At 50.8% G+C, this 142,152-nt stretch overlaps 2 protein-coding genes across 6 annotated transcripts; one reads left to right on the top strand and one right to left on the bottom strand.

Moving 5' to 3' along the window:
* Nucleotides 1-6,684: 6,684 nt before the first annotated feature.
* Nucleotides 6,685-10,701, top strand: SMIM24 (small integral membrane protein 24). The gene is made up of 4 exons (XM_023512490.1): nt 6,685-6,884; nt 7,222-7,333; nt 7,541-7,606; nt 9,635-10,701. The coding sequence occupies exons 1-4, from the start codon at nt 6,731-6,733 to the stop codon at nt 9,765-9,767; spliced, it is 465 nt and encodes a 154-aa protein (XP_023368258.1). The 5' UTR covers nt 6,685-6,730; the 3' UTR covers nt 9,768-10,701.
* Nucleotides 10,702-20,931: 10,230 nt separating this feature from the next.
* NFIC (nuclear factor I C) lies at nt 20,932-96,562 on the bottom strand. Of its 5 annotated transcripts, none has more exons than XM_003788734.3 (11): nt 96,447-96,562; nt 79,798-80,329; nt 47,323-47,394; nt 43,362-43,436; nt 42,558-42,681; nt 41,070-41,194; nt 32,748-32,873; nt 30,900-31,084; nt 30,027-30,180; nt 28,061-28,146; nt 20,932-23,645 (listed from the first exon to the last, which is right to left on the bottom strand). In XM_003788734.3, exons 1-11 carry the CDS (start codon nt 96,447-96,449, stop codon nt 23,628-23,630), a joined length of 1,500 nt encoding a protein of 499 aa, XP_003788782.1. In that variant the 5' UTR covers nt 96,450-96,562; the 3' UTR covers nt 20,932-23,627. The 5 variants fall into 5 exon arrangements, with proteins under 5 accessions (XP_003788782.1, XP_003788780.1, XP_003788781.1 ...); XM_003788732.3 differs by lacking the exon at nt 96,447-96,562 and adding an exon at nt 89,420-89,532; XM_003788733.2 differs by lacking the exon at nt 30,027-30,180.
* Nucleotides 96,563-142,152: the final 45,590 nt, after the last annotated feature.

The following is a 142,152-nucleotide window of genomic DNA, read 5'->3' as shown; positions in this document are numbered from 1 at the left end:
TTCAGTGGCATCTAGTAGTTGCCTTGCCACGCCCAGTCCCCCACAACAAACAGTGCTCCTACTACCAATGAGCACAGAGGTTGAAAAACCTGCCAGATTATGGAGTGTATCTCCCCACACCCTGTGGGAGGGGTCGGCAGAGTCCTTGGAGCTGTTTGGTCTTTTTTTGTTGTTGTTGTTTTTGAGACAAGTCTTACTCTGTTGCCTTGGTAGAGTGCCATGCTGTCATCATAGCTCATAGCAACCTGAAACTCTTGGGCTCAAGTGATCCTCCTGCCTCAGCCTCCCAAGTAGCTGAGACTACAGGTGCCCACTACAACACTCAGCTGGTTTTTCTACTTTTAGTAGAGACAGGGTCTCACTCATGCTTGAACTGATTACAAGCAATGTACTCACCTCAGCCTCCCAGAATGGTAGGATTACTAGTGTGAACCATGGTGCCCAGCCCTTGGAGTGGTTATTAAGCAGTTAGCTCCTAGGTCCTGTGTACCTGGCTGGTTACACCTTTACACCCCGTTGGATGCATCCATGGCCATGTGGCCTCTTTTGGCCAATGAAATAGGAGTGGGTATGGTTAGCAGCATCAGCACAGAATCTTGGAATGAAATGCTTTGCTGCCCTCTTACCTTTTCCTGGGCTGGAGTAGAAGGCCTCAGTCAAGCCAGGACCTACGTGTAGCAAGAATGAGCAACAAGCTAATGTTGCAAAGCACTGAGATGTTGGTATGTTTGTTATGCAGCATAGTCTCTCCTGACTGATACACACTGCATTACCTTCCCCAAGTATGAAAAGTGCTTGATTCCAAAACCTGTGGGGCCTCAAGGATTTCAGCTGTGGGAATAGGGACTCTAGCAGTTTTTACCTAAAATGCATTTTTGCTAGGCTGATGTTTCAAGTACTCATGTCCATTCTCCTACTACGTTCTGTGGTCTGATCCTTCTTGCTCTTATAAACCTCCCAAGTCCTTGCTCATCTGTGAGGAAATCATACAATTAGAACTTCCACGTGTTCCCATCAATACCTCTGCCCCTTGCCTGTACCCGTGTTGTCCAACAGCCAGTGTCTTTATAAGAGACAGAAAAGAAGACAGACATTTTCTGTGGGTCAGGAATCTGGGACAGTGTAGCCGCATCTGAAGGTTAGAATGGAGCTGGAGCTGGTGCTCTTGCATGGCTGTTGGCAGGATTCCCCATGAGGCTCCTTGATGTCTGGCAGCTGACTTCTCCCAGAGTGATGGGGAGAGAGCCACCAAGAAGGAAGGAGACTTTAAAATAAACCTAATAGATTGGCACAGGTGTTTCTGCTGATTTCCTTTTTTTCTTTTTTTTTGCAATAAGGTCTCACCCTGTGGCCCAGACTAGGTGATCACAGCAGCCTCAAACTACTGGCCCCAAGTGATCCTCCTGCCTTAGCCTCCCAAAGTGCTAAGGTTGTATGCCTGGGCCACTGTGCCCAGCCTGGACTGTCATCTTTTAAAAAATAAGGCTGGGCAAAGTGGCTCATACCTGTAATCCCAGCACTGGGAGACTAAGGCCGGAAAAATCACAAGGTCAGGAAGTCAAAGCTGCAGTGAGCACTGATGACACCACTGCACTCCAGCCTGGGTTACAAAGTGAGACCATCTTGAAACAAGAAACAAATCACTTAAGGCTCAGCACCTGTAGCTCAGTGTGCTGGCCACATACACTAGAACTGGTGGGTTCAAACCCAGCCCGGCCTTCTAAAGAACAATGACAACTACAACAAAAAAAAAATAGCTGGGCGGTATGGCAGGTGCCTGTAGTCCCAACTACTTGGGAGGCTGAGACAAGAGAATCGCTTAAGTTCAAGAGTTGTGTGTTTTTGGTTTTTTTTTTTTTTTGCAGTTTTTGGCCAGGGCTGGGTTTGAACTTGCCACCTCCGGCATATGGGGGCCAGCACCCTACTCCTTTAAGCCACAGGCACTGCCCCAAGTTCAAGAGTTTGAGGTTGCTGTGATGCCACGACACTCTACGGAGGGTGACATAATGACTCTATACAAAAAACAAAAACAAAAAATCCCCCACCACTCTTGACCTCACAGTTTTCCTTTTCTTTCTTTCTTTCTTTTTTTTTTTTGAGACAGAGTCTTGCTTTGTTGCCCTTAGTAGTGCTGTGGTGTCACAGCTCACAGCAACCTCAAACTCTTGCGCTTAAGCAATTCTCTTGCTTCAGCCTCCTGAGTAGCTGAGACTGTAGTCACCTGCCACAATGCGCGGCTATTTTTTGTTTGTTTGCTTGTTGGTTTGTTTAGCAGGCCTGGGCCGGGTTCAAACCCAGCAATCCTGGATTATGTAGCTAGTGACCTAACCACTGAGCTACAGTTGCCCCAACCTCACAGTTTTCATTCTCCTTCACTGCATTGTCTTCTGTTTATCTCTAGGAAGGCCAGCAGCCCTCACCACTACCCCCTACATCTCTCCTTATCCAGGCTTTGGATGAGAAGTGTCTAAACCCAAGGGTCACAGCTCAGTCCCTGCCTTCTTCTGATGAGTCCTCTGTTACTGGAAACATTGTCTTCATGTAGCCCCAGACCCCACACTCTTCGGCTCTCCTTCCCCCTCTCTGGGACACCTTTCCCCTAGGGTCTAACCCTGGGCTGAATCCTCCCTCCTCTACCCACCACCCCTTCCAGGTGGCTTCATCCACCTCACAGGTTCCAAACCCTTCTCCACTTGATGATGGCTACAGAATGGTCTCCAGCCTAGAACTCCCCTAGACTTGGGTCCAGCTGCCCCTCAGTGTCCCCATTTAGATATTGATGAGGCCTCTTTCTCAAATTTAATAAAAAGAGCCACCCTTTCCTGCCTGCAGAGGGCTTTTACACAGCATCATGTCTCCTCCCAGGAGAGCCAAGGTCTTACAGCCACAGGCAGAGCTGGAATTGAGCCTGGGTCTCCCTCACCACCTGCCAGGCTACTCTGACCTGCCCTGACCTGACTTCATAGGCTCCTTTGCCTCAGACTTCCTAGCTCAGCGGTTCTCAACCTGTGGGTCTCGACCCAAAGGAACTGTATTAAAAGGCCGTGGCATTAGGTCGGTTGAGAACCATTGTCCTAGCTCATCATTCTAGGTGCTCAGCCTAAAAACACTAGGGTGTGATTAGTTTAAAATCTATCCCAAATCTGCCCACCTGGAACACTGTAGAGTAGACCCTCTGCCTTGATTCCCAGCTCCTACCCTCACCTCCCATGATCTGTCCTCCCTGAAGCAGCCACCAGAGGGCACCTGTGAGTGCCTCTCCCTCTGTCTACAGCCCTCCATGGCTCCCACCTTCCTCAGAGTCAAAACCAAGTCCTCCCTGCAGCCCACCAGGCCCTGCACAACCTGCCTCGTCCCTTCCCCACACTTCCCTGTCTCTGCTCCTCATTCTACTTCAATCACATAGGCCTTGCTGTGCCTCTAATACACAAGGCATTGTCCTGCCCTATCTTGCTTAGAATGCTTTTCCTCCTGATATTCCTTCACCTGGTTCCCTTCCTCCTCCAGGTCTCTGCTCAAATGTTACCTCCTCATTGAGGCCTTGACCATTCTCTTTTAAGCTGTGACTCACCTCTCTCACTGGATCCCCCCACCCCAATCTATACCACTCCTCCCTTCTATTTCTTTTCTTTTCTTTTCTTTTTTTGGAGACAGAGCCTCAAGCTGTCACCCTGGGTAGAGTGCCATGGCATTACAGCTCACAGCAACCTCCAACTCGTGGGCTCAAGTGATTTTCCTGCCTCCGCCTCCAAAGTAGCTGGGACTGCAGGAGCCTGCCACAATGCCCAGCTATTTTTTGGTTGCAACCGTCATTGTTGTTTGGCGGGCCTGGGCTGGATTCGAACCTACCAGCTCAGGTGTATGTGGCTGGTGCCTTAGCTACACTCCTCCCTTCTAATATGTCATTTACAAAGATGTGTCTTTCTTAGCATCATCTCCCCGCCTGAGCTGTCAGCTCCATGAGGAGCTGATTTGGGTCTTTCTTATTCACAGCTGCATCCTAGCACCCAAGAGAGAGCCCAGCCCTCTTGTATTACAGGTGCTCTATACATATCAGGTAGATGGACAAAGAAGGAGCCCACTGTGAGAAAGACCTGGACCCAGGGCATTCTGGGGAGAAGGAGCCGCAAGTGCAAATGCCCTGAAGCACGTATGGCTGGCAGAGTGGTGGCTGCGCTGAAAGAGGGAGGGGGGGCTGGTGGGTGGAAGTGATTTGCGACATGACTAATGCAGGCAGATGGTGGCTGAGGGGAAAGCCACCCAATCCTCTTAACTCTAGGTCCCTTAATACTTCCGCTGTGTGGGTTACGTCCGGGCCACCCCAACACTCCAGGTGGCCACCATGCCAGGGTTGGGGAACCAGGAGGAGGCCGAGGGCTGGAGCCCAACCCCTCCAATGTATGAGGAGTACCGGCCTCCCCCACTGGATGCCATCCGCCTGCCCAGGTACGTGCTGTACCTCCTGCTGGCCGCGCTTGTGGTGGTAGCTGTGGCCTACGCCATCGTCGGGCACCTCATCAAAGACCTGGCCCACGACCTGGCTGGTGAGCCATTCTCCACTGCAGTCTGGGCTCCCGCTAGGCCTCATGGGGGTGGGGGCTGAGGGAACACCCCTGGCCAACAAGAGGATGGATGGCAGGGGTGGGGATATTTCATGGCCAGGGAGGCTCCTTACTTCTGCCCTGCCGCAGACTGGGCGTTTGGCCCAAAGCCGGACCAGGAGGATGCCCCCCGTGAGTTGCGCCCCAGCCTGGCTGGTGAGGACCTGGAGGAATTGGACCTGCAGCTGGCCCTGGCCTGGCGCGGTGATGAGGACACCGGTGCGGGTAGTGAGGGGGCCCTCGTGGAAGCCCCCCCTGCTCGGGACCCCCGCCGCCCCTCTATCACCTTCAGAGAGCCCCCGACCCGAAGCTCCTTCTGGAGGCTGAACTGAGCTGGGCCTTGGACCCAGGTTGCGGCCCCTTTGGCAGCGGTGTAAATGGAACTTGTGTACACTGGAGCCTTTCTTAGCACTGACTGGCCCCTTGTGGTGGAGAACATTCTCTTTCCTGGATGGCAGGTTCTCAGGTTTGATCACTGGCTAATTCCTCACATCTGACTGCAACCCCAGAGCCTGCTCTGCTCAGCCCCAGCTGAGCTGTCAGCAATCTGTAAACTGAGAAAACAATTTAAAAAAATTATAGTGGGATTGAAGCTTACCTAGTGCTCAGTATGTACCTGCGGCTATGCTGAGCAAGCCCTTTTCAGGTTTTAGGGGCTCATTTAATCTCGCTTAATCCTCCAGGGTAGGACTTATCCCATTTAACATACGGGAAACTGAGGCACACAGTGGTGCAATGGCCTCACCGAGGTCTCAGAATAGAGGACCTTTCTTAGAAAGAGTGCTGTTGGCTCGGCGCCTGTGGCTCAAGTGGCTAAGGGGCCAGCCACATACACCTAAGGTGGCAGGTTCGAATCCCCAGCCCGGGCCCACCAAACAACAATGATGGCTGCAACCAAAAAATAGCTGGGCGTTGTGGCGGGTGCCTGTGGTCCCAGCTACTTGGGAGGCTGAGGCAGGAGACTCGCTTGAGCCCAGGAGTTGGAGATTGCTGTGAGCAGTGAAGCCTGCCTCTACCCAGGGGGACAGCTTGAGGCTCTGTCTCAAAAAAAAAAAAAAAAGAAAGAGTGCTGTTGACCAACTTAGGAAGACAGAAGCTCTGAGGCAGATCCTGTCCCCAGCTGCCTTGCTGCCCCTAACCCCACAACCTCCAAATCTTCCTTACCCATCACCTTGGCTGCTGATTCTGTTTGTTTCTGGGGGCCCTGACTTCCCAACCAGACCAAGAGCTCCTGGGGTATAGTGTTGAGGTTTCCTTCCCTGCTAAAACTGATATAACATCTGGCACCCGGTAGGAGTTAAATATATGCCTGCCTGGCAGGTGCCCTATAAACACGTGCGCAGCAACTCACACACAGGCCTTCCTGCCATGCGCTTGGGTTATGGTTGGGGTGGGGTCCCCCTTTGCCCAGGCAGGAGCCACTATCTAATCAACTTGGGGAACCAAGGTTGAGGGCAGGAGATCTTGGAACCTGAGTCATCTGCTTCTCAGGGTGTCCCCATGAGGGGCATCCTGGTTTGGAGGTGGACCGCACACATAGCCTTCTTGTCCCTGTGTGTACCCTCAAGCTGGTTGTGGGCCTCCAGGGGCCAGGAGCCAGGTAGAGGCAGCATAAGCTGGTGTTGAGGGAGACATGGGTTTGAATCCCAGCTCTGACACTTGCTGCACCACCTTGGCTCTCCCTGGCTCTGTATAGTGAGCGGGTCTGGCAAAATCTCATGGGAGGGTTAAGAAAAGGAAATTAAATGTGTAAAATCATTGAGCATAGACCCACATGGGCACTCTGTGAGCACAGAAAGGGACTCTTGTTATTCTATTGTAGTTATATTTGTGAGTTCATCCACCTACAGGCACACAGGGACAGGGGGCTCAGATGGGGAAGGGCGGGAATGGGGAGGGGGTGACACAGTCTGATTGTGGCCCTTAGGGCAGAGTGCCAGGGGAGGGCCGTACTCTCAGAGTTAATTGTTATACAGGGTCCAGAGTCCGCCCTCCTAGTGTGTCGGGGGCAATGGGGCAGGAGTGGCTGAGGAGGGGGTGGGTACCCAACCAGCTGGTGCCTGTGGAGGGGCCTCCTTCCATATTCAAGCCTTCCCTGCCCAGACCCCGCCTGCTTCTGTCTTATCACGATGGGCAGGGCCTTACCCGCCCTAGGCCTGTGGATGCCACTTGGGACTGCTGCTTCCTGGCTGCCAGCTGGCTTCATGATCATGGAGACCCTGGAGACTTTCCTTGTGCTGCTGCTAGGGGTCCTCTTCCTCCCTGCCGTGGAGGCCCAGCAAGGTAGGTACAGGGGTGGCTGGGATGGGAGGGTGTCCTGGGGATGGAGTTGGCTGGAGGGTCTCCTTCTCCCTATTTCCCAGGATGAGAAACTGAGGCCTGGGAGGGGGGGCAGGAAGAGGAGGAACTGAGGCCTCCAGCGGGGCAAGCTGGAGGGCCCCTGCTTGAGCTCCTTTCCCAGCCCTGCCCCCCTCTGAACCCCTAGGCTGCCTTCCCTTCTCCAATTTCCAAGACCCCCTCTGTCTGAGCAGCTCCCGAGTACCCTCCTCCCTCTTCCCTTCCTGGGAGGAGGCCTTGCCCTTCTCTGTCTCTGAGTCTTGCTTCCCCCAACTCCTGACAGCCACAGAGCGTCGCCTGAAGCCATGGCTTGTAGGCCTGGCAGCAGTGGTGGGCTTTCTGTTTATTGTCTTTGTCCTAATGTTGGCCAACCGCATCTGGTGCTCCAAGGCAAGGTAGGAGCCCCCATCCCCTCCCCTCCTAGACCCCCACCCCAGAGCCTAGATTGTAGGCCTACACCAATCATTGGTGCCTCCCCAATCACTGATCCAATAGCCATGTGGCCCACCCCACTCCTGTTTCGTGGAGTTCATGGGTCCCAGTGTGGGAGGAAAAGAGGCTGGGGCTGTCCCCTCCTATCACCCCCACCTCCATCTCTGCAGGGCTGAGGATGAGGAAGAGACTGCGTTCAGAATGGAGACCAACGTATACCACGATGTGCACCTGAGGTACCATTGTGTGCCTGGACCTGTGTGGGTGCTGGGGGGGGTGTCTGTGTGAGTCCTATCCTTGGGGTAGGGATGATGACTTCTTACTGCCCTGAATCCCTGCAGCACATTCCTGCTCCAGGGCTTTTGTACTTGCTGTTCCCACCTTTCCTGTATCTTCTAGCTACCTTCTCCTTCAGTCCCTGCTCAAGTTTCCACCTCATGGAAGTCCAGCCTGGCTACTAGATTTCCTGACACTCTGTCCCATAACCCTGTGTTTCATTCACACTTAACACCAGCAGAAACTATCTCAGTCATTTACTAGTTCCCTTGTTTCCTTCCTTCCATCCTTCCTTCCTTTTTCTTTCTCTCTTTCTCTCTTTCTTTCTTTGTTTCTTTCAACAGTCTTACTTTGTTACCCTCCATAGTGTGCAGTGACATCACAACACAGTTCACATCAACCTTAAACTCTTTTATTTATTTTTTTTTTAAGAGACAGAGTCTCACTTTGTCGCCCTTGTTAGAGTGCTGTGGTGTCACAGCTCACAACAACCTCCAGCTCTTGGGCTTAGGCGATCTCTTGCCTCAGCCTCCCAAGTAGCTGGGACTACAGGTGCCCACCACAAGACCCAGCTATTTTTTTTTGTTGTTGCATTTTGGCTGGGGCTGGGTTTGAACCCGCCACCCTTGGTATATGGGGCTGGCCACCCTACTCACTGAACCACAGGCACCACCCAACCTTAAAACTCTTAATCTTGAGCGATTCTCCTGTCTCAGTCTCCTGTAGCTGGGACTACAGGCACCCACCATGACACCCGGCTATTTTTAGAGACAGGAGTCTCACTCTAGCTCAGGCTGGTCTCAAACCTGTGAGCTCAGGGCAGTCCATCCTGCTCAGCCTCCCAGAGTGCTAGGATTACAGGCATGAGCCACCGTACCTGGCCTTCTCCCTCTCCTCTCCTCTCTTCTCCCCTCCTCTTCTCTCCCTTCTCCTCCCCTCCCCTCCCCTCTCCTCTCACAGCATACCAATTGAAACATTCACTAGTTTCAAGGCACTAGATGGCGCCTTCCAGGACATGAGAACTTAGTTAGCTTTGATCCTGGCTGTATTCCCCCAGAGCTTGTCTGACACACAGTAGGCACTCAATAAATACCTGTTGAACAAGACTGTGGGTGGGATTATGCAGGCATCTGGAAGATTCTCAACTGAGTCCAAGATGTGCCTGAGGAACAGGTATGGACCTGGGTGTTGGCTTTGTCTGCGACCCAGCTCAGCCCTAGTAAAATGTGCTTTCTACTACCAGTATGTGTTGGCGGATCCAGAGCCCACCTGTGCTCTTACATCTGTGGTGTCCTCCCTGCCATGTTCATTCCTCCATCTAGCCACCCGGTCATCTATATGCCCATCTACCCATCTGCCTATCCAATCTTTGCCCACAAATTATCCATCCATCAGTCTACCTACCCATCACCCCTCTGATCCATCCATTCATCTATTCATCCATTCATCCATCCATCTGTCCTATCTGTCCATCCTCCACCCGTTCACCCATCCACCCATCTACCTACCTATTCATCTACTTATACATTCACCCATCCATCTGGCTATGCAGTCTTCACTCTCTAACCATTCATCCATCAATCCACCTATCCATTTAGCCCATTGATCCAGTCACTCATTTATACTCCATACCACCTCCATTCACTTAGCCACTGATCCATCATTCTCTCCTTCCCGCACTTCCTTCATTTATTTTCCCATTCATTTATTAAAACCTCATGCAACTATCCATTCATCTAAGTACTTATCCATTCAACCTTCCACCATCTACCCGTGTACCTACCTACCCATCCATCCATGGAGCAGATGAGCCTTAGTTTCTCCCTTTTTGAAATGGAAGTTGTGAGGTTGCCTAGTTAGAGGTATTTTGGAGATTCATGGAGATATTACTTATAAAACACATAACATGGCTGACACAGGTGAGTGTCCATTAAATAGGAGTGACTTTGTTTCTTATTATGGGGTCTGGGAACTTTGTATCCTTACAGTAAAGAAGACAAGAAGGAGAAGAAAAGGAAGGAGAAAAAGACAGAGACAGAAGGAGAGAGCAACTCAGGATTGGAGCTGGATGAAGAAGAGCAGCGCAGAGACCATGAGAAAACAAAGAACACGGCCATGTGAAGACTCCCTGCAGCCTTCTCCAGGAAGCTCCCTTAGAGCTGCCCCTTTGCCACCCCATATGCAAAGCTCTGGTCTTGAAGCCAGAGAAATGACTCCATCTAGGACTCAGAATACAGTAGTCCTGAGTGAAGAGGGCATGGGACCCACCCTGCCTCCTTCTTCAGGCATTCCATAGTTTTCATGCACCCTCTTCCTGAGCTAGGTCCTGCTGGGTGATTCTTTTGTACTTGGAGAGCATCCCTGGTTAAGGAGACACCCTCTATTCCTCATAATCTCATGGTTCCACCTGCTACCCACTGCCTGATTTCTGTTCCCTCTATCTGATTTCTAGTGGCAAGAACTTTCCTGCTTCCCATGCAGCCCAGACTGAAGGCCACAAATTAAAGAAGGCCCCTTTAAAAGGGGTCCTGTCATCTCTTGGGCATCAGTTCACCCCTGGGAGAGACTGCTTTTGGGGCCAGGTGCATGGAGGACCATGCTGCACAGAAGCACAGATATCCTGGGCAAATTAAAGACTTCTTGGCAATCTTGTTTTTGCTGACCTGAGCATTGGACTTTGAGCCCTGAGCGCCATCTTCTGGGAAACCTTTGCTCCCTCCGTCTCATATTTTGGGGCTTATGACTTGTTCTGGGAGCTGGGTCTTGGAGGGCAGGGTGCCCCAGGACCCTGCAGTATCTTGGAAAGGGAGGAGCACTTTCTCTTCTCAGTTTGTTTTTCCTCTTCCTCTCACTTTCTCTGGACCCTGGACATTGCCCTGGACATTAACCATTTCTTAATGAGGATCTTGATAAAGACTGGGTTTAGGGCTCTGTTTGGGGCCCACCCCAGAGCCTGGGAGCTTCTTTCTAAGAACACCTCCAGGATGGTCCACCAGGGGACAAAAACCCAAATAACTAACTACAATAAATGGCCCTAATAGATGCTCCCACTGAATGCTATTATCTTGATCCTTTCTCATTTTCCAATAACAAAAAATTAGTCCCATTTTCCATCTGAAAATACCAGCTGAGGTTTAGAAAGAGGGAAGTCATAAAGGCAGGTCTCACTGGCTGATGGAAAGGGAGGGCCAGGATCCTAGGCTTCTCCCAGAATGCAAGCATTTGGAGAGTCATATGATAGGGAGTGTGTGTGAAGTGTTCTTCCCAGGCTGTGGTTCCCAACTTGGAGACCAAAAACTGTGCAGCTCTGGAATGCTGTGTGACCCTGGGAAGGTGGCCTAACCTCTGAGCCTCAAGTTGGCTACCCTATGTAAGGTGAAGAGAAGAGTTCTGACCTTCTGAGACTTGAGACTTGAGAAGTTTGTAGGAGGTGCTGGGGCTTATTGAGTCATTGCCAGGCCTGGAGCTTCCTAGGTGCTCAGGAAATGAATCTCCACCTTTTTACTGACTGTGGGGAGTGGGGGTCCAGGTGGGTCTCAGAGAGACGGGGTTCTGGAATGCTCAGCTCCTCTCCAGAGTGCCCAGAAGGCAGGGAAGGGGGCCTAACATCCCACTTCCTACAGTGCAGGTCATGCTGTGTGGAGGGGTGCCCCATTTTCTCCTCTGGCCTGGGATTGCATCTCATAATTTGTTGGTCAGGAGCGAGAATAGACTGACAGGGAGGGTCAGATCCTGGAAGACCCCTTCACAAGGCTGATTTACTCTTCTCACAACTGTAGCCCAGCAGCTGGCTCATGCCCAATCCTGTAAAGGCATTGGTCTGAGGGACAGCGGGGTGGGGAGCGGACTCCGGCCTCAATCTCACTGCCAGGCCACTGCCCCAGCCCTGGCCCTTTTGCACGCAGCGGTGGAGGCAGTGGGTTGGGACTCCCGCGCCACGCCCCTTTAGCCTCGCCTCTCTTCGAGTCCTGCACCCCTCTGATCTTTCCCCCATCCAAGCCCTGCCCTTCTGGGAGCCCTGTTTTGTTGAAGCTTCACCTCCTCCCCAGCCCTCTCGCCTCCTTCTGGAAGCCTTGTGGCCCAATAATGTCCTACAGGGAGAGAGTTCAGGGAGGGTGAGGAGCTCAGGGCTGGGAGTAATTCTTAGATTCAGAATTAAAGGGCTTCACTGACCTCCCTCCTGACTAACCCCATCCCCTAATATGTTTTTCAACAGCATCTGTAAAGTCTTCGTGGCCCCATCCCCGTCTATTTATCCATTTAGCCATCTGCCTATTCTTCCCTCCATCCTGCTTCATCTTTCTGACATCCATTATTCTATCCATCCAACCCTCCATCCATTCCCTATCCCTCCATCCATCCATCCGTTCATCTGTCCACTCACCCAACCATCTGATTATCCGTCCACCCTTCCATCCTTTCACTTATCCATCCATCCACCCACTCATACATTCATCATCCATCCACCTTCCTCCATCCCCTCATTAACCCATCCACCCACCAATCTGCCTGTCTATTTGCCTGCCCACTCATCCACACTAGTTCGTTTGTTTGTTTGTTTTCTGAAACAGAGTCTAACTCTGTTGCCCTGGGTAAAGTGCCATAATGTCATGATAACTCTCAGCAACCTCAATCTCTTGGGCCCAAGAGATCCTCTTGCTTCAGCCTCCTAAGTAGCTGGGACTACAGGCACCCACAACCCACCCTGGCTAATTTTTTTTTGGGTGGGGGGACAGAGTCTCACTATGTCACCCTTGGTAGAGTGCTGTGGTGTCACAGCTCACAGCAACCTCAAACTCTTGGGCTTAAAAGATTCTCTTGCCTCAGGTTCCCAAGTAGCTGGGACTACAGGTGCCTGCCACAATGCTCGGCTATTTTATGGTTGCAGTTGTCATTGCTGTTTAGCAGCCCTGGGCTGGATTTGAACCTGCCAGCCTCCGGTGCATGTGGCCAGCACCATAACCACTGTGTATGGGTGCTGAGCCATGCCTGGCTATTTTTAGAGATGGGGATCTAACTCTTGCTCAGGCTGGTCTTGAACTCCTGAGCTCAAGCAATCAACTCATCTTCACCTCCCAGGGTTCTACAGGTGTGAGCCACTATGGCCGGGTCATATATATATATATATTTTTTTTATCATTAGAGAAGATTTTATTTTTTTCATTCTTTTTAAATTTCAGATTAATATGAGGGTAATTCACACTGTTTTGAGATCCAGGAAATCAGAGAGGTTTAGAGGTCAACAGTGAGGGTTGGCTCATGTACTCAAGGGTGGCCTCCACCACTTTCTCCTTGTTCAAATCAAGGCAAGTATATTGATCTGAGCTCTCTGACTCTCAAGTGTCCTCTTCTGTAAAATGGGGACAAGGAGGACGCAGGACTTATTGGAAGTTTTGTGAGAATTGTAATAGGTTGGAACACTGTTGGTCCTTATGAAATTAGATTATCAAGGTGTTGTTATTGTTGTTGATGTTGTTTTGAGACAGAGTCCCACCCTATGCCCCTGAGCAGAGTTCAGTGACTTGGTAGCTCACTGCAATCTCAGACTCCGGCTTGTGAGCATCCTGCTGCCTCAGCCTCTGGAAGCCGCTAGGATTATAGGCGCTCCCCAAGGTGCCCAGCTGGGTTTTTCCATTTTATTCATGAGTTGGGGTCTCACTCTTGCTCAGGCGAGTCTCGAACTCCTGAGCTCAGGCGATTCTCCCTCCTCAGCCTCCCAGTGTTGGGATTACAGGCGTTAGCCACCGCGCCTGGCTGTTGTGTTTTTAATCTGGGTCCTTCTTGTCTTGACAGCAATAAAGAGAAGGAAGAAGAGACCCCAAAAGGAGAAGGATAAAAGAGGGTAACGAGGCCCTGAAGCTGGAGGAGGGAGAGTGGCCTCCAAGCCATGAAAGAATGGAGAACTTCCTAGGTTAAGCCTGCTTCCTCCAGGCAGCCCACCAGAGTTGCTCCAATGCCTCTCCCATGTCCTATAAGAAATGACCTGGGGCTTGGCGCCTATAGCTCAACCGGCTAAGGCACCAGCCACATACACCTAAGGTGGCAGGTTCGAATCCCCAGCCCGGGCCCGCCAAACAACAATGATGGCTGCAACCAAAAAATAGCTGAGTGTTGTGGCGGGCACCTGTGGTCCCAGCTACTTGGGAGGTGGAGGCAGGAGACTCGCTTGAGCCCAGGAGTTGGAGGTTGCTGTGAGCTGTAATGCCATGGCACTCTACCCAGGGGGACAGGTTGGGGCTCTGTTTCAAAAAAAAAAAAAAAAAGAAATGACCTGGTCCTGGGGTCAGCAAAATGACTTTATCTGGGGTTCAGGGAAAATTTTTCCTGGATGAAGAGGACTCAGGACCCACCACCCTCTTATAAATCCCTTTCCCAAGCTTGGTCCCCACCCAATAATTCTTGAGCTTGGGTGGCACCCTTGGGCAAGGAGCTCTTCCCCTCACTGAGCCCTTCCCACCTCCTCCCACTGTGTGCTGAGTTTCAGGTTGTTATGGAAGCTACAACTCTCAGGGGTTGGGGTATAGGCAGGGGTTCACAACATCACCCCCTTTTCCTGTCCTACACTTCCCGGAAGTGGCTCCATTGAGAAGGCAGAGTCCCAACTTCCTTGCTATGTGTCCTCAGGCAATTTCCTTAGCCTCTCTGTGCCTCAGCGACCTGCCCCATTAAAGGAAGATCCTTCATAAGCTGTCATGAGGATTAAGTGAAATAATTTGTACAACAATCCTGAGCATTGGGACTGCAGAACCCAGAAGTAATGGGTTTCAGCTTTTGTTGAAATGGAGAAGATGGTATAAAACGAGCCTCTTTAAGGTCAGAGGTTGTGTTTTTAGACCACAGCTCGGGGAGCGCAGGAGTTTTCTGCCTCCGGTCTCCCCAGTCGGGGGTCTGGGTGTTTTTTTGTGGGGGGAGGGGGAGGGGCTGGTGATTGGAGGGAAAAGAGGAGGTCAGGCTTATCTGGACTCCTCCTCCGTTTCCGCAGTAGGCGGGACTTCGTTACTAGGGAGCATGCAGACATTTTTTGCGAGGAGGTATTTTTGGTAACAAGTGTGCCCGGGTTTTATGGAAGTGGTCAGGGAGGGCAGTCAGCTTGCAGCGATGATGACCTCCCACAGCCCAGAGCTGCGCCATCCAGGGACCAATGGCTGAACACCACTGAAGCTTTCTTTGCAATCCAACTACCGGCTGAGCCCCTACCTGGCTGAATCTCCACCCCGCCTGAACCTTCGACTCCCCATCCCAGCCGAGATCCCGATCCCGGCTGAGACCCCTTGCCCCAGCTGCGCCCCGACCCTATTGAGAGCCCCCTCAAGCTGGGCCCTGACCCCCATCCCTGAGGTTCCAATCCCGGCTCTGAGAGTCCCCCCAACCCCAGCTGAGCCCTGACCCTCACCTCGGCTAAGAATCTGTCTGAGACCTCCAGCCCAGCTGAATGCCCTTAACTCCAGCAGAGACGCTCACCCCCACTCCACCCCAACTGAGACCTCAACTCCCGCTGAGCCTCCCGCAGTCCCTGCTGAGACTACCACCTCCATCCTAGCTGAGCTCTCGGCCCAGGCTGAATCCCCCACCCGGCTGAGCTCCCACCCCAGCTCAACCCCCACCCTGTAGAAGAGGCTCCTGCTGGAGCCCCATTTCTTGCTGCGGAGGGGACATGGGCTGTAGGGATGGGGGAGGAGATGAGGGAGCAGCAAGCGGGCCCCTCCTTCGGGAACCTGGCTTTCCGGTTGGGGTCCCCAACAGGGGACACCAGAGGGCGCCAGAACCTTGCTGCTTAGGGTAAAGATGCCCACCCGAGTTGGGGTGGGGCTTGGAAAGGAGTTTCCGATGGCGGGTCCAGAATGTGTCTTCCGTGCCTGTCACCGGGCGGCGTCTTGGGGCTGAGTATCTGCGTGTCACTATGGACTTCCTGTGCCTGGGGCCCTCGCAATGCTTCTGCTACCCTGCTCTGTGCCTCAGTTTCCCCATCTGTAAAAATGGATAGACTTCTTCCTGCCTTGTAGTCTTGTGCATGGATGGGAGAGAAGGGCCCTGTGCAGCAAAGAAAGCTTTGCTCATCCTAGGGTCACTAGGGGTCTCAGAGTAGGGGGTAAAGTGGGGGGCTCCATCCCAGTCCCCCAAGAAAAAGTGATGACCCCTCACACTCATGGTGCACTCCTGCCTCAGCAACCTTCCTCCTCCCTGATCCCAGCCTTTAGGGAGTCCCCAGGCTGGGGGCGAAAAAGCTGGCCATGAACATGGCCAATGGCTAATCCTAGTGGTCAGGGCGATTCAACAGGGATTGGGGTAGGGGCTCTGTCTGGACAGGTAGAGAAGTTTCCTGAAGGACAGCATGTTGGAACTAAGTCAGGCCCTGTCCCTCCTCTGCCCACAGCATCCATGGCTCCCACTTTCCTCAGGGTCAGACCCCAAGTCCTCCTCACTGCCTACAAGGCCCTGCATCACCTGCCCTGTCCTGGCCATATCCTCCCCTCCTCCCTTTCTCCCCTTCCTCACTCTGCTCCCACCACATAGGCCTCTACTCTGTGCTTCCAACATGCCAGGCATGGCCCTGCCCTGGGGCCTTTGCACAGGCTGTGCCCACTGCCAGATTTTCAGGGCACTTATTCCCTCCCTCCCTCCAGGCTTCTCTCGAAGATGCTACCTGTCCCGCAAGGTCCACTCTCCTACCCTCACTTTCTTTTGTCTTCCCTGAACTTACGGCCTCTACTATATTTTACTCACATTTATTGCTTACTGTTCTTCCTGACTTGGGAGAAACTGTGAGCCCCAGGAAGGCAGGTCACTTTGGGTGTTTTGTTTCTTACTTTGTCCCAGGGCTTGGTACTCAGCATGTGCTTAGGAAATCTTTGCTGAATGATTGGGAATTTGCCCAGTGGCATGAGAGCGAGAATGTATTTTGTGCATTTGTGGAACATTGACTGTGTGCCAAGTTCTGTCCTTATACTAGTCAAAGGTGAAGGTGGAATCCCCTGTGCCTGGCATGCAGGTACTCCACAGATGCCAGTGAAAAATACTGATGGAAGGTCCTGGCTCACTCAGAGATTGGTAGGGAAGGGAGTCAGGCTGGGGAAAGCCTGGAAGTCTTCCTGAAGGAAGAGGCAGCAACATGCAGAGGGGATGGCTGGAGCAAAGGCCCAGTGTGTGACATGGCCTATCCTACAAGGAAGGTTGCAGCCACCAGGGGCATAGCTGGGTGGGTCTGGAACCAGAACTCACTGAAAATCACTACAGCAGGTCTAAACCAGGATCTGTCCCACTGGGCCCTGTGAACACTGGGGCCAGATCGTTCTCTGGGGTGGGGCCATCCTGAGCACCACAGGAAGCTGAGCAGCATCCCTAGTCTCCACCTACTCCATGTCAGGGGCACACCCCAACTTGACAATTGGGTCCCCAGAAAATAGATGTCACCAGACATGTTCAGTGTCCCCTAGGGGACATTTGATCTGAAGGTACTAGAACCCCTCCCTGTCCATCAAAGGGCATTGGAATCCCTGCTCCCTGCTGCCCCTCCAGCCTCAACCTCTCACTTAACAACAGAACATGAAATAGTTCCAGCTGAACGCAGAAAGGAGTACGGGAGACAGCCAGGAAGAGTCGAAGCATAGCTTGTTTAATTTTTATACATTTTTTCTTTTTTTTTAAATCTTTTATTGAATCTTTTATGGAACCCCCCTTTTTTCATTATTATTATTATTTTTTTTGCATAGGGAAACAAACAAAGAAAATAATAACAGCCAGAGTCACTTTCTGTAAATGGTACTTAGGCGCATCGGCGAAAACCAAAATGACTATGTAATATACAAGGTTATGATTGGAGTATGATGTGGGGGGAAGCAGGGTCACGGGTAGGGGGAGAAAGCTGCTAGGTCTGCCCAGATCATGTCCTCTTGTCTCCTTTCCCATCCCAGCCTCAGGGAGGAGGGAGAACAGGAGAAGGAGGAGAGTGGTGGACCCAGGTAGAACCTTCTCCCTACTGGGTTCATAAGCATAGGGGTGTGTGTGTGTGTGTGTGTGTGTGTGTGTTATCCGGTGTGTGCGGCAAGCAGAAAGCAAGAAAGAGAGTAAACTATCCTGGTAATATCAGTAAAATACAAAATGGAAACAAACAAAAAATCTCAAAAAAAGAAATCTCAGAGAGAAAAGGAAAGGAAGAACACCACCACCCCAAAACTTAAGGGGGGGAGGAGAAGAAAGGAGGAAAAGAGGAAAAAAAATCCAGAGAGGAAAACATCTCTCTTCCTTGTTCCTGCTGCCCCTCCATACCATGCGCCCCATCCTGTCCCTTTCCTTTTCCTCTCCCCAAGTAGGGGTGCTGAGGGCGGGGTGGGTAGGAAGCAGGGGGCATGAGCTGGAACCCCTAGACTTGAGGAAGGTTTGGATTTTGGGCGGTGCCTGGCTGTGACCCAAGACAAGACGATGGGGATTTGATGCATTTTGGGAGTGGGCTGTTTGCTGGGGAGGGGCTGGGGCAGCCTGTGTGCCCTTTGCAGAGAGTTCCCATCCAGCCAGGAGGTGTTCATGGAAGGTTGAAGGTGAGGGTGGTAGCTTGGGGGTGTATGATGTCCTTCCTCTCTGGAGCCCTTATTCCTGTTAAGTTCCCCCTCCACATTCCTGTCTCATGTTTGAGTGAGGCCTGGAGGGTGCTGCCGGGGATGCGGAGAGGGCCCCAAAGCCACACCAGTAGACATGTGAGGCACTGCGTGGGAAAAGTCTGTTTTGGTATCACTGGCAACAAGTCCTGCTGGTATTGCTTTGGATCTGCCTCCCACCTCACCGGAGGTTGGAGGGCCAGGGGTGCTGGACCTGACCCCACACCCTCTGAAACGTTTAGGGATGGATGGGGTGGTGGTTGTGGTGTCAGTTTGGAGGTTAGACTCTCAGGAAGTGCCTGGAAGGGTGAAAAGGGGGAAAGATGGAAGGACGTGGAAGAAGCTGAATTTGAAGAAGGATCTCCCAACACCCTTCAAAAAAGAAAGTAAAACTCAGGGTCTCGGAGAGAGAATCCAGGCCAACATAAAAAGTAGCCACTGTATATTCTGGATTATGAGGAAAAAAATTCAAAATTATATACATATATATATATATATATATATATGTGTGTGTGTGTATGTGTGTGTGTGTGTGTGTGTGTGTGCAGTATAGCCCTACGCTGGAGGTCAAAGTACCATTGGAGAAGCCAGAGGCAGAGGGGGCCTGAGTGCTGTCTCTTCTGGAGGGCTGGACGGTTGCTCCTGGCCTCTGTCTTTTAAGGGACACTGTGGTGTGGGCAAGTCTGCCTGTCCTTGGGATGCTGGGGACAGACAGAAAGTCCCAGAGCAGGGAGGGAGATTGGTGGAGCTGAGGCTGGAATTGTTTGCTTCTTGGGGAGCTGCAGACAGAGGGGCCCTCCCAACCCAGTCCCATCGGGTGTTCCTTTGGGATCTGATTGTCTAGCCCAGGGTGGGTTTCTGGGCTCCAGATCTGGGCATGGGAGCCCCCAGAACCCTCCTATAGCTGGTCAAAAAGGGTTGGGTCTTTATGTCCCTCCAAGCCCCATCTCCACCTGGCTGAACAAAAGGATGAGGCAATCTGCGCATATTTGGGAGGCCTCCCTATTCTTTCCCACAGCATGGGGTGGACCTCAGGGTTAGGCTGGAGGGATGGGGGCCTTTGCATGGGTATGGCCAATGGGACCAAGCCTCTTATGGGGTGGGTAGAGGATGGGTGGGTAGGTGGGTGATGGGGGGCTTTTGAAATGTCAGTTTCATAAATGCTAATAAAAAACCCAAAACCAACACCCTTAGGCATGACAGCATCCACTCCATGAACTAAAACTACAAAGATGACATGGGATCCTGGATTCTGGTATTTCTACCTTATTCTGCCTGCAGTGAGGGGCCTACAGGAACTCTGCAGCATCTCTGAGAAAAAGCAGAAAAAACCAAACAACCTCCAGGCAACATGCTGCCTGGCATGGATCTGCCTAGTGTACTCAGCAGAGGTCCTGGGTGAACTGAGAATGCAAGCTGGGGGGCGGGAGGCACCTGGTCTTCCTTCTAGGGTGCTCTGGGCACCCCCTGGTGCCATGGGGTACAGGTAGTGCAGGGATGGTGTTACTTCCTCCCTACCTACCCAGGGAACACAGGTTCATTCGGGAGGGGAAAAATGAGAACCAGGAATCAGCCACATGAATACACTGGGCTCTCTCTGGTCAAGGGGCAGAGCTGAGGGCCAGTGTCCTGGCCAACTGAGGTGGTCTGGGCTCTCTCTGTCCTGTGGGGCTTGCTGAGGTGTCTTCTGGGATGAAAACATGGCATTAATGTAAGATCATGGCTCTTGAAACAATCCTAAATCCTAGGGGGCAATGGGCGAATGAATAGGGGCCATCTGCCTGGGGTCCTGAACATCTTGATGGGGCACAGGTGGGGACTGGAGGTGGTGTGGGGTGAGGGGACGGCCTAAGGCTGGAGAGTCCTGTCCCCTGTCCTCTCCAGGCTACCCCACTAACCATCTGGCTATTGTCTTAGCTTTGGTCAAGTAAAAAGTAAAGGAAATTAGAATTAAAAATAAAAGAAAAGAAATAAGACAAAATAAAACCGAGGACAAGACAACAGCACAGTCTACCACTAGGACCAGGGTCTGTGACTTGACGTCCCCTGGCTGTCCCCACACCCCTCCCATGGTTGAGCTGGGTCCCCGGGTACAGACAGACAGATATTGCATATATCAGGGTTTTTTTCTTTGTTTCATACTGGATGTCCTACCTATTCATGGCTGGAAGACAGAGAACAGGAGTTAGTTAGGGGCATGGGAGGGAGCGGGATGGAATGCCACCCCAGGCTGGTCCCAAGACAGGGACAAGGTCCTTTGGCAAAAAAGGTAGGGGAGAGGGGATACCTCTGGGGTAGGAGTGGGATAGCAATTTGACCCTGAGCCAGGGGATGCCAGCCTGCATAGATGGCCAGGATTGGGGAGTCTGGCTGTGGCAGGGTGGCTACCCCATGGTGAAGGGACTGCCTGGGGGGGTGCATGGCATCTGGGGGCTGGCCTTGTGACCACCTGGCAAGGAGAAGCCCTTGCCTGCGACCTAGGTGCACCCCTGAGGTCTGTCCTCTGGGCAGGGGATTCTGAAATGACCCCTCTGGAGCCCAGGAGGAGGACTGGGGGTAGCAGAAGGTAAGCACCATAGAGCACCCCAAAATATAGCAGGAGATGTGGAGTCTGAACCAAGGAAGGGTGGGTGGGGGCAGACCACAGGGGCAATTGTTTTGTGGCTTGCTTTTTTAGCGTCATTTTTCCTTTAATTCTCATTTTCTTTTTTTTTTTTTTACAAATAGAAATACATCCCTTTTCAATTTTCATTTTTTATTTCATGTCATTGTTTTGTCTCTTTTTTGTTTTGTTTTTAACTACACGAGCAGTACATGCAGCTATCTGTGTGCGCTGATATTGTTTAAAGGTAATACTTATTCTCGGAAGGCAAGGCACATCATGTGGTAGAAAATTTCGTGCAAATTAGGAAACATGGAATTTTTTTATATTTTTTGTACCTTTTTTTTTTGGTTTTTTTTTTGTTTGTTTTGTTTTGTTTTCAAAGAGGAAGTGTGGGATGGAGGGAAAGGGGGAGAAGGGAGGATAGAGCCAGGTATAATCTGCCATGCATGTGTCAGCCGCTGCGAGCTGACGTCAGGAGCCAGGTCACAGAAGTCCTTGACTAAGCACCATGCAAAGTTAGGTAAAGAGTCGGTTCTCCTTGTGCCAATCCCAGTACGACCCGCTCCCACCCACCAACCCCCCCACCCTGGCTGAGAAGCTTCTGGATACCCCTGACCGCACGACTCTCCCACCCTCCTGGAGAGCGGCCCTTGCTGTTATCCTCAAGCACGCACCCTGTGGAGGGGCCCTGAGGATGGACGGAGGAACCAAGGGATTGAGGCCAGAGGATAGGGGAACCTCTTTGGGCACAGGGTGGGGGGTTGGTGGGGAAGGGTCTGTCTGGGGTCTTTCTCTTTAGGATCCAGTGGGTTTGCCAAGCCCCGGGGGAGAAAAGTCTGGTTTGGGAGAAGAGTCTGGTTTCCAAGGAGTTGGGACCAGGCCGGGAATGGGTGACACTGGGAGGCCTCGCCCTAGACAATGGCTTTGACCTGAGGGCAGGGGTTAGGGAACTGTGCTGGAGGATAGCAGACATTCCCTAGCGCCAGGCATGAAGGTCAGTTGGGGCTGAGATGGATGGCCCAGGGAGGGGTCCCTATGTTTGGGCTTGGTGGCCCTAAAAACATCTAATACTCCTCCCAGGCCTCCCCCTCAAAATGGCAATCCCAGGGTGGGGTTGGGGACAGGGGCGTGGATGGGGCCAGGGAGCTGGCGTGGGGGCACCTGGCATCCCCAGCTTAGTGTTTTTGGAGCGGCTCAACGGAAAATGCTTAGCAGATGGGAGGCCCCTACATGGCTGTAGGGGGCCCCAAGATGCCGGCGTTGACAACCCCCACCAGCCAGAGCCCTCCCCGCCCAGGCTCTGAGCGGGCACCTCCCACCTGTCCACCCAGCCTTCTCTCTTCTCCTTCCGGGGGGCCTGGTGATGACACCTCCCCACTGTGTCCCACTTTGCTTCACTTGCTGGGGGAGGTGAAAGTGCAAACAGGTGGTCCCGCTTCTTGCTGGGAGGAATGGGGTGTCACTCCAGGATGTAAGGCACTGGCAGAGGGGGCGTGGGGGCACTCCGGCTTCCCCAGAACCCACCCCGTGCCCCCCGCAGGGCGGGGTGCTTGGGGGACGCCCAGCTCTCTCTAGCTCTGAGGGGGACATGGCAATGAGGTGTTCACGATGGGAGGTGGCAGGGATGGGGTAGAGGGGGAGGGATGCCCGCAGCCCCCCACATCCCAGCTGGACAAGGAGGGGGCGGGTGTTGGAGATCAGGCACTTAAACCACTCGCTCTCACCTCCCACCTCCAGGGGCTAGTTGGGGGGAGGCTCCTCCCATCCCAGACACTCTAGACTGGGGCACCCCCCTTTTTTGGGAGCACTCCGATTTCTCAGGTAGTTCTGGGTCTCCCAGCTCCCCCCATCCCCTTCCTTGGAAAGTGCATTTCTTACAGTGTGTGCAACATGGATCCCTCCCCTGGGGGGGTGCCAAGCTGGGCTGGGAGTAGGTGAGGGGGTGGCCTCCTATCCTGGGGGTATGGCTGGGGTCAATTGCATAGAGACTTCTCCTCCCAAATGGGGCAGGCGTGAGGGCTGAGAGACCAAGTCCCCAGCGAGAGAGAGCCAGTCCACTGAGCATTTTGCAGGGGCATGGAAGGGGGAGGCCAAACAGCAGGACCCTCTTGAGGGGCAGAAGGCGCCTGCCACACATCCATCTGTGCATCCGTCGTGCCACACACCCTCCTGTGCCCTCACCACCTGCCAACCTGCCACCAAGGTCTCTGCTGCCCATGGCCAGCCAGGATCCTGGGTCTTTCCTGGTCCCCACCAGTGACTGATCCACAGGGGGGGCTGGTCCATGTTCCAGCAGGGGTTGCCCAGGGAGAGGTGGTCTTTCTGGATGTCCCACCCGTTGGGCCTGGGTGTGGATGCCAGGCTGTGCTCACCTGGTCTCAGGCAGAGTTGGGCATCTGTCCTTCTGGAGCAGCGGGTGGACAGGAGATGAATAACTTAGGAAGACGCCCCGTCATGTGGTCTCCCATTGGGTGGCAGGGCCTGGCCCTCCAATTCTGTGGCCTTGGCATCCCAAGAGAGCTGGAAACGTCTTTACCTTTTGTCTTCTTGGTTGGGTGGGTTTGGGTTTTTTTTCCTTATTTTTATTTTCCTGTTTGTCTTTTTGTTTTCCTTTTCTTCCTTCGTGGTGTATGCATCTGTATGTTTTTTTTTTTTCTTTTTGCCAGGCTGAGAGTCGGCGGGGGTGTTCTCGCTCGCTCTAATTTTCCACTGAAAACGTGGGGGCTGTGCTGGCCCCTGGGATTCTTGGGATGATGGAGACGGGGCGTGGGAAGAAGACCTGTGTTATCCCAGATACCAGGACTAGGTGGCCCAGTGGAGTGAGGAGGGAGAGAAAGAGAAAGAGAGAGAGAAATTGAGGCGTCTGGCTCTGCCACTGACCTTGCCTTTTCCCACACCCACCCACCTAACTCCTGCAACCCCATGACCTCAGTTTCCCCATCCCAGCTGTCATTACGTATCTGCTAGGTGACACTTGGCAAGTGATTCTGCCTCTGAAAAAGGCTGCCAGGTAAAATACAGGGTCCCCAGTGAAATCTGAATTCTAGGTAAATCACTCAGAATTTTTTTCTTTTTCTTTTTTTTGAGATAGGGTTTCACTTTGTCACCCAAGCTGGAGTGCAGTGGTGTCTTCTTGGTTGGGTGGGTTTGGGTTTTTTTTCTCCTTAATCTTGGGCTCAAGTGATTCTCCTACCTCCACCCCGCCAGTAGCTGGGACTACAAGTGCCCACCACCACGCCCAGCTAATTTTTCTGTTTTCTAGAGATAGAGGGTCTCACTCTTGCTCAGGCTGTTCTCAAACTCCTGGCTTCAATCAATCCTACCTCAGTCTTCCTCAACCCTCCCCAGGTGTGAGCCACCTGGCTAGCCTCAGAATTTTTTTGTATAAAAGTCTATCCCATCCAATGTTGGGGTTATACTTATATAGCATAAGTCTAGCCCATGATAATCTGGGGATACACTTATACTCCTGTTGATCTAGAATTCAAATTTAACTCACTAGCCTATATTTTTATTTGCTAAACGTGGCAACCTAACCTTTGAGCTGCTTGCCCTGACTATAAAATGAGGGTGAGGGGAAGTTTTGGTGGGGAAGGAAGGTATGTTTCTGCCTCGTGTCCCCATCCCCCAAGACATGGAGGCAAATGAGTGAGCTTTTATGGAGCATAACCCTCCCTGGGCACAGTGAACAGGATTGTTTACTTCTATAAAGCATACTTTTTCCCATTTAATGTTCCCCCCACAGGAGGCCCCACGGAGGGACTAGGTCTCTCCCTGCCACTGTGTTCTGCAGTGAAGAAAGTGAGGCTTAGAGAAGTCACATCACTTGCCCAAGGTCTCCAGTGTGGGAAAGTAGCAGAGTGGGAACTCTAACTCAGGGCTGTCTGGCTCTAGGTCACATTTCTGCTTCTGCCTGGGGCTAGCCTCTCAGGACCCTCTCAGGACTGTCTGGGCCCTGCTCTGTCACAGAAGCTTAAGGAGAGCAAAGGAGTTAAGGGTAGATTTCAGTCCAGTCATCGGTATTTTCCCCTTGCCTCCCATTTTATAGAAGGGAAAACTGAGGCTTAGTCAGAGGAGGTGTTCACGGGGCTGCACTACAGGGACATGTGATTTGTGGATAGCTCTAGGCTCAGTCTCGGCAGAGAAGCGGCTGTACAGACTTTCATCCCAGAAACACAAACCCCAACTCTGGAGCATCTAGTCTGGGCTGTGGGTAGGGGAGGAGCACTCCACGCAGAGCTGCCCTCCACCCCTGCAGGAAATCGATCAATTGAGCCCCCTCCAACCAGGCAGCCACTGGGTCATACCATCTCACTGGCGCCGCGGTGGTTCCCAGCCCCCTACCTCCAGCCAAGTTCAAGTTCATCTTGGCCATTACCTCATGTCTGGTTTCTGCTGGCAACCAGACAGACTCTGGGCGTGACCCTCCACCCTCCCCGTAGTGGACTGCTCCCCTCAGCCGTTCTTGCCCGGCCCCAGCATCTGCCTGGCTCTGGCCCCAGTAGTGGGGGGGGGGCACCCTCTTACTTGTGTTAGGGAGATCGGGAGATCAAGGCAGTGCTGCCTGCAGCTGCCAGTGTGGCTCTGGGCATGTGATTTATCTGGTGGATCATAGTGGTGAGGCTGAGACCAAGTCCTCTCTGGGGGGACTGGAAGGGAAAGGTGTGAAGGGAAGGGTAGGATGCATGGGTGACTGACTAGGGGAGGATCAATTGACACTGATGGGGGGGATAGGATATTGATTGGGGGTGGGACTGCTGGATGGGGAGTCAGGAGATGGAGAGGGTCTTGCTCAACGGGGAGGAGAGGCAGAGGGAAGCAAACTACCAGGAACCAGGAAGGTGGGGGCAAAAGTGCTGACTGGCCACAATCCTAAGGCCTTGGAGTAGGGGCTGAGGTGGGGGTGCTATGTCTCAGTGTTTTTTCCTCCTCCCTCTCCCCATCCCTTCCTCAGTGCTTGGTCTCACTCTGGGGGGCTGCCATTATAGGGGCCTGTGGCCCAGCCTGGGCAGCACCAGCAGGGCCCTCCCTCAGATATGCACACCCCAATAACATCCAGCTTGGGGACTCTGCCTCATCCACCAACCCATCCTCCCCTGAGAGTCTCTCAGCAATATGTCACTTCCGTTTGGTACCCCAGAGAGTTCTTTCGAACTACCAGACCTGGCTGTTTCCCTCCCTCACTCTTACCCTTCCATGGCTCCCCACTCCCTGACCTGGTGGGAGGAGCCTGAGCTGTCAGTCTGCCAACTTGCCATGGGAGGTCATCCACATTGGGGCTGTCTCTCCACTGTCCCTACACACCTTTGCCTGTGCTGAGTCCCCTGCCTGAACACCATGCCCCCTTCTCCGCTGAGCCAGTCTTTGCTACCCAACTCTGCTGCCCACCCACCCAAGGTTCTGCCAGCCCTTGTCCTACCCTCTCTGAGTTCTCAGAGGGGTCTGGTTGGCCAAGAGAGGGATGCCAAGAAGTGTTAGGACCCAAGATGCTGCCATTGCCTGACTTGGTTTCCCTCTTCTCTAGCTCCGTGGGGTGAGGTTGCAGACTGGACTGGGATCCCCAGACCCTGGTGGGAGGTCAGGTCAGGAAGCTGGGAAAGCTAAAGCTGGCATTTCCTTCCAGGACTTTTTATTAGCTTTGGCTTCTGAAGCAATTAGGACATTCCCAGCCTCCTGCAGGGAAAGATGTGGGATAGGAGCAGGAAGGGAGGCGCCTGGCTCCATCAGCACTAGGGGAGAGAGGGTGGCCATGGGGGTCTCAAAGCCAAAAGAAGGGCTAGCCCAGGACCCTCTTTGGTTTGTTGGGTGATGTCCCTCCCTGGTCCCCCAAGGCTGTGCCAGTGCAAGGCAGAATGCTTCATGTGTGGTGTGTATGGGGAGGTCTTGATCTTTTGGTGCCATTTCTGGATGAAGCCAGTCCTCCTATGTCCTTTGAAGGCTCTGGGGAAGGGATGCCCAAGGCCAGAGGAACAGACTGAGGTTCAGGGTGGTCACGTGAGGAAGCACTGGTCTGGAGCCCTAGTCTCCTGATCCCAGGATGCTACCTCTAACATATAGGTCTTCCCGGAACCTAGGAGAAGCAGCCCAAGGCCTCCTGTGTCTTCTGGCTGGTTTTGTGGAATAGCAGGACCAGGGCCAAGTGGAGCTGGGAGGAAATGGAGGAGCTGCCTACAGGCCTGAGGCTCCTTGGGGGCCCAGCTGGTGCCTGGACAGGGAGGGACAGGGTACATCACATCTTCCTCCAACACTCTGGTCCTCCTGAGTCCCAGGAAGAACCAGGCCAACCATGGAGAGTCCCAGGAGGCCGGGGCATGTTAGAGCTTCCATGGGGGACACAGATGTCCCCTGAGCCCTATCTGTGGAAAACTTCCTGCAGTGGCTGGAGGACCTGAACACAGCCCCAGGGGACATTTTCTAATCCTCATGCTCCACACAGTTCTAGAGCCACTGGGTGAGCCTGAGTTGGTTCCTCTGGGTGGCTTGGCCCCCATCTCCAACATAACCTGGAGGCAGAGGCTCTGGGGTCCAGCCACCACCTTCAGACACAGGCTATCAACATACTATTGGCCCACACATGCCATAATAAGAACTCCTGAACAGGTGGTGGGTGTTGGGGACACTTGGGCAGGGCTGAGGAAACTGAGTGTAGGCCCTAATTTAGATCTACAGGACTCTGCTCTCCACTGCTGTGAGCCTCAGACAACTCACGTCCCCTCTCTGAGCCTCCTTTGGTCCTTCCTTCCTGTGCATGCTCATCTGCAGTAGCAGAGTGAGCACTGTCCCTGCCCTACCCTGTGTCAGGGGTTGGGGCTCAGATGCTATCCTGAGAGGTCCCCTGCTGTAGGTGGCCACCCTCCCATCCTGCTGGCCCAGTGGCATAGAAGGGGATGAAGGCTGGGGAGGGGGTGGAGAGTCCTAGCTGATATGCTGTGTGATCCTAGGTAGATTCCTTTGCATCTCTGGGCCTCAGTTTCCCCATCTGTACAAATGGAATCCCAGCAATGGAATGCCCTAGGGAAGTGGCAGGCGGGGCATGGGGCCAAACCACATGCCCCAGGAAAGGTTGGGGGAAATCTGGTCATGCCGGGTCCTCGGGCCTCAAAGAAAAGCCAGGTGGGGGCTCTAGGCCCAGGCAGCAGGCCTGCCTCTCCCTATGCCCCCCAGGCCGGCCCCTCTGCCATGCCCTCCCACACCCCAGCCAGCCTCTTGGCCCCTACCTGTGCCTGATAAATGCCTGCAGGATCCCTTGGTCCTAATCCCACAAAGGAACGGTTTGCAGGGGACGTGTCGGGCGTAGAGTAGGCTGTGGGGAGGAGAGAGACCGAGAGCCCGTTAGCAAGGGGCACGAAGGAGCAGAGGCATCCCTGGGCTGGGCCCAGAGAGAGTGGCCACTGCCCAGTGGCACACAGCCAGGCCTGTGCACCTAGCACCCAGGGCCTCTGAGCCTGCCACCCTCTCCCGGCTGAACCGGGCCCCCAAAAAGCCTGAGGTACTTGGTTGGGGGATAGGGATCCTGACTTGAGGGGATCCAGGGTCACAGCTAAACTCACTGAGGTAGGAGTTGGCGGGGGCAGAGGATGAAAGATTCATAATTCAAAAACCGCCTGTGAATTATTCAGGGTGTTCCACTGACTGCTCCATCCTGCCGCTGAGGCCTGCATCCCACACAGTGTGCCATGAATTATTGAGGGCACTTTATTTATTAATTTTCCTCTTGGAGAGGGCATAGAATGGCCTGGGTGTTTGCATACACATATACACAGAGCTTTTCATCTCACTAATTATGTTCTGCCAGGGGGTCAGGAGCCTCAAACAGGCTGGGACCTAAGGCAGGGAGGGGAGGCAGTCACAGGCATGTTCCTGACTGTTCTTGGCCAGCATGGGGGTAAGTGGGAAGCAGCGAGTTCTGGGGGGTTAATCAAAATGGATTTGCAGTTAAGAGACCCAGTCCAGGGGAGGAGGAGGGAACCATGCTTATTCTGGTTAAGTATTCTTATTCTATTAAGTGCCTATTTCACACAAGACACTGGGCATAAGCCCGCTTACCCCTCAGTGGACCCAGGAAGCACTATTATTACTCCCATTTCACAGCTGAGCAAGTGAGGAGGTCGGCAAGAGCTGGCAGTGCTCTGCACTGACTTTCTTCTGTACCTGGTGCCATGTGAAATGTCCTCCCACAGCCTCCCTGGCCCATGTCCCTGGCTTGCTTCCCACCGTCCTGCCACTTATGTGCTTGGGACTGACCCATTCCCAGCTGCTGAGAAAACTGAGGCTCAGAGAGGGGAGGATATTTGTCTAAGGTCATACAGAGCGTGAGCTGCAGAGGCGGCTTTGGGGCTGACCACAGCATGGTCACTGGGGCTGATGCTCAGGGGAAGCCTGTCTTTAGGGACAGGAGGGGCCACTTAGCCCAGGCAGTGTGAAGGAGGGTAGATGGCCCACCCAAGCCTGCATGGGAGTTGCAGAGAGATTCTGGGGGCAGAGGCACCAGTGAACCTCAGGATGGGGATCTGGGGAATTGTTTCCCAGACTGAGGTTGCCCCAAATCAGAGAGTGGGTGAGGGGTCAGCAGACTGTAACCTTGAACTACATGTAGGGGCAGAAACATCTAGAAGGTGGAGGGCTGCCAATGTTCCTCCTTCCAGGATCAGGAGGGTAGGAAGGGATGGTCCTAGCCCCAGCCCAGGTCACCTAAAGGAACATGGGGCCCAGGGTGGCTTGTTCTCCATCCCCAGAAGCTAGAACTCTGGACATTTTTATGTGAAACATCCTGATTTTAAAACAGTAACAACAAATTCTTATTTTCCACAAACAAAACACATCTGGGGGCTGGGGCTGGCCCTCAGGTCACCAATTGGAAATCTTAGTCCAGTACCAGCTATTCAACGTAGGGGGCTTTCAGAGGCCCACAGTGGTCACTTGGAGCCTCCAGGCCACTGAGCGAAGGGTGCAGACCCTGGCTTCTCACCCTGGACTGTGGCTCAGTGCTGCCATCCCTTGAGGCTGCCTTGATCACATGCCAGCCTGATCACATGGCCCCCACGCTGTTCTCTGCAGACCCACCAAACTCACCAGGACCTGCCTGGCCAGGCCTAACCTCTGAGCCCAGAAATCGGGCTGGGAAGGGCAGGGGGGCCCTGGGGACATCCGCTCCACCGGGGGCACCACTTCCCACGTGCTTACTGGGTGAGGTCTGTGACGTGGCTCCTCCCTCGGAGGTGGCGGTGGGTTTGGTGGCAGGGGGGAGCGCCAGCCGAGACAGCCCCGGGGGCGGAGGCGCCAGCATCTGGGTGGAAAGGCAGTGGCTGGACATTTTGAGCTGACCACTTCCATTTAACTGGGGGGAACAGAGAGACACGTGGTTAAGGGGGCAGGGGCCCCCTCTGCCTCGAGCTGCTGGCGCCAGACGCCCCCAGCTCTGTCCACGGCGCAGCTGGAGTGGCCATGATGAGTTTGGTGGGTCTGAGAACGGCTGGAGGTGGGGGGGGTGTCCCCGGAGACGCCCTCTGGTTGGCATCACCTGAGTCCCTGGCATTGCTGGGGTCACACTCCCTATATCTATTCCTTAAGCCACCAGTATACTAACTCATCTTCTTTCCAAATGATGCCACCTCCTCCTAACCTCCTCTGGGCATTCTTCCTAATTCCCCAGGAGTACACAGTGGTATGACACCTTGCCCAAGGTTCCGAACTTTGTATAGCTCTGAGTGCTAAAGTGTCCTGTGGAGACATGGCAGGAGTTGGCCTGCACTGATCCTGGTGTGTGTTTTCCAGATGGTGTCTACTTGCCTGGAGCACCTCAAGCCCTCGTGTACAGGGTTTGCTGCAGCCGCTGGCCTGGGTCCCTCAGGGCACAACGTCACATGTGTGCCAGAGACCTTCATATCTGGAAGAGTCTGAATTCCAACCCCTGATAGCTGATGCCTAGTGCTATGCAGTTGAAGGGACCTGGTACCTGATTCCTCAAAACCATTTAAAACAGAAGTTGAATTTGAGCTGTGGCCGTCAGGAGGTTACCTGCTGCCACCAGGACAGGCCTGTGCTCATCCTACTCACCGGTCCGGGCTGCTGGCTGGCTGGGTCGCAGGCCAGTGAGACGAGATCTTTGAGCGGGTCCTGGGGGTTGAGATGAGGCGGGTATCGGATGGCCGTGTGGGGGAAGTAGGTGGATGCGGTCTGGGGCAAGATGGACGTTGTGGGGAAATGCAGGGCTGAGGACGGGTGGGGACTCCGGGCAATCCCTGTGGAAACAGTAGGAGGCGGCAGTCATTTGGGGCTCGTCTGCTATGGGTCCATGACATGTGTCTGGGGGTGTGGGCCTGCCACTTGGTACATTTACTAATAATAACAACAATAACAAAACCAAACAGCCTGACTACAGGCTGGGCCCAGATGTCATTTATCCCCCAAATTCCCTGACTTGCATGGTCACCTCATCAGGTTCCAGTATCATCCCTGTTTTCTTTTGTTTGTTCTTTGAGATGGGCTCATGCTTTGTCACCCAGCTAGAGCAAACTCCTGGGCTCAAGTTTTTCTATTTTAGTAGAGATGGGGTCTCACTCTTGCTCAGGCTGGTCTCAAACTCCTGGCTTCAAGCAATCTACCCACCTTGCCCTTCCAGAGTGCTAAGATTACAGGTGTGAGCCACTGAGCCTGGCCATGGTTTTTTTCCAAAGAGAAGATAACATTGTGCCCCCCAGAGGATACACCACTGGCCTGAGGTCATATAGCAAGCAGGTGGCGGATCTGGGACTTGAGCCCAGGCATGTGGCCTCATGCTCTACACTTTAAACTTGAGGTCAGCAAACTCTTTCCATAAAGAGCTGGAGAATGAATATTATTTAAAAAACCGAGATAAAATTCACCCAGTTAAAGTGCCCAAATCACTAGTTTTCAGTATTTTCACAAAGTGTGCAATCAATGCCACTGTCTAATTCCAGAACATTCTCATTGCCCCCAAAGAAAGCCTTGTCCCTATTAGCAGTCAACTCCCACCACCTCCCCCAGCCCTGGCCAGACAGCAAATACTTTTGGCTTTGCGGCCATTAGGGTCTATAGTCTACTCCTGCAGTGTGGAAGCAGCCAGGGAGACATATGAAGGGTTAGTCATGGCCATGTGTCAATAAAACTTCATTTATAAGAACAGGGACCCACGGGCTGTAATTTGCTCACCCCTAGCCCAAATCAGTCAATGTTTTGATTTGTGCCATGTCCCTGTGTATGAGGCTGTGCCTTTGTATGGAACTGAGTAATTAACCATTATAATGTGGGAGTAACACTCAATATCTAAGGCTTCTCATGATGCACCCCTAATGACAACCTTGGGAGGTGAGGACATTTATTAGCCTCAGTTGACAGGTGAGCAAATGGAAGGCCAAGCATACAGTAACTGGCTCAGCCCCGGACCTGAGGCTGCCCAATGTCTACATCTTTTCTGTCACTATGACCTGTGGTCCATCTATGGGTCTCTCGCACGTAACTTCATGAGGTCCCCTTGCCTCTGAGGTTGTGACTGACCCCAGGCAGGCCCTGCCCTCAGTCTGAGCATTGGCCTTATGGCCTATGAAATAGGCAGAGGGAGGCAGCCTGACTCTTCTGGGCTCAGCAGAGCCATGGCCTTGTCAGCAACTTCTGATTCTGCCTGTCAGTCAGTGTCTGGGGATGGAATGCAGGCTTTGGCATCTTCTTATATAGAAGGGGAAACTGAGGCCCAAAGAGGCGGAGTTGCATCCATGGCAGGGCTGGGACCAGGCCCTGGGAACTCTCTATCATGGCAACCTCTATTTTTTTTTTGCATGGCTAGGCTACAGCAATAGGACTTGTGGTCAAACATCTGGTGGGACTTCCCTGGCCATATGATCAGAGGGCCTGCTGCCCTCCTTGCCTGGGGTCCTCGGAGCTCACCGCTGTGTACGGCGATGACAGGCCGGTGGTGCTGGGTGAAGCTGGAGAGGCGGGGAGAGTCCTGGGGGGACGGACTGTTGAATGGTGACTTGTCCATCTCTGTCTTCTTCACTGGGGACGAGATGCCTATGGAGGCAGCGGGATTAGAGGGTCACAGGCTGGTCACACCCCAGGGCCCCTGGATGTCCCAAAGAGCCAGCATCCAAAGGATTAGCATCATCTCCCCTGTCTCATCTTCTGCTAGAATACTTAGAATCCTTTATTATTATTTTTTTTTGAGACAGTCTTACTTTGTTGCTCTGTGGCATCACAGCTCACAGCAACCTCAAACTCTTGGGCTCAAGTGACTCTCTTGCCTCAGCCTCCAAGTAGCTGAGATTATAGGAGCCTGCCACAACACACAGCTATTTTTAGAGATGCAGTCTCGCTCTGGCTCAGGCTAGTCTCAAACTCCTGAGCTCAGGCAATTCACCAGCCTTGGCCTTCCAGAGTGCTAGGTGTACAGGTGTGAGCCACCCAATCTGGCCCCTTCTGCTAGAATACTGAAGGTGCCATGCTGGGAGCCCATTGCATGGCAGAATGAACTGAGGCTCAGGGCAGAGACAGGGGCTTCCCATGGTTGCACAACCAGCAGGATGAAGAGCGAGATGCCAATGAAGGCCCCTGGACCTCAAAGCTATGCTCCTCACCTTCTCTCTTCCAGAGAAATGGCATGGCTCAGGGCTGCCCCCACTTTCCTGGTAGGAGTGGGTATAAAGGTCAGGTTCAAAGCCTGGTTAGGCCCCCACCAGCTAAGTGCACATGGACACCCCCTAAGTGACTGGGGTTCTGGTCCTGAGGCCATGCCAATGGGGAGGAATGAAGCCTTCCTCATGCTTCAAGGAGATACATCAGCCCTTGGTAATTCCTACTGGTTACACTGCACAGACAGGAGCCTCACTACCAGCCAGGAGCCTCGCTGCCCTTGGGAACCCAACAGGCTTTGGCTTAGTTCCTCACACCTCCCTCGGTGAATGAATAAATGAATGAATGAATGAAGAAATGGATGCAAGGACTTAAGTGGGTGCCCCCAAGGCTGCCCAACCACTGAATGCTGGTTTCTCTTTCCCACTGGGAAAGCCCCAGGGTGTGGGGGAGGCAGCCAGTCTGGAGTTTAAACCCAGGAAGCTGTATGACCTGGGGGGGAGGAGGAAGCAGCAGCCACTCTTTTTCATAAAACAGGAATCTCAAAACTCTAGACCAGGGTCCTCAAACTATGGCCCGCGGGCCACATGTGGCCTTTCAAGGACATTTATCCAGCCCACTGGGTGTTTTTGCCGCTGCTACCTGTCCTGCTTAGCAGCTGACTCATCCCGGGGCCCGCAGTCCGGCCTTCCAATGGTCTGAGGGACAGTGAACTGTCCCCCTGTTTAAAAAGTTTGAGGACCCTGCTCTAGACCTTCTCACTGGGAGCTGTTTGGGAATGGCAACTGTGAGGACTAAGGATTTGCTCTGGGCTGCTCCTGTAGGAACAAGCCACTGCTGTCCAGGATCCTTGGACATAGGGACATTTTTTCCAAGGATTTCTTTGGTCCTAATTTTCTGAGGGAAAGTCAGCTGTCCAGAGGTACAATGAGGAGCACTGTTATTACAGGAGCTGACACTGCTGCTGCTATTTTGGGTGGGCGGGGGGACTCTGGGGACCCTTGACACTTGTATCCCCTGCCTTGAAAATGAAGCTAGAATACAGAGGCTCCATGAGGAACATGAGAGGGATTCTAGGAGGCTAGCCTGGAGTTATAACTATGGAGTCAGAGTGGCTGGGCCTTCCTGGGGGGTGACTTGGCCTGTTCATCTGTAAAACAGACACATGCTGACTTCGCAGAGCCCCTGGCCTACGACGGCTCAAGGAGCCACCAGCATCATCAGGCTGAAGACAGACCACCCCCGTGCTGGGTGTGTGTCTGGAAAAACTAGCTCTTCTCAGCTCTCCTCTCCTCACCCCCTACCCTGCCAGCATCCTCCCCTGTAAAGCCTTTTCAAGTGAGAGCTAAGGATTGAGTCTCACCTACACAAAATGTAGAGCCCTGGGCCCTGCCCCATTCCTGGAATTAGAATCTCAGGCAAGTGTGGCCTGGTAAGCCACGTTTTTAGAAATGATTTTTACATTTTATACATTTAGCTTCCCTCACATCTGGCCTGATATCCCCTAACCCTCTCCCTAGGCACACTGTGGATCTCGGGGTTGATGGTTCTCTGGGGTGGAGCTGTCCTTGTGTTAGGCAACCACCTCCTACCCCGTGACAACCACAAACGTTCCATGTCTCCAGATGTTGCCCAGCATCCCCAGAGGGCCAAACTGCTCAGGGTGAGGACCCTCCTGTGAGGACATGGGCCTCCTCTCATGTGGTGTGCCTCCTGGGTGCCCCATGCAGAGCCTACAGGAAATGGAGGCTGCCTCTCAGGGTTTTCCTCTGCATTTCACAGATGCAAAATCTGAGGCCTGATAGGAGAATCATCCATCCAAGGCCACAGTGCCAAGAAGAGACGGGGCTGATCCTGGAACTCCACTCTCTCCTTACCTGAGCCATGTTCCACTATCCTTCCCCGCCCTGAGTGAAAAAAGGTGTGGGAGAAACCCTTGGCCTGTGTCACCCTGTATGATAGCTGCCCAATTGTGAGGCCTGTGTCTCCTTTGCAGGGGTAGAGGGCTACAAAAACAGCAAGAACAGAACATGTAACAGCTGCGCCAAGGGTGCCCTCCTTTTGCCCTGTGTGGGTGGGTGATCAGGTAAGGCCCCAAGAGGAGGTAGCAAGGGGCAGACAAAGGCCTGGAGGCTTAGAGACTGGTGCATGGGGCCTAAGAGGGATGGCTGTGGGGTTCTTGCCTGGCATGGGGCTGGCATGAGCACCCCCAGGCCTCTGTCCTTGCTGGGCACAGGCATGTGGCTACAGAGAGCCGGGGGGCAGGGGGCGGGGGCTAGCTGAGTGCTGCCCAGGAGAAATGCCTGGCCTGGCCACTGCAGAGGAGAGGAGAGCTGCTCTAATCAGCTTAACCCTATTAATAAGTGGCTGATTGGGGGCTGTCTAGACAGGAAGCTGGAGCAGCTGGGCTGACAGGAGAAGGAGGAGGAAGAGGATGAGGAGGAGGAAAAGGAGGAGGAGCATCTTGGGAGTGTGGCCAGAAGCTAAGGGCACCTTCGGGGTGGAGACCTTGCCCAGCTGGGGCCCTACTGGGAACCTAAAGGACTCTGCCTCAGTCTAGTGGCCAGGCCTGTTCAGATTGGTCTCTCCTGGGACCTGAGTGGCTACAAAATGTTCACAGACCCCAGCTGTGTCTTCCGGGGGTTGGACCGGGTGGTGGCAGCATTGGGCATAAACTCTAGGCAGGGGTCCTCAAACTTTTAAACAGGGGCCAGTTCATTGTCCCTCAGACTGTTGGAGGGCCGGACTGCGGGCCCTAGGACGAGTTGGCTGCTAAACAGGATAGGCAGTGGCGGCAAAAACACCCAGTGGGCTGGATAAATGTCCTAGGCAGGCTGCGTGTGGCCTATGGGCTGTAGTTTGAGGATGCCTGCTCTAGGTTCTGTCCCTTCCTTGCCATGGGACCTCTGGGCCTTAGTTTCCTCAGGGGCAGCACAGACCTCATAGAGTGTTGCTGGGGAAAGGAGTGTCAGTGAGTGGCTTAACACATTGCAGGAGCCCCACAAAAGGCAGTGAGTGAGGGGGCCTGAGGAAGCCTCTGCAAAGGGGCCAACAGGTTCCATCAACAGGTTCCATGTCCTTGTGCATCTGCTTGCCACTATGGTGACCTGGTGCAGGAGATGGTGCCTCTCTAAGCCTCAGGGTTTTCCTTTTTTTTTTTTGAGACAGGGTCTCACTCTGTCGCCCTTGGTAGAGTGTCGTGGCATCACAGCTCGCAGCAACCTCAAACTCTTGGGCTCAAGCAATTCTCTTGCCTTAGCCTCCTGAGTAGCTGGGACTACAGGCCCCTGCCACAATGCCTGGCTATTTTTTAGAGACAGGGTCTCACACTTGCTCTGGTTGGTCTTCAACTTGTGAGGTCAGGCAATTCACCTGCCTCAGCCTCCCAGAGTGCTAGGATGACAGGTGTGAGCCACCGCACCTGGCTTCTCAGGGTTTCCTTTGCAAAACAAGGTACCTGTCTGTCTTCTTGGCAAAGATGTGTGGGACTAGAATAGATGGGAAGGGGCTTCTGGAGAGAGAGAGCAGCCCACCCATGAATTCCACAAGCAGATTCCAGAATTAGGGTCACACTCCTTCTCCTCTCTCCCTTTGAGTCATTTGCATATGCCAATGATCATTCACAGGGGGATTTTGTCCTGAAGAGACATTTGGCAATGTCTGAGGGCATTTTTCGTTTGTCACCACTGGGGGGTGCTCTTAGCATGGGATGGGTGGGGCCGCCACTCAGCACCTACAGTGCCCAGGACAGATCCAGAACAGACAATGACCTGCCCAAATGTCCATAGTCTAACTCCTGCAAAAGCTGTTCCGCTGCTGGGAATACTCTTCCATCATCTCTCCTGTGGATTAATCCACTTAAGTCATCCAGGTTGCAGCTTAGCTCTGACTTCAAAACAAACCCAACTCTCATGCCCCACGTGTATATTTTGTGCCCTGACCTAGGCCAAGGGTCTAATATTCTTCCTGTGTTTTCCTCCCTATTCCTCCCAGAGGAAGTACCACTAGTATCCTGACCCTATAGAAGAGGAAACTGAGGCACAGAGAGGTTAAGTAACTTGCCAAAAGTCACACAGCTGGAGACAAAGAAGCCACTGCCCAAGCACCTCACTGCTCTGTTTCCTTCATTCCCTTTCTCCAGGAAGTCCTCCCTTTTCTTTCCAGGCTGTATTGAGGTCCTCCTAAATTTTCCTAAAAGTCCTCTGTGCTTCCTACTCTGGGCTGTAATGACCTAGACACAAATCCATCTCCCCAAGTAGGCTGCCAGTCCCTAACAGGCAGGGACAGGGATGAGATGGCTCATCTCTGGGTCTCCAAGGCCTCAAGTAGGGCCAGCATACAGTAGGGGTTTACACTGATGAGACTCTCAGAAAGAAGGGAGTGTGCAACACCCAAAGTAACCAAGTGGAAGCTGGAGGGGGACACACCTCTGACATTTCCTTCTGGCTCTGGTATGTGATTGCCCATCACACACCAGAAGGTAGTAGGCTTTTTTTTTTTTTTTTTTTTTGAGACGGAGCCTCAAGCTATCCCCCTGGGTAGAGTGCCATGGCATCATGCTCACAGCAACCTCCAACTCCTGGGCTCAAGCGAGTCTCCTGCCTCAGCCTCCCAAGTAGCTGGGACTACAGGCGCCCGCCACAACGCCTGGCCATTTTTTGGTTGCAGCCATTATTGTTGTTTGGCGGGCCCGGGCTGGGGATTCGAACCCGCCACCTTAGGTGTATGTGGCTGGCGCCTTAGCGGCTTGAGCCACAGGCGCCGAGCCGGTAGTAGGCTTTTTATCTTTGTCCTGCCCCAGTGCTGCTACATTTTTCTCCATTGGGGCTATTGAGAGTGAGTACCAAAGCAGGAAGGTCAGACTGAACCTCAGTGGCTGTAATGCACCCTTTCTTAAAATTTTGTTTTTCTGGGTGGTGCCTGTGGCTCACTGGGTAGGGTGCCCGCCCCATATACTGAGGGTGGCAGGTTCAAACCCGGCCCTGGCCTAACTGCAACAAAAAAAATAGCCAGGCGTTGTGGCGGGCACCCGTAGTCCCAGCTACTCGAGAGGCTGAGGCAAGAGGATCGCCTAAGTCCAAGAGTTGGAGGTTGCTGTGAGCTGTGATGCCACAGCACTCTACCAAGGGCGATAAAGTGAGACTCTGTCTCAAAAAAAAAAAAAATGTTTTTCTTTTTTGAGTTTCATGAATTGAAAGTTAGGTTCTTTATTTTCAACTGTTCTCCTTTTCTAATAGATTCAAAGTTTTGATTTTTCCTCTTGGGGAGCTTTGGCTATATCCCATGAGCCATTTTTCAGCTCTAAATAGTATGGAATTTTTATTTTGACAGCCTCTTCAATAACAGAGTTAATGAGAAGGGCTTCTGAGATTCTAATCTCTCCTCTCCCCTTTTTCCTTAGTAACAGAACCCTTGATTGTGAGTGGGATTCATGATTGCCCAGAATAAGACTACATTTCTCAGCACCCTTTGAAGCCAAATATGGCCACATGACTATCTCCTGGGCATAGAAATAAGCAGAAGAGGTAGATGCCACTTCTGAGAATTATTCTTAAAGGGAGAGGGTGTGACCAGACTTGAGCCTTCTTGTTGACTAGAATGCAGATATGATGGCTGGATCTTCAGAGTCAGTTTGGATCAAAGTGGGGATGAAAACCACACTCAGTGGAGCATCAGGCAGGGGCCTGGGTCCCTTGCACCACACTTTCCAGGGCTGCTAGATGGCTGGAAATTTATCTGCGAGAGAAATACACTGTTCCTTTGGGGTTTCTGTCTCTCACAGAAAAAGCAAGCTTAAGGAATAAAGGGTCTTAATGGAGACAAATCTGACAGAGATAGCGAACACACAGTGATAGAACCGTAGAGACACTATGGTCCATAAATTAGAACCTAATGAATAGAGACAGGTCTTCTGAGAGACGGGGATCCTTCAGAGATAAACCTGCTCTGGGAGCCCACATTGTGTAAGAGGGAGGCTCCTTAGAAGTTGACATTTCACAACCAGATGCATTAGAGACTGAATTAAAGAGGTGGGAATTTTATAAAGACATGGCCAATAATACACTCTCCAGTTTCTGGGCATTTTTCAAGAGCTAGACGGTTGCTCTTCCCATATGTCCCAAAGAATTATTGTTCTCATCATTTTCATTTTGGAGATGAAGAAACTGAGGCTCAGAGAAATTGAATTACCTGTACAAGGTTACACAGCACACACAGCTAGTCAGTGGTAGACCTAGGACTTGAAGGTCTCTCTGTTGCCTGAAAATCCTACAAGAATGGCATATTGTACAGACAGATCTATAAGAAGGCATGTCCTATGGATACACAGAGAAGAGAGCCAGGAGGAGAAATGAAAACCCTTATGTTTACTGGGTGCTCACATAAAAACTTGTTTTATGCACATGAGATGTATTAATTTACTTAAATCCTCACAACCCTATGAAAGGGCTGTACTGCAGATATTAACATTTCTATTTTATAGAAGTGGAAACTGAGACTCAAACAGGTAGGGTCACTAGGAATCTACAAAGGCTGGTCTATGTACCCAGGCAGGTGGGCTCCAGGGTCCATGCTTGTAACCACTCTTCTACCCTATGAGGCCCTTTAGAATGAACCTAGCATGCAACAGAAAAAAGATCCTATGTTTCCTTACAGAAGGCTATTAAGAAAAATAAAACAGGCTCGGCGCCTGTGGCTCAAGTGGCTAAGGCGCCAGCCACATACACCTAAGGTGGCGGGTTCGCATCCCCAGCCCGGGCCCGCCAAACAACAATGATGGCTGCAACCAAAAAATGGCCAGGCGTTGTGGCGGGCGCCTGTAGTCCCAGCTACTTGGGAGGCTGAGGCAGGAGACTTGCTTGAGCCCAGGAGTTGGAGGTTGCTATGAGCGTGATGCCATATGGCACTCTACCCAGGGGGATAGCTTGAGGCTCCGTCTCAAAAAAAAAAAAAAAGAAAAAGAAAAAGAAAAGAAAAGAAAAAGAAAACAAAAAAGGAAAAGAAAAAAAGCTGCTGACTGTAAAGAACAGGAACCTATGAGAAGATAATCTGGAGAGGACCCCAGGAAGACAGAAGAGCAACAGGATAAAAATCTCCCTGGAAAAAGACGGTAAGGGAATAGAGACAATATGGAAGAACAGAACTGGACTCATATGGAGGAAGATCCCAGGGAGATGGGAACCTCGTAAATAAGGAACTACAAGAAGAACCCCAGGGAGAAGGGATTCTATATCCAAAGATATTCTAGAGGTGAAAAGGATAAATAGGGACCCTGCAGATGAGAGATGCTATTGTAGACCCCAGGATGAAGCACCCTGTTCCTCAGAATTGCTACTGAGTCAATGCCGCAGCTCAGGAACCCCTGCAGTGATGAGGGCTTAACAGGTGGAGGGTGGTAAAGTCAGGCAACGGACAGACTTCACCCTTCCTTGTATGAGCAGAAGCAAAGAATCCTGGGAAGGTGAGCCCAAACTTTACTTCCAGCAAAGCGCAGCTAGGGCGACTACAATTCCCAGGAGGCCCCGCGGCTCCAGACCGCCTTCCTGTCCTCCGGCGTCCGCGCAGTGCCTGACGGAATGCGTAGTCCTTACTGCGGCACCCGCGACCGGAAGTTCGCTCCGCCCCCGTCGCCAGCCCTACCTCCTTCCATGTCCTCTGTCCAGTTGCGGCTGCTACTCGTGGGAGAGCTGGGTGACGTGTAGTAATCACCGCCAGGGCTCGTGTCCACGTCTTCCTCCATGGAGCCCGATTTGTGCCGCTTGCTCCTAAGGGGCGAGGGAAGAGGCTGGTTACCATGGAGACGCGGGGCGCGGTGCAAGGCCGTGGCGGGCTTTAAGGGGCGGGGTGAGGGAGGTGCTATCGCGAGATCTCAAGGGAACCGCAGATGCTGTCAGTAATTTTTTTTTTTTTTTTTTTTGAGACTGAGTCTCACTTTGTCGCCCCCAGTAGAGAGCTAGGACGTCATAGCTCACAGCAACCTCAAACTCAAAAACTGTTGGGCTCAAGTGATCCTCTTGCCTCAGCTTCCCAAGTAGCTGGGACTACAGGCTCCCTCCACATAGCTTTTTTTTTGTAGAGTGTCACTTTATTGCCCTTGGTAGAGTGTCGTGGCGTCACAGCTCACAGCAACCTCCAACTCCCGGACTTAGGTGATTCTTTTGCCTCAGCCTCCCCAGTAGCTAGGACTACAGGCGCCCGCCACAACGCCGGCCTATTTTTTTTGTTGCAGTTAGGCCAGGGCCGGGTTTGAACCCGCTACCCTCAGTATATGGGGCCGGCGCCCTACCCACTGAGTCACAGAGGCGCCGCCTTTTATTTTTATTTTTTGAGACAGAATCTCAAGCTGTCAGAGTGCCGTACCGTCACAGCTCACAGCAACCTCCAACTCTTGGGCTTAAGGGATTCTTTTGCCTCAGCCTCCCAAATAGCTGGGACCACAGGGGTCCACCACAATGCCTGGCTATTTTTTTGTTGGGGTTCAGCCAGGGCCGGGTTTGAACCCACTACCCTCGGTATATGAGGCCTGCGCCCCACAGAGCTATTTTTAGACACTGGGTTTCGCTCTTGCCTAGGCTGGTCTTGAACTCCTGAGGTCAAGCAATCCACCTGGATCAGCCTCCAGAGTGCTAGGATTACAGGCATGAGTCACTGCGTCCCGCCTCTGGCAGTTCTTGATTGACACCTATTCAGACCTGCCAGTTGCTTGGAAGGAATGCCCGCAGCCAGATGGGGAGATAGGCTTAGTGGAGGTCAAACACCAAAATAGCAGGGTGCAGGCCAAAAAAACCCCTGACAGCCTGACTATTCAGTTGACCTACTGTAATCCTCGGGACAACCTAGTAGGATTATGATCCCATTTTTATGGATGGGCAAACTGAGGCACACAGAATATGACCAGCTCACTGCTACAGCCTATCTCAGCAAAAACTGTCTGCATCTTGTGTTGTGGGTGTGTCCCAAGGTGGGCTGTCAGGGATAGGTAAAGAGGCACTTGGAGCTGGGTTTTGAAGACCAGGTGAAATGTGTAACAGGTATTGCAGAGAGAAGAACAAGCCAGCTGAGGCCAGAGGGTGGTGGGTTTGTGGGTGGCATCATGAAATGCCCAGAGACTGGGACCTAGGCACATACCCGCTGGAGGAGGTGCTGGGTAACGTTCTTCTCATGCCAGTGCTGGCTGGATTCAGGTCATATGCTAGGTGCCCTTGCAGCTCCCCCAGGGAAAAATTAGGTCCTGTTCCGGTCACCACAGGTGCTGCAGAAGACACAAAAGGAGAATGAAGAAGGGAGCAGGGCTCAGGGCTGTGGTTTGCCCTAGGGAGGTGGAGAGAGCCATCAAGGCAGTTCAAAGAGGGACTCCTTAAACTGGCTTAATTCCTGATTTGGCTGAAACTGGCCTTATTCTAGGAATCAGAAGACCAAGGCCATGGAGAGAGGCCAAGTTCACACTCTGAGGCAGAGGTGTAGCCAGAGCTAGAGGCAGAGTCTGTGGCTCTGGACAGGAAGGGTGCTGGTCAGGGTTAAGTCAAGATAATGCCCAGACCTCCGTGGTGTGGGATTCAAAATGGGGGTTTCTAGGGAAATGTGTTGAGACCCCTGCAAATCCACAAGGAAGGCAGGGAAACAGGACGGGTATACCGGGCCCTCTAGCGTCCTGTGGGATGGGATGGCAGAGGTCCCAGGAAGGAGTGATACTAGGGTGAAAGGTTCTTTAGCAAGCCTCCACTCAACATCTGGATCCTGTTTCCTGGGGTGGTGGTATGTCACCCTGACCCTGGGCTCTGGGAAGAGCCTGGCCACCTCCCTTCCTGGGAACCTGGGCTTGGTGATGGGGGTATCTGGAGAGGGAAAGGGAGTGCAGGGTGAAGGTGGCAGGCTCCTTCTTCCTCTCTGAAGCCCCTCCTCTCCCAGCTCAGGGCTGATGGGGATACTTACTCCGGGACACTTGGATGAGCTCGGTGACACTGAACACGCCAGAGGTGACAAAGCTTTCCTGGAAGTCAGTTGTGTCTGGAACAGGGAGAGAAGTCAGCAGGTGGTAGGCTGAACCAATCCTGTTTCCCTTTGCTGCAACCCAGGGTTGTTCAAGCATTCACCCCATATACCTCTGTAACCCTGCTGTGGGGGAATGGCCTGCTACAGTCTGATGGGGAAGGCTCATAGTGGGTCTATGTCTAGTGTGGGCATAACTGTCTTGCCTTCCTTTGGGGGCCCACTCTGTGGCAGGCTGTACTCCAGAGCAGAGAGAGGAGGCTGGATCCAGGTTCAAATCTTGGTTCCATCACCCTCTTTTTTTGTGATCTTGGGCAAGTCACTTCCCCTCCTTAAGCCTCCATATTCCCTCATCTCGAAAATAGGGACCCTAAACCTGGTCTTCTGAGTGGTTGTTGAGATCTGAATCAGGCTACCTAGGACGGGCTGCCTGACTAGATATGCATCACTTCACCCTTGGCAACACTCTGGTTTCTTGTCCTTCTCTCCCTCCACACTGGAAACTCCATGTGGGCAGAGATTCTGTCTTCCCAGACCCTGCAGTGTCCCCAGTGCATAGACCAGAGATTAGCATCCAGCAGGGTCTCAGAAACAAGGGTTTAATGGAAGGGAGTCCACAGGCAGTGGTTAAAATCCCTTGTGTTCCCAGAACCATTCCTGCCTAACATCCCTTCTTTGTTACTGGAGTGGGAACCCTCTTCTTTGAACTGGAATGGTTTGGACCTATTTTGTGGATTTGGAAACGGAGGCTGGTCCAGAGATGGAAGGGGCCTTGGTCAATATCAGACAGCTTGGGAACAGGCCTGTCCCACCCCCAGAGGCCCTTGCAAGAGGGATCCATTTACTCAGCAGGCATTTACTGAGCACCTACAGTGTCTGATTCTGAACTGGGCACTCACAAAGTAGAGAATGAGACAGAAGTGGCTGCTCTCATGGGACTTACAATCCATTGTGACAGACACCACATGAGATTAATAAGGAAAAAAATTGTCCATGTGTGTTTGTAGCAGCATTATTCACAATAGCCCCAACTAAAAAAAAAAACCAAGTGTCTATGGACAGATGAACACACACTGTGTGGGCCATTCACACAGGGAGTATCACTCAGCCATGAAAAGGAAGGAGGCTCTCACACAGGTCACAATGTGGAAGGACCTTAAGGATATTGTGTTCAGTGAGAGAAGCCACAGACACACAGTGTGAGATTCCATTTATAGGAAATGTCCAGAACAGGCAAATCCACAGGGTCAGGAAGTGGATTTGTGGGTGTCAGGGGCTGGGGAGGAGATGGGGAGTGACTGCTGATGTGGGTGTGGCTTCCTTTTGGAGTGATGAGAATGTTGTGGAATCAGAGGTGATGGTTGTACAGCACTGTGAATGTACTTAATTCCATTGACTTGTACAATTAAAAATGGTTAAAATGATACATTTTACATTGTGCATATTTTACTACAAATTAAAAAAAATAAAAGCTCACTAAATCAAATGTGAGGTGCATCAGACAGTGGTAAGGCAGGGGGTGTGGAGGCAGCAGGGGAGGAGGGCTATTTTACTCAAAAATTTTATGGTGGGGGAAGGAGGGAAGAAGATAAGAGGAACAAACTTGCTGGGCACAGTGGCGCACACCTGTAAACCTAGCACTCTGGGAGGCCGAGGCAGGTGGATTGCCTGAGCTCAGGAGTTTGAAACCAGCCTGAGCCAGAGTGAGACCTTGTCTCTAAAAAATAAAGCCAGGTGTTTTGGTGGGTGCCTGTAATCCCAGCTACTTGGGAGGCTGAGGCAAGAGAATTGCTTAAGCCCAAGGTTTGAGGTTGTTGTGAACTGTGATGCCATAGCACTCTACCGAGAGTGACAAAATAAGACTCCGACTCAAAAAAAAAAAAAAGGAACAAACTTGTTCAAATTTGCAAGTGCCAAGAGCAGGGCCTTGAAAATGGCCCTGTGAGTGTTGGTGACTCTGATATGATACTAAATATGGTGTTTTGCCACCTCCCTGAGGGCCACAATGTTCTCAACAGTGGGAACGGCCTGTGCAAAGGCCCTGGGATTGAAATGCAATTAGCAGACTGCAGGCCAGCAGGATTGGCACAGAAGGAGCCAGGGAGGCAGGGGGTACTGGGCTCCTGGGTGGCAGGGAAGCAGTTCCTGTCCTGACCCCAAGGGGGCAGCACTGGCTGGAGGGAGCTTGTGGCTGTGTCCAGCTCCCCAGACCCAAGTCCTAGTCAGTGCTGGAACCCTGGCTCCCCAGTTGCAATCATTGTATGTGTCACTTTTGGAGCCATTTCCATGTGCTCTGTGTTGGGAGGGTCAAAGCCATGATGTCCTTGGGGAGGAGGGACAGGGCAGTGGTTCCTCAGGGTCCAGGGGAAGTGTCCATAGCCGCTTCCTGCTGATCCAGCTGGCCAGCTGCTGTCAGCACACCCCCTCTGCCTCCCCCACCGGGGTTTCCTGTTTGTGCAGCGTCCGCCCAGCTTCATCTCCGGGGGACTCCCTGGCGAGCTGGGAGGCCGTGATTTCCTCTGCCAGACACCCAAACTACCCCCCCCCCGCCCCGCCTCCTTGGACATCTGGCTTGGAGGGAGGCGCCTGGGAACCATGAGAGGCCCAGGAGGGCTCGGGTCACAGACGGCAGGATGGACGCGTCACCAGGGGCCAGTGAGGAGTGGCCTGGACAGTCTCCCTGTGCACGCCTGTTCTGCTCCTTCCAACAGGGGTGCCTCACCCAACTTGCTTTTTCTTCCTTCCTTCCTTCCTTCCTTCCCTCCTCCTTCCTCTCCCCAATGTACTATCTCTGTTGTTCTTTCTCTTTATCTTTCTCCTTCATCCCTCCCTCTCTCCTTTCTTTCTTTGTTTAAAAATATGTATTGAGCACCTACTGTGTACCAGGTCCTATTCTAGGCACTGGCGGCACAACAGTGATCAAGACAGACAAAACTTCTGCCCTGGAGGAGGTGATGTTCCCCAAGGGAATATAAGCAAATACATGTGCAATCTCTAACGTCCTCTGAAGGAAATAAAACAGAAGGCTGTGATTGAGAGTGGCCAGAGGTTGCTTGAGGTGAAGGGGCTTAGGGATGACTTTTGAAAAGGGGACATTTGAGCTGAGACCTAGGGAGATCTGGAGGGAGGGAGAGAGTGCACTTAGCTGTCCAGGCAGAAGGAATAACCCATGCAAAGGCCCTTAGGCAGGACTGTGCCTGGCATGTTGGAGGCCAGCAAGGAGGCCCTTGTGGCTGGAGCAGAGTGAGAAGAGGTTATCAGGGAGGGGATGGGCAGGTCATGCAGAGCCTGGTGGTCCTTGGGAAGACTTAGGCTTTGACTCTGAGGGAGGTAGGAACAATGGAAGGCTGTGGACAGAGGAGGAATAGGCCCAGACTCCAGTGCTCACAGGTGCCCTCTGGCTGCTGCAGGGAGGGCAGATGAGGGAGGGACAAAGGAGGGATGTGGGAACCATGGTGGAAGGGACCGTTGGTCTAGGTGGGTGATGCTGGGGCTGGACCAGGGTGGTGGTCTGAATCTTTCCTACTGCCCAGTGCTATCCCCCAGTCCCTGCCTCTCCACTTCCCATCCCCCAACATAGAACTGGCTCATAGACATCCCATGGGACTAGAGAGCCCTACAGGGTCTCCCAGGGGGTGAGCACCTCAGAGCTCAGATGCTCACAGTTTCCAAACCCAGCTTCCTGGTTGCCTCTCTAAGCCTCAGTCTGCTCATCTGTAAAATGGAACAAGAGCAGCACCTACCCCAGAGTACTGTTGCAAGGAACAAATGAGGCAGTATTTGTGAAGTGCTCACACAGGGCCACACAAAGCACATAGATGGTGCTCAGCAAAGAATCCCTAAATAAAAAATGGGGATAGGGCTACACTATCTACCCCATTCTGTCATACCACCCTAGACTCACCCAGTGTGATGGGCTTGCTGTCCTCCTGGTCGGAGCCCATCCCTGCCCTGGGACTGCTGCTCTGCTCCGCATCTGCAAAGAGAGGGAGGAAACACTGATGACATCATCGGGCCCCCACCCCAGGACATGTGTTCACACCACTGCTCCAGGTTGGGGCAGGCACCTGCAGACAGTGGCTCAGACCCTTTCGCACCAGTGTGCCTACATGCTAGGTATGGTCTCCTCCATCTGCAGGAGCCGGCTCAGTTACAGGCAAGAACTAGCACACATGGAGTCTTAACAGACTTGGGTTCAGTTAAGTTCAGTCCTAGTTCTGCCACTTTCTTGCTGTGTGGCCCTGGGCAAGTCACTTGTCCTCTCTGAGCCTCATCTGTAAAATGAGGCTAACTCACGTACTCCTGCCTACACTCATTTTACATGCTCATTTACAGACAGGGAAACTGAGGGTCAGAGAGGTAAGTCCTTGGGCTTTCTGGTACCCTTGTCTCTGCCCCTGCAGTCCTGGGAGTCTGGCAGGACTGGGGCGTCATTCAGGTCCCCCAGAGATAGGGCTGAGGGGCAGCCCTTCTTTTAGGGGGCAGCCCTTTTTGATGCAATACCCACACATTCTTGCCTAGCCGCCTTGGCTTGGGGGCTCCCTCCGCCCTAGCACCCTCCCCTCCATCTATCTAAAAATAATCAGGCTCCTTGGCAGACAGGAGAAGCAGACAGACGCTGAGCTCAGCATTATCGGCTGCAGCCAGGATGAAGAATGAGGCAGGGACCCCTCTCCAAAGCCCTGATCCTGACAGGCAGAGGACACATGGCCAAGTCCAGCAAGACAGTACCCACTAGCCCCACACACCTATCCCCCAGGTCAAAGGCAAAGGTGACAGCAATTACATCAAAGGCCAAAGGAGGGGAAGTAGGCTCCTCCCACCTGCCAGACCCCGAAGCTGTGGTCCACTTGCTGTGTGACCTAGGCAAGTTACTTGGCTGTTCTGAGCCTTCATTTCTCCTCTCCCAAATGGGCATGAGTATCACCCAAGATACTCTGGATTGTCAAGAGGTAGCAAGGAAATCACTGTGAAGCCCTTGGCAGCACACTGACATGTCAATACGTACGAGTGCCTATCTCACTGTTATTCTTGTGACCACACATGCATTGTTTTCATTCTCACTTTATGTGTTCTCTTAAATCCTGAGACAACCACAAACTTGGCTGTGTTATCATGCCTATTTTATAGACAAGGAAAACTAAGGGTTAGGAGGACAAAAAATGCCCTCACACCATCCAGCTGACATACTATGTCACCAGTGTCATTTTGTTCATGTGTTTGTGCTGTGTTCAGCTGACAGCCTGAGTTCAGATCCTATTTCTCAGGCTGCATGGTCCTGGCCAGCTCACTTTCCCTCTGGAGGTCTCAGTTTACTCATCAGTAAAATAGGATGATGATAGAAGCCACTCTCAAGGTTGTCGTGGAATAATAAGAAGGATGTGATGCTTCCCAACATGGGGAACTTTCGGCAGTTGCTTGGCACTGTGCTGGGGGTTTGCACACACGGGGTATCTGGCACCCACCAGCTGCCAAGACCAAAGATGTCATAAACAGCCTCAGTTTCCCAATCAGGAAACGCAGGAACAAATGAGGGCATCCTCTCCTCCAGCAGGGCTACCCTAGGTGGCCGACTGGGCCAAGCAGGCTGGGCAGCAGCCGAGGGGAGTGTGCCCAGCTCAGCCTCCAGCCTCGTGGCTGCTCCCAAGCTGGACAGCCAGCTGCCTCTCAGAGCTGGCCAGTCCTGCTTGGATTGCCTTGAGGCTGGGCACGGGTGGCCACTCAGTTGGGAGGAACCCAGCCCACAAAGCCAGCTGCACCAGGCTCTAGGCCACAGGCACCAGACCCTCTACAGGACCAGCTCCCACAAAGACTTGGTAGGCAGTAGTGCCAGTCTGATACCAGGTGTTTCCCTGGGAAGGGGGGATGTTTCTTGAGTACCTAGTAAGTGCCACATCTGGTGGTTCCCAGCATACACTTTGGAATCAGGAAGACAGGGTACAGGGCCTTAGACACATCACCTCCCCTCACTCTAACCCTCACTCTTTCAATCTGTGAAATGGACACAACTCGAGTACCTCCATCACAGGCTATTCACAAGGAATGAGATGAAAATGGGTGGAATAAAGTGTTCAGAATGGTGGCTAGTGAATACCAAGCCCTTCACCTAGTGCAGAAGGGCTTTCTCTGTTACTACTATTATTATTATAATTTTTTGAGACAGAGTCTTACTATGTCACCCTTGGTAGAGTGCTGTTGCATCACAGCTCACAGCAACCTCAAACTCTTGGGCTTAAGTGATTCTCTTGCCTCAGCCTCCTAGTAGCTGGGACTACAGGTGCCCACCACAATGCCCAGCTATTTTTTGTTGCAGTTGTCATTGTTGTTTAGCTGGCCTCGGCTGGGTTCAAACCTGCCAGCCTCAGTGTATGTGGTTGGCGCCGTAACCACCGTGCTACGGGCGCCAAGCCCATTACTATTATCATTGAATGCCTACTGCTATTGTGACTGTCTTCCACGCTGTTACTTTGTATTGGTTAAGACCAATAACACTGGGCCTTGGCCAGCCCCAGCCTGCAGCCCTGCTCCACTGCTCCTTCATTCTGTGACCTCAGGCCAGCCACGCAAGCCTCTGTTTTCTTATCTGTAAAATGGGAAGATAATAAAATCTTCCTCCCAAGGTTTTTTGGGTCATCAAGTCATCAAACAGTAAGTGTAAAGCAGTTGTCAACAAACTGACATTCAATAGTAGGTTTTTTTTGTGAGACGGAGCCTCAAGCTATCCCCCTGGGTAGAGTGCCATGGCATCACAGCTCACAGCAACCTCCAACTCCTGGGCTCAAGTGAGTCTCCTGCCTCCGCCTCCCAAGTAGCTGGGACCACAGGGGCCCGCCACAACGCCCAGCCATTTTTTTTTTTGGTTGCAGCCATCATTGTTGTTTGGCGGGCCCGGGCTGGGGATTCGAACCCGCCACTTTAGGTGTATGTGGCTGGCGCCTTAGCAGCTTGAGCCACAGGTGTCGAGCCTCAATAGTAGGTTTTGAAAGAAATGTAAATGATAGCTTCTAATTTTGTGTTCTAATTTTTCATTGCTAACAATTAGAAATGTGATTGATTTTTGTGCATCGATTTTTTTTTTTGAGACAGGAGCCTCAAGCTGTCACCCTGGGTAGAGTGCCGTGGCATCTCAGCTCACAGCAACCTCCAATTCCTGGGCTTAACCGAGTCTTCTGCCTCTGCCTCCCAAGTAGCTGGGACCACAGGCGCCCGCCACAACGGCCGGCTATTTTTTGGTTGCAGCTGTCATTCTTGTTTGGTGGGCCGGGCTGGATTTGAACCCGTCACCTTGGGTGTACGTGGCTGGCACCTTAGCCACTTGAGCCACAGGTGCCGAGCCTCGATTTTCTTTTTGTAGATTCCTTGACATTCTCAAAATGACCATTATGTCATTTGCAAATAGCGAACATTTTATTTCTTCCTTTCTAATCTGTATGCCTTTGATTTCTTTTCTTGCTTTATTGTGCTGGCTAGAATTTCCAGAACAATGTTGAATTAGAAGAGGTAGGAGTGCCAGGCGCAGTGGCTCACAGCTGCAATCCCAGCCAACTTGGGTGGATCACTTGAGCTCAGGAGTTTGAGACCAGCCTGAGCAAGAGTGAGACCCTGTCTCTAAAAAAAAAATAGCCAGGTGTTGGACAGCGCCTGTGGCTCAAAGGAGTAGGGCACTGGCCCCATATACTGGAGGTGGCAGGTTGAAACCTGGCCCCAGCCAAAAACTGCAAAAAAAAAAGAAAAAAAAAGCCAGGTGTTGTGGCAAGCCCCTATAGTTCCAGCTACTTGGGAGGCTGAGGCAAGAGGATCTCTTGAGCCCGAGAGTTTGAGGTTGCTGTGAGTTGTGACGTCACAGCACTCTATCAGGGGCAAGAAAGTGAGACACCATGGCTGGTGGTGCCTGAATTGGTGTCTGTCTAAAAAAATATATATATATATACATATATATATATACACACACACACACATATATATAAAGTAGTTAATTAATGTAGTTTAAAAATAATACGATGCTTTAAATTCATGTCATCTCATTTTAATTATTAATTTAATTTTTATTGTGGTAAAATGTACATAAAACTTGCCACTTTACCATGTTTAAGTGCACAAGTCAGCAGCACTAAGCACACACACATTGTTGTGCAACTGTCACTACTGTCCATCTCTAGAACTTTCTCATCCACCCAAACTGAAACTCTGTCTCCAAGAAACACTAACTCCCTACCCCTCCCAAGCCCCTGGCACTCACCATTCTACTTTCTGTCTCTGTGACTCTGATGACTCTAGGGACTTCCTGCAAGTGGAATCACGCACTGTGTGTCCTTCTGTGTCTGGCTTTTCTCTCACTGAGCACCATGTCCTCAAGGTTCACCCATGTTGTAGACTGTGTCACAGCCTCCCTCCTTTTTATTCTGCCATCTCATTTAAAAAAATGGATTTTTTTTAACCTATGAATCATCCCCACTTTATCCTCCACTCTCCACTACCCTTCCCAGCCTCTGGTTGCTCATTTTTAATAATTTCTAAAACCTGGGACTGTTTCTCATGCACCTATTGACAACTCATCCATCATTTGGCTCCCCAAAAATGCCCATGTTCTAGAGCTGTCCAGGAGTCACAGCCACATATGACTATTTATATTTAAATTTACTAAATTGAAATAAAATGAAAATTTCAGCTTCTCTCAGTTGCACAAACCACCTTTCAAGGGCTCAGTAGCCACACGTGGTGCTTGAATTGGTGTCTTCAATTGGTACCACTGAAGAATATTGCCATCATCAAAGAAAATTCTATTGCACTCTACTGCTCCAGACGTTTCCATGAAAACTCAGAAAAAATAAAAAAAGAAGTCACAGGTAATTCCTCCTCCTCCCACGTACTTAGACATCTAGCTCTTAAATGGACCTTTCTTTGGCCTGAACAGATGTACCTAGAATGGATAATGTCTAAAGACTGGCTAACAGCCAATACCCCAAGATTCCCCAGACCCCAAGTGGGTAGCTTCCATTTGCTGAGTTTTACTGTGCTAATTAGTGCTTCATGGCACCATCTGATTTAATCTGCTCAATTTGTGAGGTTGGTAAATCAAGGCCCAGTGCAGACAGTCTATTTCCCAAAGCTGGTGTCAAATTCAAAGCAAGGTTGTCTATCTAGCTTAGAAGTTCTTAACAATGCTGATTCTGGCCCCTAGGGGACACTGGGCAATATCTGGGGACATCTGTGGTTGCATGACTAGGGGGCTGCTTCTGGCATGGAGTGGGTGGGGGCCAGGGATGCTGCTCAGCACAGGGTGGTCACACCCCAGAGAATGATCCAGTCCCCAAATGACATTATAGCTGATGGGGAGAGAATGTGGTACAGATTCATCCATTCTCAGTCAAGGTGAAAACTGATTTGGGGGGTGTAGGAGATGACTCGAGAATTTTGTTTTTTAAAAATGTATGATGCACAGAAAATAGATGTAGTTACAGTATACACATACATATATAAGATACCTACATCATTAAAATTTCACAGGAGGGCCAGGCCCAGTGGCTCATACCTGTAATCCTAGCACTATGGGAGGCTGAGGCAGAAGGATTGCTTGAGGTCAGGAGCTCAAGACCAGCGTAAGCGAAGTGAGACCCCATTTGTACTAAAATATCAAAAAAATTAGCCAGGCATGGTGACAGGAGCGTGTAGTCCCAGCTACTAGGGAGGCTGAGGCAGGAGGATCACCTGAACCCTAGAGTTTGAGGTTGATATGAAGTAGGCTGAGGCTATCACACTCTAGCCTGGGCAACAGAGGCTCCTCAAAAATTAAAAAAAAAAAAATTCACAAAAGGAATGACAAAGAAAAAAATGTTTATAATACCTCTTTTAACGGAGGCTATAATGAAATAAAAAGGATTATGAAACAGTACAGTGGACAAGACCCTTCCATTCAATCCTATACCCACACTGGGTATATAGTAGGCACTTGATAAATGTGCATTACTAAAGGACCTCTCCCAAGGCCTCATGGAAGCTTGCTGTCTTAGGAGGGAGGCCATTTCCTAGGAGTCAGCAAGGCTTCTTTGGCTCCACACCCTTATATCAAAGAGTTGTATTTTGTTTTGAGAGAGAGTCTGGTTCTGTCACCCTGGGTAGAATGTTGTGGTGTTATAATAACTCACAGCAACCTCAGTTTTTTTTGGTTCAAGCGATCCTCTTGCCTCAGCATCCCAAGTAGCTGTGCCTGTAATAATATAATACCCAGCTAGTTTTTCTATTTTTAGTAGAGATGAGGTCTCACTATTGCCCAGGCTGGTCTTGAACTCGTGAGCTCAAGCAATCCACCCACTTCGGCCTCCCAGAATGCTAGGATTACAGGGGTGAGCCACCTCCCCTGATCTAACAAAGAGTTTTAAATACAGGTTTGCTGAGGTGGGTGCATGGATGTAGGCTAGGACGGCTGTATATTTGGATAACTCAGCTTCCCTTCTTGCTGGGTAGTCTTGGCCAAACCACTGTCTATCTCTGGGCTTTAGAGCCCCATATGGAAATGAAGTTGGAGAGGGGAGGTGGCAAACCCAAAGAGTATAGAAGAGAAGGGGGTAGATTCAGAGGGAGAACCTGGCGTTTAAACCCCTGGGATCATAGAGTTGGGTGGATGGCATTTTAGAGACTCAGTGCAGGGTTTTGGAATCAGAATGTGGGTTTTGGAATTAAGATTAGCAAACTACAGCCTAACAGCTAAGAATGGTCTTTTACATTTTTATTTTATTTATTTATTTATTTACTTTTGAGACAGAGTCTCACTGTGTCACCCTCTGTAGAGTACTATGCTGTCACAGCTCACAGCAACCTCCAACTCTTGGGCTTAAGCAATTCTCTTGCCTCAGCCTCCCAAGTAGCTGGGACTACAGGCATCCACCACAACATCCAGCTAGGTCTTTTACATTTTTAAAGGGTTGTTAAAAAAAAGAAAGTATATGCAACCAAGACTGGATGTAACCTGCCCAAAAGCCTGAAATATTTACTATCTGGTCTTTTATTTAAGGAAAAAAAAATGTTTGCTGATGTTTGGCTGTGCATCTTTAGCCAAAAACTTCAAGGTCTCTGAGCCTCAATTTCCTCGTCCATAAATTGGGGCTGAATGGAATTATCATTTAGTCCTTTCCTTGGCTTACTCAGCAAATGGATTGGTGAGCACCTCCAGGATGCCACACACTTAGGGGACACAGCAGTGACCAAGACAGAGAAACATCCTTTCTCCTCAAGGTACTAGCATTTTAACGGGGGAGCCATCAGCAATGAAAAAGCAAGCAAATAAGCTCGGTGCCCATAGCACAGTGGTTACGGCGCCAGCCACATACAGCAAGGGTGGCAGGTTTGATCCTGGCCTGGGCCATCTAAACAACAATGACAACTGCAACATAAAAACAGCTGGGGGAGGGTGGTGCCTGGGCTCAGTGAGTAGGGTGCCGGCCCCATATACCGAGGGTGGCAGGTTCTAACCTGGTGCTGGCCAGACTGCAACCAAAAAAAAAAAAAAAATAACCAGGTGTTGTGGTGGGCGCCTGTAGTCCCAGCTACTGGGGAGGCTGAGGCAAGAGAATCGCTTAAGTCCAAGAGTTGGAGGTTGCTGTGAGCTGTGATGCCATAACACTCTACCCAGGGTGATAAAGTGAGACTCTGTCTCAAAAAAAGAAAAGAAAAAAAAAAGCAAGCAAATAAATCAAGAGGATAATTTTAGATTGCCCAAAGTACTAGGGAGGCCATACAACCAGGGGATGTGAGAAGCAGCCCCTGGCAATAGGAGGCTGAAAATTAGGCTCTTGGGAGAGTTAAACAAGGTCACTCCTCATGAAATAGTACATTTTAATAGTTAATACTTAGTGAGTCATTCCTTTGACCAGGTTAGGTTGCAAGGTTTTGTTCCATTCATTCATGAATCTTCATAACTCTCCCCAGGAGAGACACGTGACAATAATCCCAAGATGGGGGAAACTGAGGTACAAAGACAGCAACAGATTCAAATTCACACAACACCAGCCGTTGGCAATAGGCTTGGAATCAATACCCAGACATCCTGAGGTCTCACATTTGAGCCCTTCCAATAATTTTGTTTTTATTTTTAGCTTTATTAGAGACAGGGTCTCACTCTGTTGCCCAGGCTATCCTGAAGTGGTACAATCACAGTTCTTTGAAGCCCTAAACTCCTGGGCTCAAGCAATTCTCCTACTTTAGCCTTCTGAGTAGCTAGGACTATAGGTACACACCACACCCAGATAATTTTTCTTAATTTTTATAGAGATGGGGTCTCGCTATTTTGCCCAGTCTGGTCTTGAACTCCTGGCTTCAAGAGATTCTAGCACCTTGGCCTCCCAAAATGCGAGGGTTTCAGGTGGGAGCCACTGCGCCTGGTCTTTTCTTCTGTTTTTGATGAGGTGAGGTTTAGAGTGCTATTTTAAGCCAGAGAAATTTCATAGTGGCCACTGAGGTAGGAGCTGGGGTGTAGAGTAAAATGATCTCTATCTATCTATCTATCCAACAGACTAGGTGGTGTGGCTAATGTCTATAATCCTAGTACTCTGGGAGGAAGAGATGGGAGGATCACTTGAGCCAGGAGGTTGAGACCAGTCTGAGCAAGAGTGAGACTCCATTTCTACCAAAAATAGAAAAATTAGCTAGGTATTATGGTGGGCATCTATAGTCCCAGTTACTTGGGAGGGTAAGGCAGGAGGATCGCTTGATCTCAGGAGTCCAAGGTTGCTGTGAGCTATGATGACACCATTGTACTCCAGCCTGGGTGAGAGTGAGACCCTGTCCCCAAAGTAATACAAAACAAAACAAAACTTTAATAATAATAGCAACTGTATATACAGATAGATGGCTTCCTAAGCTCCAGATACCAGTCTATGCCCTTGATATCATTTAATATAATGCTGTATAACAATCTTTGCTGGGGCTGACAACCCCCAGGCTACCCAGAGAGGGTAAGTTAGTTATCCAAGGTCCCACAGTGAAGGATGTGAAATACACAACCCAGATTTGTCTGCATCTCTCTTAAAAACACACACAAACGTCTTTTTGAATTTTATGCGATGTTTATAACAGGCTTTATTTTTCCCTTCCTTCCCTCCTTTCATGGAGATAGAGTCTCAGCTTTGTTGCCCTGGGTAGAATGCCATGGTACCCTAGCTCACAGCAACCTCAAACTCCTGGGTTCCAGTGGTCCTCTTGCTTCAGCCTCCTAAGTAGCTGGGATTACAGGTGCCTGCTACAACACCTAACTAGTTTTTCTATTTATTTATATTTTTTTAGTAGACAGAGTCTTACTCTTGCTCAGGCTGGGCTCAAACTCCTGAGCTCAAGCCATTCACCAACCTCAGCCCCACAAAGTGCTAGGATTACAGGCATGAGTTGCCATGCCTGGCCTCTATCACAGTCTTTATTTATTTATTTTTGAGACAGAGTTTCACTTATTAACCCTCGGTAGAGTGTCGTGGCATCACAGCTCACAGCAACCTCCAACTCCTTGGGCTTAGGCAATTCTCTTGCTTCAGCCTCCCAAGTAGCTAGGACTACAGGCGCCTGCCGCAATGCTCGGCTACGGCTACTTTTTGTTGCAGTTTGGCTGGGGCTGGGTTTGATCCCACCACCCTCGGTATATGGGGCCGGCACCCTACTCACTGAGCCACAGGTGCCGCCCACTATCACAGTCTTTAAAATGTTGTTTGCTTATTGATGCGTTTTCTCCTGACCTGACAGACACACCCTTAGGTACCTTGTTTTCTGTACCTGAATTAAGTGCACACTTTTAATTCAGCACCTGGTGCTGGTCAAACTATATCCCCTCCCCCTCCCCTTTTTTTTGAGACAGAGTCTCACTCAGTCACCCTAGGGTTGAGTACTGTGGCATCACAGCTCACAGCAACCTCAAACTCTTGGGCTCAAGTGATCCTCTTCCCTCAGCCTCCCAAGTAGCTGGGACTACAGGTGCCTATCACAACACCTGGCTATTTTTAGAGATGGGGTCTTGCTCTTGCTCAGGCTGGTCTCAAACTCCTGAGCTCAGGCAATCTGCCTGCCTTGGCCCCTCAGAGTGTCAGAATTACAGGTGTGAGCCACTGCGCCTGGCCCCAAATATAATTTTTTTTTTTCTGAGCCCAGGCTGGGTCTGAACTGTCCAGCCCTAAGGGTTCACCAGTATGTGGCCGGTACCCTAGCTGCTGAGTTACAGGCACCAAGCCCCTAAATATAATTCTTGATTGCACAAGGAAATCTGGACACATCTTCCTATGTTAGAAGGAAAGCAGGGCCCAGGAGTGGGTGAACCAAATTTCATGCTCTTAACAGACAAGCTGGGGATTTCCCATGGCTATGCCACCAGATGTGCACAGAGTCTATGCAAACATGGAGTTCCATAGTCAAAAAGTTTAGGCATCACCAAGGATTTCTCAGGACAATTGCAGGACTTTTCAGAGCCTTTAAAATGCACTGGAGAGTGGCGGCACCCATAGCTCAGTCGAGGCTGGTGGGTTTGAACCCAGCCTGGGCCAGCTAAAAACAACAATGACAATTGTAACAACAACAAAAAATAGCCAGACATTGATGGTGGGCACCTGAGGTCCAAGCTGCTTGGGAGGCCGAGGCAAGAGAATCGCTTAAGCCCAAGAGTTTGAGGTTGCTGTGAGACCACAGCACTCTACCAAAGGTAACATAGTGAGACTCTGCCTCAAAGGAAAAAAAAAAAAGCATTGGGGATTTCGAAGAAAAGGTGGTGGGTCCTAGACTTAACTGATCTTGGAGTACCTTATGGAAAGGAGGGCCATGCCCTGAAATGTAGGTTGGATGGAGTCCCCTTCCTAGAACAACCTGGCTGTGTGGCTTTGGACTAATCACTTTTCCTCTTGGAGCCTCAGTTTTCTCTATCAGTAAAATGAGCATTTTCAATCATTTCCTTTTGAGTCCATGGCTGTGCTTAGAAAAGCCCAGGGAGGGGAAAGGCTCACCCTAGATATGGGGTAAATACTGTTTTGGTAACTGCATTTTGCCAAACATAGTTAAATGAACATTGTCCCTTCTCAGCCCACAGCTCTCCATGGTTCCCACCTTTGAAGCTGTGGGTAAAAGCCCAAGTCCTCCTCATACGCACAGCCCCTGCACAATCTGTCCCATCCCCTCCCTCTCCTCCCTTTCTCCCTCTTTCCCCCCAACTCTGCTCCAGCCACACAAACCTCCTCACTGTGCCTCCAACATGCCAGGTGCGGTCCTGACCCAGGGCCTTTGCATGGGCTGTTCCCTCTGCCTGGAACGCTCTTCCCTCAAATATCTACATGTCCCATTCTCTCCCCTCATTCACAATTCTCCTCAAACATTTCCTCTTCAGAAAGAAACACAATCATCTTTAAGTACCATGCAGATAGTGTAGACAACCACACACAAACTAGGGTAAGTGAGACCCTGATCCTCAATAGCAGCTGTATTTCAAGTGGTGCTCCCATCTGGCCAGGTGCCAATTCTCTCAACTTCCTAGGTTCATGGGGTGTTCATGTGCAGCCAGGAACATCACCGCCCCCTGGAGCCTTTGCTCAAACAAACACATCATCACGGGTGACAACAGAGTGTACAGACTGTTCTTTCCTGTCTGTGGCCATGAGCCCAAATTTGGTCGATCCTCGTTCATGACAAAGGCGCCGCTTGGCCTCCGGTCCCACCCTTCTGTCCAGGAGTATTCACCCCCTTTGCACCGGACAACTCCCTTCATCCTGGTGGCTAAAGTTTCCGCCATTGATAACAGGGAGGTCAATTCACCACCCAGCATTCATCGGACAGATGTTTACTGACAACCTTCTACTTGCCAGGCATTGGGGAGATGGCAGAGAACCAAGTGGGGGAAGACAGGAAACAGAAGAAGCCTGAGATAATTCCACATGGTTCTAAGTTCTACTGAGGTGATAAGGCAGAGTGAAGGGACAGTGAATGTCTTTTGGGTGACTTCGGACAGGAGTAAGGTGGAACTTCTCACTGCGGAGGCTTCAAGAATGAGAAGGAGTCCAGCCGAGGGGAAAGGTAGGTGAAGGTGTTCCAGGCAGATGGTGCAACCCAGGCAAAGTCCCTGGGACAAAAGTGTGAAGAGCAAAGAGAGTCTACATGCCCAGATCATGGTGAGCAGTGTGAGGAGGAGAGATGGTGAGAGAAGCTGGACCACTCAGGACCGTGTGTGCTGTGAGGAGGCAGGGAGAAGCATAGCTTTTATTCTGCTGGATAGTGTGCTGAGGAGTCTAGTTTGTTTGTTGATTTATTTATTATTTATTTATTTATTTATTTATTTTTTGAGACAGAGCCTCAAGCTGTTGCCTGGGATAGAGTGCCATGGCATCACAGCTCACAGCAACCTCCACTCCTGGGCTCAAGCGAGTCTCCTGCCTCCGCCTCCCAAGTAGCTGGGACTATAGGCGCCCACCATAACACCCAGCTATTTTTTGGTTGCAGCCTTCATTGATGTTTGGTGGGCTGGGGCTGGATTCGAACCTGCCAGCTCAGGTGTATGTGGCTGGCGCCTTAGCTGCTTAAGCCACAGGTGCTGAGCCAAAGACTGTCTTTTTTTGAGACAGACCCTCAAGCTGTCCCCCTGGGTAGAGTGCCATGGCATCACAGCTCACAACAACCTCCAACTCCTGAGCTCAAGCGAGTCTCCTGCCTCAGCCTCCCAAGTAGCTAGGACCACAGGTGCCTGCCACAACGCCCGGCTATTTTTTGTTTGAAGCCATCATTGTTGTTTTGGCAGGCCCGGGCTGGATTCGAACCCGCCACTTTAGGTGTATGTGGCTGGCGCCTTAGCCACTTGAGCCACAGTTGCTGAGCCCAGGAGTCTATTTTATATTTGAGAAGTCTTTGGCTGTCAAGATGTGGAGAAATCAGAAGACCTGTGTGCTACTCGTTGGTGGGCATGCAAAGCGGAAAAACAGTCTGGAAGTTCCTCAAAAAGAGTGTTAAACAGAGTTTACCATAAACCCCAGCAATTCCACCCCTAGGTTTCTACCCCAAAGGATGGAAGGTAATGACTCAAACAGATCCTGGGACACAAACGTTTGCAACAGCAGGATTCAAAACAGCCACAAGGTGGAAGCATCTGAAGTGTCCATCGACAGATGTGTGGACTAACTGGATGAGGTCAGTGCATGCAGTGGAATATCACTCAGCCATGAAAAGGAAGGAGACTCTGCACAGGCTATAGTGTGGATGAACCTTGAGGACATTGTGCTCAGCGAGAGAAGGCAGTCACAAAAAGACAAATCCTGTGTGATTCCACTGATAGGAAGTCCCTTGTGATGTCACATTCACAGACACAGAAAGTAGAAAGGTGGGTGCTGGGGGCTGGAGAGGAATGGGGAGTTAAGTGTTTCATGGGGATGGAATTTCAATTTGGGAAGATGAGAAAGTTCTGCAGACAGAGGGTGGTGAAGGCTGCACAGCAATGTGAGTGTGCTTGATGCCGCTGAGCTGTGCGCTTAAAATGGTTAAGATGGTCAATTTTATGTTATGTGCATCTTACTACAATTAAATGTTTTTTTTTTTTCTGTAATTCTCTGGTTGCTGAGTGACTGTTGGACGCATAGACGTCAGGAGGCCTGTGAGGAGAGGGGAATGGGCCTAAAGGAGTACAACACTCTGGTCAGGGTGGTGGCCTGGGAGCAGACAGAGTGATCCTATTTATCTTTCGGACATAGAAAGGTTAGGACCTGCCGAAACCATAATTGCACTTATTTAAAACCTGGCAGGCTATGGAAGAGCCTAGAATTTCCACTTGGGCCCCAGCAGTGCATGGTCTGGACCTATCAAATCGCTGGATGCCAGCATCAGCTACCACAGTGAGCTCGCCTGGTTTATTTTCCAACCATAGCTGCCTTCCAAATGTAGCTGGCTCTGCCAGCCGCCACGTCCGCCTCCTAACACCAGCCAGCTAAAGACAGAACCAAAGCCAGGCCCTGGAGTTCCCAGCTACTGGGTGTCATCGGCCATTTTTAAACATTGGCCAGCTAAGGTTCAACTTTCTTTGTCCTAGAAGCCAGTGCCGTACACGTGAGCCCAGCCTGGGTCCTCCACACTCCTGCCCTTGCCATTTCCTCTGCCCCTGCCTCTCTTGGGAAAACTCCAACATTCTTCCCAACCAAGCTCTGACATTTCTTTCTCTGTAACACCTCCTTTGGCCCTTTGTCGAAACCTGTGTCCCAGTCTTCACCACAGTGCATTGAATCTGGGTTTATAAATACAGGGTGTCCATAAAGTTTGAGTATTTAAAAAATAGTATTTAAAAGTATTTTTAAGATAGTTGTCTATGTTAAATTGCACATGAACTTTATGGACACCCTGTATATAAAAGTGCAAAGTCTTCTCCAAGGCCCACCAGGCCCTGCCCAACCTGCCCCATCCTTCTCTGCTCTCCCCTCCTTCCTCTCTCCCCCTCCTCACTCTGCTCCAGCCACACAGGTCTCCTTGCTGTGTCTCCAACATGCCAGGCACAGTCCTGCCCTAGGGCCTTTGCATAGGCTGTGCCCTCCACCTGGACTCTCTCTGCAAATGCCTGCCTGGTTCACTCCCTGGCTTTATCCAGGCCTCTGTTCAAATGCATTTTTATCTGCTCATAGCTTCCAGGCAGCATGTGGTCTTAAAGTGAGGGAAGTTTGGGACTTCACCTCTTCAAATCCCTCCTAAGAAGCATAAGCAGAGCTCCTGCGTATATCTAGCTATGTCAACCTGCTGTGCATTCCCTGCACCTCCACTCCCAGCCGGTACTTGTGTCTGTGCAAACTGAAGCAGAAGGAGAAACTATGATTCTTTCATTCAACATATATGTCTTTTTTTGTTTGTTTTGTTTAGCAGGTTCTGGGCCAGGTTCAAACCCACCAGCCTCAGGGCATATGGCCAGCAGCCTAACCACTGACCTACAGGTGCCGACCCAACATATATGTTTTCAGTACCTAATGTGTACCAGGCCCTGTCCTAGGCACTGGGGACACATCTGTGAACAAAACAGACATATCTCAGTTTCATGAAGTTCACATCCCTGAGTTTCCTCCCAGTCATACTGCAGAGGACCAGGGATTAAGCCACAGCATGAAGGCTGCACATTAGACAGGAGATAGATTTTCCCTGGTAGTGTGGCAGGAAGACTAGAACCAAAATGACCCTGAGCTTCCAGGAATCCTAGTACAACAAATCCTGATCCTCTCTGAAGAATACATTTTTCTTCCCTGGGCTATAGCCTATACGTCCCAATACCCCCAAAGGAGAGAACCAGCAGTCAGCCTTGCCAATGCTGTGTAACCTCAGAAAAATCACTTTACCTCTCTGAGCCTCTATGCCCTAGTAGTCCAAAACCCTTACCCAACTCTTCTCCTGGGGTTGTCTGGACAAATCAAAGGACAAAAAACAAGACCTCAAATGTATGTTCATGGTACTCATTGGCCCCCTGGGCACAGCACCAGGACATCTAGATTGGATGTGTGGGACCTGAGAGGCAGTGGTGTGGAAAGGGTGACCTCCTGGCCACCGGCCTCTGCTCCCAGCCTCCCCAGCTGTGTCCTTCCTAGTTCCCCGAGTCTGGGCCAGACTTTCCATTCTCCCTCTCCCCTGCCGCGGCCGCCTGGGCCGGAGCCAACCTGCTTCGGAATCACTTTCAAAGAAAAGTTTCTTTTTTTCTTCCACCCAGCAAGTCTCTCGCCCTTGTCTGTTCCATGGTCTGGCTACGGGCCCCACCAGGCACTCATGGACACCTCAGGCCCGAGGGTCAGTCAGGCTGGTGGCCAACACCATCCCTCCGACTGTCCCCAGTGCCAGGACTGGGCCACTCCAACAGGAGTCCTTGGGCTGAACTCACCGCCCTCTTAGGCACCCAGGGACCCCCAGGGGGAATTTCAGGTGGTTGTTTCAGGGTATTCAGCCTGGAACACAGGTGTGGAGGCTCTCATAAGCCTCAGGGCCAACTCAGAGGCTTGCAGACCAGGGCGTCCCACCCCAGGATGCCTTTGGAGGCCACGCAGCCCCATGACATCATCGCTCCGGCGGCCATTTTCTCGCCTCTCCCTGCCCCTGTTCCAGATGCTTCTCCTGGCCTTGGCGGCCATTTTGTGCACCCAGGAGGAGCGGGCTGGGCTGGCATGGGGGACCTCGGGTGCCAGGCCCTTCCCTCTGGGATGGGATGAATGGGGAGATGCAAGCCAGGGGTATCAGGTGGGCCTCTGCCTAGAGGGATACTGCCTCCCCTTGCTCGGGCTGCCCTGTGGCCTCCAAGGGGTTAAACATACGTGTGCCAACAAGAGGGCACGGCCAGCTGGAGCACCCACTGTCATCGCCACTCGGCACCCACGGAGCCCCGGGCAGCTCCAAGGATGTGAGGAACGAGGTTAAAAATACCCACATGCACAAGCTTCCCCCCCCACCGGGTCCCCTCCAATGTCAAATGTGTCAACACCACCCGGGCTGGGGGGGCAGACTTAAAATAACTTGCTGTCTACATTTGGAGCAAATTCTTGGCTTCTCCAGCAGCCAAGCCAAGGCCTCCCGCCTCCACCTCCTCCCCAGGCAGGCCCAGCTCAGAGGCTGCAGGGCAGGGGCTGGGGGAGCTCTGGAGCCACATGTGCCCACAGCCCCAGCACACACGCGTGCCCACATGTAGAGGAACGGGCAAGCCCGGAAGCCATCTGTGGCCACATGGTGGGCAGAGCCAGGCGGAAGCGCTGGAGGACACCCTTTGCCAGTGCTGGGCACAGGGTGGGGGCAGCCAGGCAAGACGGGGGCCCTCCCTGTTTCCCCTTCCGTCTGATGTTTCTTGGGCCGCGTCACCAACTTGGCAGGCTAGGGAGAGTCGGGAGGAGCAAAGGCTGGCAGTCTGGCCAAGGGAGGCAGGAGGGAGACAGGGGAGCCCAAGCGCTAAGGGGAGGGCTTGCCACCATCCAGGGGGATCCAGAGGTGGGGCAGGCTCCTGTTGTGCTATGTGGCTTTAGGCAATCCCTGTCCTCTCTGGGGCTGAGAAAGGGGAAGCCCTGGGCTTTGCAGTGGAGTCTGGAGAATGGGTCTCTGTCCTAGTCTTTTTTTTTTTTTTTAATTAAATCATAGCAGTGTACATTAATGCAATTATGGGGTACAATGCGCTGGTTTTATATACAATTTGAAATTTTTTCATCAAACTGGTTAACCTAGCTTTCACCACATTTTCTTAGTTATTGTGTTAAGACATTTATATTCTACACTTAATAAATTTAACATGTACCCTTGTAAAATGCACGGTAAGTCTGTCCTACTCTTGATTGGGAGGAGAGGGAGGGGGTACAACTTCTTGGCCCCTACTGTGCCTCAGTTTCCCTTGCTAAAGAAAGTAGATGTTGAGTTGCAAACATTTCTGATGAGTTTTTCATTTTACAGAGGTTGAAACTCTGGATCAGAGGATCAGAGAGGAGAAAGGGCTTGTCTAGGTCTCACAATCAGCCAGTGGACAAGGGGATTTGAGCCTAGTGACCCACAGGTTTAACATGCTGCCTCTAATGTGGGAAGAGGTTGGAAATGGGAGGGAACAAGCCTGAAGAGAGGGGTGGGGGGAAATTTTTCTCCTTTCCATGCTTTCCTGTGGCTCCTCTCCCTAGAGCAGTGGTTTTCAACCTTCCTAATGTCTCGATGACCCTTTAATATAGTTCCTGTGGGTCGTGACCCACAGGTTGAGAACTGCTGCCCTAGAGCCTTGCACACAGTCAGTACTCAATATTTGCTTGTACACTGCTGGCATTTGATAAATGTTTACAGACAAATATACATAAGTGTGTTTATTCCACCAGAGCTTGGTACACAGTAGGTAACCAATACATGCTTATTGCATGAATAATTGGGGTTATCTTGATAAAGCCTAGTATATAGGAAGTACAAAATAAATGCCTGTCAAAGAAATCTGAAGAATATTTGTAAAATTGAGGGGTATTCAGAATGGAGTACCGGGACCAGAGGCCCTGCATGACCTGATGCATCTGCTCCCTGTCCTCCTTCCTCCCTTTCTCCCACTCCTCACTCTGCTCCAGTCACATGGACCTCTTTGCTGTGCTTCCAACACTTCAGGGCAGGCATCTTCGAACTACGGCCCTGCGGGCCACATGAGGCCCACCGAGGACATTTATCTGGCCCGCTGGGTGTTTTTGCCGCTGCCTGTCCTGCTTAGCAGCCGACTTGTCCTGGGGCCCACAGTCCGGCCCTCCAACGGTCTGAGGGACAGTGAACTGACCCCCTGTTTAAAAAGTTGGAGGACCCCCACTCCACGGCCTTTGTATGGGCTGTTCCTTCTGCCTAGACAGCTAACTTCTCTCTCTCTTCCAGATCTTCCCAGATCTCAGCTCAACTATCCCTGTCTCACGAGGCCTCCCCCGAACGCCCTTACTTCAAGGAGTTTGTGGCCACTCTCAACCATAGCCCTCTATTTTATTTCCTTCAGAGAAAGTTAGTGATTGTGTATGTATTTTATTTGCTTATCTCCCCCAGTGAAAAGCCACCTCCTCAAGGGCAGAGGTTTTGTCTCTCTTAATCACTGTTGTGTACCAGGCCCCCGGCACCTAGAATAGGGCCTGGTACACAGCAGGTACTCGATACATATTTGTAGAAAGAGAGAAAAGAGAGAGAGAGGGATGAAGGTGAGAGATACAAGAGAAACAACAATAGAGACCGTACATTGAGGAGAAGAAGGAAGGAAGGAGGGAAGGAAAGAAGGCAAGGAGGGAGGAAGGAAACAAATGCAAGCGGGTGGGGCATCCACATTGGAAGGGCCAGAATAGGCGAGGCAGGGAGGCTGGATAGTTCCGGAAACTTCACAAGGGTAACCTGAGGGATTTTTGACAATAGGCTCAGGGAACAGTGCTCAAGCATTGCCCACCTCAGGCTCCTTAGTCCTTTGAGGGTTGGCCAAAGCCCTGTCACCACTGAGAAGCTTCCCCAACTCTTCCAAGTCCTGGATATCAGAGGGAGGAACCTATGGCAGGAGGAGCTAAGGAGGTAACAGGAATCTGTGCTTGGGGCCAGGAGGGCTCCCTAGAGGAGGAAATATTAGAGCAGGGGCCTTTGGTGTATGAGTAGGAGTTTGTTAGGTACATAAGGGATTTGTGTGAAGGGAGCATAGGATGCAAAGGTAATCACCATCATTCTGTCTTCCATGTTGAATTCTTACTATGTGCCAGGGGCTATTCAATCCCAGGAGCTAAATACAGATTTATGGAAGGGAGATGAGGCTCGGAGAGGGTAGGTAATTGGTCTGAGGGCACACAGCCAGGATTTGGATTCCTGTAGAGGCTTACCCACAGCAGCCTGCTACCTCAATCAATGTGTCTGGGCCCAGCAGGTGAACATCGGGTGTGCAGCAAGGATTGAAGGTGGCACTGATTACCCACACCAGCCCTGTCCCAGGGGAGTCACAGCCACGTGGGGCGACCACTCATGGCCTTCTTTGCTTCTGGTTGGCGTGTGAGTCCAGGCCAGTTCCCCCACAGTTCTCCTTGGGCCTCAGTTTCCTCAGCTGTCAGATGGGTCTAGGATAGTGTACCATAGGTCCAGACATTTTTCTATGCTGGAATTCACTCACATACTACAGAGATTCTGTATCTGCAATTTTGTTTTGCAGTAATAAAATTGAGGCTCAGCTGGGAGGAGCAGCCCATGGCCTATATCAGCAAGTGTCCAGGTGTTCCATCTACATACCTCTCACACTGGGGACTCCTCCTTCCTGAGCCTTCTGCCTCACTGCTGTTATCATACAATCAGCACCTACTGTGTGCTGGCTGCTCACTGAACCTCTGAACAGTTGTAGATTCCTGGGTATGCCTGGGGTGGCCTGCCCTGTCTCACTGCTCCCTCCCCGCAGGTGCCCAGGCAAGTACCACTGCAGGGAGGAGGCATGGAGTAGAGAGGGTAGGTGGCAGCCTCAAACAGGGTGTCTATAACCCAGGTGACCAGACATTGACTTCTCACACTCCTAGAATCAACCTGGAATTGCCCCTTCTCTTTCTCCACCTTGGCTCCATTATTGCCTGCTTGCACCTATGCAGTTGCCTCTCTGTCTTGGTCCCCAGTTCCCACCCTTGCCCCACTACAGTCTGCTGGCCTTTCAGCAGGCAGAGGGCACCTATGAGCAGCTGAATCAGGGCCATCCTTCCTCTGCCCACAGCCCTCCATGACTCCTGCCTCTTATGAAGGGTGGGGGAACCAAGTCCTCCTGGCATGATCACAAGGCCCTGCATGACCTGCTTCATCTGTTCCCTCTCTCCCCCTCCTCACTCTGCTCCAGCCACACAGGCCTTTTCACCGTGCCTCAAACACGCCAGGCACGGTACTGCCCCAGGGCCTTTGCACAGGCTGTGCCTGCTGCCCCAAACACCTTCCCCAGTTCTTCATATAACTGGCTCCTCCTCACCCTTTAGGTCTCAGCTCAAATGTTGAATCCTCAGACACTCTTGGATCTCCCTAAAACAGCCCCATGCCTCTCTTTCCCTTTCTTGATGTTTCTAGATAGTCCTATCACTGACTGACACTTATTTCTTGGGCTCTGTCCATCACCTCCATTGGACTGTGAGCTCCAGCAGGGCTGAATTTGTCTGTCTTATTCACTGTGGTGTCCCCGGGGCCTGCAACAGTGTCTGGCACACGGTAGGCACTTCCTAAATGTGTAATGACTATAAAGTAATACTACTGGGCTGAGTGCTGGCAGGCACTACTTTACAGATTGGGAAACTGAGGAGTAAAGAGGGGATGCCACTTGCCTGAGGTCACACAGTGACCAGATTTTTGGGGTAGGACTTCATGATACCTCTCTGCTTTCTTTCACTGACATCCCCCATTGCCCAGGTGGGGAAACTGAGGCTCAGAGCGAGAAGGGACCAACTGAATGTCACATACAGAACCAGCATCATAGCCCAAACCTCTGGCCTCACGCAGAGGGGCATTGTGCCCTGCTCGGCTGACCCCCTGCACCTGGGAAAGAATACGGTGATGAGAAATAACATCAAAACAATAATCATAATGATGGCAGTGACGGCATTGGTGAGCATAGAGTTACTAGGATTTATAAGGCTCCCAAATGAGTTCATACTAGGGCCTGTGGAGGGGAGCTGTGGGGGACACCGGCCCCTTTAAGAGCCTCCCCCTCCCCAGCTGGGCGCTGGCCCGGCCTCCCCTTATGTAAGCGGGCCAGCTGCCCTTGCATAAACTGGTTACATAAGGAAGCAAGGGAACAGGCTTGTCCATCCGGCAGCAACCTGTCCTGGGCTGTCTGTGGGGCTGGCCTGGGGCACAAGAGCACTGAGGGCACCCAGAGCTGCCACCAGATACAACTCAGGTTTGGGTTCAAGGCCCTCTGGATCAACTCCTGCCTGAGGTACCCCAAATCCCCAGAGACAGTGCCCCCCCTCAACCCAGGCAGGAGAAGGTGATTTCTAGTCTGAATGGATAGGGCTGTTCCCATTGCTCTGAAGGTGAAATTCTAAAGGTGAACCTGAAGCCCAGAGAGGGCATGTCAGCAGCCTAAAGCTACACAGCCCTGAAAAGAGGGAGAAGGGGATGATGCTGGAGTGAGATCTGGGGTGTGGTAAACCTCTCAGCTCCCCTCTCTATAAACGGGCTTTCTCAGCAAGGCCTGGTATGCAGCCGGAGCTCAGTAAATGCAATCATGAAGGAAACACTGGGCCCTGGGCCCTGCCCTGATACCCTCTGAATTCTATTAACTCTAACTCAATCCTTGCAGAGCTCTCTTTAAAGAAGTGTCAGCTAGTGCCTTGTTCTGCACGTGAGGAAAGCTGAGGCACAAGAGAAGTGAGGAATAATTGCCCTAGACCACACATCAGGTGAATGTGACACGGAAACAGCAGGTGCTCCATCACTGCACAGTGGGCACAAGAAGAGCGCTGACTGTGTACCAAATCCTGGCCTGGGGAAGGGTAATATTTGGTCTGCACAGGACCCATGGGGATAGGTGGGCACAGTTTCCCCTAAAATAGACAGGAAACTGAGGCTGAGGGAGAAAAGAGGAACCCAAGCCCTATCACATCTCCTCCAGGCAGCTCTCCCCCAACCCCAAGTCCATCCCTTTGGCCACGTGGGGTTAGGGGTCGCAGGGTTTAGACCTCCCAACCCACACATCTTTGGAATTTGGGAGTGGAGGCAGCCCCCTCTCCTCCCCTTTTCTCTAGGCACTGGCCCTTTAAGGCATCATGCTGCCTGGGCATGTCCCAGGGTGACCCCAAGGGGCGGGTGTGGCCAGGAACAAGAGGCCCATTCAGCTGCCTGCTGCCACCTCCGGGCAGCCCACGGGGTGGGCTGGGGGGCAGGGTGGAGACTGGCAAGGCTAGGAGAGACTGGGGGGGTATGGTGGGAACAGAGATGGGCTGAGAGATAGAGACAGAGAGCCCCAGAGACAGAGACAGACAGACACCTGGCCTTGGCTGCATGTCCCACCTCCCTGGTTTGAGGCCTGCCCACACCCCCAGCCAGGATTGCAGCCCCCAAACATGTTCCTTGATCCAGTTGAACCTGCTGCCCATTCACCAGCACAAAAGCCCAAAGGCAGGATCCTGTGACATTCTGGAGAAGTCCCTCACATACAGGCCCCTCTCTAGGTCTGTTGTGGGTCCTGGGGTCTCCCAGACCCAGGTTTGAATCCTGACTCTGCCCCTTAGCCGAGAGAGCTTAGGCCAGTGACTTTTCCTCTCTGGGTCTCATTTTCCCCATCTGTTAAATGCAGGCGGTGACAATAAGTCCTAACATTTACTGAAGGCTTAGATGAGCCGGGCCCTTAGCAAACCCTTAGTACACCTGTAATTCTCCCGTAAGTGCACCCCAATACACCAAACATGCACACCTCCCACTAGGTAACACAACTGACAGTTGACAATTGCAGTTGCTGCCTTCACCTGAAGTACTGCCAGCTGTGGACAGGGAGTGGACCTGGTGTCCTCCTGAGCCTGAGATCACACAGCTGGGAAGAGGCAGACCTGCTGGGATCCAGATGTGTTGTGGTGGCCCCATAACAGCCTCCTGGAAACACATGTGTGCTGGGCTCCCATGGCCCCGCATCCAATAAACAACGGACATTAACCAGGGTTTAAACAGAGTCTCCATACTCCTGGCCCCACCTGGTTCCGGGTTCTCACAGCACTGGATTCCCACAAACTGCTCTCCTTGGGCCTAAAGACCTCATGCCACATCAGAGCCCCCAATCCAGCCCCAACCAGTATGGAAAAACTTTAAAGAAACCAAAACCTCTCCCCTTTCTCCTCTCATCACCCTTCTTCTGCATCTTTTCTAGAATATTCTCCTGCTCAGTCAATTGGTGCCTGAGGACAAGCTTACTCAACACTGATCAGAGCTCTCTGGATCTGAGCCAGAGAATTCTAGACCCTGCCCTGAATATTCTAGAACCCAGCTCAGAAAACTCTAGAACCTGCACTTGGGCATGTAAAAACTCAATGTTGAAAATTCTAGAACCCGGGCTGGGCACAGTGGCTCATGCTTGTAAACCCAGCACTCTGGGAGCCTGAGGTGGGAGGATCACTTGAGGAGTTCACTTGAGTAGTTCAAGACCAGTCTGAGCAAGAGAGATCCCAGTCTCTACTAAAAGTAGAAAAAGGAACTAAGTGGGATGGCAGGCACCTATAGTACCAGCTACTCAGGAGGCTGAGGCAGGAGGATCACTTGAGGCCAGGAGTTTGAAACCAGCCTGGACAACATAGCAAGACTCTGTCTACAAAAAAAAAAAAAAAAAGAAAAGAAAAAGAAAAACTAACCCAGCATGGTGCCACATGCCTATTCTCTCAGCTATTCAAGAGGCTGAGGCAAGAGGATCACTTGAGCCCAGGATTTGGAGGCTGCAGTGAGCTATGAGGATGCCACTGCACTCCAGCCTGGGCAATAGAGTGTTCTGTCCCTGTCTTAAAAAAAAAAATGATGAAAGTATTTCAAATTGTATATAAAACCATCACACTGTACCCCCTCCCCAAATCTAGAACCTGTTGTCAATGGCCAAGAACATGCTTAAGAATTTCTTGGATATTTAGTTCCAACTACTCAGGAGGCTGAGGCAAGAGGATCACTTCAACCCAAGAGTTTGAGGTTGCTGTGAGCTATGATGCCACAGCACTCTACTGGGGGCAAGAAAGTAAGACTCTGTCTCAAAAAAAAAAAAAGGAATTTCTTGGATATTGATGAAACCAAAAATTGATTGGCTAATTAAGAATAGGTTTTAGAATCTCATATTCTCAAGACCCCCAAATTAGGAGATTGGAGATCTGTTCCCAGATGTAAAACTTCACCTTGAAGAGTGCTAGAACTCACCCAGTATGCTCTAGAACTCAATTCAGGAAATTCCTTCAGTAAGCAAAAACCTAATGGGAAAAAAGTCTGGAACTTGCATCTGAACACTCAGATATCTAACTCAAGAAATTCTGGCTTCTGCTCCTCCATGGTCAAAAATATACTTGATGAATTCCATATTAAGGAACCAGCCTGGAGTATCCCAGAACTATTTCTTAGATGGTTAAAATAACTAACTTCAAAGAATTCTTTGGCTTCCCTTAGTACAGTTCTCAACCAAGAGTGATTCTGCCCCCAGGGGATAGTGGGTGATGTCTGGGGACATCTGTAGTTGTCACAACTGGGGGGTGCTCCTGATATGGAGTTCGTGGAGGCCAGGGACACTGCTCAGCACTCTGTAGTACCCAGGATGCCCCCACCCTAGAGAATGGTCTGGCTCCAAATATCCACAGTCAAAGGGGCAGAAACTCCATCTTCGTACATTCTAGAATCCCAAAGTTCTTCTAGAACTTACTCCTTGGATTTTTCAAGCAAGTAGTTTGGGAGTTCTGGAATCTTCCCTCACATTCTCAAGAATCCAACTTGGGAGATTAGAGACCTGCTTTCATATTCTCTAGAATTTAGATGTCCTAGCATTGTGCTGTCCAAGCAGCCACCAGTGCTTGACATGTGGCCTGTCCAAATTGGGATGTAAGTGTACAACGTACACCAGCTTTCAAAAGACTTATTCCAAAAAAAAAAAAAAAAAAAGAATATAAAATATCTCAATTACTTTCATATTATAATGCATATTAAAATATTGCATTGACAATATTTTGGAAGCCTTGGGTTAAGTAAAATATGTTGCTAAAATTAATTTCCCCGGTATGTTTATACATTTAAGTGTAGATACCAGAAAAAAAATTACCAATGTAGTTTGAATTCTGTTTCTACTGGACCAGGCTATTTTGGATCCCACCTAGGAGAATTCTAGAATCACCTGGGTGATCAGAACGTCAGGTGAAGAAATGCTAGAGCTTAGGCCTTGGGAATTTTAGGACATGTCCCCTGAAGGATCTAGAAGTCAGCTCAGCTTTGGGATTCTAGAGCATGTCTTCCTTGGAAACCTACATTCCCCCTTGCCGCTTGCTACCCTGAGATACCCAGCTCCCTCCTTTGTCTGTCCTACTACCCCTCTAAGTTGCCCTGGAACAGTGAGAAGGACATAAAGATGAGACAGAAGGAAGCAGAGGAAGATCCCTTCCCCGGCACTCTGGGCAATGCCCCACCTCTCTTGGGGCCTTACTCCCCCCATCTGAAAAAGACATCCAATGTGCCCAAGTGCTCCCTTGCTCACCCTTCACCAACTCTGACCATCTGTGACTTCCTGCCCAAGCTCAACTGGAGGGAGAGGGGCTGGCCTGGCAGCTGACTGCGGGGGAGGGGGGGCACATGGAGCTGTCCCTAGCTGCCCTCAGCCTCCCCTCAGGCTCCTGGGCACTGGGCCAGGGTGGCAACTGCAGCCCCAGCAGAAGGGGTGGTAGCCGCAGGTGCAAAGAAATGCCTGCCCCTTCTGCTGACTCCTCAGAGAGCTGGGGCCCACCTGCATGGACAAGGACACCCTAAGTGGCTGCCCACAAGCATCCACATGCCTGTATTCATGCATGTAGATATGTCACACAGGGATCTGGGGCAGGGGCATCTGCAAAAGACGAGGGGACGGACTCACAGAAGAACCCACCATTTCTAGCACTCAGCACTTGCTAAAAGCTTGGCCTTTTTCATAGATAGTCTTATTTAAATTGCTTATTTATATTGACACTCCCCGGGCTCACTCTGCAAAGGAGATAATAAAGGCATAGAGACGTGAGCTACCTTGTCCAAGGTTGCACAGCTGGCTAGAAGGCAGAGCTGGGATGAGAACCACAGTAATGATGATAATAGTAAGAACTATTTTTTTTTTTTTTTTTGAGACAGAGTCTCAAGCTGCTGCCCTGGGTAGAGTGCCATGTGGTCACAGCTCACAGCAACCTCAAACTCTTGGGCTTAAGTGATTCTCTTGCCTCAGCCTCCCAAGTAGCTGGAACTACAGGAGCCCGCCACAACACCTGGCTATTTTTTAGATGTAGTTCTCATTGTCGTTTGGCAGGCCTGGGCTGGATTTGAACCTGCCAGCTCCGGTGCCCTAGCCGCTGAGCTACAGGTGCAGAGCCAATAATAACAACTATGATATTGTCACCATGGATACTATTTTTACTATTCATTATTAACACAATTAAATGTAACTATTGTTAATTATTTATGATTACACTATGATGTATAACATTATTATCAACAAAAGTAATTTTGAAAAATTATGGTAAAATATAGGTAACATAGCTCGGTGCCTGTAGCTCAAATGGCTAAGGCGCCAGCAACATACACCAGAGCTGGAGGGTTCGAATCTGGCCCAGACCTGCCAACAATGACAACTACAACCAAAAAATAGCTGGGCATTACGGTGGGCACCTGTAGTCCCAGCTACTTGGGAGGCTGAGGCAAGAGACTCGCTTAAGCCCAGGAGTTGAAGGTTGTGTGCGCTGTGATGCCACAGCACTCTACCCAGGGCGACAGCTTGAGGCTGTGCCTCAAAAAAAAAAAAAAGGTAACATAAAATTTACAAATCTTAATCATTTTTAAGAGCACAGTTCAGTGGCATCAAGCACACTCACATTGCTGTGCAATTGTCACCACCCTCTATCTCCAGAACTTTCTCATTTTCCCAAACTAAAACTCTGTCCCCATGAAACACTAAATCCTACCCCCTTCCCAGGCCCTGCACCACCATTCTACTTCCTGTCTCTGTAACTCTGAGGAACCTCCTGTGAGTGGAATCACACAGGATGTGTCCTTCTGTGTCTGCTTCTGTCACTGAGCATCCTGTCCTGAGGGTTCATCCATGCTGTCGCCTGCATCAGAAACTTGTTCCTTTTTCAGGCAACACATCCTCTTTGAGCACTGAATATATACCAGACCCTGTTCTCAGGCTGTTTTCATACTGATTTAACCTTGTACAGCCTTGTCAGGTGGTTATTGTTAGAATTATCCCACTTTACAAGAAAGGAAACTGAGGCCCAGAGCAATGGAGCCATTTGCCAAAGGTCATGCAGCACTTGAATGGAGAGATCTGAACCTGGACTGCATTTGGCCACAGAATGTGCCCCAAACTCTTCCCAACACTGCCCCAGCTCCCTGGTTGGCCCTCATGGACTCTTCACCTGCTATGTTCATGGAACCTCCACCTGTCTGGCCCTCTTCACCACTGTCCATGAGCCTAGAGACCTCCTGCTGTTGCTATAAATACACTATCAGCTGGCATCTGTGCCTCTCACCCTGCAGCCACCCTCCCTACATGGACAGACATGGGGTACACCTGGTCACTCAGCCCCAGGAGAAATGCCAGGCTGCTTCAAGGAGCCCCTCACCCCTCCGCTGCCCAGATACACGGAGAGGTGGCCAGGGTCTCAAAGCAAAACCAGGATATCCCTACCTCCCTCCTAGGGCTGGAAAGAGGATCCAGGACAGAAATGAACACTTCTTTTTATTTATTTATTTATTTTGGGGGCAGTTTTTGGCTGGGGCTGGGCTTGAACCCGCCACCTCTGGCATATGGGGCCAGCGCCCTACTCCTTTGAGCCACAGGTGCTGCCCAGAAATGAACATTTATAGACTGCCTCCTGTATGCTTTTCAGGGACCACTGACTCCAATCTTCAATGTCATAGGTATAGTTCTCATTCTCCCCATTCCACACATAGAAAAACTGAGGCTCAAAGTCATGTCCATCACGCCAGTTGTGTCCATCACACAAATGGGCTCCACCATATGTTCTCATGGTCACACTTTGTCCCGTCAGCAGGCCACAGGTGCTGGGGTGAAGACCACTGAAATCAGAAGAGGCTGGGAGGCCTTGCTCCCAGACTGAGCCTCTTTCCCCTGCCATCAAGTCCCAGGCATGCTTTATGGAGACTCAGGCCCCAGACTTGGACACTGTAGGTGCTTGAGCACGGCTTACCCCTGTCCATTCCTTCAGTTACTGTGTACTTAGGGCCTGCTTTTATCATCTGCATGGCTTGGGGGGTGTGGTTTCCATCAGAGAACCTCAGTGGGTATTTTTTTTGTTTATTTTGTTGAAGAATTTTCAATCCTTTTTCTTTTTGAGGGTCCCTGCATTCTCATTCCAGTTCTGCCTCTTAAGAGCTATGTGACCTTGGGCAAGTGATTGCCTATCTCTGGGTCTTTGCTTCCTTATCTGAAACATGGGAGGAGGTAAGAGCCCCTTCCTCCTGGGGTGGTAGAGAGAATTATACTGGTTAAGATGCCAAGCCCTAAGCCTGGCAAGCACAGAGTGTTCAATAGTGTTTGCTGTTACTATTACCTCTACTGGTATTATTTCCTTCCAATTTCATCCAGGAGGGGTTGGGGACCTCCCCTCTCCCCAAGTTTCTCTGGCCACCCTATTTAGGACACCCCCATCCCAAACAACCCCTTTAGCAGCTACAAGCTTCCTGGGCCGGCCCCTGCCCTGGACTGTGGACGAGTGGTTGGCACCACACAAGGCGGGAATGAGAGGCTGGCCCCATGGTGGCGGCATCAGCAGATGGGCACCATCTGGGCTGGCGGCTTGGGACAGGCTGGCAGCTGCTGGGGCGGGCGGGCCTGGCAGCCCCTCCCCTGCCTGGCCCTGGCACAGTGCCCACCGGCGCCTCAGGTTTCTCAGGCCATCAGAAAGGGAGGGGAGGCCTGGCTGGGCTGCACGCCCTAAAGAGGCAGGCAGTTTCCCTCTCTGGGCCCTGGTTCCTCCAGGCTCCTTCCCAGAACAAGGCCCCCTACCTCAGCTCTACTCATGCCCTCTAGCACTCCCTGTAGGCTTCACACTCTTCCCCCATTGCAGCCTCAGGGCCTTTGCACTGGCTATACCCCCCTGCCGGGTATACCCTCACTCTACTCTTTCCACCTCCAGCCTTCATTTCTGAAGTCACCTCCTCTGAGGGACTCTCCCCACCCAAAGCAGCCCCTCAGCTCTTCTCCACATCTCTCCCCTGCTCTATTTTCCTGTCACCACCTGACATCGTTATTCTCATGTCCCACTCAATTGCACATGGCCTCCACCAAAGTGCAGGCCTCCACTGATGCCCTAAAGTAGAGCTCACGTCCCTCCATCATGGGCCCCAAAGCTCTCCCCTAGGTCATCCCCAGGGCAAACACCACAGTCCAGGCCCCCTTGTGGCCACAAAGGTGCCAGATGGATGTGGGGGTAGCCAAATTCTGTCCCTGGAGATGCCCTGAACTCTGACCACTGGCAGCACCAGAGCTAAAGGGACCTTGTCAGGGCTTCTCCCTACTCCTCTGTCCTTCAAAATAAACTCAAAGATGGAAGCCTTGGCTTCTCCTGTAGGCCCAATCAATCCACCTGACAACCCCAGGATAGACAGGGAGCCTGAGAGTTGGGGTGAGGGCAAGTTGTGCTGAAGACAGGGAGGACCTGTGTGTACATCTCTTCATGTTTCCAAGGCTCCCTGTCTTTCACAGTCTCTGTCTGTGTCTCTGTTTATACATTTCTGTTAGCTCTGAGACCCCACCTTAGGTCACGATTATCTGTTGCAATTCTGACATCAGAGGGGGTGCCTCTCTTCAGTATCCATCTTGCCTTGGGAGACTTGACAGATGGAGGAGGCCAATTGTGGTGGCCAATTCTCCTTGCTGTCGTACTAACAACTACTAGCAGTTAAGCAGGGGTCCAAGAACATGGGACCCAGCTGGGAGGTAGCCAAGCCACGCCAACTGGATACCTATTTTACCCACCATGATTTATCCCCATCCTCTTCTCCAACATCAACAGTAGCCTGGCTAAGGGAATGTTAGTGACACAGCTGAGGCAGAAGCTGCCTGAGTCCAAATCTTATCTCTGCCCTCTCTCAGCTATGTAGCCTCAGGCAGGTCAGATCACTTCCCTGGGGCCTCTTTCCTCATCTGTGAAATGGGTACAACAATGATCCCTGCTTGCAGGGCTCCTATGAGCAATGAAAAAGAATTGCTAAGCCCTTGGGAAAATGCCTGACAGAGAGAAAGTGGGACTAGGATCTGGGGGTTTGAAGCATGAGCAGGAGTTTTCCATATGGGAAAGGCATTCCAAGCATAGACAAAAAGGCCTGGCACTGGGAATCCTTAATCATCAGGGGGAGGACCTTAGCTTTGTGCCTGGCGCTGATGACCCCATGAGGGTTATCTGTTGAGTACTTTTCAAGGACACCCAATATTCCCTATAAGGTGGCCATTCTCAAGTTCCCATTTTATAGAGAAGGAAATGAGGTACAGAGAGGGTAAGTAACTTGTCCCACATCACCCAGTCAGCAGGCAGCTCTCATCCTGACCCTTATGCCCAGGGAGCTGGGGTGCAGCCAGGATGGGGAGGTGGTGGGGTGAAAAGTGTGGTCCACTGGCATCAGTTGGGTCAGGGACATCCCTGGGGAATGATGGAGTAGGCTGGACTGGAAGGGAGGGAGGATACAAAGGCAAAGGTGTGGACACCAAGGTGTCTGGGAGGCCCACAGGGCTGCTTGGCCTGCTGAGCTGAGGGGGAGGGGGTTGGCTGGGGGAGGGGAGGTGCCTGGAGATTGTGCTGACTGCAGCAGAAAGCAGCTTCAAAATTTTATCAGCTCAGCGTGGAGGAGGTGGGGGTGGGGCCAGGAGCAGCGAATGGATGAGGTGGGAGAGGGAGACCTGGACCTGCATGGTAACGAGAGCCAGAGCCGCAGGGCTGCCCTCCCTATGACAGACTATCACCTTGTACACCTCTCTGCCTCCACTGTGACCCTAAATGCCGCTTCACTTCCAGCCCCTGCTGGGTTTGTTGCTCCTGGGTGGCCATAGGGGAGGGGGTAGATGCTAAGGTCAGGGTCAATGATTGAAGTTCAAGACTGAGTAAGGCTCTGCCCTGCTCTCCTTCCCTCCCACACAGCCTGGAGATGGGGAGCCCTTGACCTTGTCTAATCAACACTAGACCAACACTGCAGCTATGTTATTCCTGCTGTACCAAGAAGAAAACCGAGGCATAGCAAAAGGGATAGCAGGGCTACATCTGGAGCCTAGACAGTCTGGCCCCAGGGTCCTGCCCTGCCCCCAGTTCCTGCACATGCCCTTTCCTCCCAGGCTGGGAAACCAACTGTGTTCATGTGGGGGCTGCCAGGGTGGGGGACCAGGGCTGGGTTTGCAGCTCATGTGTGTCTGTGTTGGGGCACCATCTGACACGCTCCCCCAGCATGTGCCAACCCTGGCCTGAGTGGGTATGGCTAGGGAGTGGTGTGTGCCCATTCAGGTCTCTGGGGGCACTTGATTCTGTCCACATGAAGACAGTCCTAGCAGCAGATGCTCTCCTCATGAAAGGCTGGTATTCATCAAAGCTCCAGCAAGTTTGGGATGCTGATAACCTCCACGTGGAGGAAACTGCGGCCTGATTGGGCTACTCAGCCAGGAATTGGCAGAGCAACAAACCCCACTGCCCTCTCAACCTTGGCACAAGGACCTGTGACCTTGAGAGGCCAAATGGCACCTCTGGCCTCCCACCTTTGCCCAGCTTGCCCTGCCACTGGTGATATCCCCAGGTCTGCTGCTACCTAGTCATCCTGAGCTGAGCTCAGCTGTGCCCCCTCTGGGAAGCCACCATGGATCCCTCCCACTGTGCACACACCCTGCTGGTCTCAAGATCAGGCATTTGACTACCAGCAACACCTGGCTGGAAGGGCTGGACCCACAAGACCTAACTACTGGCAATGTCTGAAAGTCAATCAACAAGCAGTCACAGAATGCAACCCCAAGAATCCCTCAGCTTTCCTCAGAAGGCTAAGATTTTCATCTCTCTGTTTTCCTCATCTGCTCCCAACAGCACCATATCCTACCCCTCAGACCTTCTTCGACAGTCTCACTCATCCCCTGAGACTTCAAGGATCTGCCACCTTCATCAGACATGAAGGTGCGAACCTGCTTCTGCCTTTAGATCCTCACAGCCAACCAGCCTCCGCCCTCAGACTCTCTCCCGCCCCACATGGCGCCCTAACCCCACGATTGCCTCACCTCTCTCACGCACAAAGTAGGCCAGGTAGAGGTCCAGCTCCTTGACTGCCACACCAATGTGATGTGGCTGCACGCAGAGTACTGGGTGGCCACACTGTGCTGCCTTGACCAGGCGCTCGCCATCGGTGCTCTCCAGAGGGATGCCCTTGAAGAGGATGACCATGACAAGGTCCAGCCGCCACACCTTGTCGGCCTGTCGCAGGCAGTCAATGCGCCGCATCTTGCCCTTCTGGTCAGGGTTGGAGAGCACACAGCCTGGCGCCTTCTTGCCGGTGATGGCCAGCACGAAGTCCTCACGGCACTCCGGCCGGATGTCTTTGCGCAGCTTGGCCAGCAACCTTGACGCCCACTTCTGCTTGACCTCAGGCTTCTCGCCCAGCAGCTCATCCTTCACTGCCCGCTCCTCGTCTTTCGACATCCGCTTCTCGTGTTTCTTGAAGTACTTGCGCTTCCGCGCTTGCAGGTTGAACCAGGTATAGGCGAAGGCGCGGACATGAGGCAGTAGGGCCTCGATGAACGGGTGGAACTCATCCTGCCAGCAGAGAAGGGAGAGGTCAGCAGGAGGTGGGGACATACTGCTCTGCCTGAAAAGACTGAGGCCAGAGGGGGCCTAGACTAACCCACCAAATGCGGAGTAGTGCTGGGCAGATGTGGGCAGGGGGGCCACAGCACACCCATCCACCCCCCTGGGGAAAACTGAAGGCCAGAGGTGACTCGGCAGTGGGGAACCTGTAAAAACTCATTGCCTAGCTGAGGAAACTGAGGCTTGACTGTGTGGAAGGTGCAGGCCAAAGCAGAAGTTCATGGTGAACCATCTTGAACTCCATTATATAGAAAGAGGAAGCTAAGGGTCCCAAATAGGCTAATGGAGGACCCATTGTTTGGATGGGAAAAACTGAGGTTGGGGGAATGGGGATGTCATGCACCCATTCTTTGCCTAGTAGAACTGGGGTTGGCATACTTTTACTCTAAAGAACCTGTCAGTGATTAAGTTTTGTGAGACATCCACTCTGTCAGCAACTATTCAGCTCTTCCTATTAGTGCAAAATTAGCCATAGAGATGTCAGTGATGTGTGGCCATGTACCAATAAAACTTTATTTGCAAAAATGTGTCAAGCATTCAGCCCCGGGCTGTCGTTTGCAAACCCCTTATGGTGGAGTGTGAGCTGTCACATCCTCAAATGCCTAGAGCAGGGCTGAGCATACACTGTCTATCAATGAATGCAGGAAGAACCAGAGATGGAAATACTGAAGCCCATGGAGGCTCTGAGACCTGGCAGAGCTGGGGCACCCCCTCCCATTATGTCTAACTGGTGGCTAAGGATGGCCATAAAACCCATTTTACAGATGAGGAAACTGAGGCCCCAAGAGGGGACCCAGCTATGAGGAGCAGCAACCTCAGTCAGGCCCCTCAGAGAGCTATAGAAGGGTAATAGCCAGGACCCTGTCCTCCTGTATGTGTAGGATGTGGGGGACTGGTCCCACCTCCACATTGTTCAGCAAGGCAGACAGAATCTGGAGAACACCTGGGACCTTTCTCAGCCTCAAGGTGGGAGAAATTCGAGGAGAAAGAAGACAAAGGTAAGAAAAACTTCCTTCCCACCCCCTTGCCCTTGGCTGGGCTGGGCTGGGCTGGGTTTCTAGATGGGGTGATACCTCCTTCCAGCACACAGACCCTATTATCCTCCTCATGCTCTCAAAAAGCTGTATTATTATTACTACCACAATTATTGTTATGATTTGCATTGCTATTATTACTTTTCTTACTATTGAAGTATTGCTGTTATGATTACTTCCACTGCCCACAATCTGCCAGGAGGCAGAAAAAAGGCCTGAGGCCCTACTACTACCTGCTGTGTGGTAGGGAAACTGAGGCTCAAAGAGGGGCAGAGACCCAGCCAAGGTCTCATGGGGTCTCAGGGCCTGTGTGAGGATAAGAACCAGAACCCTGACTGCCCTGAAGGCCATCAGCCCTACTCTCAGCACAGCCTGTTCTCCCAAGGCTGGGGGCTTCTGGAGAAAGAAATAGCTATTTTTGACCCCAGCCTATCTTCCAGCTAGGAACACATAGCACCTCTGCCCCTGAAAACCCTCCCTGCTCTGTGCTCCATTTCCCCTTGGGCCACCTCTGGCCATGGGGTGCCACAGGGCGGGAGCCGGAACATCAGATTTCACCTATTACTGAGGCTCTGAAAATAGCCTCCCACCTGGTGAGACCAGGGTGAGGCAGGACGGGGCTCAGTTTGTGCCAGCCCAGCTCCCCCACCCAAATGTCCCCCAAAGCATGAGTCATCATAACAGCTGCATATGGAAGTGGACCAGGGAGCCCTTTTCTACTGGTCCCCCCAGCCCTAAGCTGACCTGCTAATACAGACAGAGGATGTGGGGGCAGGGCATCCCAGTGCCCAGCCAACCTCGTCCTTTCCTGTCCCTGGATGCTGATCGACATCCAAGACCCAGAGACAGGGAGCAATTTGTCCAGGGTCACACAGCTGGTCAGCAGAACTGGGACCAGAGCCCAGGCCATCTGGTCATAGAAGCCAGGGCAGGGTGGTGGTGGGATGGGGGTGGAGGGATCGATAGAGGCACAGGTCACTGCTCACAGAGGGGGTGTCAGGTGGACAAGACAATAGTGTCAAGGTGGGGCCATGACAAGAGGTGGCTGGAGAGAGGCATCAGTGGGGGGGGGCAGGGACAACTGACCCCCAGATTCCTCCTTTCTCTGAACCCCCTTCTCTCAGTCTGGGCAACTCTTGGTTCTGAGGCCCTCACCCCTCTTTATGCCTTTTCTGGGGACAGGTGCCAGAGAGGCAGGCAGAGGTGGGAGCCCACGTCACTGGTGACCTGGGCTAGTCATGGAGGCAAGAAGACAAACAGCCTGTAACTGGGTCAAGGACCTGATGCCCCATCCTCCCTCATTCTTCCCTGGAGGTCAGACCAGGTAAGAGACAGGGCCTGCTACTCTCTTTGTCCTATAAGATCTGTGACAATCAGAGCCTCTTCCCCAGGTACCTCCCAATGCCCTCAAAGGCTGAACGGGCAAAGGAGGCAGCCAAGGCAGACTAAATGCTGAGAATACTCCCAAACTCCTATACATCCCTCAATGTCTTTTCTCCAGTGTCCCTTCCTTCAAGCAGCCTTTCCTCCAAGGTTCCTGCAGACATAGCCTGAACCATAAACCGAGTCCAGCTCTATCACATCCCTCTCCAACCCTAAGGTCCAGGGTTGAGGCACTCACTGCCCAGGAAGGAGAAACATTAGTCTCCTTTTCACTGTCTATATGACCCAGAGTTAGTTTCTCATTCTGTTCAATGGACAGAAAGGAACACTGGAGTCTTATGGAGACTGGGGGACTTATTCTTTGCCCTCATAACCAGAGATGGAAAGGGACAGGGGCAACAAGGCCAGGCCTTTCCCAGAAACCCCAGTTTGGCCCACTGGGGCTTCCTTGTCCAAAGAGGACAGCAACAGCTGAGAGGTAAACATTTGGGTCCAAGCCTTGTCAGGCAACTGTGCACTGAGAGAGGCTGTGTTCCTTTCTCAGAGTTCTTGTGGTCCTCCCATCCTGAAAGTCCAGGCCAGCAAACTAGGACATGAAACTCCAATTAAAAGTTTTCTAGGCTCAGCGCCTATAGCTCAACCGGCTAAGGCGCCAGCCACGTACACCTAAGGTGGTGGGTTCAAATCCCCAGCCCGGACTCGCCAAACCACAATGACGGCTGCAACCAAAAAATAGCCGGGCGTTGTGGCGGGCACCTGTGGTCCCAGCTACTTGGGAGGCGGAGGCAGGAGACTCGCTTGAGCCCAGGAGTTGGAGGTTGCTGTGAGCTGTAATGCCACGGCACTCTGCCCAGGGGGACAGCTTGAGGCTCTGGTCTCAAAAAAAAAAAAAAAGTTTTCTAGATGAAAGTGATTCAACAATCCTTAATGAGAATGTATCTCATCTACTACCTAACCACTTATTCCAAACTCCTATGCATCCTTCAAAGTCCTGCTTCCAATGCCTTCCCAGATTGGTTGACTTGTCCATGGTCACATGGCTATCAAGCGGCAGAACTCATATTCAACTCCAGGCCCATTTGGCACCAGCGTCAGGGCTCTTAACCTTGGGTAACTACTTTCCTCAAGCTCAGAGCATCAGAGCTCATGAACAGCTCTTCTCTAACCCCATGAAGGAAGGATTCATTTGGTTGTTCAACAAATACTTACTGAGTGCCTACTGTGTGCAAGCCCCATGCATTGTGCTGAGGACTTGGCATTTGCCTGGGCTCAACCCTCACCTAGATCATGATCTGAGGCATGTGTCAATAAGTCAACAAATATGTACTAAAATGTCAGTTGAGCAAAGTGCTCTGAGGAAATTTAAAGGAGTTTAGGGGGCCAGGGAATCCCTAAGGGAGGGTTGTTCTTTAGCTAAAAGTGGCCCAGGAAGGTCTCTTGCAGGAGATGACACTTGAATGAAGATGCGAAAGATGACAATTCAGGGTAGGAGCTTTCCAAACGCAGAAAATAGCCCATGCAAAGGCCCCAGGGTGGGTCCAGGTATACTGGAGGCACAGTGAGGAGGCTCATGTGGCTGGAGCAGAGTGAGGGGGGAGAGAAAGAGGAGGGGAGGACAGGAGGAGATAGGGCAGGTCATGCAGGGCCTTATGGGCTCCAGTGAGGAATTTGGGTAAACTGAGTCCAGAGAGTGGCCATTCCCTGCCAGAGGGACCAGTGAGTCAGCAGACTGAGCCCTGGAGTTCCTAATTTCCATCTTTGTGCCTTGGTGTCCATGGAGGATGAGAACTGAGCCAGAAAGCCTGGGAGGTAGGGAAGAGTGACGGAGTGAGGCTGTACCTTTTAGAGGCTGAGTGTTGAGCCATCAACTCTACAAAATGGGAACTGTCATCACACTCACTGTCCAGAGGAGGATACTAAGGCACCAAGCACTTAAGTCATTTACCCAAAGTCAGTCAGGAAGGAGCTGATCTAGAACTTGTCCTTGGGCCTCCTGAGCCCCTGGCCACACTCTTGGGCCCTTGAGCACATGGTCTGGGTCTAGAGCTTACAGCAGCACCCCCTCTGCACCTCCCATGCTCTCTCTGAATCCCATGTGGCTCCCTGTTCCTTGCTTAGTCACACACTTGCTATGTCCTCAGGGAGGCTAGCTCCAGCCAAAGCAGCAGCCAGGTCCTGCCTTGTCACCTTGTTTCCTGCCAACCCCCCTGCCTGAACTGTCAGGGCATGGATTTTATCTGCCTTGTTCACTGCTGCCTCACTAGATCATCAAAGAAACAATCCCCCCCTCTGTCTACGCTACCATCATTCACCCCCTACACACAAGGTATAAAGAAGGCAGGTGTCCACCCAGGTTTGGTCAAACCTGGGGAGACCCTAGACATGGCCTGGCAAGAGAGGAAAGACCAACAGAAAGACACCAGGGGGTCTGAGCCCAGGTCAGTCACCAACTGTCCCTATAGCCTGGCCCAGATCCTGGTTCACACTGAAGAAATAGTGACAGAACAAAGAGAAGGTAAATTGGAAAATGCCCATGTGATCTTTAACACAATTATTAGTGTAGCCAACAGCCACAATCACAGCAGCACTTATCTGGCACCTACTGTATACCAGGGCAAAGTATCCAAGGAAAGCATGATTATGTCCCCCGATTTGCTCCCTCTAGTTTTTCTAGGGGAGAAACTGAGGCTTAGGAAGACCAAAGATCCTTCTCTCAACCAATGGAATGATTCATTCATTCATGATGCAACTAGTATTTATTGAGCATCTACTGTGTGCCAGACTGTGCACTAAGCACCTATGAAGTGTCCTGCCTTCCCAAATCCTCATCCTGAGGAGGTAATTCATTTCAAGGTGATAATGGGAGGGTGGGTAGGCTACTCGCCCAGAGTCAGAAGGCTCGGAGAGAGAACTTGATTTGAACTGCATTGCTGTGTTCCCATCAGTATGGGTGTCAGGGAGTGTGCACGTGCGTGTGCCACATGTGGTCACAAACATGCACCCAGGTGAAGGGGCAGCCTGTGTGTGCAGTTGGCATGAACATGTGCACACGTGGTGGTGGTGATGGTGCTGCTGCTTCATGGAGCAGCATTTCCCATCCATTTGGCATGAGACAGGGAGGGAGGACAGCTCAGACAGAGAGAGAGAGCGAGCAGGAGAGAGCAGGAGAGAGGGAGAGCAAGAGAGGGAGAGAGAGAAGAGAGAACGCTGACTCGGCCAGAATCCTAGCTTTCGTGATTTACAGGGCGCCTGGCCCTGGCGGGCTGAGGCACCTCCACCGCAGAGAGGGGAGGAGAGAGAAACAGAGAAAGGGAGACACGCCACAGAAACACAGAGAGGGAGAGACACAGGGAGAGAGATGGTATTTTTTAGGGGAGCAAATTAGAGGCCATCAAATCATGGTGATAGGGCCAGGACACGGGGAGTGCCCACCTGTCCAGGTCTGGACAAACTGCCAGATGAGAAGTAACCCCAAATCACAGTCCTACTGTGCCATCTGGGGTACTCTCTGGCCCTCTCTGAGTCTTAGCCCCTCTCCCATTCCTAAGAGGCTGGAGGGCACCACCCCCAGCCCTGGCTGAACCCTTCCCCCATTCCAGAATCCACATTGGATCAGGAACCTGCTACCTCTGCCTCCCCAACTCCCACCTACCACCTGGGCCAAATAAAGATCTATTAAATCAAACCAAAGTGAGGGCTGGGGGAGGGCTGCTCCCTGTCTCAGTTTCCCCACTGGAGAAATGGCAGTAAAAAGAGTACAGCTTTCACACAGAATGAGGTAAAGAAATGAAGGAGAATGAATGAATGAGGGAGGAGCCCAGACAGCCATGGGAGGAGGTGGCCTCTGCCCAGGCCCAGCCCGATGCCTGGCCTGGGGAATCCTCAGCGCCTGCAGCCAAGAGGGATTTGGCCCCAAACCCGGAATAACTAACTAACGTGGTGGTGGCAGCAAGCAGGAGGGTGGCAGGGAGGGAGGCCCAGTACCGGGTGAGCGGCCTTCCCGCCAGCAGGATTTATGGAAGCAACGGCAGGCAGCTCCACACAGTTCCTCTTAAGAGTAAAAGTGAAAAAGCATTTGAGTCACCACTGAGACTGGGACCAGGCTCCCAGAATGCTCCAGGGCCACACAGCTCCCCCCTCGTGGGCAGGGCCCAGGTGGCACAGGGCGGGCTGGCACCGGAGGCACCCCCCCCACCCCCGCCGGCCTCAGCTCCTGAGGAGGATCCGGGTCGGATCAGCTAAAAGGGAGCTATTTTAGGTTGGGCTCAGGTTGTAAAATTAGCTGGGGATGGGGGAAGAGGGAGGCCCAGAGACATAGACAGGGAGAGAGACAAGGGGAAGAGACACACAGAGACAAAGAGAGAAAAGAGATTGCAAGAGACAGAGACTCACTGGAGAGACAGAGAGACAGGGAGAAAGAGACAGAGAATGAGATAGATGGAGAGAGATTATAACTATGAGAGAGTCAGAGACGGAGAAACAGGCACACACACACAGAGACCAAGAGAGAACAACATGAGAGCAATTGGGGGCATGTGATTTAGAAGACTGAGACAGAATAGCCAGGAGTTGGGGGTCCTGCATATAGCAGTCAGGGTCCTTCCAAGCCCCCCACTACGGACCCTAGATCAGGCTTGGCCTTGGAGGAGCAGTGGGGATTCCACTGAGGCTACAGAGGAAGCTAAGTGATTTCAGGGCAACCGTCTGGGATGAGCGGTGGGAGTAAGTAGGAGAATCTAAGGGGAGAAGATCCCCTGAGCCTTCTATGTCTGTCTCTCAGTCTGTCTCTGTCTCTTTGCCTGTCTTTTGCATACAGCAACCCTGGATATTTTTAAATCTCTCCATTGTTTTATTTCCACCCCAAGCCCTCCTTTTGGCTGATCTTTGCCCTGTTCCTGGGGAAACTGAGGCAGAGCCAGCAAGTTCTCTGGGGCAAAGTCAGGGCTCCAGATCTTCCCACCCCCCTCCCCAGGCAACCTGCATGGAGCCATCTCTGACTAGTTCCCACAGGGGAATTCCAGGGTACACTGATGCCTCTACTCAGCCCCCTTGCCTGGCTCTCTTGAGCTAGTGTGGGAAGGGTGGGGGGTACCTCGGAGTTGCTCATTCCATCCCATATAAGCCCAGAGACCTTCCCAAGGTCACACAGCAAGCCCAGGTGAACCCTGGTTGTTCTTGAGAAGCTTCAAGGAGGTGCCTATTTGGGAGAATCCCCCCAAAAGTTGTTCAGAAAGGGAAACTGAGGCCTGGAGAGAGGCAGATAATTGTCCAAGGTCACTCAGAGTATCGTGGGGAAGATAGGCTTGAGACCCCCTCAGCACCAGCCCCCACATTCCCTGTGGGAAGGCAAGGACTCCCAGTGATAGCTGGTGGGGGCCAATGAGAAGGATTCTGCCACAAATGGGGACCCCAGGGTCACACATGGGGTAGGGTACCTAAAGCTTCAGCATCCACACACTCCCCACACAGTGCTGCTTAAGGACCCCTGGCTCTTGGCTGGAGTCGCACCTCCCAGTGCCTGAACTTTACACGATGGCCCTCTCTCCAGAAACAGCCTTAGCCATGTTGCCTCTGGGGAAACTGAGGCCAGATCTCACCAGCCTAAAGACACACAGTAAAATGGGGGTGGGGGCCAGATCTGGGAAGTAGAACTTGAAGTCTTGGGGTCTCCGAGGGAGTTGGAAGCCAGAAGGCTTCCCCTGGGGGAGCGGCCTGGGGCAGGGACAGCTGTCCCTTCCCCTTACACCCCTGTGATCATTGCACAAGGCTCAGCTGGGACTTTCTGGGAGCATGGCCAGGGGTGAGAGGCTGCAGGAGCCGGCAGGGGCAGGTGCCGGGCTGGCGAGGGCGTCCGCAGCGCCGCAGTGCCAGAGCCAGACCCTAGAATGCCCGCCTCCCAGCTCCTCTCAGCAGCCGCTCTAGAATCCAGAATTCATGCGGCGAAAATACCGGGACGGTGTTGGGGTGGGGAGGAGAAAGAGGGGACAGGGGACACCAAGCTGGAACGTGGAGCACCCTGCCCCCGCTCCTGGCGCGTCCAACTTCGAGCGCCCCCTCCCCCTCCACGCACACGTGGGCCAATAACCGGGGGACAGGCGGCCGAGGGCCAGGTGGACCCGCACAGCCTTGGTGGGGGGAGGATCGGGGACACAGCGGACAGGTCCTCTTCTCAAGAAGCCCAGGGTCCATCCACGACTCCCCAGATTGCAATTATCGGCAGGCTGGGCGCCTTACGCATAGCCCTGCCTTCGGGTAGCCGGAGGCGCCCCCTCACCGATATTCTCGAAGTGAAGGGGGGAGCGCGTCCCGAGTGGGGGTAGGGCAAGTCTGCAGAACGAGCCCCCACGTCCGGGAGGGGTAGAGAGAGGTCCTGAGAGTCGAAGGGTGGGGGGGGTGGAGAGGACAGAACAGGAGTCTCGGGTGGGGTGGGGTGGGTCCAGGGTAGGGGTCCTTAGCTAGACCCATCCCCCACTGGACCCCAGCCTTTGGAGGGGGCATCCTGGCCGGAGTGGCGGGAGGGACGCGCGCCTTTTTTGTCCCGCCTCCTTGGGCTTCAAAACTCCGGGCCCGGGATGCTGGGGGCGTGGGGCCGGGGCGCTGGGGGCGCGGGCGCGGGCCGTACCTGAGTCAGGCAGAGCGGGGACGAATACATCCCGGGCGCGGCGGGAGGCGCGGGCCGGCCGGAGCGGGCGCACTGAACTTACTGAGTCATTTTTCCAACCCCCCCCACCCCCCGCGGCCGAGGCCGGCGCGCTCTCCCCGCCGCCTCCTCCCTCGGTCTCCCTCCTCCCTCCCTCCCGTCTCCCTCTCCTGTGCCCGCCTCTCTCTCTCTCTCTCTTCCTCGCTCTCCTCTCTCGGTCTAGGTCTCTCTTTGGGTCTCTCTCTCCTCCTCAGTCTCTGTCTCTCTGTCTCTCTCCACCCTCTGACAACCTCCCTCCCTCCCCCAATTTTCTCCCCTCCCACCCTGAACCTCCCACTTCTCAACATCCAACTTTCAAAGAAACGAGGGAAAAAAGGGCGCCAGCGAGGAAGGAAAGCCTCCCCCCCTCCAAGTCTCACGGGCCCCCACCACTAACGCCAGAATTTCCAATCGCCAGCTGCCGGGGCTGGGCACTAGACCCGGACCAACGCGCTGCGGACGTCTGGACCACAGCAGGTCCCCTAGCGGGGAAGGGGGCACTGGACGGTTGCTGGACTTTTAGGGGCTAGAGGTGGATTTTTAAGCGCACCCCCACCCCTCGCCCGGAGCTGGCCGGGAAGTTAGAGAAACGAGCCAAGGGGGGGGAGGGAAAGAATGAAGAAGTGACGTGCGCAGAGGCCGGCGCCGGCGCGCGGCTTTCCCCTTAAAGATGTACACCCAGGGGTGCCTTGGGGGGGATATCCCAGAGCACTCTCTCTCCCTTCTCCCACCAGAGCCATACAGGGGCTACTGCTCCTCAGAGAGAAGGACTTGGGTCCCACGGCCCTCTCTTGGCCAGAAAGGCCTGAGAATAACGTGGGACACTCCAGGAATCTGCGGTCTCCAGCTGCTGCCAAAGGGGAAGGGGCAGGTTGGCCTAGCACCCTTGCACCGTCAATTTCCGCAGCATCCCAGGATGGCGTCCAGGAAGCATTTCCAGGTGGCCAAATAAGCCCTTGCAACCTCTTACCAAGTGTCCAGTAATTCCCACCAGGCCCTGCAGTGTGCCCATTTTCGGGATCCAGAAACTGAGGGAGGGTAGCCTATCTGGCTATGGTGCCCAAATTCTTAAAGCTCTGCTGTTCTCCCTCTAGAATAACAGGGCACAGACTTGGCCTCCCCAGAGTCTAAACCCCCCAGGGCATCTGATGACAGGAGCCCCAACTCAACAATCCTGAGTTCACTTCGGAATCCTCCCACCTTACTCAGAGGCTTCCATATCTCTCGTTTCCACTTCAGGTATCCTTCCCAATAAAGTGGCCCAAACAGTGCCCACCCCATGGGGTCAGTTGTTAAAAGCATAATGACCCTTAGTAGAGTCAATGTCCACTAAGACATTCTTAGAAAGCCTGGCCTTTTTGAGTCATCGCTATTGAGTGTCCTGAGGTCAAATGATACGCTTTCACCAACTGGGACAGCTAGCTGCCCCACGCCCAGAGGACACGCAAGATGCCTGTAGCCCTATTATCCTGTGTTACAACATAGGAAACTGAGGCTCAGAAAACAGACACCACTTTCCCAGGGTGAGACACCTGGGCTAGGAGTGGCAGGATTCACAGAGTGCATGTCCCCGGGCCCCGCTAGCTCCCTGGGCCCCGCTAGCTCCCCGCTGGGTAGGGGTGATGTTATTCAGACAGTGCTTAGCACATTGTGAGCACTCCATAAATATTTTTTTTAACCCACTGTGCACCAGTGGGGGGCATTTACAGCCCCAGGATGAGCCGGGCAGTGGCTCCAGCCTGTAATCCTAGCATTCTGGGAGGCAGAGGTGAAGGATCGTTTGAGCTCAGCAGTTCAAGCCCAGCCTGAGCAACACACCTGGTCAAGACCCCATCTCTACTAAAAACAGAAAAATAAGCTGGGCATTGTGACAGGCACCTGTAGTTCCAGCTACTCAGGAGGCTGAGGCAGGAGGATTTCCTGAATCCAGGAATCTGAGGTTGCTGTGAACTAGGCTGATGTCATGGCTCTCTAGCCTGGGCACCAGAGTGAGACTTTGTCTAAATAAGTAAGTAAATAAATAAATACAAACATACATGAATCCTCACGATGAATAAGTAGGAGGATGTCTGGGTATCTGAATGCCAACATAACATAAAGCAGTATTTTATTAAAGCATGCTATGAACACATATAAGGTAAAATCTAAAATTCACATTTAAAACATTTAAAAATTGAACTTGACTTCAGGACATTCTCCTTGCCTGCTGAAACCCTCCCCCACCCCAGATTCCATGCCCACCTCCATTGCCTGTAACTTTCAATGGGCAGTTTAGGATCCTTTCACACTAGAATTCCTTTTAAAGGTAAATTTGAGACAGCACAGATTGTCTCTCTAGGAACCTTAGTTTTCTCATCTGTAAAAATGGTAATGACTATAGAAAGCACCTTGGAAGACTGGGAAGATTGGAGTCCTTTAGACAGCATGATGTATGCAGGGTGTGTTAATATTACTGGTGGTGGTGGCAGCTGGTAGACTCTTCTGCAAGTGCATCAGCAGAGACAACTATCCCAGTTGAGTAGGAGGGGGCCTCGCAGCATACACAGTAGTGCACTAAATGCACAGAGCAGGGCAGTTGTGATGTAGGGTTGCTGCTGGCTCTGCTTCCTCCAGCCAGCAGCTTAACCTCTCAATGCCAACATGATGTAGCACTCTGGGAGGCCGAGGTGGGTGGGTTTCCTGAGCTCAGGATTTCCAGACCAGCCTGAGCTAGAGTGAGACCTCGTCTTTAAAAATAGCCAGGTGTTGTGGCAGGCACCTGTAGTCCCAGCTACGTGGGAGGCTGAGGCAGGTGGATTGCTTGAGTCCAAGAGTTTGAGGTTGCTGTGAGCTATGACACCATAGCACTCTACTGAGGGCAACAAAGTGAGACTCTGCCTCAAAAAAAAAAGGATGATGGCAGCTGGAAACCCTCTGGGTTTTGAGTGAAAATTACCTGAATTATGGTTATTGCAATGCCCTATGCATAGTAGTTTCTTTAAAAAACAGTTGGTGGATTTGGATCTCTGTGTGTGTGTGTGTGTGTGTGTGTGTATGTACATGTGTGTAGAGCCCAGAAGGTGGGTGTGTGATTCAGCTCCTGGCACTTTGGAGTATCTTCCCTACAATTGATTCACACTTAGGCTCTGCTATAATTGTCCCAGATACAAAAGGGTTGACCACTACTCAGTAACATTAATGCCAACTATTTGGAAGCATCTACCATGTCCACCTGTGAGGGGCCAATGCTGTAATCCTGGCATGGGCACAGGCTGGAATACAATGCAGGTGGATAAAACAAGACTTCCAAGTGGAGGGGCCACCAAGAGACACCCAAGAGGAAAGCAAGTTTCCTACTCTTGGCACTGTGGATATTTGGAAACAGATCATTTTCTGGGTAGGGCCATCCTGGGCACTGCAGGGTGCTGAGCAGCGTCCCTGGCCTCTACCTACTTCATGCCAGGAGTTCCTCCACTTCCCAGTCATGTCAACTACAAATGTCTTTAGATAGTGTCAGACATTCCCTGGGGACAGAATCACTCCTGGTTGAAACGCACTGTTGTAGACTCTGTAAGGAAACTCAAGACCTCATTTAGAATTTTTAAAAGAGTACACAAGTATTTATGAAAATATACATGTATCCTTTATGAAAATACAGATACTGTATCCTTTGTAAGAATATACATGTATCCTCTAAACGGATATGTATCTGTTACTTGTGCAAATGCTCTGACAACGCTCTGGATGGTAACGACCATGGAGTGGGGTGCATTTTTTTTTCCTTGGGATATTTTTGTTTCCTCTTCATATGTTCACCAATGGCTCATGTAATTGAAATGAAACTTCTGAAAAGTGAGTGTAATTCACACAGCAGCTCAGGCAGGGAGGCTAGTTCTCCCTCCCCTCAGAGTAACACCAAAGCTACTGTATCCAGAGAAAAAAGGAGGCAAGGATGTAGGGAAACATTTACATAGACACAGTGCAGTGTGCACTGGGCCAGCCCATGTGCTAAGCCCCTAGTACATGCATGGTGGTGCCAATACCACCTCCCTGCAGCCCTTGCAGGTGGTCTTGTTTGGTCTCCATTTTACAGATGAGAAACCAAGGCTCTAGGAGGGGCAAGAGAGATAAAGGTTAGCTATGACACTGGGGCTGGCAGAGATACACACACCACAACCACATAGAGACATACGCATCATACATCAATCACACAGACACAAACAGACAAATATACAAACATCACACAGACTGAAACAGATACAGAGACCCTATAAGACACACAAACACATTTAGACACATATAGAGAGACACAAACACACACAGAGACTCACATAAAAACAGACTCACACATACAGAGACTTGGCCTCAAACATCTCCTCAGAGAGGAGTGGGCATAAACACATGGACACACAGGCTCAAACAACCCCGAACCAACAAAACACAGACATACAGACTCAGCCACATGGACACATGGCCACAAACACAACACCCTCACAATTCCCCAAAAGATGACTTGACACACTGCCATCACACAAGTGCACACACAGGTATGAATACACAGACTCATCCACCACTACATCCACCCTTTCAAACAACCACACACACTTACAAACACACATACACCTAGAAGTGGGACCCTCACAGCATCCACACACAGGCACACAAACCATGCTCCTCTCACCATGGCTGTCTCCACCAACCCTCCCCAGAGCTGGGCTCTTCCCCTCACATACCCTGCAAGGACTTGGAAAGGGAGAAGGATGTGGTGCAGATGCCTGTGTCTGTGTAGTCATGCCTGGGTCTTCCTGGGTCTGTGTGCATCAGTGGGCATTCGTGTGTGCACCTGTCTGTGTAAAGTTATGCAGACACCTGTACATGAGGTTGTTGGGGTGGGTGCCTTCAGCCTAACTATATGCACTCGTCCTGCTGTGCACAGGCAGGGGTGGAGGGGTGCTGTGTCCTCAAGGCCAGGGCAGTCCACTGCCCAGGAATGCAATGGGAATGTGTGAGTGAGGCTGGAAGCAGGTGCAGAGGGTGGCCATAACTCCAGTGTGACTCCCAGTGTTTTGTGTTATGTGTCCCTGTGGGGACTGGTTCTTCATCCCTTCCCCAAAAGACCCCCGAAATGGGATAGGGGTTACAAGAAAAAAGTAGACTCTAGGTTGGCCTTCGGGTTTTCATATTTATAAAATTATATCAAACACACGGGGTGGGGTGAGGCGGGCATTCCCCTGGAGAAGAGACAACAACTCTGTGCCCGCCCCGACTGGTCCATTCCAGGGCAAGTGCAGGAGTAGGGCTGCGGACGAGTCCAGATGCCCCTCTGGTCTCTCCAGAATAGGGAGTAAGACGGGTCTCCTTGGCCACCCCCAAGGCTTGACCTGTGCTTCTGCAACCACCTACTCCTCGGGACTTCCACGGCCGCGGAGAGAGGGAGGACCCCCGCTGCCCCGCCCCCTGGGGCAGGTCCCCGCGCAAGCGCAGCCCCTGGCGAGCGACGTCTGCGCCAGTGATCGCATCCCGGCGCCACCTCGCGCCTGAACCTCAAGCCCTGACCACCTCGGGGTACCCCGAAGATGGGGGAAGTGGAAGGGCCAGGGAGCAGGGGGATGAGACGAAGAGACAGCTTTGTAAAGGTAGAGAAAGTGCCTGACCCCCAGCCAGCAGCCGGGGTAACAGGAAAAAAAGGAAAGCGGGGGCAAAGCCAGGGAGAGGGTAGGAGTCGGGGTGGGATGTAGACCCATCCCCAGGGATACTCGGAGCTAGAGTCACACGCACATAGCGACACCCAAATGTCCCATGGAGAACCGACACAGTACTCTACTCATTGGCAATCCCCGACAGCCACACACTCACATGGGGACATTCCACGGTCACCCAGGGACACACGGCCCCGGAGACTTACAACACAGACACACAGTTTCACAACACCACCCTGCAGGGACGCACCGCAAAGTCTCCCAGTTATTCAAAACAGACAACACTGTCCCACAGCCACACAATGCTTTAACCCACACACAACACACACAACCACGTGGATAAGCAGACACACACCAACACATAAAGGAGGACACGACGCGCCAGGACCCACGGACAGGTACGGGACCACCCAGCCGCACCGACCCAGGACGCTCCCGCAGATTCCGGTGCTGCCCCTTTTGGGACCACAGGGGACCCACACGCACCCCTCCAGGTGCGGACGACACTGCTGCCAGCAGAGCGAACACCCGAACCCCCAAGTGTACCCACTGCAGCTGACGGGCCTGAGGCGCGCCGGGCGGAGACCCGGTGATCCCTCCGGGCTAGGACCCAGAGCTAGCCACGATGGGTCTGGGGTCGGCCGGGGGGCGGAACCGGGGAGGCTGGAGGGGAGGGCAGGCCCGGCGGGTGCCCCTGCGCGGCGCCGAGCTCAGCCGCCCGCCAGGCTCCAAGTTCAAGGCGCCCGGCGGCGGCCGCGGCGCGCTCTCCGCCCCTCTCTGCAGCGGCCATTTTCCGCTAGCTGGCGCGCCGAGCTAGCCCGGGCCGGGGCACCCCACGGGGGCCGCTGCGAACCCTGCCCCATGCAGCCCCGCTGGACGCCCCCATTTGGCCCAGGCTCCCCAGCGGGCTGCGCGCTCGGGGGTCCTGCTCCCGGGACCGCGCCCTCCCGCCGCTTCAGGTCTGGCCCGGCCCGGGGAGGGGGCGGGGGGCCGGGTTATGGGGGGGCCTTCTCCCGAGAGCCCCGCCCTCCCCGCTAACTCCGCAGAGCCCGCAAGGGGCCCCCCACTTGGGGTCTCCCGCTGAGCCCCGCGCGCCAGCTCCGCCCCCAGCCAGAGGGGGGATCGTGGGTGGGGGTCCCGCGGCTATGGGCGAGGGGGGGGGTCCCTGCATCTAGCCCCTCCTCCAGACGGCCCCCGCCTCTTGCCCCCCAGACCTCGCAACTTTCGCCTGGAGCCCACGTACCACCCCAAAAAGTCCCCGGGCGAAAACGAAAGTGGGGGCGGCGACGTACCATGGCGCTGCTGCGAGGAGGCGAGGCCGGCGCCGGAGCGAGCGCGCTCGGTCCCCGGTGAGGGGGGGCCGGAGGCGGCGGGTGGAGGCGGCGAGGGAGGGCGCGCGGGGGAGGGAGCGAGCGCGCGAGGGAGGGGGCGCGCCGCGCCCGCCCCCCCGGCCCGCAGGACCCTCCCCTCGGCCCGCCCTCCCCCCAAGTCCCGCGCGCCGCCCGCGCCTCAGGCTGCTCCGAGCCGCGGCTCTGGCTGCGGCGGCTCCGGCTGCGGCTCCATCCCTGGCCCGGCCCGCGCGAGGAGCGGCCGGGCCAGCGGCTCTGGCGGCTTCGGGTCGTCGGGCCCTGGCCCCGCTGGCTGCGGAGGGAGCGGATCCACCTTCGCCACGGCGCGCGCGCGCTCGCTCACACACACACACACACACGCAAGCGACTCGGGGACACAGGAGGGCCAGGCCTCTTCGACTACACACGCGGACACACACCGCACACTGACGCGGGCAGACCCAGCGCCTGAAGCGCTCTACTGACACACAACCTGTGGGTGTTACCGAGACACACGAGGACCCACACTTAGGACCGGTGGGGTGTTCCGGACACACACCTCCTACAGGAGGCCAGTACAGATGCACATTCACAATCTGCGGCGTGTCACCCAGAGACTCACACAGACTGACACCTCGGACCTCGGACTGACCCACTCATAGACCCCCAGGACCCCTCTGCCAGCTGTCCTGGACCATGACTGCAGGTGTCATGGATACACGCAGTTACACACACGCACAGCGTGGAGACAGAACAGACTGGGACACAGACTCCAACACCGAGGACGACAGACCTAGGAACAGCCCCTTGCGGAGGAGAGTAGGCGCCCCCTACCCCGGTCGGGATTAATGGCCAAGCCTCCGCAGCGGGGGAGAGGCCGGGCCGAGGTGGGTCAGTGCCCCCGCCCCTGCCTCAGGAGCTGCTGCCGGTTGGGACGGGTTGCTGCAGCGCGCCCCCCTCCATCCCCCGCGCGCTCCGCAGTCTCCCCTCCTTTGACAGCCGCAGAGTACGCGCCGCCCCCTCCCCTCCAGCTCTGCGTCTGGCGCAGCTGGGGAGGTTGGGGTTGTTGGGGGAGGTTGGGAGGCCTAGAGGGTGAAGGGAGGTTGCATTATCGTCCTGCCTACGACGACCCTAGTTCTCCCTCCTAGGGGTCCAGGATTTCCCCTTTGGGAGTTACCTGCTTCTCCAGGGAGGATACCAGGGTTAGGGTGATGACAACAGCTCTACCTACATAGTAGGTGCCCAGTAAGTATTAGGCACATGCTATGTCTCTCAGCCATCTCAGGAGCATTCACAGTGTCCCGTCTCCTTAGGCGCTGAGATTTTCTTATTCCTTTACACATTCCTCTTTACATATTGCAGAAGAAACAAGTGAGATTTAGAGAGGGGAACTCACCTTCCTTAGGTCAGCCAGCAAGCCTAAAGCCTCTAACCCTTTCTTTCAGGGTTCTCTGCGGGGGCGGCAGGCAGGGAGGTTTCTGGAGGCCTCCTCCCTTCGCACTGATTTAAAGGATGTGCTGGCAAGGGCAAGGGAAGGGTTAACAGGTTAAAGACCCCCCCCCCCATCTCTAATCTGCCGCTGTTAATTCCCAGCTCCTATCCGCATTCCCTCCCCAGCTTCAGGAATTAGGTACATGGAAAAAGGGAGGGGAAGGAGGGATGGTTTGATAGCAAAGCAGGGATTGGGGTCCACAGGGCAGTTAATGGAGGGCACAGAGGTGGCTGACGCCAGGGCTCAGTTTAGTGTGTCTTACTCATCTTTTTCCCCCAAGGAGCCGTCCCTGGGCCTGCCTACTCCCCCTGCCCCCAACCCTGCCAAGCTCCACCCCAAAGCCTAACCCTACTCCTAAGGCTGAGGGGAACTTCCCTTTCTGGGATTCAAACCTAGGCTGCTTGCATATGGCTAAGTGCTTTACAGGAGCCTACTCATTTGCACCTTGCTGATGTGCTTTGAGGTGGGTGCTATTCCCTTCATCCCCTCACTTCCTCATCCACTTACTAAATGAGGAAACTAAGTCTCAGAGAGGTTCAGACACTTGCCCAATGTCACCTGGCTGGTAAGTGGTGATGGTCAGAGCACCTAATTTTAACCTCTTTTGTAATCTGAATAGGCGTAGAATTGCCTACATCATCCACCATAAAGCCAACATAATAGGATATAAACAGAAGAAGTTGCTGTTCTAATTTTTAGGCCCATAGGTTAGTTTTGCTTGCTTTGAATTTTATATAGTGGAATCATACAATATATACTCCCTGTATCTGATGACTTTTATTCAACATAATATTTTTGAGATTAATTTATGCAGTAGAGCAGTTTATTCTTTCCATTTCATTATATGAGTATACCACAATTGTTGTTCCCTTCTCTTATTTATGGACATAAAGTTTATTACCAGGCTTGACACCCATAGCACAGTGGTACGGCACCAGCCACATACACCGAGGGTGGTGGATTCGATCCCGGCCTGGGCCAGCTAAACAACAATGACAACTACAGCAAAAAATAGCCGGGTATTGTGGCGAGCACCTGTTGTCCTAACTACTTGGGAGGCTGAGGCAAGAGAATTGCTTAAGCCTAAGAGTTTGAGGTTGCTGTGAGCTGTGATGCCACAGCACTCTACTGAGGGTGACACAGTGAGACTGTCTCAAAAAAAAGTTTATTTACAGTTTTTACCTATTATGAATAAAAGTACTATGAATATTATTGTAAAAAAAGAATTTTTCACATCATCAAGTCATGGTTCCTTTTTGCTTAATATTTCTTCTCTCAATCTGTCTGTTTCCTCTCACATTTTATAATAAGCAGCAAGAAGAAAACCAGGCTGCACTTTCAACACTTTGCTGGAAGTTCATCTTGTTTAAATGTCCAAGTTAATTGGTTATAAAATTCTGCTTTCCACATAACTATAGGATACAACTCTGCTATGTTTCTGCCCATATATAACAAGGATCTTCTTTCCTCTTTATGTATTTACTTGCCATTTTTCTGCTCTAGAACATTCCCAAGAGACAGACTGATTAGCATATTTAAAAGGTTTAGCCTTCCTGGGACAAAAGAAAAGTAACCAAACAATAAGAACATTCCATGTTTTGCAATCATTAAAAGACAGTAAAGATTTTTAAATTGATAAAACTTGGTGCTGGTGAGGATGTGGTGAAACTGGCATTTTCATAATTGCTTGGAGGTGAATGTGTACATGACTTAGGAAAGCAGTTCGGCATGGATGAAACAGGCCTAAGACAAGTTCAGACCTTATGGTCTAACTTCTGGGAGTCCATTCTAAACTTATGAAAAAGTATATATGCCCCCAAATGTTCATTACCGTATGCTCATGATATAGAAGGTCTTTTTCTTTTACCATTATTGCCCCTCGAGGTACTTTTAGACATTTTTTCCTAACCACTCTGCATGAAAATGTAATGCCACAGATATACTGTGTGTTTATTCATATACTATACATACATTTGTGTTTTGTATATTAAGAGTAAGAATTTTTTTGTCACCTCTCAAGGACCAACTTTTGCCCCTGTTGAGAATGCATACTATAAATAATGCTTTCTGATGGAATGTGATATCATTATTTATTTATTTTGAGACAAAGTCTCCCTTTGTCGCCCTCAGTAGAGTGCCATGGCGTCATAGCTCATAGCAACCTCAAACTCTTGGGCTTAAGCAATTCTCCTGCCTCAGCCTCCCAAGTAGCTGGTACTACAGGCTCCTGCCACAATGCCCAGCTATTTTTTAGAGATGGGGTCTCATTCTTGCTCAGCCTGGTCTCAAACCTGTGAGCTCAGGTAGTCCACCTGCCTCAGCCTCCCAAAGTGCTGGGATTATAGGCATGAGCCACTATGCCCAGCCCTTGTGATATCATCTTTTAAAAAGACAACCACTCAAAAGGAAAATGTGCAAAAGGCATGAAAAGACACATTACAAAAGACAAAACATAGGTGGCTGACAAGTACATAAAAAGATGTCCAGTTTCATTAGGAATCAATGAAATGTATATAAGGTCATAGTGAGACCTATTTTATCCTCCCTTCTGTTGCCCCCAAATTAAAAATGTCCAACAATAACATGTGCCAGAGGCTGTGGACATACAAGATTCTTCTACACTGCACCCTCTTTGGAAAGCAAACTGACATTAACCACAGCACTGAACATTCATGTGCCACATAACATGGCCTTTGCTCTCCCATATACAAAGTTCACAAGAAGCTCTTGCTCACTGCCACAGGAAACGTGCCCCAGAATGTTCATCACTGTACTATGAAATGCAAAACCCCAGAAACAACACAAATGTCCATCCCTGAGAGAATGGGGAAATGCACTGTGGGAAATTCACCAAATGGCTTATTAGTTAGCAGTCACATTCTCCAACCACAGTCAAACAACACAGGCCAAACTAGTGATAGAATATCAAGTGGAGAAGCTCCCATATCCTCTTGATGAAGTTCTAGTAGCTAAAATGAAATGGCATTCTTTTTGAGGTACAATTATTTTTACTTTTTTTTTGAGACAGAGTCTCATTATGTCACCCTTGATAGAGTACCATGGCATCACAGCTCACAGCAACCTCAAACTCTTGGGCTTAAGCAATTCTCTTGTCCCAGCCTCTCAAGTAGCTGGGACTATAGGTGCCCGCCACATACCTGGCTATTTTGTCTTTTTCAGTTGGAGTTGTCATTGTTGTTTTTTAGCAGGCCTGGATGGGCTTGAACCTGCCAGCCTTGGTATATGTGGCTGGTGCCCTTACTCACTAAGCTACGGATACCTGCCAAGGTACAATTATTTTTAAGCAAGGAAAAGGCCAAATACTGGATTCGTGAGTGTGGTAAACTTTGAGGGGAGGGGCCTAGGGAGCAGAATGGGGGAGATATGTTTTGGGGTGTGGGTTACTGTGAAAGTTCTGTTTATCCTGGTGGTGTTGAGTTGGTAGGTATTTTATAGCAAATGTATACATTTATTAATAAATGAAAAAATGATGAGAATAAATCATGAGTTAGAATGAGATAAGACTCATTTCATCATCTAACACCCAGGTAAATAGGTAAATAACTAACTTAAAATAAGAACGGACTGAGAATCAACTGGAGTCGTATGCAGGGTAGGAGTTTGTTTGCCACTGAGAACAGTGCTTCGTACATAGTAGGTACTCAATAAATACTTGTTGAATAAATAAAAGTCTCAGAGGGGCCAAAAGCCTTCTAAAATCTCATTTTAAAAGAATCATATTTGTGTACTATATATCTATTAAATATGTACTATGCATTATATTATATAGTATACATAATATATGTTTATATAAAATGTATCTATTTCATATTTAAAAGAATCATATACACTTACACATACATCAGAGTTTGTCTACTACAATACTGATATGGACCAATCTCCAAGATATTTTGCTATGGAGTATAATTTTTTTTTAAACCCTAAGAACAGGGTGGCACCTGTGGCTCAGTGGGTAGGGTGCCAGCCCTATATACCAAGGGTGGCAGGTTCAAACCCAGCCCTGGCCAAACTGCAACAAAAAATAGCTGGGTGTTGTGGTGGGCGCCTATAGTCCCAGCTACTCAGGAGGCTGAGGCAAGAGAATCGCCTGAGCCCAGGAGTTGGAGGTTGCTGTGAGCTGTGACACCACAGCACTCTACCAAGGGCAATAAGGTGAGACTCTGTCTCTAAAAAAAAAAAAAGAAAGAAAGAAAAAAAACATGCTTAATTTGACCAAAGAAAATAAAAGCCCAAGAACAGTGGTTCATGCCTGTAATCCCCACACTCTGAGGCAGGGGATTGCTTGTTGCCAGGAGTTTGAGACAAGCTTGGGCTACATAGCAAGACCCTCAAAAATTTAAAAAATTAGCCAAGCATGGTGGCATACACCCGTGGTCCCAGCTAATCAGGAGGCTGAGAGGCAGGAGGATCACTTGAGTCCAGAAGTTGGAGGCTGCAGTGAGCTGGAATGACTCCTTCTCACTCTAGCCTGGGCGACAGAGTGAGACGCTCTTTGTTTTTTTGTTTTTGAGACAGAGTCTTACTCTGTCACCCTGGGTAGAATGCCGTGGCATCATAGCTCACAGAACCTCAAACTGTGGGGCTCAAGCAATCCTCTTGCCTCAGCTTCCCAAGTAGCTGGGACTATAGGCACCTGCCACAACTTCCAGTCTAGTTTTAGAGAGAGGGGTCTCGCTCTTGCTCAGGGTGGTTGAAGTCCTGAGCTCAAAGGATCCACCTGCCTCAGCCTCCCAGAGTGCTAGGATTACAGGTGTGAGCCACGGTGCCTAGCTGAAACTCTAAAAAAGAAATTAAAAAAAATCCAAGTCGCTAAATGATAAAGACATGCTTATAACATTTATGTAAGAAAAATATAAGCAAAGCCACATAGCACCATAACTACAGATATCGCCCTCGTGAGGTAGGGAGTATGCTTGGTCTCATTTTGAAGAACTGAGGCCCGAAGAGTCACTTTCTAACTATCCAAAGTGACTTACTACTCAACTCTGCCACCATCGCACAAGAGAAACCATAGGCAATACATAAACAAATGGGCATGGCTATGTGCCAGTAACATTCTTTTGTGCCTAGCTTCTTTCACTCAGCATAATTATTTTGAGGTTCATCCATGTGGTGGTGTACCCGTAGTTCATTCCTTTGTTGCTGATTACTACTCCATTGCATGGCTATGTTTTCATCTGTCTACCCATTCTCCTGCTGATGGATATCTGAGGAGTTTCCGATTCTGGACTATCACAGTCAAAGCCACTAGAAACCTTAGGGTTTAAGGCTTTGTAAGAACATTTGCTTTTGTTCCTCTTGGGCAAATGTTTGGGAATGAGATGGGTCATACAGTGAATGCATTTCTTTAAAAATCTCTGTATGGGCTCGGCACCTGTGGCTCAAGTGGCTAAGGCACCAGCCACATACACCTAAGGTGGCGGGTTCGAATCCAGCCCGGGCCCGCCAAACAACAATGATGGCTGCAACCAAAAAATAGCCAGGCGTTGTGGCGGGCACCTGCGGTCCCAGCTACTTGGGAGGCTGAGGCAGGAGACTCACTTAAGCCCAGGAGTTGGAGGTTGCTGTGAGCTGTGATGCCACGGCACTCTACCCAGGGGGACAGCTTGAGGCTCTGTCTCAAAAATAAAAAATCTCTGTATGGCCATACGCTTTCATTTTTTCTTGGGTAAACACCTAGGAGTAAAATGGTTGTATGTGTGTATTTAACTTTTTAAGAAATAGTCAGACTCTGGCAGCACCTGTGGCTCAAAGGTGTAGGGTGCTGGCCCCATATGCCAGAGGTGGTGAGTTCAAACCCAGCCCCTGCCAAAAACCACAAAAAAAAGAAAGAAAGAAAGAAAGAGTCAGACTCTTTTTCAAAGTGGTTGTACTGTTTTCATGCCCACCGGCAGCAGATTGAGTGCTCCAATTGCTCTACACCTGGTGGAAGAGATTGAACACACAGACAAGCAGATGCGTAATTTCAGACCCCCCCCCCCAAGAGTGAGGGGATATGGCTGATCAGTTGGCAGTGGGGGTGAGGGAGCAGTCCTGCTGAGGGTTAAATGTAGCAGGAGTTTAAATTTTATTGCAATGAACCCCCAGGAACCACAGGGCAACTTCAACAAGAACCTTTTATTGTGATACTGAGACCAAAAAGTCCTGGACAATTTAAAAATTGTCCAGGACTCTGGAAGATTTGGTTGTAGAACATCCAGACCTCCCTCTCTTCTCCAGACCATTGGCATTGTCACTTCCCTGATGTAGCAGGGTGGCCAGTACCCAGAGTTGAGGGCTTGCCCTCAGGATGCTGTCACTTTTTTTTCTTTCTTTCTTGAGGCACTGTCTGGCTCTGTTTGTCCAGGCTGGAGTGCACTGGTGCTATTACAGCTTTCTATAGCCTCAAACTCCTGGGCTTAAGTGATCCTCCCTCCTCAGCCTCCTGAGTATCTGGAACTATGGGTGTGTGCCAACATATCCAGCTTTTTTCTTTTATTTTTAATTTTGTAGAGAAGAGATCTTTTTATTTTGCCTAGGTTGGTCTCAAACTCCTGGCTTCAAGTGATCCTACTACCTTGGCCTCTCAAAGTACTGGGATTATAAGGTGTGAGCCACCTCACTATAACTAGATCTCTAACATCAAACCCTATGTTGATCCTAAGTGGTCTCCATATGTATCCAGTGGGGCCAGATTGCCAGAGGACAGCTGGAGTCTTCTCATCCTTGTTCCCCTTTGACACAGGGATTAAATTTCTGCATGTCTACCTTAAAGAATGAGGAGAGCAGCTCAAGGCACAGACAGAAGCTTCCCAGCCTGGGTTCACATCCTGGCAGTGTGACCCCAGGGCAAGTCACCTCCACCTGCTAAGGCTCAGTTTGCCCATTTTTTTTTTTTTTGAGACAGAGCCTCAAGCTATCCCCCTGGGTAGAGTGCCATGGCATCACGCTCACAGCAACCTCCAACTCCTGGGCTCAAGTGAGTCTCCTGCCTCAGCCTCCCAAGTAGCTGGGACTACAGGCGCCCGCCACAACGCCTGGCCATTTTTTTGGTTGCAGCCATCATTGTTGTTTGGCGGGCCCAGGCTGGGGATTCGAACCCGCCACCTTAGGTGTATGTGGCTGGCGCCTTAGCCGCTTGAGCCACAGGCGCCGAGCCAGTTTGCCCATTTGTTAAATGGGGGTGGAGGATCACAGAAGTAGTAGTGAGGATGAAATAAGTTGATATATGCAAAGAGCCCAGAAATAGTACCTAATACACAGTGAGTGATATAGAAGAAAGTGTTACATGGAGATGAACTTAGGCTGTCCACTACAGCTCTGCCCTAGCAATTAGAAACAACCTCAGTGTCCAACAGCAGAGGATTGTTGAGGAAATTTTGCAGAATGGCAAAGGAAGTCAGGGTTCCAAAAACTGTCAGCAGTGTGGGATACTTGCTGGCGATGTGATCTTTATAGGGGACAAATTAGGATCCTTATATGAACCATACTTTTAATAATAAGCATGAACATATTTCATGCCCAGCACTGTTTAAAATTAAATCAAGGGTCTGCAAACTTTTTAGGTAAAGAGTCAGAGAGTAAACATTTTCTGCTTTGTGGGCCATACAGTCCCTATTGTACCTACTTAGCTCTGCCCTGGTAGCACAAAAGTCACCATAGGCAGCATGTCCATGAATTGGTGTGGCTGTGTGGCAATAAAACTATTTACAAATACTGAAATAGGAGGCACACATACTTTCCTTCCTTCCTTCCTTCCTTCCTTCCTTCCTTTCTTTCATTCTTTAGACACTGTCTCACCCTGTTGCCCTCAGTAGAGTGCCGTGACATCACACCTCACAGCAACCTCCAACTCTTGGGCTTAGAGGATTCAGAATCTCGCTTTGGCTATTTTTGGTTGCAGTTTGACTGGGGCTGGGTTTGAACCCTCCACCCTCGGTACATGGGGCCAGGTTCCTACCCACCGAGCCACAGGCACCATCAACACATACTTTTCACATGTCACAAAATAGCCTTTTGATTTCTTTCAATCACTTAAAATAGTGAAAACAATTGCAATGTACTCATGTATTATACAAAAAAATCTGGCCCTTGAATTGCAGTTTACAGACCCCTGCATTCACTTTTTTCTTTTTTTAAAATTGAGACAGAGTCTCACTTTGTCACCCTTGGTAGAGTACACTTTTTTTGTGTCATAGCTCACAGCAACCTCAACCTCAAGTGATTCTCTTGCCTCAGCCTCCCTAGTAGCTGGGACTGCAGGTGCCACAACAGCCAACTATTTTGTTCTTGTTGTTTAGCAGGCCCGAGCCAGGTTCAAACCCCCCAGCCCCAGGGCATGTGGCCAGTGCTCTAACCACTGAGCTGCTGGCACCCAGCCCCCTGCATTCACTTGTTGCCACAGCTCCAGGGTGTGGAAAGTAATAGCAACAGGCCCATTTTACAGGATAGAAAAATGAGGCACAGAGAGGGTGAGGGATTTGCCCAATGTCACAAAGCCAATGCATGAGTCATTGTGAAAATTTTGAGATACCTAAAAATCAAGAAAAGTAAAATCCATGCAGATAGAAACAAATGAATCCCTCCCGCAACACTGAGCTCAGCAAGTTGAAACTTGTACAGGTGAATCAGAATGGCTGCTGCCAACTAGTTTCTTAAAAGCGAAATAATGGACGATATCACAGTCTGTCTCCAAACTTTGGTGGTGACCCATGTAAGTGGTAAGCCTGGGATTTGAATTTGGGCAAGTTGACTCACAAAACCCATCTTCTTAATGCCCAGATGGCTCCACCCTGTACAAAAAAGGTCAGGAATGCAAAGAAGTTTGGTGGGAGAGAAGAGACCAGGAGGAAAGAGGTCAATGGCTCATGTTGACCTTTTTTTTTTTTTTTGCTACACATTTTTTTTTCTTTCTCCATTTTTCTACAAGGGATGTGATAATTGGGGGTAGAGGGAAGATAAGACTTCACAACAAAAGCTACTAAGCCCAACTTTGCAGTTTGTTGACCCTTCACACATTTCCTTTGCAAAGCACGCTCAGTCATCCCTTGATGATGAGAAGTCCTGGGAGGTGAGCAGCAGCAGATATCATTAAGCCCATTTTATAGATGTGGAAATTGAGGCCCACAGGTGGCCCTGAAGCCATAATAACTGCTTACACAGTGCAAGCAGCAGTTTCCGGCTATTATCCCATTTGATGCACCAACAGCCCTGAGGGTGGCAGAGGAGGCTTCATTAGCTCTTTTGATAGAAGAGGCCTCAGATGAAGGAAATTACTTGTCTGTTCCAGGTCACAGAGTAAGCAAGCTAGTGTGGCTTGATCAGCTGGGGTCATGCCCCCAATTTTGGGCTCCAGGATTAGGAGGAACTCAGGCTCCCTGCCTTTCCCTGAAAACTCAGGGCAGAAGTTTCCAGAGCAAAGACCAATGAGAGGGTTAGATGTGCCCAGATGGACTTCACCATGCCAGGGGGGGGTCCCTCCGTCATGGCTTCTGATCTCAGCTGTTTGGTGTCACTCTCCAGGACTTGGGGTCCAAGTTTCAATTTGCATATTCCTTGCCTGTTGTATGCCTCCTTTGTGTTTTGTTTTGTTTTTATAGAGACAGAATCTTGTTCTGACACTTAGGCTAGAATGCAGTGGCATGATCCTAGGTCACTCCAACCTCAAACTCCTGTGCTCAAGCGATCCTCCAACCTCAGCCTCCCAAGTAGCTGAGACTACAGAAGTGCACCACCACACCTGGCTAATTTCTCTATTGTTTGTATTTATGGAGTCTTGCTATGTTGCCCAGACTGGTCTTGAACTCCCAGAGATCCTCTTGCCTTGGCTTCCCAGAGACTAGGATTACAAGTGTCAGCTGCTGTGCTTGGCCTGAGATTTTTGTTTGTTATTTTTGGCCTAGGTGCCAACATGGTCCTCCTATAGGTCCAGGGGAGCCCAAGACCAGATCCATGGTTGCCCAAGGAGATGCTGAGATGGATGGGAAGGGTGTTTGGGGAGGAAGGAACGGCCTATGTGGAGGTCCAGAGGCTGTAGTAACCTGACGGGGACTCCAGGGCCTGTCTGATACCCTGTGAAGGGGCCACCCCCTTTGGTCTTCTGCAAAATGCAGGGATGGGGGTGGAAAAGCCTCTGTTCTCCTCTTGCACACTCCCACCTCCAGCTGCTAAGCATGGCCAGGAGCATGCCCAGCCAAGGCTTGGCTCCAATGCCTGCTTCCTGCCAACAACTCTCCCCTCCTTTTGATTCTGTTGGAGGAGTGGGGTGTATGTGTGTACATACACGCAACTACTCTCCATCTGCCCCCATCGCTAGTAGGAGGAATGTGACATGGCCGAAAGCCCAGGTCCCTGCTGTCCTCGCCAAGTATGACATGGCCAAACTGGGGACCTTCTGAGGATAGCACTCTCCCCATGACCAGGTACAGGGGGCATGGAGGGGATCCATGCCCCTGTTTCCCCTCTGGGAGGGTAGCAGGACTACTGAAGAGACCCATGACCCTCCAAGGCTCAGCATTTCCCAACCTTCTACTACCTGTGATCGTCTGTTCATCACTGAAAACCTTGGAGGTGCTGGGTATCCCTTGGCAAAGAAAGTCTAATCATTACTGCATTAATGTACACAGCTATGATTTAATAAAAAAAAAAGAGAGAGAGACAGAGAGAGATTCTAAGCTAAAGTAAGGACCCTAGGCCAGAACTGGGGGGAGGGAACGCACCAGGCTTTATGCCCCCTCCCCAACCCAGATGGCCTGAGCCATCCTCTATGTGGGATGGGGACCCACCTATGTAGACCCTTGCCATCTCCGAGAAAGAGACCCCCTGTGGAATGACCCCCAGCCAGAACTGAGGCTCAGGAACCCACCTACGTGCAAAGGGTTTGCTTGAACCCTGAAACTTTCCCACAAACAAAAGCATGGCCACTACCCTGTTTAACTCCCCTCCTCTGATTTGAGAAGAAAATCCTTTGAACACATAAATAGCTATTAACGTGACAAGGGGGCTGGCAGTCACTGGAAGTGTGGTGCCTCCTTGGCTTCTCTCTTCCAGCTCAGTGGACCCCTGGGGTTTGCCACCACCACCTCTGGGCTTGAGGCTAGAAGTTAAAAAAGCAAGATAGGGACTGAGCTGGAGCATGGAGGGAGAAAAAGATAATTACAGCCACTTGTCATTAATTTATGCATCAACATTCACTGAGAACCTGCATGTATGCCAGGGTCTGCTCTGGGCTCTGGGGCTGCTGTAAGGAAGAAAACAAAGTTCCTATCCTCATGGAGCTGAAAGCTGGTGGGGAAGACAGGGTAAGATACAGAAATAAAAGTCCTGGCTCGGCACCTATAGCTCAGCGGCTAGGGCACCAGCCACGTGTACTGGAGGTGGTGGGTACAAATCCAGCCTGGGCCTGCCAAACAACAATGGTAACTACACACAAAAAATAGCCAGGCATTGTGGTGGGCGCCTATAGTCCCAGCTACTTCAGAGGCTGAGGCAAGAGAATCTCTTAAGCCCAAGAGTTTGAGGTTGCTGTGAGCTGTGATACTGCAGCGCTCTATCCAGGGCAACAGCTTGAGACTCTGTCTCAGAAAAGAAGGAAGGAAGGAAGGAAGGAAGGAAGGAAGGAAGGAAGGAAGGAAGGAAGGAAGGAAGGAAGGAAGGAAGGAAGGAAGGAAAGATCGGTTCTTCCAAGGGCCAGATTTGGGTTTTCACCCTGAGCCGTGGAGGGCTGTGGGCAGAGAAATGATGGGTTCTGACTCAGAGGAATGACAGGTGCCCTCTGTCTGCTGTGGGGTGGCGGGGACAGACCAGGAGTCGCAAGGGTCAGAGCTGCAGGACCAAGGCAAAGATGACTACAACAGCATAGGCAGGAGATGGTGGAGCTGTCCCTTGGTGCAAGCTGTGTACCTGCTAAGCGCCTGCCACCATGCTGGGCCTTCTCTTCACCTTTGCACTAGCTCCCAGGTGGGCACTCCCACTTCTCTATTTGATGGATAAAGAGATTGAGGCTCAGAGAGGGAAAGGACCTTGCCTCAAGTCCCACAGTCTTTAGGTGGTACATCTGTCCATTGACTAAAGCTCTCTCTGGCTCCCTGCAGAGAGAGCCTTGTCTCCTCCCTGCCCTCCCCTCCTCACTTTCTTCCCCTCCTCTCTCTGCTCCAGCCACACATGCCTCCAACAGGCCAGGCATGGTCCTGCCACAGGGTTTTTGCATGGGCTGTGTCCTCTGCCTGGAATGACCTTCCTCCTATGTGGCTTTTTCTCAATATCTGCCTTGTTCATCTTCAAATCCTCAGTGCCTGGACATGGTAGGTGTTTAATAAATATTTAATGAGTGACTCATTGAACTTTTAAGGATAATTCTGGCTGTCAAGGTGAGGACACTCCAGGGACACATATCTGAGCCCAAGGCTCTCCCAAATTAGCCTTCAGCATCCCCATATCAGGAGGCACTAGCAGAAATACATCTGTAACCAACAAAGAGTGCTCAAGTTTGGGGACCAAGGGATTACCACTCTAATCCCTTTCACTGAGGCCAATGGGCTTCACTTGGGGGTGAACACCCCTACCTTCCTCATCAGAACATTCTTATTGGCTAGGACATGTCCAGCCACCTTCTAGTAGGTTGCACACAGCAAGGCACTGGGCCTGATTGGGCCCTTCCTTCCCAGCTCATGCCTGGGATTCCATCGTTTGTCCTGGTGCCCAGTTCTGAGTCGCTTTTTCTTTCCTGGCGATACCCCCAGGGCCCAGGCAGTGGCAACTGCCCAGGCATGCCAACATGCCTCCCTCTGATTTTGCAACTGTGGCATGCCCTGGGCCCCTTCTGCCAGTTCCTGGAACCCTGGTATGGCTGCAGGTATGCAGTACTCACCCCTCCCCAGTTGTGCCTGGCATGGGTGCCTGAGGCGGTAGCAGCTGCTGGTTCTGCCTCCATGTCCTGTGTGACCCTGGGCAAGTCCTTGCCCCTCTCTGAGCCTTCATTCTCTCTTCTACTAAACAGGAACGTCCAGTGGTAATGAGGCTCAGTGGAACGATTCTGTCATTTTGCACTGCCCTCACCTCCTGTCCCAAGGTACAGTTGGCTAAGTCTGGGAAAGTTTGGGTTGTCATACCTGGGGCAGGGGGTTGGGGGAGTTGCTCCTGGCACGGAGTAGATGGAGACCAGAGGTGTTGCTCAATATCCCCGAACACAAGGATGCTTGCCCAGATGTCCACAGTGTGTGGCTGAGAAACTGTACTGCAGAAATCTGGCAGTTTTGCAAAGTAGAAGATATTCCAAGGAAGGAACTGCTTAATTATTATTTACTCAAACATTTAGTGACCTGCTACCGTAGGTCAGGCTCTTACAGAGAGAGCTTCAATTACCCTCACGATAGCAGTGGGAGGTAGTTGGGACAATGACAGGCTTGTACACCTGCTGCATGCTGGGCATCTCCTGCACTTCCACATGTGAGTCCCATCTCATGATTTCTGATGCAGTCACTTCTCCTTACCCATTTTACAGATGTGTAAGCTGAGGCACCAGCTCACATACTGAACTCAAGGTTGACTCAGGCTCCTTCCACTTCAACACCCCCATCCTGTCCCTGGGCTCCTTGTCCTCTGCAGGGTGACCCTGATAGCAGCTGAATCCCTGTGCTGTGTTGTTTGGTCCAATACCCCCTCCCATTGCTGGCCTGGGACGGTTTGCCACCCATTTGCACATCCTGAGTCCCATTCTGCACAGCGTCCACAGGCAGTGTTATTCTCATTATTCAGCCTGGGCTCTGGTGGTTGTTTAATGCTTTGGGCAACATATGCATGTGGTGTAGACGGACTCACTCACTTGCATTATAATAATTTCAGTAGCCAATATCATGGACCTGCTGGGTGCCAGACCTGGTGAGCTTGGATGCATAAATCTTCACAGAGGGTCTGTGGAAGGGCAGCCTTTACTGTCCCATTTTACACATAGGGACACTGTGGTCTGGAAAGGGGCAAGTCTGTCTCAGGGCTCTGTGACCACATGCAACACACAGGTATCCCAGCCTTGCAGAGAACCATGGTGGGACCCAAATCTCATGCATAGAGGTTACAGTTTGTATATCTGTGGAGTCACGCTCCCCAACCCCTCACCCCAATCCTCCCAGGAAGAGAGACTTGCTAGGATGTGGCTCAGGGCCTCTTCAGGCTCATCCCTAGCCCTAGGAGCCTCCCTCTCTCAGTCTTCCAAGCAGCTGAGAGTGGGGAGCAAAGCACAAGAGGGACTAGGGATAGACAACTGGCAGTACTTCTCGGGTTCAGAACTCTGTGGAACAGGAAATTTACCTACGTTTTCTCCTTCTCTGGGCATACTTCATGTTCTTGAAAGTGGAGTAGAGCAAAAAGCAGGTGGGTGATGGCCCTTATGGAGGAGACAGGGAAACTAAGGCTTAGGAAGGTACTGGGCAATGGGCCCCTGGCTGCTCAGCTGGTGCATTGAATACTTTGTAACCCTCCAGAAGTTGCAGAAAGAGCTCGGCTTTGGGAGTATAACTAAACTGGGTTGCAATCTTGGTTTTGCTACATGACTTTGGGCAAAGGTCTGGAAGTGGGATCAAGCCTGACCTGCCTGGGAGAGAAAGAAGACAGAGGCAAGTGACAGCAGAGTCATTCCCAGCCCTCCACCCCACTCCTCTGCCCAGCAGGCCTGGCACAGGCACTCTGGTGTGGGCACGGGCATTGCCTGGCACCCCAGCACCTGCCCACACATGCTGGCTCCTGTGCTCAGCCTGGCAGGGCCCCAGGGAGCAGCCTCCAAGGTTCCACTCACATCCCTCTGGCATTTGTTCCTGAACATGGAGAAACATGAGTTTCAGATACAATGTCAGTATCGCTCAGGGTGGACAATAGAGATGTGGGATGTAGAGACATTGCCCACATCTACTTAACTGAGAATATTTCCCAGAACATTGTCCATGTGAACTCGGACAAGTTGCTTCTGTTTTCTGGGCATCAGGTTCTCCATCTGTCCATAGGGAACCTGCTAACCTGCCTGGCTGACTCATTATTTATTAAACACCTACCATGTCCAGGGGGGCAGGGGTCATTGCATGGAAGAGAAAATTGTCCACCTCTCTGCAGAGACACTGTGATTTCCAGCCCTGCTAAGCCGTATAAAGCCTCCTTCCCTGAGCATTCCTCCAACACTGTGGCAGCCAGGCCTTCAGAGGTTCAAATCCTGGCTCTGCTGTTTACAGACCATGTGGCTGTCAGCAGGTGGCAACCTTGCTTAGTGCTTCAGTTTCCCCATCTATGAAATGGGAATAGTCACGTTATCATTGTGGCCATCATTATTTGCTGGCTTCCCCATATTCCCTTCCAGAGCTGATATGGGGCCAGCCCTCTGTCTGCCCCTGCCCATTGCTTTGAAAATTTCTCCCAAATTAGAGGTTTTCCTGCCACGAGATAAGGGGCAACTCCTGCTTCTCTTGATCTGAAAAGGGGATCCCTGGCCTTTGCCCTTTGCTCTCTGACCTTCAGCCTCAGGTAGGGGGCAGCCAGCAAGCAATCTCTCAGCCAGTGGCAGAAAGAAGCCAGTCAACAGATCAGAGACACATCAAGATGGGGAAACTGAGGCCAGAACTGTCTAGATGCCAACCCAAGGTCACACAGCAGGGCTTCCTAAGGGGTTGAGAGGCCTTCTTTGGGCAGGAAACCCCAGGGTAAGGGATGGGACCCCTGTGCCACTGTGGGCCCAGGGACAGGGGTGGGGAGCGGGTGGCTGGTACCCAAGGTGGGAGGGTAACGGCAGGAAGTCAGTTACAGAGGGAGGCAGTCGGTTACTGAGGGAGGGAGTTGTTGGCACTTTGATTTCCTGCCCTGCTGCGGGCTATGTCAAGGGCTGGGAGTGGCTGGGCACCTCAACATCCCCACCCATCCTGAGCTACCCAGGTCCCCTCTTACAGAGCAGGGAGACATAGGCACAGAGTGGGATGGTTGTCCACCCTGCAGCGATTTGAACCTGGGCCTGCTGGGGCTAGGGCAATTTGACCCCATTTTTCCACTGCCTCAACCTCCTCTTCCCTGAACTCCATGGGGGTTGCAGGGTGGGAGGTGCCAACTTTGTTTCTCAACTCCCAACCCTGCCTCTGACATGGTTTGTGAGCACGAACCTCAATTTGCCCATCCAAGCAATGGGCCTGGTTTATTTATTTACTTGTTTGCAATGTTGTAATTTTCACTTTGTTTGATTTTGCAGACACTTGTGTTGGTGTGTACATACTGCTCACAATGCTTTATAAGAGTTACCATGATTAACCCTCTCTGGGGCTCTGGAGGAGGACGACGCTATGATGATCCTCACCTTACAGATGGGAAAACTGAAGCGTGGAGCCATGAAGTGTGTGGGGTGGCATAGCTGGTAAAGAAGGGGTCAGGATTTGAGCTCAGGCCTCCCTGGGGTGAGAAGAGGGGATTGCTCAGAGGTCTAGATGGTAGGGTGGTTTGGGTTGGCTTCCCCATATCCCAGCTCAGGGGTAGCAGCTCCTTTTTTTTTGGCCAGGGCTGGGTTTGAACCCACCACCCCGGCATATGGGGTTGGCACCCTACTCCTTTGAGTCACAGGCGCCGCCTATGGGGGTAGCAGCTCCTTGTGTGAGCATTTTCCAACAAGTTGGAGGTTAAACCCACAGGGATCCCAGTTTGGGGAGGAGGAAACTGAGGTACAGAGTGGAGAAGCAACGTATCTGGGGTTATATGGGGGTCAGAGCCTGAACCCAGTGACCTGGGCCTTAACCTGTCCCGCCTAGCACCCCTGCCACAGGCTGGACCTGGTGTGTGCAGCACAGAATAGGGAGGAGGGGGCCAGGCATGGGAGGCGTATGTGGGGTAGGGCCTGCAGAATTCTCCTCCTGGAGAATCCCTGGCTGGGAGTGCCCCACCCCCAGTCCATGAACAAGGCGATTAAAGAGTGAAAAATGAAGGGAAAAGCCTGAAGGAATTAAACAAACAAAGGGAGAGGTCGGTTTATATAATCTCTGGTACAACGTGTCCTCTTGAGCCAGGATTAGGCCCCAGTGTTTCTCAGGCAGCAGCCATGGGGGTTGGTGGTGGACACCCTGCTCCCTCTTTGCTCTGTCCCAAAGGCTACCCTGACCACTTACCTCCCCCCTGGGGCCTGGCTCTCTTGGATCCCTAGTTGAGGAAGCTCAGAGTGAGGCCAGGTCCAGCTGGAAGCATGCCAAGCTCCACTGGGGAGGAGGGAACAGCCCAGGAATCTTGCCACCTGGCAGGCCCAATCCTGGGCTCTGCTTGCCCAACCAGCCTGAAACCTTGGACAAATCTGAGAACTCAGTTTCTCTTCTGGGAAGTGAGTTTGCAGGGTTATATATTTGGAGCCTGGTACACAGTTGGCACTAAATTATTTCATGCCATGGATGGCTGAGGAAGCCAGAATCAGGGCTATGAACACTATCACCTGGGTAGCAATAGCAGCAGTTACCACACTAAGAAACTCTAATGATGGTTTCATTTCTCTTTATGATACTTATTACTCCTCAACATTGTATGCTGCTTTTTGTTTATTATCTGTCTTCTTCCCTGTTCCTCAAGGTCAGGATTCTTTGGGGTTTTTTTGTTTGTTTGGTGTTTTAATGCTGTATCTCTAGTGCCTAGGACCGGTCCTAGCCTGCAGCGGGTGCCCTGCATGTATTGTGAGGACAGAGAATTGAGCTGCGTGCATGTGCTGAGCAACGGGTGCAGACCATGCTGTGTGCTCAGCACTGCAGTATCTCATTGGAGCTTCACAAAACTAGGAAGGAGGGTGTTTCATTGTTCCCTTTTTCCCATGCAGGGAGTAGGGGGGAACTGAGGCTCAGAAAGGGGCATGATCCACTTAGGGTCACTCTGCACAAAAGTGACAGAGTTCAGATATGAACACAGCCCTCCTTGCTGTCAAAGCCTCCTTTCTGGCTGAGTTGCCAAATTGTTTTTAGTATCTCTGAGAGCAGGGCCCAAGGAAGTATGCAGTCACTGATTCTCCACTTACCAGTCCGGTCTTCCTGGGAGCCTGGGTGTGGGAGTGCGCATGCATTTCAGGCCCCTGCACAGGGGGGAAATGTAGCATAGGAGGGATGGAGGGAGGCAGAGGGCAGGAACTTAGTCTGACCCAATGGGGGGCCATGGTACTATAGTCATCAGATGGCCCTCTCTGGGATCCTCATCTCTCATAGTCAGTCTGGAGACCAAGGCTGAGCCCCCCAGGAGAATGGATGGGACTGTGGCCACCCACTTGGCTGATTTATTTTTCTGGTAACTATTACTCAGCTCCAAGATCTGGGAGAAAGGTCATGGCCTTGGCCAGCAGCTGTAGCTGGACTGGGCAAGCAATTGGCTGGAATTCCCATCCCCCTACAACTCCTGACCCAGCAGCCTGCTGTTCCCAGGAAAGTGCCTGCAGCTCCCTGACCTCAGGTATGCTGGAAACTGTCTCATGAGGTGCCCCTGTATTGGTCCATCCCAAGTCCACCCACTCCCATGTTGGCCACCTGTCCCCAGCCTTGAGAACCCACACCCTTGAGAGTAACTGAACCCACTGAGTAGCTCCTTCTGGTTATTTCCCCCACCATCAGCACAAAAGTGGATGCCACCTGAATTAAAGACCTGTTAAAAATGTGACGGATACATTTGGAAAGATAATGGAAGAAAATGTAGAGGAAGGGTTCTGTGACCTGGAGTTGAGCAAGGATGTGTTAAACAAAACTTCCAAAGTGCAAGTCATAAGACACAAGGTGAATAACTCAATTATCTCAAAATTAAGGATTTCTGTCCAATGAAGGACCGATGAACAGAGGGAATAGAGAGATGACAGATGGAAGAAGAAAAAGCAGGGCTGATACACAGGAGCTCCCACCCAGGGTGCTGCATTGAATATAGTGGATGGGGTCATTCTCATTCTAGTCTACTTGAGTTCCAGGTGGTCTGGCTTGGAATGAGAATGTTTGCCCCAGAGGTGTGCAATAGGGTAATCCTTATCCTCAAAACCAACACAAAAACATATATTGTACCCTAAAAGCAAAGTGGACATGTGCATGAACAGGTGATTTGCAAAGAAAGAAAGTCCAAAGACCACCAGGCATGGCAAACAATGCTCAGCTCTGTCTGCAAGGTAAATTAATACAATAGCAAGGTATCACTTTAAATCTATCAGAGGCAATAATGAAATATGACACAGCAATGAAAAAGAGTGTTTACGTCTATAATAGGGTACTATGAGTTGAATTGTATCACCCCAAATTCATATATTGAAGTCGTAACTCACAGGACCTCAGAACATGACCTTATTTGGAGATAGACGTTACAGAGGTAAACAAAATGAGGTTATCAGAGTGGGTCCTAATCCAATATGACTAGTGTCCTGATAAAAATGAGGGGATGGCCAGATGTGGTGGCACACACACACTACATAGTGCTTGTAATCCCAGCACTACGGGAGGCTGAGGCTAGAGGATCACTTGAGGGTGCGAATTTGTGACCAGCCTGGGCCACATGCAAAGACCCCATCTCTACAAAAATTATCGAGGTGCAGTGGTGTGGCACCTGTAGTCCCAGCTACTTAGGAGGCTGACACAGGAGGATTGCTTGAGCCTGGGAGTTTCAAGCTACAGTGAGCTATGGATGCATCACTGCACTCAGCATGAGCAACCGAGCAAGACTCTATCCCTGAAAAAATTAAATAAATGTTTTAAATGGGAAGAAATTCGGATACAGGCATGCATACAGGGAGAACACCCTGTGAACATGAAAATGCCACCTAAAAACAAAGGAGACAGACCTGGATCCAATTCTCCCTCACAGTCTTAAAAAAAAAAAATCAACCCTGCAAACACCTTGAATTTGGCTCCCAACTCCCAGAACTGTGAGAAAATAGATTTCTGTTGTTTAAGCTGCCAATGTGATACTTTGTTATAGCAGCCCTAGGAAACTAATACAGATGGCCTCCAACTTACAATTTTTTGACTTTAAGATGGTGGGAAAGTAAAAGGCATTTGGTAAAAACTGTATTTCAAATTCAATCATTCTGATTTTCACTTTCAGTCTAGTATTCAGCCAAGTCTATAGGACCTTCAATACTTTATTATAACATAGGCTTTGCGTTATGTGATTTCGCCCAATTGTAGACAAATGTAAGTGCTCTGAGGACTTTTAAGGTAAGCGAAGCTAAGCTATGAGGTTTGCTAGGTTAGATATGTTAAATGCACTTTTTTTTTTTTTTTGAGACAGTCTCACTCTGTTGCCCTGAGTAGAGTGCGATGGCGTCATAGCTCACAGAAACCTCAAACTCTTGGGCTTGAGCAATCCTCTTGCCTCATCCTCCCTAGTAGCTGGGATTAGAGCCATCTGCCACAACACCCAGCTAGTTTTCTTTTCTATCTTTAGTAGAGATGGAGTTTCACTCTACTCTTGCTCAGGGTGGTCTTCAGCTCCTGAGCTCAAGTGATCTATCTGTCTCAGCCTCCCAGAATACTGGGATTATAGGCATGAGCCACCACGCCCAGCCTTAAATGTGTTTTTGACTTAACAATATTTTCACCATACACTGAGTTTGTCAGGACACAATCCTATTGTAAGCTGAGGAGCATCTGTACACCAGAACTGTCAAACTTTGGCTCATGGATCAACTGTGTCCACTTGGTGAGGCTATGTGCCTAGTTATTTGGATAAACATTCGCTTATAGGTTGCTATAAAGGTAATCTACAATCTGTTGACTTTAAGTGAAGGAGATGATCCTTTACAATAAGGGTATGCCTCATCCAGTGAGTCGGAAGCCTTAAAAGCCAAACCCAAGATTTTCTAAAGAAGGAAACTTCCTTCAAGGCTGGAGCATAAAAATTCTGCCCAATTTCCAGCCTGCCTGGACTGTCCTAAGGATTTTAGATCCAAGACTGCAACTATGACTCTTACCTGAATATCTAGACTACTGGTCTGTCCCACATCGAGTGAGCCAATTCCTTAAAATCAATCTCTCCTTTGTAAGTACATGCTTTCTTTCTCTTTCTCACACACACACTCCTTATTTATTCTATTACACAGCTCATCATCTATTTTTATAATACAGGTTTATTATAAAAAGGGTACACACAATTACACCACTCACTTACATATTGTCTATGGCTGCCTTCTCACTATAATGGCAAACTTGAGTAGTCTCGACAGAGATTGTCTGGCCTGTAAAGACTACGATATTCACTATCTAGCCCCTTACAGAACAAGTTTGCTTACCCACAATCTAAAAAAAAAACTCAACCAAGTAGATTAATCTCACAAACTTGATGTCAAGTACAATAATATACGAGCCAGGCATGTCATCTTAGCACTCGAGGAGGCCAAGGCAGGAGGATTGCTTGAAGCCAGGAGTTCAAGACCAGCCCGAGCAAAGCCAAACCCTTGTCTCGACTAAAAATAGAAAATTAGCTGAGTGTTGTGGTGGGGCACCTGTACTCCCAGCTATTCAAAAGGCTGAGGCAGGAGGATTGCTTGAACCCGGGAGTCTGAGGTTGCTCTGAGCTAGGCTGAGTCTGTGGCACTCTAGTCCAGGTGACAGAGTGAGACTCTGTCTCAAACAAAAAACAAAAACAAAGCCCCCCGGACATCGTGGTTTGTGTTGTCTGGTGTCACTCTGTAAAAGAAGAAAAATGAAAAAGAATTTTTTCTAAAAATGCCAGATATTATGAGATTTCATTTCTATGTAGTTCATAGCAGATAATTCTAATTTGTGATGAGAGAAATCAGATCAGTGCTAGAGACTAGGACAAAGGATGAGGGTGCATTTGGAGGAGGTGGGGGAAGCAGAAATATTTTTCTTGGGGGGGGTTTGCTAATTACTCAGATGACAAATGTGGTTGGTTTGTGATAATTCTTTGAGCTTTACATTTATGCTGGACTCACTTTCCTCTATGTACACTAATGTCCAGTGAAAGTTAATTCACATGAAAGAAACTTGTTAAAGAATACAAATTACAGCTAACGAGACAAAGAATAAGTCCTAGAGTTCTACAGCAGTGTAGGGTGCCCCTAGTTGACAACAGTACATAGTTTCAAATAGCTAGAAGGAGGATGTTGAATGTTCCCCACACAAAGAAATAAATATTTGAGTGGATTGATATGCTAATTACCCTGATCTGATCATTATACATTATATGTATCCAAATGTCATCATGTGCCTAATGAATATGGACAGTCATTATTTGTCAATTACCAAAAAAAAAAAAAAAGTTAAAGTCCTAGGTATGAGTGGACAGATGCAGTGGCTCAAACCTGCAATTCAAGCACTTTGAGAGGCTGAGGCAGGAGGACTATTTGAGGCCAGTGGGTGGAACCCGGCCTGGGCAATGCAGCCAGATGCCCTCTGTACAAAAATAAAAAAAATTAATCAGGCATGCCTGTAGTCCCAGCTACGTGGGAGGTTGAGTCAAGAGGATCGCTTCAACCCAGGAGTTCCAGGCTTCACTGAGCAGTGATGACGCCACTGCATTCTAGCCTGGGCAACAGAGTGAGACTCTATCTCTTTACAAACAAACACCAGAGGTATGAGTGAAAAAAGTAAGAAACAAAAGCACAATACCTTTTGAGATATATGACGTATGTGTGCCAAATATGTTTTTCAAGAATGCATATAAATAAACAAAGACACACATTGAACAGTTGAGATGTTTGCCTCTGGTAATGGGGAAAAAGAGATATAGAAGTACACAGGTACGTAGGTAAATAAAAGGAAAAAAACGGGAACAGGAGAAAGAAAACATTGGACGATTTGAAAGCAGCGGGACCAAAGCATTGTGTGTCTCTCGGGCATGTGCTTCCCTCTAGCGGGACCTAAAAGCATCGCAACCCCTTATCACTTGCTGTATCTCAAAGATGGTTGCACATCAGAATAGCTGACACTGAAGCTTGAAACGCTGCAGTAATGGACGGCACTGATGTATCATTAAAAATAATTAGTCCTGGCTTGGCGCCTATAGCTCAAGCGGCTAAGGCGCCAGCCACGTACACCTAAGGTGGTGGGTTCGAATCCCCAGCCCGGACCCGCCAAACAACAATGATGGCTGCAACCAAAAAATAGCCGGGCGTTGTGGCGGGCGCCCGTGGTCCCAGCTACTTGGGAGGCAGAGGCAGGAGACTCGCTTGAGCCCAGGAGTTGGAGGTTGCTGTGAGCTGTAATGCCACGGCACTCTGCCCAGGGGGACAGCTTGAGGCACTGTCTCAAAAAAAAAAAAAAATTAGTCCTTCTTGATGCTTATTTCTTTTTTTTGAGACAGAGTCTCAGTTTGTCGCCCTCTTTAGAGTGCCGTGGCGTTGGAGCTCACAGCAACCCCAGACTCTTGGGCTCAAGCAGTTCTCCTGCCTCAGCCTCCCAAGTATCTGGGACTACAGGTGCCCGCCAAAACGCCCAGCAATTTTTTACAAACAGGGTCTCGCTCTTGCTCAGGCTGGTCTCAAACAGGTGAGCTCAGGCAATCCACCCACCTCGGCCTCCCAAGTGCTGGGATTACAGGCGTGAGCCACTGTGCCCAGCCCTGCATTGAATATTCTTACACATACGTTTATAAATATGTAGGATAGATTCTGAGAAGTGAAATTGTTGTGTTCAGGTATTTGCAATTTAAATTTTGGAGGATGTTACCAAATTGCCTCTAAAAGATATTGTTCTGACTAAGGTTGTCACAAATAGTACATCAAAGAGTTTACTTTCCTACTGACATGTTTGGGAGGATCATTCTCTGGGGTGGGGATGATCTGGGCGCTGCCACGGCAGGGTGCTGAGCAGCATCCCTGGCCTCCACCCACTCCATACCAGGAGCAACACCTTCCACAAGTCTTTTTTTTAAATTGAGACAGAGTCTCACTTTGTTACTCTTGGTAGAGTGCTGTGGCATCATAACTCACAGCAACCTTAAACTCTTGGGCTCAAGCGATTCTCCATGCCTCAGCCTCCTTAGTAGCTGGGACTACAGGTGCCCACCACAATGCCCGGCTATTTTTTTTTCTTTTTAGCAGGACCAGGCCAGGTTTGAACCCACCAGCCCTGGAGAATGCGCACTAACCACTTAGCTATGGGCACCCAGTCCACAAGTCTTAACAATCAACAGCATGTCCAGGCATCACTGAGTGACCTCTGAGAGTCAAAATCACTCCTGCTTGAGAACAAGTGGCATATACTTATTCAACATAGCGTAGAAGAAATTTTTTGCTCTTTAACAATCTGGATGGTAGCTATCTATCTCACTACAGTTTTAATTTAAATTTCTCTTCTTAGGAATAAGATTGAACATCTTACAGATTTTAAATCCATTTTATTTCTTTTGAGTCTTTTCTATGATGCTGTTCATGTCTTCTGCATATTTTTCAGTTGGTCTCTTCTTGTTTATTTGTAGGTACTCTTTACATATTTGTTGCCTAGTAAAAATCTTTTGCAAATATGTTACAAATATTTTTCTAATGTTTGTCATTGGGTTTTTTGGCCTTTCTGCCATACAGAAAATTTTAATTTTTATATATGAAAATTGCCAATCTTCTTTTATAGTCTCTGGGCTTTGTGTTTGCTTAGAAAGGCCTCCTCACTCTAATATTATAATGTTTTCCCCATATTTTGTTCCAGTACTATTATGTTTGATCTTTAGTTATTTTTTTTTTTTGAGACAGAGCCTCAAGCTGTCCCCTGGGAAGAGTGCTGCAGCATCACAGCTCACAGCAACCTCCAACTCCTGGGCTTAAGCGAGTCTCCTGCCTCAGCCTCCCAAGTAGCTGGGACCACAGGCGCCTGCCACAACGCCCGGGTATTTTTTGGTTGCAGCCGTCATTGTTGTTTGGCGGGCCCAGGCTGGATTTGAACCCACCACCTTAGGTGTATGTGGCTGGCACCTTAGCCACTTGAGCCACAGGCGCCAAGCCTGATCTTTAGTTATTTGTAATGAAATCTTTGTAATGTATATTGGTGAAAATTATGACACCAAGAAGCAATTTAAACTTTTCTCAGATGCCTAAAAATTTGTCTCACTGAAAGAGCTCCAAAGCTGTGAAGATTAGAGAAGAAAATGAATAATGCAGCATTGGATTATAAACCAAAGTATAACATTAATATATATATAAATCCATACTGATAATAATAAATTATTGAATAAATAAATGAATGTAGAACTGAAAAATCTTCCTTACAAAAGAATTTCAAATAGTTGCTCCTCTTGAAGATGTGGCTTAATTCTCTCCTCCAGGGTGGGCCAGACTTAATGACTAAGCTTCCAGAGGCCAGGGTGAAGAAGGTAGTAATTGGCTGTGGGAAAATTGAGGACCCCACCTTCGTGGCCAAGGTCAACATTACGGGGGATGATATGGATGTCTCAGGTATCCCTGACTAGATGTGAAGAGGGCTGTGGGTTTGGTGTTCATCTGTAAAGCCTTAGCCTCAGTCTGATTGTGAGAAAAGAATAAAGAAACTCAGATTGGGAGAAATCCTACTGGATATTCAGCCAGTCCTCACGACTGTCAAGGTTATCAAAAACAAAGACAGACAAAGAAACTGTCATATCTCAGAGGATACTAAGGAGATAGGATGACCAAATGCCATGTAGGATCATGGACCAGAGAGATGGTGTTATTGGAAAATTGTTGAAACAAAGCCTGGAGTTTAGTTAATAGAATAATGCTATTGTTAATTTCTTAGGAAAGATGTTAATATTAGGAGAAGCTGGATGAAGGGTGTATGGGGATTCTCTGTATTATCTTTGCAACGTTTCCCTAAATCTAAAATTATTCCAAAGTGAAGTTTTTCTTCTTAAGGCTATCTCACCAAAATTTATTACAGAATCTGACATTTCTCCACTAACTGGAAAAGCACTCAAATGTGTTGTAGTCTATTTCTGTCCTGTGAACCCATCTTGTCTAGTACTATAACCAAGTCTTTAAAATAGAAAGTTTTTAAAAAGAGAGTGGAATCTATGAATTACTATTTAAAAATAATCATTGAGTCAGCGGGAAAATGAAGGAACTGACTTTGGAGAGATTAGAGTTCACGCAGCTACTTCAGTATGTGTTATGTGTGTGGTAGTTCATTCATTCATGGGTTCATTTATTCAATAAACATTTCTTCCATGCTGACTATGCACCATGCCCTATGGTGCTGAGAGCTGGAGGTCCAGAAAAGGCTGGAACCAAATCTCTGGTCTTCTACAGTCAAGTGGGGTGTAGAATTGCACAGAATATAATGGCAACATGTGCTTGTTGCAATCACGAGAAGAGTAGAGGTAGGGCAGAATTAAACAAAAGGAGGACCTATGGCAGGAGGTGGTGACACTGGAGCTAAGACTTAAAAGTTGGGGGAGTGTTTCCTAGATGACATCTGAGTTGAAGCCAGACGGATGAGACAAAGACAGTTTGTCCAAGGGAAGATGGAAGAGCATCTTGGGCAGAGAGAACAGCCAGTGCAAAGGCCCTGGGACAGGATGAGTTCTGGCATGGTGGAGGCACAGCAAGAAGGCCCATATGGCTGAAACAGAGTGAGGAGGGAGAGAGAGAAAGGAGAGGAAGGCAGGCAAGGGACAAGGCATGTTGTGCAGGGCCTGAAAGGATATGGGGTAGACTTGCTTTTCGACCTGGAGGGAGATGGGAGCCATGGAAGGCTATGGGCAAGGGAGGGACAGGCCCTGATTTAGGTGCTCACAGCTGCCCTCTGGTGGCTGCTTCAGGGAGGACAGACCATGGGGTGCGAGGGTGGGCACTGGGGATCAGGGTCCAGGCACAAAAGGATGGTATTGGGTCCATTTATCTAACTCCTAGAAACCTCATCCCTAAAGTAGGGATGAACATCTTGCCAGTATTACAGGCTCATTGCAAGGATTTGGTGATCGACCTCAGCCCTGTGTCTGGCACATAGTAAACAATTAGTAAATATCAGTTTACCCTCAGTGGTTCATTTAATTCTCCCAGCAACCTTATGAGGAAGGGTTGTTATTATTCACATTTTACTAATGAGGAAAATGAGGCAAAGAGCAGGAAACTGACCTGCCCAAGGACTCATAGCTGCTGAGTGGCAAAGTGGCAGCTATTGCTCTTAACCCCTATACATCATAAGGTGTTAGGTAAGATTATAGGTAAGGGTGGGCAGGTGTTTCTCAGGGACTTGACCTAGTTCAGGAGGGCTTCCTGGAGGTGGTGACATTGGAGTTGAGATTTAAAAGATGAGTTGGAGCCATCTAACCAAATCAGGGGAGAAAAACACCCCAGTTGGAGGAATCATGTGGGCAAAGACCTGAGGAAGGAGCCACATGGGTGCAAGGGCCCAAGTGGGTCCAACCCCAGTGCCCATGGCCATAACAGTTCCTGCCTATTCCTCCCAACCCCCACCAGCCTTGCCACCACCCAACTTCCTCAGCTGTATCCCTTCTTGAGAAGCTGCTGTGGACCCTCCCCCAGTCACCTCCAGCTGGTAACAATCCCCACAAAGGGGTCATTAAGTGGTCCAGCTAAGGCCGCCGATAACCAGCACACAGGCACTATTTTAATTTTCCACTGATTTGTCTGCGGTGGGCCCCCCAGAGCTAAGCCTTGTGTGTGGGGGGTGGCAGGGGGAGGAACATCAAATCCCAAAGTCATTTACAAAGAAGGAGGGCACAGGAGGGGACTTGGGTGGGGGCCCTCACTGAGAGGCAGCTATGGGGCCACTAGAATGCACTCTGCCCCCCTAATCCACTGCCTGGTCCTGATATGGGGACTTCCCCAGAGCTGCACTGGGCTGTTTGCCTTCACACTCAGGGCAGCCCCTTCTATGTTTAGGCTCCACCTACTCATCTATCCACCTATTCACTCATCTACTCGTCCAATCACCTACTCACCTCTCGCTTCATACCTTTATCCATTTATCTGTCCACCCACCCATCCATCCAACCATCTACTAATCTCTCCCTCTATCCATGCATTCACCTACCCAACATCCATGCATCCATCTCTCCATCCATCCATGCATCCATCTCTATTAATCCATCCATCCATCTATCCATCTTCTTATCCATCCACCCATCTTCTCATCCATCCCTCCACCTACCCATCCATCTACCCTCCCATCCATCCACGCAATTTATCCACTCATCCATCCATTCATCCATCCACCCATTCATTCACTCACCCATCCATTCTCCCAACCATTCTTCCACCCTCCATTCATCTGTCCCTCCCTCCTTCCATTCCATTGACAAGCAAATACTGATCACAGATGTTCAGGCTCTGATGATCTCTCTACCTTACTCGGCACCTCCCTAGAATACCTGCCAGGGTCCCTAGACTCAGCATATTCTTCCTCAAACCCACTCCTCCTCCCATGTCCCCATCTCAGGGACAATTCCACCATCATTCCCCATCTAAGAGGTAAGGGTCCATGCATCAGCCTCATCTCCTCCCTCGTCCTGCCTCCCCATGGCCTGTCTCTCCTTAAATCCTCACTCCCATTGGGACACAATTATAAGAGGGACTTTACCTAACAAATGCAAGTAGTGTAACCTGGTTCTTTGTACCCTCAATGATTCCTCAACAACAACAACAAAAATCCTACTCCCATTTGTCCCCATGGTCTCCCCCTGCTCAAACACCTCCCATGGCTCCCTGTTGCTATGGAGAAAAAGTTCCATCTCCCTATCCAGCATTTGAGGCCCATCTCTATCTGGATTCTTACATCTCCCTCACTCCCCTGTTTTAGTTCTGTCACACCTAGCACATTCCCACCAGCACCCCTTATCTGACCAACTCCTTTTACTAGAAATGCCCTCCCTGCTACCTCTTTGTGTTGAGAGCCTTAGTATCCTTCCAGACCTAGCCCCAAAGCCCCTGAGCCCCGAGCCCCTGACTGGTGGCTGCTCCATGCTTCCTGGCTTTCTATTAAAGGATCAGGTGCCTCCACCCTGGTAGGGACTCTTGGAGCCTTGCAGACCACCAGGTGCAAAGGTGGACATGAACACTTAGTGGCCAGGGTGTGTGATGTGATTCCTAGCAGCCATGGATTCACATCACCACTTTCCCAGGTGTCCCTCTGATCAGTCTGACCCAGAGGGTGAACTCTGAACTGTCATGTTACCCTGGCCACTCCCCAGCAACTTCCTATAGCAGCTGCTCCTCACTGGGCCTCAGTTTCCCCATCCATAAAATTGTGATGTTAATGGTTCCTTCTTCACAGGCTTGTTAAGAGGATTAAAAGAGATATAACAACAGGAGGCTCAATGGCTCTGCCTCCAATTAGCTATTATCTCAAGGTCATGCTCAGGGCTCAAAGTCTACAGCAGTTTGCTGTGTGTGACCTTAGGGAAGAGGCTGCCCCACTCTGAGCTGTGGCTTTCTCTTCTCTGATGACTTCTGGGATGAGCAGGACTCCACCCTTCTCCTGGTGGGGCAGCCTCAGCAAGCTCCTCATCAATGCCTTGCCCTTTATCTGCCCTGGAGAAGAAAAGAGCAAAGAAAGAACTAGGTCTGGGGTGGCGCCTGTGGCTCAGTGGGTAGGACACTGGCCCCATATAAAGAGGGTGGTGGGTTTAAACCTGGCCCTGGCCAAACTGCAGCAAAAATATAGCCGGGCGCCTGTAGTTCCAGCTGTTCGGGAGGCTAAGGCAAGAGAATCGCCTAAGCCCAGGAGCTGGAGATTGCTGTGAGCTGTGATACCACAGCACTCTACCAAGGGTGATAAAGTAAGACTGTCTCTTAAAAAAAAAATGACCTAGGTCTGATATTGAGGAAGGACTTCCAGATGGTGGGAGGAGAACTGAAGAATGGGGGCAGATGTGTTTCATCAATGATCTGGTTAGTTTCAGGCCGATGTGGGAGGTTCACTCACATAACCCATTCATTCACTGAGGAAATTCTGCTGACCCCTTCAGCAGAACTTTTCCCAGAGCGCCTGGCCTGGGAATGTCGGTGGTGAGGAGGGGAGCGGTAGTTAAGATCTTGCCTTCTGTAGCCAGGTGGTCTGGGTTCAAGTCCCAGTTCTGCCTGTCTCCAGCTCTATGGATATGGACAAGTCCCATCACTCTGTGACTCAGTTGCCTTATGTGTAAAGTGGGGGCATTGTGACACCCTCCCACTTGGTCAAGAGTGACGACAAGTTTGTGGCCTTTTCCTAGCCGTGCCCACTGCCCCAGCCCTGCTCTCTGTGTCTCCCCGACTCTCTGGGGCTCCCCGCCCTTTCCCTCCTCACCGCCGACATTCCCGGCCCAGGCGCTCCGGGAAACATTCCGTGGTTTGCAGCAGACTGTCCGGCTCCTCAACGCCTCAGATGTGGGCAGAGTGGGCGGCGGCTGGGCGGGCATAGGCCGGGGGCTGGGGAGACAGAGCACCCCCCGACCCCCACCCCAGTGCCTGGCACACTGTGGGGGAGGTGGCAGATGGCACTTGCAGACGGGCACAGGGGACCACTTGAGCAGATGGGGGAGGCCCTCCCTGCTTAGAATCCTCCATGGTTCCCTAGGGCTTATAATTCCAAACACCAAATCCTCTCTGCAGCCCACCAGGCCCTATACAAACCGCCCTGTCCCCTCCCTACATTTGCCTTTTCCCTCTCTCCCCTACCTCACTCTGCTCCAGCACAGGCCTCCTCCCTGTGCTTCTAACACACCAGGCACAGTCCTGTCCCAGGGCCTTTAGATGGGATATGTCCTCTGCCCTCAGACCTTTGGTCCCTTGAAATCACCCAGGTTGCAGCATAATCTTAGATGCCTTTCCCACCTGCCAGCTTCCTCTCCTAATTTCTTTACAGTCTTCCTCCAAATTTGAGATTATCTCATACATTTATTCATTTTTTCTCTGTTTCTCCTGATGGGCTATGAGCTCAGGAAGGGCAGGGCTGAATCTCTGGTTCACCACGGACATGTAACAGGCACTCATGGAATAGATGGAGCAACCACGGAAGTCCTTCTGGAATTTAACCACAATCTCTCTTGCTTTATCTTTGTGAACATTACACAGTTCCTGACCTGGGTAGAGTCTTTAATGTTAAAGTTTGCAATACATCTCCCTGGTCATCAGAACATCCAATAACCCACAAAGAGCCTAGTGGGGACAGGCTCTATTATGCACACCCCACTCCCCTTTTACAGATGAGAAAACAGGCATAGAGAAGTAACATAATTTGTTCTTTGAATGAATGGACAGATGAATGAATGAATTCAGCTGTATTATGACTTTCATGGGCCCAGGTACTTTTGCCTTCATAGACACTTTCCTCCATAAAAAAATACAATTATTAAAAATGATCTTTCAGGCTGCATTGATACATAGATGGATATAATCCAAGCTGAATTCATTACTATACATTCATTATTATTATATTTCATTGTTTTCTTCTGATTTTAAAGGAAATCAAAGTTAAAATATTTCTGTGGGCCCTGAATGAGTCCTGAGTCCTGGGCGCCAGTCCTTCCATAGCTATGGGAGATATTAACTCTGCCTTGGGGCTTGGGGACAGAGGCTGAAATCTTTGCCCACTCTCCATTCTGCCACCCAACCCTTCCTGGACCCTTCACCCACTTTGGAACTTCTGATGCTCCAAGTGTGAAGGTATCTTTTGAAAGTCTCCTGCTCTGCTCTACTTAAGAGGATAGAATTCCCATCCACAGAGGCTTGGATGCCTTCTGCAAGGGATGCCTCATTCTCTTAGCTAATTAGGGGCAAGTCCTTGCTGAGGTGGACCTAACCCCTGTAGATGCCGGGGTCTGCCCTCATCAGCTTGCTTTGTCCAAAAGCAGCCCCACCTGGGGGAACTTAAGACCCATCTTGGGTCCTGCTGTTGAAGCTCTTGTGTTTGGGGGCTCCTTGGTGGTGGTGGTGGGCCTGGGGATGATCCTGCATTGGGGACCCAGGTGACTCAGCTTTCAGGGTCAGAGAGAGCTCGGTAAATCAAACTGAATTCCTTCTTCTGCCAAGCATCTTCTTTTCTTGGGTTGAAGCCCTGAATCTTCATCTTACCCTTGAAGGCTGCTGAGCCCCATCACATCCTCTTTCCTCCTCTGGACATACTCCAGTCTGACACCTGCCCTTGTTTGATTACTAGCCTCCTCTGTATTGAGGCTTTTACTTCTATTGATACAACATCAAGGTTGCATAACAATGACAATGATATTTTCTCCAATTGCCAGTTTTGCTTAACTCCCTCAGGACCCTGGAGATGGGGTTTGGGGAATAGGTACCCTTGCCTCTGACCTCTGACCTTTGCCCTCAGGCTCCTTCTCCGGCCTGCAGCTCTGTCTTTCATTCACTATGTGACTTTGGACAAGTCACTCTACTTCTCGAGCATTCTGGTTTAACTGCCAAGTCCCAGGCCTTCTCTGTCTGAAACTCGCACACTTCCCTCCACTTCCAGGAGGTCCTCATCATTGCTTGCCTGGACACCGCCCTGGCCTCCCCCCAATCTCTGGTTGCCACGTCAGCCCCCAACTATCCCTTCTTCCCACAGAAGCCCAAGGAAGTTTCAAAAAATGTAAAATAGCATCCATCACTCTTCTGCCCACAGCTTTCTATGGCTCCCACCTCCCTCAGGGTCAAAGCCCAAATCCTCCCTGAGGCCCACCAGGCCCACCTACCCCATCCCCTCCCTGCCCTATCCTCCTCCCTCTCTCCCACACCTCACTCTCTTCCAGCCACACAGGCCTCCTCACTGTGTCTCCAACACTTTGGCCACGGTCCTGCCTCAGAGCCTTTGCATGGGCTGTGCCTCCACCTGAAGCTCTCTTCCCCTTTCTCCTAATGGATCTTGTCATCTACCGGATCTCAGCTCAGATGTCATCTCCTCCTGGGTTGCCTTGGCTCTCTCAGGCCCCCTGGCACCTCATCACCCCTTCCTTCTACGACTGGACCATCATTAACTCCTACTTTACACACTGATATTTTAATTCTTTGTCTCTCCACCCACCCTTGAACACTGCTCCAAGAGGGCAAGGACCGTTGTCTGTTTGGGTCACTGCTGTATCCTCTGCATGGAGAAGGGGGGCCTAGAACACAGTAAGGAGCTCAATAAATGTCCAAAGAAAGAATGAAAAGTGAAACCAATGCGTGATGCTCCCCAGGGATGCTGGAAAGGTCTCTGTCTTTGTGAGCCTTGAGACCTTGATGCTCAGAGACCAGAGAAATAATCCCAGCACTCCCAGCCCACCTGAGGCAGATGAACCCGAGAGGCGGTTTCCGAGGAGCCATGTCCTGGCCTAAGGCTCAGCTCCCCTTTTAGACCCAGAGAATGCCAGCCACAACCATCTCCCCAAGAACTCCAAGCCCCAACCATTGCCCTGATAGGAGACCCTGAAGGCCAGAGAGGGTAAGCCACAGTCCCAAGGTCACACAGCAAACTCAGCTTCAAACCTGGCTCTGTGTGATCTTGAACCATGTTGGTGGGCTTCAGTATTCAACTATGAATTGCAGACCATCTCCCAGATGGTTGGATGAATGGATAGACAGAAGGGCAGAAAGTATGTTGGTCTCATGGTGACCTCAAGAGCCCTGGACATTGGACTTCAGCCATACTCCACACCTGCCTGCCCCATCTTGCACCCAGGGCTGCTCTAGAATCTCTTCTCACCCTGTCCCGGCAGATCACAGCTCCAGGGGATGGAACCTTCTAGAAGGGTACCCAGTCCTAGGGGGATGCTGTAGTACTTCACTGAGTGGAGCCAGGTGACAGCCCTCAGCCCACGCCAGGAGGAGTGAAGAACATGAATGTCCACCCCCTTTCTGGGGTCACAGGGCACAAGACAGGCTGGACTTTGGCTAGCGTCACACAGGAGCCCAAACTTTCAGCCTCCTGGCCCCGACAGCTAACCCGGTGATCCTGAGCCCCCCCCAAGACCTGCCCATCACAGGCCCCCTGGGCCAGCGTGAGGATCTCCAGGTCTGGCTAACCGCCTCCACAACTTTCCAAGGGAACAGCCACCATGGTGCTCTCATGGGCCCTTAGAAACATTTAGGCCCTCAGCCGCATCTGTGCAGCCTTGGACGGTTCTCAGGAGGGAGGGGAAGGAATTGCTCTTCTCTGCATTGTCTGTGCTCAGCTTTACTATCTCCAAACATGTTTCTCCACTTTATAGAGAGTTCACTACCACCAAAAAACCATGCAGGCACCCCCAGCAGGAATGCTCAGGTGTCCACATGTTGAAGAGGCCAGGAAAAAAGCCCCCTCTGCCAGCTGCCCCCTTCTGCCCCAGCCCCTGGGCCACAGCGGACCGCCTCTGCACTCACCATCCACCACATCTTGGCCGTCATGTCATAGCAGAGTTGCCATTTTATCGAGGTCTCTCCCGGCTTGCTGGACACTGGGGGCCCCGGCACCTCCATCCTTGCACGGGCAGCGAGGGCGGCCCCGGGTTGCCTTATTCAGATCGAAGTTTAGGCTGGGCGGGCCACCTCTGGGGGAGGTCAGGGCATCTGATTTCCATGGTGCCACACAAGGGAGTTTTCTCTGGGGAGTCAGAAGAGGGTGCCCAGGACACTTGGCACTGGAGAGCATAGACAGAGAGAGAGAGAGAGAGAGAGAGAAGGGAAGGGATGTGTTAATCTGAGACACACTAGGCCAGTCTCAACTAAGTGGCCACCCACAGCCCGAGGAGGCTGTCACAGGCGGTGTGTGTGTGCGCGCGCACACGTGTGGCAGCAGTTTGTGCAATCAGCAGACCAAGCCATGGATTTGTGAATGGGGCTCAGCCTCTGATTGGGAATATCCCCCCACCCCCAGAATCCGGAAGGAGTGTGGCTTCTCCAGCCTGGCCCAGGATGCCGTGCACCCACCAGCCACCACCTCCATCAGGGAAGACTCGCAGGGCCTGGCTGCCTGGGGTGGGAGGGAGGGAGGCAGGGGAGGTGCAGCGCCTGGAACCCTTTCACCCACCTACCATTCAGGGACATGCTCCCAAAGCCTCTATTAGCTTCAGGCAGGGCTCTGGCCTTGGCTGGGTAGGTTCTGAGAGCTGAGATGAGAAAGGTACTTTCTGTGTGCTGGAAAAGGGTAGGGTGCAAGGCCCTAGATTTGGAATGATTTTGGTGAAAACTGGTGATGAGTTCTGGCTGTGTGATCTTGGAAAAATCACCAGGCATCTCTGGGCTTTGGTTTCCCTCTCTTGAAAATGACGAATACTCATGAAAGCCAGGGTGGGACAAGATGCAAAACTCCATTGAAGGGGATGTCTTGATTTCATTTTTTCTTCATTTTCCTAAACTTTGAGCAGAAACAACCTGCAGGGGATGAGGAGTTCTTTGATTTCACAATCTCATTATCACTGTGCATTTATGGAGTGCTGAGTGTGTGCCCAGGCTGTATAAGAAGGGGCTGGTCATGGGTCTCCCCAGGCAGGATGTCCTGGCTACATACCAACAACAGGAAGTACTAAAGATAGACCACAAGATGAACTTCCCTAGGGAAGTACTGCCCATTAGCTCTGAAATGGTAGTGACAGCCTCTAGCCAGAAATTCTCTGGCCTCTGCTTTCCTGTGTGGCACTGGAGCCTGTCTACGTAGAGGGATGGGGGGAAGTGGAGAGAGTGAGCACCAGATGTAGATGTAAATGAGACCAAAGGTTCATTCTTTTGGAGTTGAAGGTGGAGATAGTGTGGTTTCTGCTCAACCCTCACCCCCCTAGACAGCTCTGACTGGTTCCTCCTTTCCTCCTCTCCCTTCATGGCCCCCAGGAAGAAGTTCTCATGGGGACCAGGCCTGACTCACCCAGTCATCTCCCCCCTGCCTCCTCAATTCTGATGACACCATATTCTTCCACAACTCTGGGCCTTTGCTTGCACTGTCCCCTCTGCCTGGTATACCTGTCTTCTTTTCATCACCTGGGGACTCCTATGCAGCCATCAAAACTCTGCCCTGATATTCCTTCCCCCACTGAGAGTGAGAATAAGAGTTAGATAAACAGAAACAGAGGGAGACAGATATGGAGACAAGTACAGGGATAGATCTAAAGAGAGATAGTGAGAAAGAGAGAGAGTTGGAAAGGAAGGCCAGACATCCAGCCACACCCCATCCACTGTCTGGATCATACACTCTGAACTTCTGCCCTGAGAAGCCTGGATTTTCAGCCACATTTTCCTAGGCAGAAAGATCTCCCCAGCCCCCCAGCCACAGGTCCCAGCCCTAACCACGTGCAATTGACAGTGTTTGTGTCCAGTGTGGCCTCCCCCAGCCTGGGGACTCCTAGAAGGCAGGACCTAGTTCTGAGGCTTCACCAGGACCCCAGCATCACCCAGGACTATGCCATGCACATAATAGTCTCCAACGATCATTGACAAAGGGCAAGGGTGGAAGTTGGACCCTATTATTTGAATCATTGATATTAACAGCAAATGGTTGTTGTTGTTGTTGTTGTTGTTTATTTGTTTAGCAGGCCCTGGCCGGGTTCAAACCCATCACCCCTGCTGCACGGGGTGGCACTCTAACCATTTAGCTACGGGCACCCAGCCAACAGCAATAGTTTATTAAGTACCCACTATGTGCCCAGCCCATTATCATCCCAGCCCTTCCAAGTGCAATGCAAGAGCAATACCTTGATTGCTCCTCTTTCACAGACAGGGAAACTGAGTCTCAGAGAAGTTTAGTTAGGAGCCTGTGGACACACAGTAAATAGAACTCATCCTTCTGATGTAGCTATGATTTATTTGGGATTTTCTTATGGGATAGAAATTTGCATTGTGATATACGAGGTCTGAGCTATGATTATCTCCTTTCACAGAGGAAGAAACTGAGGCTCAGAGAGGGTAAGTGACTTGTCCATATCACACAGCCAGTCTTCAGGGAGCTGTACATCTACGCAGCTCTATCCCATGTCTTCTTCAAGTCTTGGCTCAGATGTCCCCTCCTTATTTAAAATTGCTCTCCCAGTGACCTACATATCCCTTTTTCCTGTTTTATTTTTCTTTAAAGCACTTGTCACCACTACCTATTTCTTGCCTGTCTCCTCCAGTGGAGTGTCAGCTTCAGGAGAGCAAGGGCTTTGTGTCTGTCTCATTTGCTGCTTTGAATGGCCTCAGTGCCTGGAACAGCACCTGGCACAGAGTATGTGCTTAGTAATAGATGTGTTGAATGAATGGGTGAATGAATGAATGAAGAATGGGTCAGGGTTTTGCAAACATTGGAGTTCCCTGCTGATTTTCACAAAAGACATTTTCATTTTGGCACAAAAGAAAAGATGCAGGTCTGGCAAGGGGGTGGTCTGTGGGCAGGAGTTGGGGGAAAGGACTGGACATGAGTCTCCACGGCCTAAGCAGGGCCACACCCTGGCCATCTCACTCAGCTGAGGCCTGCAGAGCCCAGTCTGGTGGACACAGTTCGCCCACATGGAGGCCCCCACCCCATAACTATAATTTGCCTCAGTACCTTGTGGTCGTAGGAGACAATTACCCCACAGATGTGCGGTTGGAGTAAGGCATTCAGATGGCGGGTCAGAACCCAGGCCTTGGCAGAAGGCAGATGTGGGAGGTAACCTTCAAACGGGAAGGCTGAGAGAGAGGGAGAGAGGAAGAGAGAGAGAGAGGGTGAGAGAGGGAGCGAGAAAGGAGGAGTGAAAGGGAGAATGAGGTGGGGGAAGGAGAGAGAGAGACAAGTAAAGAGAGAAAAGGAGGGAGAGAAAAAAACAGAGAAAGACATCACAGAAAGAGAGACAGGGAGAGACAGACACACACAGAGACAGAGGGATGCAGAAAGGGTGAGGCAGAGGCAGAGGACAGAAAGGGAGAGAAAGACAATGACAGAGATCAGGAGAGAAAGAGAGACTGAGAGAGACAGAGACATACAGAGATACACAGAGACAGAGAGAAATGCAGAAAGGGTGAAAGTTTAGCTAGACAGAGACAAAGAGAAACAGAGATACAAAGACAAAGGGAGAGACAACAGACGGAAAGTTAGAAAGAGAGACAGCAAGAAAGATGAGTGAGACAGAAGGAGAAAGATTGAGAACCCCTAGCCACATCCGGGCTGTGGGGCTGCCTATTGTCTGTGTAACACACTCTGTGCTCCCACCTGAGAGGCCTGATTTTCCATTCCAGAAAACTGGGGCCCAAGAAAGCCTAAGCAGTCACTGAGCTGGGCCTGGATTTCTACAAGAAGGGATCAACCTATCCCCTCAGCCAGTTCCTATTCCCCAATACCAAGGGTAGAGGGCCCAGATCTATAAGTCTTTGTCCCCTCTATGTCTCAGTTTCCCCAGGTGCAAAATGAAGAGGCCAAGTTAAGGCATCCTCTCAATCTTCTGTCACTCACAGACCACCACCCCATTTTTGTCTGTGTCTAAGTATTACTAAACATTTTTCTTATGATCAAATCATTTATCATCTCTAAAAGACTTAGATTTTTTTTTTTTTTTTGAGACAGAGTCTCACTTTGTTGCCCTTGGTAGAGTGCATAGTGTCACAGCTCACAGCAACCTCAAACGCTTGGGCTTAAGCGATTGTCTTGCCTCAGCCTCCCAAGTAGCTGGGACTATAGGCGCCTGCCACAATGCCCAGCTATTTTTTGGTTGTAGTTGTCATTGTTGTTTAGCAGGTCTGGGCCGGTTTGAACCTGCCAGCCCCGGTGTATGTGGCCAACTCTCTAACCACTGAGACTACAGTCACCAAGCGCTTAGATGCATTTAAAGAGAAAAGAATAACCTACCACTAAAGTCTGCCACAAATCCAGAGTAGCTATAACGATAAATGCAATGAAAGCCCTCTCAACCTTATCACACTCTAACCAGACACAAAGCCCAAAGCCTGTCCCTTTGTAAGAAAGATAAGCAGGTATTAGAGAGGCGTTAAAGACAGGTTGGGAGCATCCACAAGTTGTGGGCCAAGATCAAATTATCTCACTTGAAAAGAATGTATATTCTGCTGTAGTTAGGTGGAGTGTTCCATAAATGTCATTTCAATTTGGTTGATAGTATTATTCAAGTCTTCTATATCCTGACAGATTTTCTATCCACTTTTTCTACCAGATGCTGAGAGAATAGCGTTGAAGTATAACTGGAATCTCAGAAGGGGAAGGAAGAATAGGGCAGAAGAATATTTTAAGAGATAATGACCAATAATTTTCCAAAATTAAAAACATCAAATCACAGATATAAAAAGCTCAGAAAATGCCAAACAGAATAAATATCCCCCCAAACACATACACAGACATATATTCAAAAAGCAGAAAATCAAAGATAGGGAGAATATTCTTGAGAGAACAAGGAGGAAGTGGAGTAGGGGGTGGGGGAAGAGAAAAGAATAACAGCAGACTTCTCATCTGAAACTACATTAGCAAGTGGACAGTATGGTGGCATCTTGAAAGTGTTGGTAGAAAAAGACTGTCAACCCAAAATTCTGTACCCAGTAAAATGTCATTCATAAATGAAGCAGAAATAGAGATGTTACAGTAAAGAAAAACTGAGAAAATTTATGATTAGCAAGAAACCCACTTTAAATGGAAAGACATTAATATGTTAAAAGAAAAAAGATGGAAAAAATAAACCAAGAAACACCAATTAATAAAATGCTGAAGAGGCTATGTTAAAATCACACACAGCAAGGAATCACCCATGATAAAGGAACCAACTCACCAATCATAAATAAAAATACATAAAGCAAAATTGAACAGAGCTTAGAGAAGTTGGTAACTATAAATATACATGGAGACTCTAACACTGTTTTCTGAGCATAATGCTGTGCTCTTAAAAAATGGTTACCATAGTAAATTTTATACTGTGTGTTATTTTACCACAATTAAGAAAAATCACTGGGGGAAATAGTAACCTAATTGTCGAAGTGACATTGGTCACCTTTGCCATATTCTCTTGGTTAGAAGCAAGTCACAGGCTTCACCTACATCCAAGGAGTAGGGATTATACTAAGGCTCCAGGGTAGGGATAGATGTTATGAACACTTGCTGCCACACAGTGCTCTTCCCTGCATGGGACGAACCTTCTGTCAAACTCTCAAGCTCTGCAGTATCTGCCTGTTGGTTTTCCAGCTGGATTTTATCCTCTTCCATCCTGAGCCTTCACCCTGGCTCATGCCCTTCCTGCTGTGAGAAGTGCCCTCCTCTGACACGTGAACCTTCATTTCATCCTTTGAGGCCTCACCCAAATGCCACCTTCCCCCAGAAACCTTCTGTGATCACCAGGAGACGTGACTATTTTGAATCTACCTAGATTTGTTCATTTGGGCAAATCCTTATCCATCTTTGAGTCTCAGCTTTCCCATCTGTACAGTGGGTCCGGTGATGTATGCCCTCTTTGCAGCTTTGCTATGAAAGCCAGGGCTCCAGGCATGAGGCATTCATTCACTAAGTTATCAGACCTTTTTTGAGTCCTTGCTGTAGGCCAGTCTTTGCAATGAACTTTGGGGGCAAAAGAGGATCAAAACAGACCCTCCGGCTCGGCGCCTGTGGCTCAAGTGGCTAAGGCGCCAGCCACATACACCTAAGGTGGCGGGTTCGAATCCCCAGCCCGGGCCCACCAAACAACAATGATGGCTGCAACTAAAAAATGGCCGGGCGTTGTGGCAGGCGCCTGTAGTCCCAGCTACTTGGGAGGCTGATGCAGGAGACTCACTTGAGCCCAGGAGTTGGAGGTTGCTATGAGCTGTGATGCCATGGCACTCTACCCAGGGGGATAGCTTGAGGCTCTGTCTCAAAAAAACCCCAAAAAACAAAAAAACAGACCCTGCTTCTGCCCTCAGGGGAACTTTAGCATGACGAGAGAGACAGATATTAAATAGATCTCTATATACAGTCATATACAAATGTCAAAGGTGACTGTGTCCAGTGAAAATTCTGGGAGTGGGGGTCCTGGGCCCCAACAAGCTACACCATTGCTCTCCTGGAAGTCCACACCAGACTCCTACTTCAACTTATCTCCTCTGCAGTACATATTCCCTCCACACAGTAGCCAGAGGCAGTTTTTTAAAAACACAAATCACCTCACCCCCCCATTAAAAAATTCTCCCATGGCTCCCTATTGCCTTTAAGATAAAGGCTGGGGCCTTGGTGACCATTCTGCTCTGCTGGGGGAAATGCCAGCCCTCCCTGGGCCACTTCTGTGAGAAGAAAAAGGCTGGCTCGGTGCCTGTGGCTCAAGTGGCTAAAGCGCCAGCCACATACACCTAAGATGGCGGTTTCGAATCCAGCCTGGGCCTGCCAAACAACAATGATGGCTGCAACCAGAAAAATAGCCGGGCGTTGTGGCAGGTGACTGTGGTCCCAGCTACTTGGGAGGCTGAGGTAGGAGACTCTCTTGAGCCCAGGAGTTGGAGGTTGCTGTGAGCTGTGATGGCCATGGCACTCTACTGAGGGGGACAGGCTGAGGCTCTGTCTCAAAAAAAGAAAAAGAAGATAAAGACCAATGTCCTCATCTGGTAACTGTGGCCTGTGACACCTGTCCAGCAAGACCTCTGCTAATCTCCCCACCTCTGTTCACTCTAGGCTCCCCTGTCAGTAGAAATCGGATGATAACAAATTTGCAGATTTTGAGGAAGATGGAGGAGACCGGAGCCAAGTGAGTGAGCAGGGGAGAAGGAGGAAGTGATGGGGACAGGTCTTACAAAGCTTTGTGAGCTGCAGGAAGGACTTGGGCTTTGTTTTGAGGTAGGTGGGAGCCATGGAGTGTTGCGGGCAAAGGAGGGAGGAACCCTGACTCAGGTGCTCCCAGGTGCCCTCTGGTGGCTGCTATGGTGATGGTAGATTGTGGTGGGCAAGTGTGGGAGCCAGAGAGAGGGTGGTGGGTGATGATGGGATTAGAGGCAGAGGAGTGCAGAGAAGTGGGCACACCAATGATGAAATGTTGAAGGTAGAGGTGACAGAACTTGCTAATAGATTGGATATAGAATTGAGCAAGAAAGAAAGAAGTCCAGGCTCCAGAACCCAGAAGGATAGAAGTGCCATCAGCTGAGATGTGGGCGAAGAGAGGGGAGCAGAATTGGGGACTAAGAACAGAGTTTTGTCCTGGGGAGCATCACCTTGAGATGATGGGTGGATTCATAGATAAGGGCTGGGTTTATGTGAGGCTTTGTTGGGGCACAAACAGCCAGAGAAAGATCATGCCCCTGTTTTTGTAGGCTGGCTGAGGGCCTGGGATACATTCTAAATCCTGTTCCAAATACTCGCACACGGGAACCCCTTTCTCCAGGGCCAGGAGCTGTCCGCGACCCCCGGTGCTGAAGCTCCCATCCTAAGCAGGAACTTTGGTGCCCCAGCTGGAGTAAAGTGTCTGGTATGTATTGAGCGCTCAGAAAGCATCCCTGGGTCTCACCCAGAATGTCACAGCTATTTCAGCATCACTGTTCTGAGCTGATTTCTACGCTCCGAACACTCCAATCTGCATTTTACAGATGTGCAAACAGCGGCCATGAGAAGTTACTGCACCTTTAAGGATCACTTAAGCCATCACTCTCACAAACAACTAAGCTCTAAAGATAAACAGAGTTCAGGCTGTGGACTGGCTGCTGACCTTATGAACATGCAGATCACTCGCACCATGTGGACTAGGGAAAGTGAGGAGGTGAAGGAAGGCAGGGCAGTGAACTGTGCCTATGGGGTGGGGTGGGAGGAAATTAGGGAGAGGCAAGCTCTGGGTGGGGGTGGTGCTCATTTGCACATTTTGTAACACATTTTGCACATTCTAGAACATGCCCTGGTACACAGTAGGTACTTAATAAATGCTTATTGTCTCTCGAATCCAGCAGGGGTAATACCTGAGAGTTCACTTTCCTGACCCAGGAGGAGGTCCTATTTTGCCATATAATATTCATGTACGTTCATTAATTTTGATCTGCCTAACCATTCTGGAAGGTTGCATAATAATCTGCATCTCATTTTACAGATGAGGAAACAGGCTTGAAAAGACAATGCAGGCTCGGCGCCTATGGCTCAACCGGCTAAGGCGCCAGCCACGTACACCTAAGGTGGCAGGTTCGAATCCCCAGCCCGGACCCGCCAAACAACAACGACGGCTGCAACCAAAAAATAGCCGGGCGTTGTGGCGGGCGCCTGTGGTCCCAGCTACTTGGGAGGCGGAGGCAGGAGACTCGCTTGAGCCCAGGAGTTGGAGGTTGCTGTGAGCTGTAATGCCACGGCACTCTACCCAGGGGGACAGCTTGAGGCTCTGTTTCAAAAAAAAAAAAAAAAAAAAAAAGAAAAGACAATGCAAGGCACAAGGGCCTGCAAATCTTGGGCCAATCAGCAAATATGGAGGACTCAAAGAAGAGACTCCAGCCCCAGTCTTGGAGGGGCTCATGTTCTATTTCACCTTCAGTCTCCACCACCGCCCCGCTCCCTTCCTCCGTGCATCCTTGAGGCCAAGGGTGAAGGGCTCTCTGTTCCCTAACTTAGGTCATTCCTACCTCTACACCTTTGCCAATGCCATTCTCTTTGCCTAGAAGGTCCTGAGGGTCTCCTTCCCAGCTCAACATCTCTGAACTGCAGGCTGGGAAAAGGAGTACCCCAGGATGAAGAAATGCCAGTGTAGATGCATGCCTGGCAGCCCAGCCACATTCAATCTTCAGGGTGAGGAGAGAGGGGCCAATCCTGCAGGCCTGAAAAGTTTGGATGGGGTAGTTTTTGCGTCCTAAGAGAGAAGCCGGAGGGTCCCCTCACCATCTCCCCAGCCCCCAGTGCAGCGCGTGGTACACACTCCGGCTCAGTAAATGCTTTCGGCATTTCAAGAGAAAGCGTCCGTACTGAATGAAAGCATGGTCTTTGCTGCCCCCGACTGGTGACCTAGGGCAAAACCTCTAGAAAGTGACATTTTTTCTTTCTTTTCCTTCCCTGCCTCCTTCCTTCCCTCCCGTCCGTCCTTTCCTCACTCCTCCCTTTCTTTGTGTTTTTTTTTTCCTGCTCACCACTTTACTAACAAGAAAGGAAAGTGAATTTTCAGCAGTTAACACTTCTGGAGTGCTTTCTCTGGACCAGGAAGCATATTAACCTGTTGTGTTCTCAATTAGCCTGTTTTCAGAGAAGTGGTTTCTGCTAAGTGCTAGGCAAGATATCAAATCATTAACCATCAATTCTGGAAGGCCCCGTTGTGTGTGGCCATCTCTACCTACTCATCCTCCAATCTAGGCCTTCCACTGGAGTCCGGAGTCACTAATTCTGGGTCTCAGGAATTCTTCTTCTTCTTCTTCTTCTTCGTCTTCTTCTTTTCTTTTCTTTTTTTTTTTTTTTGCAGTTTTTGGCAGGGGCTGGGTTTGAACCTGCAACCTCC

This window comes from Otolemur garnettii, unplaced genomic scaffold (genome assembly GCF_000181295.1).
Source record: "Otolemur garnettii isolate 467f Iridium unplaced genomic scaffold, OtoGar3 scaffold00029, whole genome shotgun sequence".
Taxonomy (NCBI): Eukaryota; Metazoa; Chordata; class Mammalia; order Primates; family Galagidae; genus Otolemur; species Otolemur garnettii.
The sequence above is the reverse complement of the archived record's forward strand: the minus strand, read 5'-3'. Positions and strand labels throughout refer to the sequence as shown.

Coding starts and splice junctions, on each gene's coding strand:
- NFIC (XM_003788732.3), bottom strand. CDS start 89,449: ATGTATTCGTCCCCGCTCTGCCTGACTCAG. Junction 41,195..42,557: donor CCCAGCACCTCCTCCAGCGG/GTATGTGCCTAG, acceptor CTCGCCCCTTAG/GAGCAAGCGGCACAAATCGG. Junction 30,181..30,899: donor CCAGCCAGCAGCCCGGACCG/GTGAGTAGGATG, acceptor TGTTCCCCCCAG/TTAAATGGAAGTGGTCAGCT.
- SMIM24 (XM_023512490.1), top strand. CDS start 6,731: ATGGGCAGGGCCTTACCCGCCCTAGGCCTGTGGATGCCACTTGGGACT. Junction 6,885..7,221: donor TGCCGTGGAGGCCCAGCAAG/GTAGGTACAGGG, acceptor AACTCCTGACAG/CCACAGAGCGTCGCCTGAAG. Junction 7,607..9,634: donor TACCACGATGTGCACCTGAG/GTACCATTGTGT, acceptor GTATCCTTACAG/TAAAGAAGACAAGAAGGAGA.